General features: G+C 43.9%; 7 protein-coding genes and 1 long non-coding RNA gene across 17 annotated transcripts; 5 read left to right on the forward strand and 3 right to left on the reverse strand.

The window, feature by feature from the left end:
• Nucleotides 1–4287: 4287 nt before the first annotated feature.
• Nucleotides 4288–5205, reverse strand: LOC105028008. The gene is made up of 3 exons (XR_829347.2): nt 5163–5205; nt 4990–5015; nt 4288–4399 (listed from the first exon to the last, which is right to left on the reverse strand). It is a non-coding gene; the product is annotated as an uncharacterized LOC105028008 (long non-coding RNA).
• Nucleotides 5138–28951, forward strand: capn2a (calpain 2, (m/II) large subunit a). Its single transcript, XM_010900436.4, has 21 exons — nt 5138–5262; nt 8606–8882; nt 9710–9779; nt 12714–12835; nt 14897–15030; nt 15288–15456; nt 15986–16069; nt 16200–16285; nt 16412–16480; nt 17256–17416; nt 18652–18821; nt 19463–19686; nt 19858–19894; nt 21101–21166; nt 23476–23533; nt 23659–23723; nt 24335–24403; nt 24891–24969; nt 28078–28194; nt 28521–28579; nt 28883–28951. Exons 2-21 carry the CDS (start codon nt 8646–8648, stop codon nt 28904–28906), a joined length of 2100 nt encoding a protein of 699 aa, XP_010898738.1. The 5' UTR covers nt 5138–5262; nt 8606–8645; the 3' UTR covers nt 28907–28951.
• A 426-nt stretch (nt 28952–29377) lies between these two features.
• capn1a (calpain 1, (mu/I) large subunit a) lies at nt 29378–46333 on the forward strand. Its single transcript, XM_029120038.2, is given in 25 exon segments — nt 29378–29515; nt 31382–31399; nt 32545–32638; nt 32833–32979; nt 34060–34129; nt 35032–35150; nt 36324–36457; nt 36877–37045; nt 37397–37480; nt 37646–37731; nt 38137–38211; nt 38624–38784; nt 40284–40453; nt 40598–40609; nt 40723–40934; nt 41094–41133; nt 41322–41387; nt 41666–41723; nt 41812–41876; nt 43152–43220; nt 43338–43416; nt 43503–43597; nt 43599–43617; nt 43721–43779; nt 43901–46333. Coding segments are annotated over 23 exon segments (2109 nt in total). The 5' UTR covers nt 29378–29515; nt 31382–31399; nt 32545; the 3' UTR covers nt 43928–46333.
• On the reverse strand, nt 46328–47877 carry mrpl14 (mitochondrial ribosomal protein L14). Of its 2 annotated transcripts, none has more exon segments than NM_001310984.1 (3): nt 46328–47262; nt 47477–47559; nt 47819–47877. In NM_001310984.1, coding segments are annotated over 2 exon segments (441 nt in total). In that variant the 5' UTR covers nt 47551–47559; nt 47819–47877; the 3' UTR covers nt 46328–46895.
• A 315-nt stretch (nt 47878–48192) lies between these two features.
• Nucleotides 48193–81249, forward strand: LOC105028001 (CSC1-like protein 2). Of its 7 annotated transcripts, none has more exons than XM_010900421.5 (27): nt 48193–48464; nt 60102–60403; nt 60920–60999; nt 62152–62190; nt 63865–63942; nt 64148–64238; nt 65282–65319; nt 65666–65808; nt 66275–66289; nt 67518–67569; nt 67693–67801; nt 67950–68020; nt 69633–69713; nt 70077–70200; nt 70939–71072; nt 72090–72227; nt 73963–74116; nt 74400–74506; nt 74729–74815; nt 76333–76398; nt 77341–77503; nt 77735–77840; nt 78214–78381; nt 78507–78622; nt 79216–79287; nt 79514–79648; nt 79881–81249. In XM_010900421.5, the coding sequence occupies exons 2-27, from the start codon at nt 60155–60157 to the stop codon at nt 79920–79922; spliced, it is 2658 nt and encodes an 885-aa protein (XP_010898723.1). In that variant the 5' UTR covers nt 48193–48464; nt 60102–60154; the 3' UTR covers nt 79923–81249. The 7 variants fall into 7 exon arrangements, with proteins under 7 accessions (XP_010898723.1, XP_019902264.1, XP_010898724.1 ...); XM_020046705.3 differs by having other exon boundaries at nt 79517–79648; XM_020046704.3 differs by lacking the exon at nt 48193–48464 and adding an exon at nt 49883–50012.
• A 6605-nt stretch (nt 81250–87854) lies between these two features.
• LOC105028000 (zinc transporter ZIP9) lies at nt 87855–99744 on the forward strand. Its single transcript, XM_010900420.4, has 7 exons — nt 87855–88461; nt 88915–89020; nt 89959–90150; nt 90577–90645; nt 91068–91153; nt 92600–92734; nt 98208–99744. Exons 1-7 carry the CDS (start codon nt 88366–88368, stop codon nt 98457–98459), a joined length of 936 nt encoding a protein of 311 aa, XP_010898722.1. The 5' UTR covers nt 87855–88365; the 3' UTR covers nt 98460–99744.
• Nucleotides 99745–99809: 65 nt separating this feature from the next.
• LOC105028012 (coiled-coil domain-containing protein 177) lies at nt 99810–104445 on the reverse strand. The gene is made up of 3 exons (XM_010900440.4): nt 102676–104445; nt 102122–102313; nt 99810–101849 (listed from the first exon to the last, which is right to left on the reverse strand). Exons 1-3 carry the CDS (start codon nt 104053–104055, stop codon nt 101667–101669), a joined length of 1755 nt encoding a protein of 584 aa, XP_010898742.2. The 5' UTR covers nt 104056–104445; the 3' UTR covers nt 99810–101666.
• On the forward strand, nt 100906–118686 carry nsmce4a (NSE4 homolog A, SMC5-SMC6 complex component). 3 transcript variants are annotated; one of them, XM_010900417.3, is made up of 11 exons: nt 100906–100993; nt 106004–106281; nt 106447–106527; nt 106695–106825; nt 107121–107269; nt 108877–108976; nt 111809–111899; nt 112121–112215; nt 112570–112618; nt 112740–112825; nt 118471–118685. In XM_010900417.3, exons 2-11 carry the CDS (start codon nt 106059–106061, stop codon nt 118579–118581), a joined length of 1116 nt encoding a protein of 371 aa, XP_010898719.1. In that variant the 5' UTR covers nt 100906–100993; nt 106004–106058; the 3' UTR covers nt 118582–118685. The 3 variants fall into 3 exon arrangements, with proteins under 3 accessions (XP_010898719.1, XP_010898718.1, XP_019902024.1); XM_010900416.4 differs by lacking the exon at nt 100906–100993 and adding an exon at nt 104656–104881 and having other exon boundaries at nt 106007–106281; nt 118471–118686; XM_020046465.2 differs by lacking the exon at nt 100906–100993 and adding an exon at nt 104657–104881 and having other exon boundaries at nt 118471–118684.
• The last annotated feature ends 4411 nt before the right edge of the window (nt 118687–123097 follow it).

The following is a 123097-nucleotide window of genomic DNA, read 5'->3' on the forward strand; positions in this document are numbered from 1 at the left end:
CTGGTATATCTCCAGTTTCTACTCCAGACTGTACCTACTGAATGTGTCACATGATTCTGTATCATATTACAGTATGACTGTACTAACTGTACTATACAAAAATGGGTAGTGCTGTGAAGTATATGTAAAGGAATACCATTGTGATGTCACAGTACTGTGTACAGTTTGAAATACAGTATGTGAAAATGAACCTAACCAATGACATCTTGTGGTGGCATGTTCTACAGAATGGTTGGACGACCTCTTCAAGATGGAAGGGAATGGCTCTTCACTCAACAACAAGAGCTTGCCATCATTGAAATGATGCGAGAAAATAATGCAATCCGACTTCGTGAGTTGCAACAACGCATAATTTCAAGCAGAAATGTACTCAACAATATCAACAGGGTCAGCATTTCTACACTAAGTCGCATCCTACAGAAACATAACTTCAGAATGAAGCAGCTGTACCGGGTGTCATTTGAGAGGAACTGTGTCAGGGTCAAGGATCTGGGCCATGATTATGTGGAGGGATGTGTCACTTTACTTTACATACTATATATTGGGATGTGTCACTTTACTTTACATACTATATATTGTGATGTGGGAATGAGGGTTTATGCTGCCACCTGCCCCGCCTGTAGCTTGTAGTTTCAGTCTATACTGACCCAACCCAGCCCCTACCTGTGTGAAAATATAGACATTGTAGTTACAGTAACACTATTCAATATTTTCTGTAACAGACAGTTCTGGATTTTGACACAAACACTCTCACATACACACACAACACACTCACACACACACAACCAGTATGTTTTTTTCTTGGATTATTTCTGATTCTATTTCTCAGTCTGGAGTTTTACAGAAGACTGAGTCTGAGAAAATGACAATAAAAATAGAAACACAAAGACTGCAGTGTTTTTCTATCCCATCAGTGTGTTGCTGGTGATATAAAAGAATAATTCAAATGGTGCTTGTGTGTGTGGTTTTGTTGCAAGAATTTCATTTTTAGAAAAGAGTGTTATGTTTTGATTGCAGTGTTTAATTTTGGCATAGATGTGAGTTGTTAATCTCCAAGTGTTATGTTTGATTGGTGTAGAGTTTTGACGTAATGAGCCAAATTCTGTAAAAAGTGTGTAAGCAATAGACAACCAAAAATGGAAGGGCAATTTCACTTTGCTTTGTATGCAATTGAGGAGTGAATCATTGAATCCTTTAATGTTTCTGACTTATTTGCTTATTCCTGATTGCATACAAAGCAATATATCCTGTCTGGTTGGTGAGTCAGGGAAATGGTGTAGCTCACTAGTGTGTGACCCAAATTACTTAAAAGTACACCACTTGTGACGAGGGGCCTTGGATAGAAGTAATCCACTATGTGGAGAATAGGCTGCCATTTGGAAAGGACAACTCATGTAGTCGATCCACATGTGAACAGAACTGTTTTCAGTTGTCAGCAGGCATTTATGTCCACAGGTGTGCTGACAGAAGCAGACGGCACAAAAGCAAACAAAGCATCTTGTTGCTACCTACCTGGCTCATACATACATACATAAAAGGTGACCACACCCCCTTTAGATTGGGCAACTGGAACCTTCCTCCAGTTAGTGTCCCCAGAATGGATGGGGGATGGAAGTGTCTGTGTTTGTGTGTGTGTCTGTGTCTGTCTGTGTGTGTGTGTGTGTCTGTCTGTGTCTGTCTGTGTGTGTGTGTGTGTGTGTGTGTGTGTGTGTGCGTGTCTGTGTGTGTGTCTGTGTGTGTCTGTGTCTGTCTGTCTGTGTGTGTGTGTGTGTGTGTGTGTGTGTGTCTGTATGTGCGTGTCTGTGTGTATGTCTGTGTCTGTCTGTGTGTGTGTGTGTGTGTGTGTGTCTGTGTGTGTCTGTGTGTGTGTGTCCGTGTGTGTCTGTATGTGTGTGTGTCCGTGTGTGTCTGTGTGTGTGTGTGTGTCCGTATGTGTGTGTCTGTGTGTGTGTGTCTGTGTGTGTGTGTGTGTGCATGTATGAAGCGGTCTGTTCTTCACAAAAATAGGCAGGTACAGATGGCTTTAAACTTATTTTGCAAGTTAAATTTGACGAGACTGGCAGAAGCTTTGGCTATCAAGGAAGTAGAGGTTTATGTACATTTAGGTAAAGAGACCATGGGGAGTACAATGGACACACTCTGTCCAGCTCAAGTTGATATGACTGGTTTATTTATTTACGTTAAATAACTAAAAAAAAAAACACAGAGTACATCTTTACCAAAACTCCATGACTCAGATGTCTGAAAAATTAGGAAACTACCACCGGCTTGACCATTTCGCATCAGAGACAGGACCTTAGAATCGAACATACCAGCCAATCCTGACAAGGATTATAACATAGACAAACCTCCTAACATCCCCGGGTTTTAATATCTTCAAGGTAACTTGGGTCTCATCTTGGAGCACCTCATACTCTAAATCATTGTAAATGTATTCTATATCATTGTAGATATGTCACATATTGTTGTAAAAATGCTCTGTATCATTGTAGATATGGCCTATATCATTGTAGACATTCCTCAAGCTGTGAAGGTTTTCACACCAAGACTGAAATGTTATTTGTATAGAACATTTCAGACAAAGAATGCAAAACAATATGTTAGGTTAGGGCTAGAAATTATAAAAGTGTAAGGCATTTATCATTTATTCAGGTTGATCATCACTAAACGAGTTAAACGATCTGTTATGGAGTGGAATAGATATGTTATAAACCCAGGTGTACGGGGATGATTCTTAAACAATCTGTCACACATTATGTCAAGAACACCACAGCAATAACAATATACAGGATGGGATGATTCTTAAATGGTCTTGTTACACACAACAATAACAAGGTAGGTTGCTCTCAGCCATCCCCTCGTGTTATTAGCTTTGGAGTGTCTGTACGTGCAGGAATGGGAGTTGTGTCATCTTAAGGATTATCTCTAACACTGTTGCAAAGTTGGGAGTCGGGACAAATGGACTTTTAGTGTGCGTATGCAATGGCCAGTATTCCCAACACAACACAATGCTGTTGACTGGGGACCTAAGTAGTGGCGTGGGGACTCCTGGGAAACCTGGCATGCTCGGTCGGCTGCACTAAAGCCTGGCTCACATATTCTTTACCATAGTGACAAAAACTGCCGTTTTGTTCACTTCTCTAGCGGCTGAATCACTATTCTGAATGGATCACACATATTTCTGTGTATGTGTAGAAAGTCCAGGTGTGAAGCCCCTCGCTCCCCCAACGCATGAATGCCTCAATACAATGGAGACACATACGGTTCCTGTAGGAGTGGCCAACCTATCCACTGTCCTGTGGAGGGCTGCGACAGTGGTCCCTGGACTACACGCTGAACAACAGATGGCGTCACCACTACATTTGCCATGCATAACCACATTTGATTTGATACTCTTGAAAGAAAGACTGAATACACTCCACCATCCAACCTCACAGGCAGATCACCACCCAAGGATCGATGCCAGCTCAGAGCGAGTGCACCCTGTCAGGGAGCACATGACCAAACCGAACCAATCAAATGACAATGAGCTGAACGTCGAAGCACACAGTTTATTAGGAAGGAGCCCGTGGGGGATTTATCATCACACAAACTAGAATTCACAGCCGGTTATATAAACTGTCCAATTCACGTCATTCAATTCCTGATCTTTACTGCAGAGGAAAGCAAAGCAATCCTACTTGTACATTTCAAGAGCCTCCAGTGTACAAGGCTCCTGTTGTTGTCATATGTCAACTATGAACGTCAACGATCTCGCTAATGTGATTTGGTTCCCAACGTTCCCAACAAAAATAGCTGTTCAAAAAGGTTCGATTCCCGTCACACAGAGAGTACATACACACAGAGAGGACATCTCTGTCCGGCTGTTGCCATGCCAACCGCATACAGCTGCGCGACATACAGAGCTTGTGAATTCTTGTTTTGTTAATCTCCCAACCTGTGTTCCGTCTAGCCGCCCTGGGCATGACGTGTGGTGGTGTATTCTCTTCCTGCTCTGTTGGTTCTTTAGTTTTTTGTTGTTACTCTTTCATGTTATATGCCTGTTATATTTCTGATATTTCTTCTTGATCCCTTGGCTGATATTTAATGATATTTGAGTGTAATTTTGTTATAACATTGAAACATTACATACAAAAGGTGTTACTTTGTCTCTGCATTTATTTTCATCTTCTAAAGCAACATAAATAAAAAACACCATTTAAATATTTTTTATAAAACTTTTTTTTCTTCTAGCATTATTTTATTAACAAAGAAGCGAACAGACATGTCCTATGTAGGAAATGGGGTTCAATTTGAGATACATGTTGTTGTTGTTGTTGTTGTTGTTGTTGTTGTCCAACAGTCCATGGCCAGTCAGTCTCTGTAGTCTGTCAATACATTAACAGAGCTGCCCATATACCTGCAAATAAACCAAGAGACTCAAATAAAAACCTATACCTTGTAACAGCAGGGCAATGTCATTTCAGCAAAAAAATGTCTGTTCTACATTAATTTAAACAAACTGGGAAGGTTGAAAAATAATATATAAAAATCTGAAAAGGGTTAAGAACAGTATATTGGCTACATAGACATAACAAATGTGTTGCAAATGGCTTGGACATTCGAAACAATGCAGCCAGAGAATACTGATAGTAACAATAAACAAGAGTGAGAAAGTCAGTCCAAACAAGTCTTAAAAATAATTATTCCCAGGTGGACCAAATGGAACAGGTCTGTCCAAATGATAATCTACTGTAACGACTGAATGTGTGTATGTTCTATATGTGTGTGTACAGTTTTTTGTGTGTGTATGTAAGCGGGAGAGGGTGTATGTGTGTCCAAGCTGCGTGACTGAGATGGGGAGTATGTTTTACAGTGTGATTGTGTCTACAAACGAGTTGTGTGGTGAAGATCACGGATGTTGAGAACACAATTCAGGGTTTACAAGGAACAGGATATACACACTGGACTTTACACTAAAGAAAAGATGACGCTTACATTTCAAATTACCTTTAGGGAGAGAGTTTACTCAGCAACTGAGAGAAATGAGAGAAATGAGAGCGCAGGCAGGAAGTCAGTCAGAACCTGATTTCCTGTGTAGCTTGTGGGTTAAGACAGGGTAACAAAATAGCACAAGTTTAAAAATAAATCTGTTGTTTCATTTAGGGATGTTGATTACAGACCGGTACGTTTGGTGAAGTTCCAAGCCCAGACTTTTTGACTCCGTACAGTACGACTGAAAATGTACAAACCGTTTGTTCTATTGTGCTGATTTGGCTGAAGGTAGGAACTGTTTCTTGGTGCTTGGATATACCACTTCTCCATATTAAGGTCTTAAAACAAAACAGCCAGTGCTGCTTAGATGTGTCTACAAGGGTTTTAGCTCAAAGCTGATATTGCAATCGACTGACTCCATTTTTTTTGTTTTAAACCCCGGCAGCTTCTAATATTTACACAGGTATCTGCCTAGTCTTAGTACAAGTTGTAATGTCAAGTGATTGATTAAGGATAGCCTCATGTGTCCGATTAAGGGATTTTGACTTTGAGCTTCTGGAAGTTAAAGGTCCACACCCCAGCCTAGTGGGCTGAGCCTACCCGGCCACGTTTGGCTGTCATCAGGTTATACGGCCTTAAACTATGTGAGGTTTGTCTGGTACATCCCAGATTTCACCAGACAAGTGAGTTTGATTTGGTACCGTTTCACCTTGCTCACTGTGGTGTCTGTGCAGTGGGTCCAATTCGGGTCCTCAACTGATGTGCACACCGAGTAACAGAAAAGCCAACATGAATCATGTGTATAATTGTAGCACAGCACACACCCACTAATGTCTGAATCCAAAACCACGTATTGTGACCGCGTTGGATGTCAAGAGACTATACACGCCCAGGTGTTAATCCAACCCGGAGAGTCATCAAGCCGGGTTTAACCAGCATCTCTCTCTCTGCCTGGCCTGGGGGCTGGAAGGAACACAGGGCAATTATGTAACTCTGAATGGTGTGGCCCACACCCAGGGCAACTGGGGCACAATCCTATTTACAGCGCTCGTTTGTGGTGCATAAACAGCAAATAACTAGTCTTGGTAGCCAAGAGATTCACCGTCCTCTGTCCCTCCTTGCCTTCAGGTCAGATTTCAACCCTACATCTTTATCTGAGCTCTTTGTTCTGCCACCTCTGGTCCCCTGATCATCCCAACCCTCCAGGTTGAGCCTAGTCAGAGATGTTATCTGCCCAGACACACTGATGGTGGAATCGGATTCCCCTTGAGGCTAGGAATCCCAGACCATTTTTTGTAAACCTTTTTATAGTGTATCTGAGGTAAATCTAAAATAATACCACTAATGCCTTTGTCAGCCAACACTTGCAATTTTTTTCTTGTAATTTTGCTGATAGTGACTAGTGCAAAGAGCTAAATGACAAACTTGTAAAAATGTTAATACATGTCAGAGATTAGAGTAGAAATATGGTATCCAGTTCAAGCTAATATGACACATTAACTAGTCTGACCTGAACACGTTATTTTTTGGTCACGATAAGGGTGTCACTAATGGACAGTACTTATGACCCCCACTTTTATGTTTCTCGTTAACAGTTGAATGGGTAGATTCAAAGTGGGATTCCTGTGTGTGTTTGGGGGTGTTTCCTTCCTCTGTTGTAAGGAATTGTAGGATCTCCCAGGTATAATTAACCTGAATTTATGCAAAACACCTTCATTGCACCCAGCTGAACTCCATTTAACTAGTGACTTCTAAACACAATTGTTTGCACCAAAGCCCGTTCAGGTGTCATAGCAAAGGAGGTGAATACTTATGCAATCTATTATTTTGTTTTTAATATTTCTAATTCATTTGGAACAATTAGAATTTTTTATTTTTCAAATTGACATTTGTAACTTTTTTTTAGCAACAACTCCTGATTAAATCAATTTTTATTTCATGTTGGAAACAGATAACGTGAAAAAGTCCAAGTTGGGTTAATCCTTTTGAGGGGCACTGTGGACTAATTGATGTTTTTCATGAAGAGCTTACTTCCACTACAAATAGCATCTATGAACTGTCTGGCTTTTGCCACTGGCCTTTTTCACAGCTTATTAACCAGTTATACTAGTATCTTACTACTTGGAATAGTCATTAGAATTGTGCCCATGCTACAGTAGTGAGAAAGCGAACTTTACACTGCCAAAGCTATTTCATTTCATGGCACAACAACATTTGTTTTTCTTTCATATGTTAAGGACATTGATGCTTCAATATAGGTGGCGATAACATTAGTATTTTGTCGAATTAAAAGACAAAAATACTGCGCAAACCCCTCATCTTTCACTGCGCAACGGTTGTGGTCTTTATTACCCCAAAAAGCATGCATGGATGAGTACTTTGAACATCCATCAGAAATAGTTGACCATCCGGGCACTTTTTGCATACTATTTTCAGCGTACTATGGTTTGGGACATAGACTACTAATGTCCTGGCATACTATATAATAGACTGTAGACAGTATGCGATTTGAGATTCAGCCAGAGCCAGCTGAATCACACTTGAGTCCTTTGACTCAGTTTTGACAATAATGGGCCTCTTCACATGATATCTGGCTGAATTCCATGTTCCAACTTCCAGTCGGGCGGTAGAGATGACATGTTCAGAACTGTAACACTGTTGACACCTGTTGGTAAACACAATGGTCCTGCAAATGTCATCTAAAAGTCTCAAATTCAATGTTGATGAATATGTTCCATAAATGGGTCATTTCCACAAAACACTGGTATAAGCACTGGTATAAGTTAGTGGTCAGGCTAGGCCCATTACAATTTAAAATAGCCTATACAAATAGAGATCATGGGTTTATATAAGTGTAATATTCTGGTTTATAACAATGCTTTGGGGATATGCTCTTTTTGCATTACACCATTCAGGTATCGCATAGGTAATGTTAAATCTCGCCATACAATCGACGTCTGTGAACCAGGCCTGTGCGAATATTGGCTATTACGTAGATATCGGAGGAAATGTTGATAAGTCGCTTTGTCCTATAGAACAAAACGTTCTGCCGCCGTGGCTTAATATTCGTGTCAATGTCGACCTAATGATTCGCTGCTATAACTGTATTTAGCACTGGGCTTTCGGTGATGGCTGCTGACCTCTACTGTCAGACAATGTTACTGCCAGGTTGTCCAGATATGACGTCAGAAGTGACAGGGGCATCCACAAATCTTAGGGAAGAGCACCGTCTATCGGCGGCATGTGGCTCTCTTTTGGCTGTCTACCTGTTTAGTCTATACCAAATCAGGGTGTAATTCGTTTGCTATTAATCCATGCTTTATCATATTAGGCTGGCCTATACCAATTCCGACTATGTATCCGGGGTATTTTATTCTCGCAATTAGGATGGGCCTAAACAATGTTCATTTGAACAATAAATACTTTTCAATCATTACACTTAATGTAACGGTTCTTGTCACAGATCTGTAAGTTAACATTGTTGGAGTAATAACTCGCGCTGGGCTTGCTGTCAGAGGCTGACAGGCCACGCCTGGAAATCCAGGGGCGGGGGAGAATGAACGTTTAACTTTTCCAAAAGTAAAAACACAGCACAACTTTTTTTCGTCTTTTTACTGTGTCATCACCGCAGTCAACTACCCGACCGAGAGAGAAGGAACAGGACTTGCATAATGTCTGGCGTGGCATCAACGTTGGCCAAGAAGAGGGCATTGGCTGCAGGATTTGGTACTAATGCCAACGCGACAAAGTACCTAAATCAAGACTTCCAAACACTGAGGACCGAGTGTCTGAGTAGGGGTTCGCTATTCACGGATCCCACTTTTCCAGCCGCTCCTGAATCTCTGGGATTTAGAGAACTCGGCCCAACTTCCTCCAAAACCAGAGGTGTACAATGGAAGCGACCAGGGGTGAGTGTATTCCCTCTTCACACCCATAACCCGAAACAACTAGATCACAACAGAATATATCACTAAAGCCTAATGTCACTGACTTCCAGGAGTTTGAAGATGGGCGTGTCCGGATGCTTGTTCTTTTTAGTTATAGACCGATGGGACTAAAAACCCATAATGTTCTTATACCTTTCTATCCAAAACAATGCGTTACCTTTATAACTGAATAGCATAATTTCGGAACTTCACAATCTGTGCACATCTTGAATTTGAAAGACCCTGCTCTGAAATGGCTGACAGCCAGACGTTACTGGCGTGACTCATTCTCCAGCTATTTCTATGTAACTTCGATCATCTGATTCCAAGCGTTTTGAATGTATTGCTTTCGGAGTTTCTACTCGCCCTTTTCCCTCAGGGCACACTTTACTTTTGATGTTATTTTATTTGAGTGTATAAGGGAACCTTTTTTTTTTATAAGGGAATGTATTTCTACATAATTGAGCAACACTCCTGACAGTTTTTAGTTTGTAGTTTAATCATTAAGGTTAACTGCCTTGCTCAGGGACAGATTTTCTTTCCCACCTCTCTGACTGAGGGATTCAAGCTGGCAACGTTTCAGTTGGGAAACCCTTGATTAAATCATAGAAAAGTGCTTGGGATTTGCTAATTCTGGACCTCTGAAGTGCATAATTCTGTTGATCAGTGTTTATCAATCTGCTGGAGTCATTCAGTGCTTTTATTTCATACTGTTGATTATAACTATCCTATCTTCTATCGAAAGTGAAAAACACTTTCATCAAGCATGGTACCTTGCTAACTACCACACCCTGTCCCTTCCTGAATAGGAACTAGTGTCCAAACCAGAGTTCATCGTTGGCGGAGCCTCCAGAACAGATATCTGCCAAGGTGGTCTGGGTAAGTCTGCCTCTGTATTAAACAAGAATGACATCGTTTTAATGTTTTCTTTTTAATTCTGCCATACTGGAGAGCCATTAGGGTTTGCTGCCTTGCTCAAGGGCTGAAGGTGAGATATCAGAAGGAGATCCAAAGCATGATATGCTGCAGGTAGTAACATGACACGTTATTGCTTCAACGCAAGGTTGGTTTCCAGTGAAACAATACTAAACATCTGCCAAATCAGAGTGTCCATTGGACCACCTACAGTATATTAAAAAACGGAACCAACCGGAACAGAGCAGGAAATTGGACAGGGTTGCCATGGGACGTGTACATGGCAACCTGCCTATGCTGTCATCACCGTCGAACAGGAAGTGCTAATACAACCAGTTAATGGAAAGCTCAGTTTTTTGCCAGGCCCAGTTCTCATGCTCACTGAGTCGTCATACTTTAGGTTAGTGTCTACCTTAGACGGTTACTCGTCTTCACCAGCCGAGAATGTGGTGTGGTTCCTGACCATACGGGACTAGCTGCGACAGTGCAGGACATGGCAAATCCCTAAGCAATGCTGTGCTTCCTTGTTGGATTCATATGCTGTTTAATATGGTCAATAAGGAGCAGTCTTTTTCAGCTCCTCGTTACTCAGCCACCAAAGGGACGACATGTGTGTTTTCAGGGTGTGGCTGGTACTCAGCAAACAGTTGCCCAGGCCAGGATAGACTCATTGATCCAAGTGTTTTTGTGACAATAATAGCGAAGCTCATGTTTCAGGTGGTTCAGTTTCAGAAAACACCTATTTTTCACACATGACTGCGTATGGGACACTTCACACGTGTTCAACAGTAAAACTTTTGTAAGATTAGAACTTCAAAAAATGGTCTGTATTGACATTCTTTTTCCAAATCATTGCGCAATCCTTGTTAAGCTGGATAGTGAATGTCCTGTTGTGCCAGAAAATCTCTTGCTCTGTGCTAGCCTGTAGACAATTTGACAACAGATGGTAAATAAAAGCTAGTGTACAACCTTAGACTTGTACTAGAAAACGAATTTCCAGATCTGTGGAAGGAAACTTGTATGTCAGTAAATACAGGTGAAGATGGGTAGGCATAATGAAAGCATTCGGTGGTGGGAAATGGAGAGAGGATTGGCTGGTAGGACAAATGCCTCCCTCTGTAAAGATGGTTGCCAGTCTAGTTTAACCAGGTTAGGAATTAGGACCGCAGGGGGAGGTTTTGATAATTTGAGTCCTGGCACTTTTAAGCAATTCGCTGTGCCAGATGTATTTTACAGGAATTCCTTTTACTTACATTTTAGACCCAGTCAGATTGAACCCACAACCTCTGGCATTGCTCTACCAGCTGAGCTACACAGTGCCATGCTCTACCAGCTGAGCCACACAGGGCCATGCTCTACCAGCTGAGCCACACAGGGCCATGCTCTACCAGCTGAGCTACACAGGGCAATGCTCTACCAGCTGAGCTACACAGGGCCATGCTCTACCAGCTGAGCCACACAGGGCCATGCTCTACCAGCTGAGCTACACAGGGCCATGCTCTACCAGCTGAGCTACACAGGGCAATGCTCTACCAGCTGAGCTACACAGTGCCATGCTCTACCAGCTGAGCTACACAGTGCCATGCTCTACCAGCTGAGCTACACAGGGCCATGCTCTACCAGCTGAGCTACACAGGGCCATGCTCTACCAGCTGAGCTACACAGGGCCATGCTCTACCAGCTGAGCCACACAGGGCCATGCTCTACCAGCTGAGCCACACAGGGCCATGCTCTACCAGCTGAGCCACACAGGGCCATGCTCTACCAGCTGAGCCACACAGGGCCATGCTCTACCAGCTGAGCCACACAGGGCCATGCTCTACCAGCTGAGCCACACAGGGCCATGCTCTACCAGCTGAGCCACACAGGGCCATGCTCTACCAGCTGAGCCACACAGGGCCATGCTCTACCAGCTGAGCTACACAGGGCAATGCTCTGTCTTTTATTTTTCAGTAGTCCTACAATGACTCATTATGTCATTGAGAAATGTACGATAAACAATAGACACACTCATTGTTTATAGAAAAATGGCGTTCCCCTATAGGGATTTACCAAACTGGTGAGCTCATAACATTAGGGTGGTTCGTGCCACAGTAGCCCACTAAAGCATGACATTTGGATAATCTCCAGTTGCTTTATACATTTTTGGACCGATTAACACATTTATTTATCCTTAGATTTTTTAAGGCATGTAGCTGTTCTAAATCCCTCATTAGTTTAGTTTAACTATCGTACATCTATAGATCTGTGTATGAGTTTCAGAGGGGTTGTACTACATCTTTATTTGTAATTTTTTTATAGAAACATGCTGGGAGGAAAACTTGTTAGCTTTTCAGTTGCGGATCCCAGCTTTAACTGAGGTCAGCTGTTCTGTAATGAAACGATCCACTGTGTGGCCTCTGAGGAACTGACAGAGAGATCTCTATGACTTTGGACTGCAGGCTGTTATGGACTTCTGATGCACTTTGTAGATGCAGTTTGCTGTAAATGTCTGGGGCATCTAGTTAGTTGGACTGGGACTCTATTTGCACATTTTCAAGACGTGGAACTATTTAGGCTCTGGCAGAGTGAATGTTTCTTGTGTGTCTGTGTTAGGAATTTGATTTAGCGTTGCCCGGAAGTCTTGCGTACGTCATATGAGGACCCTTCTAGGCTGTCAGTTGGCTGTCGTCCTCTGTGTGGTGTTGTTAGAGTAGGAATCAACAAGGGTTTCTCATGAGACGACCAGACCCTGGACCAGTCGGTCATCAGCATAAGTTAGGGCTAAATGTTGTCGTGAGCTCTGTACCAAACCTACAGGTAACACAAAATAAAGGAAGTACCAAGCTATTTCTGCGCCATGCTGGGGTTCGATCTTTATTCTGATTGCGGTATCCGTCTCCTCTCTGTTGGCTCCAGGTGACTGTTGGCTCTTGGCTGCCATCGCCTCTCTGACCCTCAACGAAGATGTCATGGCCCGGGTTGTTCCCACTGGGCAAGGCTTCGGACGCAGCGAATACGCCGGCATCTTCCACTTTCAGGTCTGTTTCGAGTTCACATATTTTAGTGTGTCTGTCATGACATGGGGGCGTTTCTCCAGGGGACAGGGGGAAGGCTGGTGTGATCCACTTCCGGGTCAACGTTCTAGAGCAGGGATGGGCCACTTGGATGGTGGTGGGGGCCACAGAATTTATGTACTGGTCATCAGGGGGCAGCAGATTAACATGGAACACACACACACATGTCCATGTATTGTATGTAATTATTAACAAATGCATGAAAAGTACACTAGGTCTGATGCTAGTTTACATATATCTAGGCAATTTAAAAATATCGACCAACATGCGGTTTTCCCACTCTGCTCATCTCTCCCGGGATTCAACGCTTTCGCTGCCGTGTTCTTAAACACGTTATTACAGTGTATTACATCAAGTGTTTTATGGCTCAAACATCAGCACACTCATCTACACTTAGAAAGACATCACAACAGCTTTCTGACACCCTGAAATTACTGTTTGATTTCAAGTTCTATTTCATGTTTTGTTTCCAGCATAGCTTTTGGTTCCAATACTAACTGTACAACAAATTCAAGGTCAAACATGATATATAATATTATTTTCATGTGTATATCCTTTTACTGTTTTCTAAATCCATCTGAGGGCCGCACAAAGAGGGGGTGGGGGGCCGCCTGTTGCCCCTGCCTGTTCTAGAGTCTGAATTATACTGCTGTTAGGTGGGCAGACACATCCTACTGAAGACTGTGCAGTTTAACCTGATCCCACCTACACACAGATGTGTTGCCTCGTCCTGTTAGTTATAGCGGTCTCCTTTGTCCTTTGAACTGTGGTTCCCAAACTTTTCTGGTTACTGTAGCACCAACTTTGCTCTGGCCTGACTGCCCCTGAAGTACCCCCTCATGTTCATTATACCAGTTAGGTCTTAGTCCCATGAGTCTTCTCAGGTAGCCCCTGTGGAGAGGCCAGGTACCCCCAGGGGTCCTCGTTTCCCTGGTTGGGAAGCACTGCTTTAGCAGATGTTCCTATCCAGAGTGACTTGCACTTGGAACAGTAGCTGCCATGTACTATCTGTGGTATTCTAATGAGCACTATGTGTGACCAACCCGCAATGAATAAAAACATGGGATTAAAAAAAAAGAAAACAGGGACCCAAAGAATGACAACCCATGTGACCCAGTACAAACACCCGGCCAGACTCCCAGGGAGAGTCTGTGTTCTCCTCCCCAGGACACTGATTGGCCCATCGCAGGCTCCTCCCCATGTCTCCTCCCCATGTCTCCTCCCTCAGGCATGTCATCCATAAGAGTCACCCTATATGAGAGATGCACGGTTCTGGGAGATTCCCTTCAGATGAGTCAGTGTGAGTTGGCAGGCGCCCTCGGGTGGGTTTGGTCGCAGTTTGGTTCTTTAAACTCCTATAGTGTTCTTGAAGGTTCTATTGTGTTAGCGGGGGAAGCTCTACCGAGACATCTGGGTTTGTTTCCATAAACTGTTAGTGTTTTTGAAGGTTGTATTGTGTTAGGGCTGGTAGGCTGTGCTGAGGAAGTGTGGTTGGGGGAAAATACGGGCCAGAGCCAGGCTGGGGGAGGAGGAAACTGGAGTGAGCCACAGTGAGGATGGTTGTGGACCCCAGAGGCTCTAGGTTTCTTGTGGTTTCTGGCTGTAACTGTGTCTTCAACAGCCCATCTGTTATTGCTTCTAGACAAGGGTGTAATTAACAACACAATGGTTATCGGATTTAAGATTTTATGCTTAATTGAACAGCCAAACTATATTTAAATTTTGTGATTAATTGTTTTGTTTTTCAGATGTATAACTAGTGATAATATAAAGAGGAATAGTCTACTCACAGGGCGTCTTCACCAAAATGGCTCAAGTTCAACACATTCTTTTATGTGTCTTTTGTGGCAACGCCTACTTTTTTACTAACAAATGTTTATAACATGGCCAGTGTTGGATGGAAGACATGGTTGTGGATTATATAGTGAATGTTCTGGAATGGATTCTGGAATGCAACCCATTCTCATGTTCCCGAACACCATGCGGTTATAGAAACACGGAATGTTTTCTTCTGTGGTCCTTCAGTTCTGGCAGTTTGGGGAGTGGGTGGACGTGGTCATAGATGACCGGCTGCCGACAAAGGACGGAGAGCTGCTGTTTGTCCACTCAGCCGAAGGCTCTGAGTTCTGGAGCGCCCTGCTGGAGAAGGCCTACGCCAAGTAAGGGACACGCAGGGAAATACAATGACACTATAAACACCACACACAATACACACACAATACACACACCACACAAACACAGCACATTAGTGGGCTTACAGCCAGACACAATCTGTCTTTGTGTAGAACATCTGTCTGTTTATGTAAATGATCTGTCTGTCTCTGTCTGTTTCACTGTCTGTCTATCTCTCTCTGTTTCTCTGTCTGTCTATCTGTCTGTCTGTCTCTGTTTCTCTCTCTGTCTGTCTGTGTCTCAGGGTGAATGGTTGCTATGAGGCTCTGTCTGGAGGCTCCACCACTGAGGGCTTTGAGGACTTCACAGGAGGGATTGCGGAGAACTACGAGCTCCGAAAGGCTCCGTCCGACTTGTTTCAGATCATCAAGAAAGCCCTGGAAAGTGGAGCTCTGCTTGGCTGCTCCATTGATGTATGCAGAACCTTGTAACTCCATTCTATTATTCCAAGTCCAGGTTTCAGGTTGGAATTGCAGTGTGTAATGTTAAGATTGTAGAACTTCACAGTGACATGTTGTTGTATTACTGGATTAGACCGGGTCTAACCTAGATGTATACAATGTATATTTGAAACAGTCCCTGGACTTCATATTATCAAGAAAAGTTTAAACTGCAAGTGATGATCTTTATTTCACTGTAATTAGTTGTCTCACTTTCGTTAATCCATTGTAACTCTGAATATATGTACTTCTCGACATAAACATCACTTAAAATATTACATTTTAATTATGAGACAACCACAGGTAATGAGCTGTGAAAATCTTACCACAGTATCCTGGACACAGATGAAACCTATAGTCCTGCCATAAAAAGGAAGCTGAATGGAGAATCTCCATTCACAACCACTTTGGTCCAGATCCCCAGCTGTTTTTGTGGTTTTATGGTCATAGCTGGTTCATGGTGTGGTTAGGGTTTAGTTACGGTTGGGCTTCCTGTCTCCAGATCACCAGTCAAGCAGACTCCGAGGCCATCACCTATCAGAAGTTGGTGAAGGGACACGCCTACTCTCTGACAGGGGCTACTGAGGTAAACATTAGACAGAGGCTGACATGTGTTTTGTAAGCAAGTCCTCAACAAACATGAATTGGCTGTAAAAACACTTTTATCATGAGACCAGGGCTAACTGCTGTATGACCTTTTGACCTGGCTGTACCAGGTGACCTACCGTGGCCGCAAAGAAAAGCTGGTCAGAGTTCGTAACCCCTGGGGTACGGTGGAGTGGACCGGGGCCTGGAGTGACAGGTAAGAACCCTCAGAACCATGGACGATCTGCAACATGGATACCAAGGCTGATGCCAAATTACATTTTACTTTACTCAGTTCAGAACGTAAATGTCCGTCTCTCTCTGTCTGTCCCTTCATCCACAGCTCCTCTGAGTGGAACAGCGTGGATGAGTCAGAGCGTGAAAACGTGAAGGCAGATGATGGAGAGTTTTGGTACAGTGGCAATTTCTTAATGACTTGATTACAACCTCTGAAAGGCCAGTCTCCCAGCCCAAGATTAATCCTAGTCCTTGTGTACTAAGAACTTTTAATGGAAGTTCCACATCACAGTAAATGTATTATTATGTTCATGTAAGCTCCCGCACTGTGAACAGTAAGCAGTTCAAGCTGCATTCTCATTCTCCTGAATATGATGGTGCGGCTGGAAGTCGGATCCACATCACGGGAGAACCTGTCGCATTAACGTGTCCCGAAGTGTTCAACAAATGCTTCGAAATGATTGCTAAATGTCTGTTTTGTACCAGGTTATGTACCAAGTTTGAAGACAAATGCTTACAGACCGACAGATCTTGTTAGGGCTATCGGTGTCCCCAAGCTACCGAGCACCACTCCATTTAAGCCCGGCTGTGTGGGTCATGGAATGTGTGGGAGGGGCCTCACTGAGTGATGTCATCATGTAATTGTAGTGGATCAGGTCTGCCATGCGTAGCCTCTAATGTAGGAGAATGGAGGACATGTGACGGAGGTCAGGAGGAGGTGCTATGGGAGATTGTTTGTATATTAAGACAAGGTGCCATGGGTTGTCTTTTTGCAGGTGGCCTAGTTTGATGCGTTACAAACAGCTCAACGGACCAACCAACTCAGCTTGATTTTTGTGTTAAAGAATTATAGTTATATAATTAGTTTTTGTGTTGCTTCATGTCTTAGCAGAATATCGCTGTATGTTAAAAAAAAACTGCTAAAGTTTACCGATATGGTGTGTTTGCAGGATGTCGTTCACAGACTTTACAAGGAATTACCATCGTCTGGAGATTTGCACTCTGACCCCTGACACCCTGACTGCGGATGATGTCAAACATTGGAGTGTGTCCAACTTTGATGGTGCCTGGAGGAAAGGGTCCACTGCTGGAGGATGCAGGAACAATCCCTGTAAGAGGATTAAGACACAGACCCACAGACATACCAGGACCCACAGACAGACCAGGAACCACAGACAGACAGACCCACAGACATACCAGGAACCACAGACATACCAGGACCCACAGACAGACAGATCCACAGACATATCAGGACCCACAGACAGACAGACCCACAGACATACCAGGACCCACAGACCCACAGACATACCCGGACCCACAGACATACCCGGACCCACAGACAGACCCACAGACAGACAGACCCACAGACATACCAGGACCCACAGACATACCAGGACCCACAGACAGACAGACCCACAGACATACCAGGACCCACAGACATACCAGAACCCACAGACATACCAGGGCCCACAGACATACCAGGACCCACAGACAGACATACCAGGACCCACAGACAGACATACCAGGACCCACAGACAGACAGGCCAGGACCCACAGGCATACCAGGACCCACAGACAGACAGACCCACAGACAGACAGACCCATAGACAGACATACCAGGACCCACAGACATACTGACTCACAGACCCACAGACATACCAGGACCCACAGACATACCAGGACCACAGACATACCAGGACCCACAGACAGACAAACCCACAGACATACCAGGACCCACAGACATACCAGGACCCACAGACAGACATACCAGGACACACAGAAAGACATACCCACAGACATACCAGGACCCACAGACAGACATACCAGAACCTACAGACATACCAGGACCCACAGACCCACAGAAAGACATACCAGGACCCAAAGAAAGACATACCAGGACCCACAGACAGACAAACCAGGACCCACAGACAGACAAACCAGGACCCACAGACAGACAAACCAGGACCCACAGACAGACAAACCAGGACCCACAGACGGACATACCAAGACCCACAGACAGACATACCAAGACCCACAGACAGACATACCAGGACCCACAGACAGACATACAAGAACCCACAGACAGACATACCAGGACCCACAGACAGACAGACCAGGACCTACAGACAGACAGACCAGGACCCACAGACAGACAGACCCACAGACCAGGACCCACCAACAGACAGACCAGACAGACCCACGGGTCAGACCCACAGACAGACCAGGCAGACCACTAAATCATAGTGCCTTTATCATACAAAGTGCCTTGTTGCAGTACACAGTATGGACAGCATTCCATTCTGACATGTCCTCACTTTCATGCTTGTTAATGACACCCCTCCACAGACACGTTCTGGATGAATCCCCAGTTCAAGATCAAGTTGGATGAGGAGGATGACGACCCGGATGATAACGAGGTGGGCTGTAGCTTCGTTGTGGGACTCATCCAGAAGAACCGGAGACGGATGAGGAAAGTAGGAGAGGACATGCTGACCATCGGGTTCGCCATCTATGAGGTGGGGTCATGTCTTTACGTCCTCGTGTCTTTACGTCCTTTTGTCTTTACGTCCTCGTGTCTTTACGTCCTTGTGTTATTAAGTCCTCGTGTCTTTACGTCCTCGTGTCTTTACGTCCTCGTGTTATTAAGTCCTTGTGTCTTTACGTCCTCGTGTTATTAAGTCCTTGTGTCTTTACGTCCTCGTGTCTTTACGTCCTCGTGCCTTTACGTCCTCGTGTTATTAAGTCCTTGTGTCTTTACGTCCTTGTGTCTTTACGTCCTAGTGTCATTAAGACCTCACATCTTCATGTCATCACATCATTACTTAATAAGAGGCCATTGAAGGTCTGATATTCCCAAAACACTGTACACAGTCTGTCCCCAGACCAGTTTTGCTCTTGTTAATCAGCCAATCAATCAAATGTGCCAATGAACCAATCAATCAAATGTATTTTCTGAGGCACTGTTTACATCAGCCCTTGACAATCAGTTGTTTACAAACCCCCAGACTAATACTTGGGTTACCCACTACTGTTTAGTTCATTATACTATAAACCTGTTATGCGGTAATTCTATGTTAATAGTCCATTTAGCACACGGCTTGATTCAACGAGACCTATAGTCAGTCGTTGTCCTGATGAAAATGTGTTCTCCTCCCAGGTGCCCCAGCAGTTCCACGGCCAGACAGAGGTCAAACTGGATAAGAACTACTTCCTGACTCACGCTCAGAAGGCCCACTCTGAGACCTTCATCAACCTAAGAGAGGTCAGCACGCGCTTCAAACTGCCCCCAGGAGAATATCTCATTGTGCCCTCCACCTTCGAACCCAACCAGAACGCAGACTTCTGCCTACGAGTGTTCTCTGAAAAACAGCACGAAACTCAGTAAGGGAGTGTGTGCATGCGTGTGTGTGTGTGTGTGCATGCGTGTGTGTGTGTGCTTGCGTGTGTGTGCTTGCGTGTGTGTTTGCGTGCGTGTGCGTGCATTTGTGTGCGTGGATGCGGTGTGGCTAACTGTGAATGTGTTTCTAATGTGTTTATTTCTTTATTCCTCAGACACTGTGATGATCCTATTGAGGCTCACCTAGATGATGTAAGGACCTCTTTTATGCTTTATTACACTCCTAAAGGTGCCTTGGGAATGTTAAGATTGGCACACTGACGGAACCTTTCCTGGTCTAAAGGTTCCCCCACAGGAACCCCCTTTAAAGGGCATTAGGGGAACTGCTGTGTAAAGTTTCTAACCAGAATGCTTTTGTGATGGATGTCCAGTGTTGAACCTGTTTAAGAATATTTTGTAGAAGTGGAAGCCTATCAGATGTTAGGTGTGAAGGCTGAAGCCTATCAGATGTTAGGTGTGAAGGCTGAAGCCTATCAGATGTTAGGTGTGAAGGCTGAAGCCTATCAGATGTTAGGTGTGAAGGCTGAAGCCTATCAGATGTTAGGTGTGAAGGCTGAAGCCTATCAGATGTTAGGTGTGAAGGCTGAAGCCTATCAGATGTTAGGTGTGAAGGCTGAAGCCTATCAGATGTTAGGTGTGAAGGCTGAAGCCTATCAGATGTTAGGTGTGAAGGCTGAAGCCTATCAGATGTTAGGTGTGAAGGCTGAAGCCTATCAGATGTTAGGTGTGAAGGCTGAAGCCTATCAGATGTTAGGTGTGAAGGCTGAAGCCTATCAGATGTTAGGTGTGAAGGCTGAAGCCTATCAGATGTTAGGTGTGAAGGCTGAAGCCTATCAGATATTAGGTGTTGAAGCTGAAGCCTATCAGATCTGTGTGGCATTCAGACAGTACTTATTGGCCGAATGTAGATGTCATTCCTGTTAAATTGGTACACTGCTAATTAAAATGTATGCCTGATTTGCTGAAAGATGTGGTATATCAAACTATAGGTATGACAACTTTTTTGTCTAATATTGTTGATGAACGGTTTATTATCGCAATAAGCATCTTGCAATGTGTGGTGTCTAAGAACACCTCTTAGCCAGCTAAATTCATACTGTACACTGTATATAGTGACAAACTGGTAACTATCCTTACTTTAGGATTAGCATCTGCTTTCAGCTGACCTCCGTTAGCCTAGCTGCAGTCATGCAATAGCACAGATTAACAGGAAAGACTTTTGCACCAACCGGTGCCCTAAAAGTCTAGTTTAAAGCCAGTCAATGAATTACGTGAATAATGTGCTTTCCTCCAGAGTCCCATGTCAAAATGTTTTCATGCTATTTAACTCATTCTGCTCTCCTGGGCAATGCATCATGGTCAAGGTACCACATGTCTTTTTTTCTCATATGTCCTCAGGACACAGTGTCAGAGGATGAGGTTGAGTCGTCATTCAGGAGCTTGTTTACAAAGCTAGCTGGAAATGTAAGTATTACTGACTAATAACAATGAGAGGTGAGGGAACCTTGGCGATGGGTTCTTACAGAGAGACTGTTGTTCTGTTGTCCTGTGGGTTGGATGTTAAAATCTCAGCTCCTACATACATTTGTAAAATTGCAATTAATGCTCCTCTATTAAATACTGTGAATGTTTTCTCATTATCTTTATTTACTGTGACATGAAGCTGATTGATAGTGACTTGTTATATTTTTTCATAGGAGACCCAACTTTAGACCTTAGATAATTATGTTTGGAAAAACACTCACCAGATGTATAATTTTCTCTACATTTCTCACAGATGATATGCAAAAGAAAGATTGTATTTGTGTTTGAAAATACTGACTTTGGAGTTGACTGAGTTTTCAGATTACTGAGATTGTTGCCCTCTCTCCCGTTTCCAAAAACGTTGGGACGCCGTGTAAAATGTACATGAAAACAGAATGCAATGATGTGCTAATTATTGAAACCCTATATTCAACAGAATACTGTACAAAGACAACATTTATTACCACATAGTTATTTGTCTCCTTTTTAAATCATAATGATAAAAGAAATGACCCAAAAGACCCTGATCAAAAGTTTACATACCCTTGAATGTTTGGCCTGGTTACAGACACACAAGGTGACACACACAGGTGAAAATGGCAATTAAAGGTGAATTTCCCACACCTGTGGCTTTTTAAATTGCAATTAGTGTCTGTGTATAAATAGTCAATGTGTTTGTTAGCTTTTATGTGGATCCACTGAGCAGGCTAGATACTGAGCCATGAGGAGCAGAAAATAACTGTCAAAAGACCTGTGTAACAAGGTAATGGAACTTTATAAAGATGGAAAAGGATATAAAAAGACATCCAAAGTCTCTCAAATGCCAGTCAATACTGTTCAATCACTTATTAAGAAGTGGAGAATTCAGGAAATGATACCAAGCCAAGGTCAGGTAGCCAAAACAGCCAGATGAATTGTTCAGGACAGCCTGCCTGCTGTCCAGACCTGTCACCCATTGAAAACATTTGGCGCATTATGAAACGACAAATACAACAGAAGAGACCCTGAACGGTTGAGCAGCTAAAATAATTTAAAAACATTTCACTTTCAAAACTACTGTAGTTTCCAAACCGAGGATTGTTAAAAGAAGAGGTGATGCAACACAGTGGTAAACATGCCCCTGTACCAACTTTTTTGAAACCTGTTGCTGGGATCAAATTCATAATGGGCATGTATTTTTTCAAAAACAATAACATTTCTCAATTTAAGCATTTGATATGTTGCCTTTGTACTATTTTCAATTAAAAATAGGGAGAGATTATTTGCACATCATTGCATTCTGTATTTATTAGCATTTTATGCATCACCCCAACTTTTTTGGAAACATGCAGCACCCCAACTGTTTTGCTTGTACTATGTTTTCGGTGAGGAATGTGTTGTAGACGTTACACCAAGTTGTCTTAAATGACACGACACTTAAAGGGAAAATCTATTGTCCCAAAAAAATGACACTTTCTGTCTGCCAGCATTGGGCTCCGGCTGGCGAAATCTAATCACTGTCAAATGCATAGATGGAACTAATGAGGCCATCATCCAATATGGTGGTACTGATCCCAGTTTGGCTCTTTAAGTCCACTGGGCAGTCTTTGAAAGCTATATTTCTTATGAAATCATGTACAGTATTGAGGTGAATGATGTGAGGGAGTGGTAATGTTGGCAGTAATAGAAAGAATCTGGGCGATAATGAACAGTTAGACCAGTAACAGCTGTTGTATAGAGTGGGTGTGGCCAGAATGCATGTGTCTGGGGGGTTAAAGGTTAAGCAGCTGTCTTGGTAGCTTTTTTTTTTTTGCAACTTGCAGTATCTTGTCCCAGGCTGTTAACGTTGCCATGAAAATGACATCAGGCAGTATTGACACAAAGGGGCTTTTTACTTTTTCAAAAGTTGTCATGAGTCAATTAGCTTATTTTTTGGGGTACCTCGGATGACTTTGTAGGCTTTGATGTCATTTTGTGACACATGGAGAATGCATGCAGGAAGTAAAGAGTAAATCTACAGTATATACTGTACCTTTCATAAGATATATACAAAGAAATTACAGGTCCTGACAAGTGTCCATGAATACAGCATATAACAGACTCATTAGACAAGTGATAATCCTGTGTTTGTGTTAATTGTGTTAATATTATATCGAGGCCTACGCAAGCTTGGCTTACCTTGCTGAATTTCCTCCTGTGATTTTAGTGGAAAACATCACTTTCCTGTGGATACTTTTAAAGAGAACATATTGTGACTTCCTTGTTTACAGGACATGGAGATTTCAGCAGTTGAGCTTCAGAGTATTTTCAACAAAATCGTTGCTAAACGTGAGTGAAGTGTTTTCAGCTGGTGCTGTGTTTGTACTGCGTGTTCTGCCTTGCGTAAGGAGCAGAGTATTTACGCGTAGCGGTGACTGCAGAAGTGCTAAGACTTTTTGATTTCCACTTCGCAGGGACCGACATAAAGACGGACGGCTTCAGCATGGACACCGCCAGAGTCATGGTCAACCTCATGGACGTATCCTCTGCTTGTGTTTTCTGTCCACTTCCGTCCTCAGATGGGGCTTCAAGTACTGTTTTACTGCATCGGTTACTTTCACATCTGTAGCATAAGTATTGGCTACTGCCATAATCTGCGGTTCCACGCGGACCATGGGACATCACACGATGCGCAACAGTAACATGGAAGTACAGGGAATGAAGTAAACATGTATTTTTAGAGGACAATGCCTGTTTTCAGGCCAGGAGAGATAAGCTTCCTGATTAATCCATCAATTTGATGGAGACAATAGCTTGATCTTAAATAGGATATGTTAAAGTTCCCCTGCCCCTCCCCATGCCTAAGTAATGTTAAATAAAACCTTAATCTGGAGTATCTGCCTTCGGGCCTGTGTGCTGCCTGCAGAGTGAGATTAACGAGTGGGATTTAATAAAATGTTTGAAGTCCTCCCCCTCGAAGTCTCCCATCATGGAAATCAACTGATGAGTTACACACGAGACAGAATATGTGCATGTAATGATCTCAACTCAAAAGGCCCAAGTGAAAATGAAAGTATTTTGTTCTAAATGTCCTGTTCTTTTTGGGTCATGATGAGTCCAGATAGATGCTTTTCCCTAACTGTTGTACAGGACAACGGAAACGGTAAACTGGGCCTGGGTGAGTTTGCTACACTCTGGAAGAAGATCCAGAAATACCTGGTGAGGTTTTATCACGTCTTCCTGTTCTGTAACTCTCCCCCAGGGAGTCACACATGTTGAGTCCCAGACAGCTTATTAGAAGATGTTTGACCACGGCTACTCTAGTAGGGCATGTTAGCATTACCCAGTTCCCTCCCTCCCTCCCCCTCCACATTCACTTTGCCCTCTCACTCCACTCCCTCCCTCCCTCCCCATTCACTTTGCCCTCTCACTCCACTCCCTCCCCTCCCTCCCTCCCCATTCACTTTGCCCTCTCACTCCCTCCCCTCCCTCCCTCCCTCCCTCCACATTCACTCCACTCCCTCCCTCCCCTTTCTCCATCCTTCCCTCCTACTCTCCTTCTCTCCACTCCATCCATCCCTTTCCTTTCTCCCCTCTTCTCTTCTCTCCTCTCCTAACCCGCTCCCTGTTTCCCTCTTCTCCCTCATGTCCATCTATTTTCCTCCCTCTATCTCACCTCCATGCGTCTCACCCCCCCTGTTGCTAGGCCATCTATAAGAAGAATGACATGGATGGGTCTGGAACCATGAGTACCCCTGAGATGAGGATGGCCTTAAAGGAAGCAGGTTTGTGGACAATAAATTCCATTTCCTGACTGCTCTACAGGCTCAGTTTCAGAAGACATCACTCTAGTATGCCCTCCCCCTATATCATGGTATAGTAAGTGCTTTGGACCAAAGCATCCGGTATGTGGCATACATTATACATAACCCAGTTACCGGAGCGAGATCCCAGGGGAGCCCGGGTTCCTTCTGGAACTGAGTTATGACCTCCACAGATGTATAATTTACATTGAATTAAAGGAGTGACATCATATGATGGATGGTTAGAATGTGTTTAGAGCAGATCGGGTGGGTGAAGGTGGAGGCGCCATCTCCATTCCTACTTAATTTGAACTTTTAGCCCTCAGCCTTACGTTAGTAAATAACTGTATAGTTACAATCATAGGTGTATGTCTGCCACCATCTGCAACTTAATAGCCTCTTTTTTAATATTCAAAGTAGTTATCCTTGGAGACTTTCACATGGACTGGGAGACACAAGATTCAGACAGCTCAACACAGAACTTTTGTACTATATCCTCTCCAGCTAATCACTAAGCCAACCTGGCCTAACTCAAAGCAGCCTACAATGTCAACATTGATTGATATTTGTGACCACTGCCCTATTGTATGTATGAGATATGCCGAAATTCAAATAGAGAAACCTCAAATTATCATTAAAAGACATTTCAGAAATGTTGGTGAACATGCTTCATGTACTTTTGTTGTAGATGGACATGCTTCATGTACTTTTGTTGTAGATGGACATGCTCCTTGTACTTTTGTTGGAGATGGACATGCTCCCTGTACTTTTGTTGGAGATGGACATGCTCCATGTACTTTTGTTGGAGATGGACATGCTCCATGTACTTTTGTTGGAGATGGACATGCTCCAATGTACTTTTGTTGGAGATGGACATGCTCCCCTGTACTTTAGTTGGAGATGGACATGCTCCCTGTACTTTTGTTGGAGATGGACATGCTCCCTGTACTTTAGTTGGAGATGGACATGCTCCCTGTACTTTTGTTGGAGATGGACATGCTCCCTGTACTTTTGTTGGAGATGGACATGCTCCCTGTACTTTTGTTGGAGATGGACATGCTCCCTGTACTTTTGTTGGAGATGGACATGCTCCCTGTACTTTTGTTGGAGATGGACATGCTCCCTGTACTTTTGTTGGAGATGGACATGCTCCCTGTACTTTTGTTGGAGATGGACATGCTCCCTGTACTTTTGTTGGAGATGGACATGCTCCCTGTACTTTTGTTGGAGATGGACATGCTCCCTGTACTTTTGTTGGAGATGGACATGCTCCCTGTACTTTTGTTTGGAGATGGACATGCTCCCTGTACTTTTGTTGGAGATGGACATGCTCCCTGTACTTTTGTTGGAGATGGACATGCTCCCTGTACTTTTGTTGGAGATGGACATGCTCCCTGTACTTTTGTTGGAGATGGACATGCTCCCTGTACTTTTTGGTTGGAGATGGACATGCTCCCTGTACTTTTGTTGGAGATGGACATGCTCCCTGTACTTTTGTTGGAGATGGACATGCTCCCTGTACTTTTGTTGGAGATGGACATGCTCCCTGTACTTTTGTTGGAGATGGACATGCTCCCTGTACTTTTGTTGGAGATGGACATGCTCCTTGTATTTTCGTTGGAGATGGACATGCTCCATGTACTTCCGTTAGAGATGGGTTCCATGCACAAGAGTTAGGCTGAAGAACAGATCCAAACCCTTGGTTACCAGATGATATTTCTGACGCCACTCCTAAGGAGAAAGGATGGCGTGGGGCTGAGGCTAGAAAAGCAGCTTCATGTTCTGACTGGCAGGTTATTGCTCAGGGTTCAGTTCTGGGTCCTTTGTTGTTTTCTTTGTAAATGATATCTGTAACTGTGTGAGAAACTGGCAGTTTGATGACAGTACTGTAGACTGCTGTCAAGTCCCTTGCTCAAACATTTGCCTACTTAAGCTCTGACTTTGTACATCTGAAGAAGTCCCTAATGATGCATTTCACAGAGCAAAAGCTGGTTTTAAAGGCAAATAAAACAAACTATACACTTTTCTAGACCAAAATAAAAAATCAACATTGTTACCCTTGACGGTTCTTTCATAACAGTATGTTCCCTCCTACTTTCAGAGGTGCTAGGAAATACCTTCAGAGGTGCTAGGAAATACCTTCAGAGGTGCTAGGAAATACCTTCAGAGGTGCTAGGAAATACCTTCAGAGGTGCTAGGAAATACCTTCAGAAGTGGTTTGATTAAAATATCTCTTTCAAAACACAGCATTACGGAGTTGGTGAAGAAGCTGGTTGGAGTTGAATTGGTTTCTTTTTCAGAAACCAAATCGTGTCAGTCTCGACAAATGGGAATTATAGTGATTTGATGTAAATACATGCTTCAGCCTCTGTACTCAAACCTGTAGATGCCGTCCCGTGCGGCTTTGTGTTTTATTCTAGATAGAACGATCACATCATTGTCTTTTGTACACGTCTGTCAGCTGGTAATCTCTGGCTTCCAGAAGGGCCAGACATTGGTTGATGTTTGTATATAAGAATGCAAAAACAAACAGACTATTATAAAGCAAAAAATAAATAGGAAAATCAGCAGTTATCAAATGTGCTCCCAAGACTTGTTAGTCTTAGAGATACGGCAGGTTCATTCAGAGTTAGGGAAAACTGCTTTTGTCTCCTACGCCCATTACAAGGAATATTTTGCAGAATAACCTCAAGTTACTCAGGTTCAGGTATGGCAGTTAGGATGCCTGATAAGGGACCTTTTTGTTGTTCGATGTGAATTTCTTTCATAATTATTTTTAATATTTATGTTTTATTTAAAATGTTTTTAATGTTTTTATTTGTTGTAAGACTAGGCTAAAAGGTTAAACAATCGTTTCTAACATACAGTTATCAGGCATCACAGGCATCTCAATTCCCGCCCTGGATTTTATAGGATAATTTCTCTTTGTCTTGGACTGACACTGGCTTAGGAGATGGCAGTGTCACTGTGTTAACGTACTTTCTACAGCCACGACGCGTGAACGCCCCAGCTAGCTGTGGCAGCGTATCTCAGGGTGACGCCCAAATGGCCACTGTGTAAATGTATTCTTTATGAACCCTCCCACTGTAGGGTTCACTCTGAACAACAGCATCCATCAGGCCCTGGCAGTGCGCTTCGGAGAGGCGGATATGACCATCGACTTCGATAACTTTGTGGCCTGTGTAATGAGGCTCGAGATGATGTTCAGTGAGTACAACCACATCCTGTCTTAAAGCCACAACCCTGAATCTGGGTTTCATCCAAGCGGGAGCTCCACTCCTAGCTTGTTTTGTTGTGAGGCTGAGTGGTAGCCGTGGAGCCTGACAGCGGTACATATTGCAGATTGTACATTTTGATGTGTGGGGATGGTATTCATGAGATGAAAATATTGATTGTGGGTTTGTAAATAGATGTATCCATACCAATAAAAAGCTCCACCATTCTTTTCGTAGATTGTTGTGTGAAGTAGATAGAGTTGTTATGATAAGATCTGATCTAGACCTTTACACCTGTGCCCTCTGTCCACCCTGTAGAAGTCTTCTGGAAGCTTGACATGGATAATTCTGGCAATATTGAATTGGATTTCTTCCAGGTGAGAACTCATAAAAGGCTATTTTTTATGTTGTTGCTGTTGTGGTCATTCTTGTTAATGAGGACGTTTTGTTGCTGATGCTGTTTCTGAGTTGTAATGTGTTGTTGCTGTTGTTGTTTCTGAGTTGTAATGTTTGTTGCTGTTGTGTTTCTGAGTTGTAATGTGTTGTTGCTGTTGTTGTTTCTGAGTTGTATGCTGTTTCTGTGTTTTAGTTGTAATGTGCTCAATGCTGTTTCTGAGTTGGAATGTGTTGTTGTTGTTGTTTCTGAGTTGTAATGTGTTGTTGTTGTTTCTGTGTTGTAGTGGTTGTCATTTGCGATGATCTAGAAGACAGCTGCATGTCAAATGAAGACCAAAACACCATCTGTTAAATCTGTATTGTCTATTTTATATTCCACTGAAAACAGCAGCACAAGACAAAACCAAAGTGCCTTTTTTATATATGTTTCTGTTGAAACACACTATGACCTGAAGTACTATTTTAGAGTTTTTCACTAGATAAGATAGCAGTCTAGGCCCATTCAACGTTTCTGCTGGTGATACCTTTGTGATATGTGTAACACATCATTCCAATACTTTATGCAGCTTATTGATGCTGATAGTTTTGTTTTTATTCCACATATCTAGGCTAATAAAAATACGTTATTATTGTACTGTCTCGCGCTGAATTCTTTGAAACCCATCTAATCAGCCGATAGATTTATAATTGCACCGTGCATATGGCCCGTTCTGGACAGACATGTCCCCTCCCCTGAGGGACGGGGTTGGGCTTTCCATACACTCGTTTTGACCGTACGGAACTTGCCCCTACTGCAAATGCGCCACCGCCGGGAAACGTTCTACGTTACACCCCCGCACCGAGATTTATACGATTGTTTAGTAAACTATCCATCTGTCGCGTGACTCCAGAATACATCAAAAGGTGTTTTCGACGTGGTGAGTGTTTACATTTGTGCTTGCTAGAGATCTAGACAGAGATTGCATTTTGTACGGGGAAGGAGATTTGATTCATAGTTTAGGTATCGCAGCCATGTCCTTCCAGAAGGCCACCGTACTGTACAGACTCGCTACATTTCCAATAATGTTTCGTAATGATCCAGTGTAACAGCTTATTGATTTTACGTACGCAATATATTTAATATCCTGCTGTGTCAATCAGTCCACGCGTGTGCAGAACTTTAACATTTGCGCGACCGTTCCAAAACGTACAGTCCAACCATGCATCCATCCATAATCCGTTTAGTTAGCCTACTGAAAACTTTGTGAACTGAGAATTTTTTTAACACAATTTAGGAAAAGCACTAATAGGTATACGTCCTCACGAAAACACTTGGGAATCACTAAAACATGATTATTGATTTGGAAAACCTTTCTGTGTGAAATTTTCTTAATTTTGTTGGCACACTCCCACAGACTGAGCGGCCCACAGCACCCCGCACTAGCAAACTGGAGTTTCAGGCTCGGTTGTTTTGTAGCATTGTTGAAGTTGAGTCCGGGGGGATGACTTCACTCAAAGACTGCCTGAATCAGCTGTTCTCAGGGATCGCTGAGGCTGTTCATAAAAGTGATGGACTGTCCTTTGACAGACTGGATAGGGCTGTTCCTATTGGACACGCTGCCAAAACATGACCTTCTTTCAGACACGTGCAAGGACCTACACGTGCTGTACATCTAGGTTTTGCTTTTGACTAAAATGTGTTGGTGCACATTTTGGTTATTGTGCCGATGGCTCATCTGAATATGCATGGTATTGCAGACCCTGGCCTCCCCTGTCACCTCCTAAAAAACACATGTTGTCAACCTGGTCATCAATAGCTTTTGGAAACTCCCTAACCCAGGGTTTCTGGATCAACACCATCTGCTGAAGGGTCAATCAGGTCTGGTGGACTGCAGACGTGTTGTTCAGTCCCATGTATGCATACAGTCAATTTAACCTTATAAAACCTCGAATTTACTCACTTTCGTTTGGAATACAGGATTTCCACAAACAAGGGATCATAACGTTTTTTGTAGGCATGGGAATGTAATCAGTTGAAAACGCAAGCAACCGCTCAGGTGCGCAGTTCTGACGAGCTCCTGTCCGGGGCCGGCGGTGTAAACAGAGACGACCGTGTGTTGAGGATTTCGCAGAGCTGACGTCACGTGTGCTTATCGTATCCTACCATAGATAAGGCATATTGACTTCGAACTGTTAGTAAGCACCACTGGTTCGTCTATGTTGCCTAACGACCTTGCCAAACACATTACTGGCGTCCTGGTTACAGCTCTGGAACAACCTTTGGCCCTGCTGCCAAGCCTTGTTCAAAGACAGAGGTGGAGGGAGAGAATGCTGGGCATAGGGAGGGCCTGAGAAACTGAGAAGAGAGGAAGTGAAAGAGAAAAAGAGGCCTGCTCTGAGGGTAGAGTTCCTCAGGACACACATTTCTCTCCTCTGCCTATTTATCTTTGATAAGTCAAAGCACTTTTGTTAGTGTGGAGTGAATGTTTTTTTGGGGTCTGTTGTGTTATTTTCAAACTTTATCAGGGAGAACAGACTGAGACCTGGATCTCTTTAAGGCTGTGCCCTGTGTAAACCTGTTTACGCATACAGTCTAGGCACACAAACAACCATATTTATAAATAGAACATTTAACATTTACTTTAAACATACAAAGACATACAATCACAGACAACATCACAATGATGTTGAGTCATTGACAAAGCCATGGGTTCTGAAAGCGATAGCCTGAACGCTGTTTCTGAAGTGCAAGAGTATGACTGCTATGCTTACCCACATTTCTCTTTTCTCTTGTTCTCCCTCAGCCTGCTCATAGACTCAAGGTATCGGCTGTGCATCTGTTTCTTTAAATGTTTATGTATTTTGTGGATCGCTGGCTTTTTAGAGGCGTTGGAGGTTGTAGTCTCTGTTTCCCATTCCATTTCACTCTAACCCTAGCGCACTACATCTAGCAACTAGCGCACTAGATCTAGCAATTAGCACCGTAGCTCCTACCACACTAGCTCTTTGCGTCCTTCACCTAGCACCTATAGCGCTCTAGCTTTCCTCCAAACCTCGTCTTTGGGGCTTTTTGTGCTTTTATGATTGGTCTGTTAATTTGTTTATTTTGTTCTTTAAATGTGCTTCTGCAATTGGTCAATACTGTTTGTCTTACTCTTAGGAGTGTTCTATTAAGTCTTACAGTATGGACTAATAATAGCTAATAACATATTACTGTTTAAAAGCTGCGCTATTACGCCAAAGAATGAATGGAGGCTGGCGCGTGTTTAGCAGGAACTTTGAGCCGTGACTCAAGGAAGGAGGGTATCTTTCTGAAACCTCTGACTCATTGCTGGTGGGAAATCCAGAATAGTCAATGCCAGATCAACTTCAAAAGGATTAGCCAGATAATATTATCATGAACTATACCAGACGAACATTAGATCGGTTTGAAAAAGTAATATCACAACTATAAATAAACATTACACAAACAACCCCCCCACACACACACAGGCTAGAATAGTGTGCGGTTTCTATATTGCAATCTTAGTGTTACAATTTGCCACTGCACTCCGTTGTTAGCATAACTGGCTGCTATTTATACCTTCATCGTGCAGGTCCCAGACTGGGTTCAGACACAATTCAAATCGTTCAAATTCTTTGAACATTAGGGAGTGGCACGAGCCCAAGGTTTGCAGTATTTATGACCACCGGTTCCGTCGTAGCGGACAAGGTTCCGAGTAGTGTTTGAACCCAGGTGTGCCCTGCACGCTGCAGCACCCACCCTAGTATTTATAGATCGTCTTCCAGTATGCCAAGAGAGATCTCTGCTAGCAGCAGGCTATTGGTTGCAGAGACATGTAATTATATAAATGCATTGCTCTGGTTGGTCCCATTGCAAATAGCAAGCTCAATGAAGCCTCGCTAAATTCTTCGCCGCACCCTTCACCCAGCCCGTTGATTGTATTTTCGTCCTCACCAATGTCAGTATGTCAGGGGGTATCTCTGCTAGCATAGCCAGCGGCAGACTGCGAGCCGAAGGGATGGGAGAACACGACCGAGCCATCCCATTCCTCAACCAGGTCAGTTCTTTTTAATTGCTTAGCTTTCAAAACGTTTGACACGTTCCAATCAGACCCCATTTAATATATTTAATACACACAAGCTCTCATACTGGATCACTTTGGAGATTATACATACCTCGTTAATAATTCAACATCTGTTTAATGCTTTTAAGATAGAATGTATTTATTGATCCGTTATTATTTTCATCCAGGACTTTGAGGCTCTCCACCTGGAGTGTCTGGAGACTGGCTGTCTGTTTGAGGATCCTATCTTCCTGGCTGAACCTCCCTCTCTGGGCTTCAAGGAACTGGCCCCGTATTCTGCCAAGACCAGGGGTGTGGAATGGATGAGACCCACGGTGAGATGGAGGCAGAGAGGTGTAGCCAGGAATCAAGAGTTTCAGATGGGGTGATAATGACCTCCAAGGAGAAGAGCGATGGAAGGAGAGAGATGAAGAGAGATAAAGAGAGATAAAGAGAGATGAAGAAAGATAAAGAGAGATAAAGAGAGATAAAGAGAGATAAAGAGAGATGAAGAGAGATGAAGAGAGATGAAGAGAGATAAAGAGAGATAAAGAGAGATAAAGAGAGATAAAGAGAGATAAAGAGAGATAAAGAGAGATGAAGAGAGATGAAGAGAGATGAAGAGAGATAAAGCAGGGTCTTTGGTTTGATTGTTCATGTTCATTCCTTCACATGGTAATGCACATAGATGCTTCACGATTGTTTTGAAAAAACCCTTGAACGGCATTCTATTTATTCCATGGTTACTTCCTGGTTACGGTCATACTGCGGTCTGTTGGTCCCTGTCACACCCCGAGACATGGGAGCTGTTGCCATGGCAAATAACCACAGAAATCAAAGTCTGATCTGGGTGTTGATTGGTGTTGCTGTAGATCTGTGTGATGGTGGTTTCTGCCAGACTGGCCCGTGCCATGGTTGTCGGGTTCCTTCAGCTGTCTCCGTGGTGACAGGAAAGGACCGTTCAGCGTAGCTGTTAGTCAGGTGTCCTCTGGCCACCTCCTAGATTGGCGACTTGATGGCCTCAGTACGTGGGTGGGCAATGCTTTTGACTTGATGGCCTCAGTACGTGGGTGGGCAATGCTTTTGACTTGATGGCCTCAGTACGTGGGTGGGCAATGCTTTTGACTTGATGGCCTCAGTACGTGGGTGGGCAATGCTTTTGACTTGATGGCCTCAGTATGTGGGTGGGCAATGCTTTTGACTTGATGGCCACACTGGGATTTAAATATTCAATGGAGGAACGCACAGGTTTGTTTGGGAACTAGTGTTGTCATCAAAAACGACACATCTTTTTTTCTTTTGTTAAAGACACACACAGATACACACACAACAATTAAATGTCTTAGTCACATGCTAAGTTATATGCTCTGCTGTTGAAAAACCTAAAAGCACCAATTAAAGAAACCTCTCTCCAGGAACTGAATGATGACCCTCAGTTCATCCTGGGAGGAGCGACCAGGACAGACATCTGCCAGGGAGCGTTAGGTGAGTTCTGGAGGACCAGGAAGCGGCTGGTGAGATGTTGTTCACTGTTTGTATTGAGGAAGTATTGTTTTTTGTGTTTACAGACATTTTGTGCTCCCCGTGATATCTACAGAGTCAGTCCCACTCATATCCATAGTAGCCAGCAGCCAATATAATCTTATGTTACTTGTCATTGCATGATGCCCTTTTTACAGACTGGGTGTATTCTCCCTGATAAAGACACCCACCTCAACCATAAACTATGCCAAACGTGTCGTAGCCTGGCCTACATCCTACTCAATATTTACAACCTGCTTTCACAATACCCTAGTAATCCCTGTATTCCACAGTTGAATGTTGTGCAAAACACAACAACGTTTTTCCAAGAAATAAAAATGACGAAGTGAAGAAGAGTGAGTGGAAAATTCCTCTGTGACAGAACAGAACTGAATTGTGGGTCAGAACAGGACAAGCTGGGTTTGTCCTGGCACTGGTCCACGTTTTTACGACAGCCCATAACAGGAAACATCTTAGTTGGGTACATGCATCTCTCTCTGATTTCTTCTTGAAACTGATTGGGTGACAAATCAGAGGTCCCCGCCCACAGCCCTTTCCTCCAATGGGTTTTTGAGAAGGAGACGAGGAGAGAGCACTCGAGGCGAGTACAATCACTGACTCAATGAGTGTTCCTTCCTGGAGGAAGTAGATCAACACAGAGTGAAGCCCTGGACCAGAGCTGGGTTGTCCCTGGCTGATATACGCCACCTGCTGGACAGCCTAGTGAAATTATTCCAACAACATGTCTCTGTTTCTTCTTCCCTCTTCTCTCCCTCTCTTCCTCTCCCCACCCCCTTCTTCCCCCCTCCCTCCCTCCCCTCTCCTCCCTCCCTCCCCTCTCCTCCCGCCCGCCCGCCTGCCCCCAGGTGACTGCTGGCTCTTAGCTGCCATAGCCTCCCTGACCCTGAATGAGAGGCTTCTCCACAGGGTGGTCCCTCATGGCCAGTCATTCCAAAACGACTATGCTGGAATCTTTCACTTTCAAGTGTGTATGAAAAGACACGGCCACACACACACATCCTGTACCAATATGCTAGCCTTTTGTTAGGGTTATACATCCTGTACCAATATACTACACTTCTTTTAGGGTTATACATTCAGTACCAATATGTTAGCCTTCTGTTAGGGTTATACATCCTGTACCAATATGCTAGCCTTTTGTTAAGGTAATACATCCTGTATCATGCTAGCCTTCTGTTAGGGTTATAAATCCTGTACCAATATGCTAGCCTTCTGTTAGGGTTATACATCCTGTACCAATATGCTAGCCTTTTGTTAGGGTAATACATCCTGTATCATGCTAGCCTTCTGTTAGGGTTATACATCCTGTACCAATATGCTAGCCTTCTGTTAGGGTTATACATCCTGTACCAATATGCTAGCCTTCTGTTAGGGTTATACATCTTGTACCAATATGCTAGCCTTCTGTTAGGGTTATACATCCTGTACCAATATGCTAGCCTTCTGTTAGGGTTATACATCCTGTATCATGCTAGCCTTCTGTTAGGGTTATAAATCCTGTACCAATATGCTAGCCTTCTGTTAGGGTTATACATCCTGTACCAATATGCTAGCCTTCTGTTAGGGTTATACATCCTGTATCATGCTAGCCTTCTGTTAGGGTTATACATCCTGTATAATGCTAGCCTTCTGTTAGGATTATACATCCTGTTGGACTACCATTAAGGCAACTACTAATTGCATTAAATTAAATAACCGGTATTCCTCTGTTAGGCACTGAAAATATTGACCCATAATGGACATCCTTCTGTTAGCACATTTCACTTTTCGTAGGAACCAGTTGAACAGGATAAATCAATATTCAGCCAAGATTGTTGATATAAATGGATGGGGGTGTGTTTGTGTGTGTGTATTTTGTTTTTGTCTCTGTGCAGTTTAGAAGGAGGATGCTATCTACAGATCGGGCATGAAGCCTGAACTTCTATGTGATCAGACTGTCAGTCATGACGCTAATGCTAGTTGGCATTGGCTTGGGAAACTCACTAATGTTTATCACACTGGATGAGGATACATACACGAAAGCATCCAGGATTTGATATGACTTTGGGAAAGTGAATAAAAGGCCTCGTTGCTGAAATCCTGAGCTATCCCTTAAATCCCCTAAACCTTAATGGTTCTTGTCTCCGTGGTTCTTCAGTTCTGGCAGTTTGGGGAGTGGGTGGACGTGGTCATAGATGATCGGCTGCCGACAAAGGACGGAGAGCTCATGTTTGTCCACTCAGCCGAGGGCAATGAGTTCTGGAGCGCCCTGCTGGAGAAGGCCTACGCCAAGTAGGTCAACAAAGACTATAATTACTAATAATGTGCTAACAAATGAAACACTTTGGCCATTTATTAAAAGTATCCAGAGCGACTAGCAGTAGTGCATTTGTCTTAAGGTACAGTAGTCAGGTGTTTTCCCTGGGTGCACATTACAAATGTGTTTGACTCACTTGTGTGATCTGTTCAGCAGAATTGAGTAGATCTGAAACCTCGCTGCGTTCATGGTCCCATGATCAATGCTCTCATCTTGATCAATGCTCTGTTTATCTATTACACCACAAATGTAATGCCTGGCCGCGGGTATACTCCCTGTGTGTGTGTGTCTGTGTGTGTTTGTCCGCAAATGTGTGTACACATCTCGTGTCACTAGTTGATGATCCAGACCTGACTGAAGTGTGTCTCCCACCCCCCCCCCACCTCCTGGCCAGGCTGAACGGGAGCTACGAGGCCCTGTCGGGGGGCAGCACCACAGAAGGCTTCGAGGACTTCACCGGAGGTGTGTCTGAGATGTACGAGCTCCGTAAGGCTCCACAGGGCCTGTACAGGATCATCGGCAAAGCCCTGGACAGGGGTTCTCTGTTGGGCTGCTCTATTGATGTGAGTCCCCTCCTCGTCCGGTTCTCCTGTCAGAAACACCAGGGTGTCAGTAAGACCTGTGGCTGGTGTGAAGTTTGTCTTCATGTGTCCCTCAGATATCTTCTGTTTTTCTGTTCTAATGAACATCGCCGCGGGGATGGTGCCATGTACTGACATTTCGAACAACGCTAGCATGAACTGTAATTGTAATTTTTCCCGTTTATGTTTTGGTAAATCTGGCCGTTATCTGGAGTAACTTACAGCAGAGAGGGATACATCTTTGCATGCATTTTTGTTTTGCACATCAAACAAAGCTTGTTCAGATGTATCCTGGGTGTTGGATTTCTTACTAACTGCGTCATGTCACCACAGATCACCAGTGCCTTTGACATGGAGTCTGTGACCTTCAAGAAGCTGGTGAAAGGTCATGCTTACTCAGTCACTGGACTGAAGCAGGTAGGTGTAGACAGGACTGGAATGCCTATGTGTACCTGGGTCTGAGCTCAGCCTCTGGGTCTTCCAAAGTCCTAACCAATAAAAACCAATAAAAACATTTGTTGGATTTGTATGCTCGGTGTAGCTAGTTTGGGTGGTATAGATGGTTGTCCTGCTGTGCTCCAGGTGGACTACCGGGGCCAAACAGAGAGGCTGATCAGGGTGCGCAACCCTTGGGGACAAGTGGAGTGGACCGGGGCCTGGAGTGACAAGTGAGTACTGCCGAGGTCTGACACTTGACGCACAATTTTTGACGCTGTTTTGTCCTGTAAAATGTAAAAATGATATGTCCTGTAAAAAATGTCGGTCCTGTAAACATTTTCAAATAAACACAACTGTAATAAAAACCCTACTTTCACCGACATAAGGCAACAGGATAATGTAGATCACATACACCACAGTTTCAGCACAAACCTGACCTTTGGATAACACATGATTACACAGTCACCTAGCTTTCGACCTAGGCACAAAATCTAATCAGCAAGTGGTTGTTTTTTTTCTTGTGCTGCCTCCTTGTTTATGTCCAGTTGATTGATTGTATGTTGTTGCATCCCTTTTTATGTCTAGTTGATTGACTGATTGATTTACTGTCTGTTCTTGTGGCCCTGTTTTTCCAGTTCTGCAGAGTGGGATGAGATAGATCCGTCTGAGAGAGAGGACCTTCATCTACAGATGGAGGACGGAGAGTTCTGGTAAGACTGGACTAGGCCTGGGCTGAGACTGGACTAGGACTAGGCCTGGGCTGCAACTGGGCTAGAACTGGGCTGACACTGGACTAGGACTAGGCTGAGACTAGACTAGGACTAGGCCTGGGCTGAGACTGGGGTAGGACTAGGCTGAGACTGGACTCGGCCTGGGCTAAGACTGGACTAGGACTACACTGAGACTGGGCTAGGGCTGGACTACATATCCTAGCCATTTGTGCTAGTTCTTGATTGTTAAAAAAACATTTAGCTGCCATTTTGCAAATTAATCAGTCAACTACTCACATAACTATTTAATGTCTGCAGTCAGTCACCCCAAAGTGATTTAAAGCAGCCTAGCCAGTACCCCTAAAACAAAAATACGAGAACATTGTTATGGTCAATTTTTCTCCCCCTCCAGGATGTCGTTTCAGGAGTTCCTGCGACAGTTCTCCCGTCTGGAGATCTGCAACCTGACAGCGGACGCCCTGAGTGAAGACAGCCTGAGTCACTGGAACACCATCAAGTTCCACGGCATGTGGAGGAGGGGGAGCACAGCCGGGGGCTGCAGGAACCATCCCAGTGAGTCCCGGTTGGCATGGGAACACATCAGTGTACACAGACCGGATTGGACAGTCCGGAGCCAACAGGCTGAAATTCCAAGTTCAAGGTTCATTTGTCAGAACACATTAACAACAGAGTCTTTGGCAATGAAATGCTTGGTTTCCAAAAACTGTCTCAACAGGGCAGGCGTACGTAATACAAAAGAATACAAATATGTGCAAAGAAATAATAATATGTGAGTAAACAAATAATACAATAAATAAGTGGTAATAGGGTCAGTCTTAAACTAGCTGGAAGCAGTGTCAGCAATCAGGTGTTGATGTTATTTTCTCTAGTGCAATAGTACATAATAAATGATGAATGATCATATGTCAGATGTACAACAGATGCAGTCGAACAACCATGTATATTGTATTACCAACAACTGTGTTCTAATATAATTGTAAGTGTAGATTAGGAGTAAGGCTGTGATAGACTAGCATGGTGTCTAGGTTGCAGTCTCCTCTAGAAAAAGGACATGGGGTGTCTTCTCTCCATACTGCTTCAAACAGACAAGCCAAGACTTGTGTTACTTACAGAACCCTGAGGCTGTCAGGGAAACACCTTCCAACATTCCAGAACACATCAGTTCTAGAACATTCAGAGTACTGTGGCAGCATAACAGGAGGTGTAGAACACTGCTTAATATCTAGTGTAGCAGGAGGTGTAGAACACTGCTTTATATCTAGCGTAGCAGGAGGTGTAGAACACTGCTTTATATCTAGCGTAGCAGGAGGTGTAGAACACTGCTTTATATCTAGCGTAGCAGGAGGTGTAGAACACTGCTTTATATCTAGCGTAGCAGGAGGTGTAGAACACTGCTTTATATCTAGCGTAGCAGGAGGTGTAGAACACTGCTTAATATCTAGCGTAGCAGGAGGTGTAGAACACTGCTTTATATCTAGCGTAGCAGGAGGTGTAGAACACTGCTTTATATCTGTCACAGTAAGTAAAGGAGCGAAGGTCAACGCACCTAATCCCAAAGGAGTCCAACAGTCAATACTACCTGTTCTTCAATACCAGAAGACATAGATTACACAATAACAGAGCATTAGATTATACAATAGCAGAGCATTTAACGATTCCGTAACAGGAACCAACTTGCTGAATCAATCTGCATGAACATTTCCAGTAGAGGCACCAACCTCATATTAAATGTGTCCGTGCTTTCGGGAAACCCCTCCATCCAGGGCAGCATTTCAACCAGTGTTATGTTATTATGGATTACCTTAATAGCAAACATTAAGAAGGCTCCCGCACAACATTATAAACAAACAAACAAAGGCATCTTGTGCTCTGATGGGGTGTGATTTGAATGGTTCGGGCCCTAGTTGAATCCACCTCATGATGCCTCTATGAGGGGGATCTGTCAAGCTTTATCGGCTGTTCTGTGATTTCTGACTTCCGTAATGGAGTAAGGAACCGCGGAGCGCTGCTTTAATGTGTATCATAGTAAACCCTTCCTCCCTGCTTCCCAGGTACATTCTGGATCAACCCCCAGTATAAAATCACTCTGCTGGAGGAGGACGATGACCCGGAGGATGACGAGGTGGCCTGCAGCTTCCTGGTGGCGTTAATGCAGAAGGACCGACGGCGGTACCGGAAACAGGGGCAGGACATGCACACTATTGGGTTTGCCATCTACGAGGTGAGAAGCGAACAAGACGGCACCGTTAGAAATGATTTCACCGCGACCGACTGGCTGGTTGAATGATGGTTCAAGAACCTGCCTGAGAACGTGACTTTCTTAGTGTTTCAGAGCTTTAACGTTTCTCTCTTTTTTTTGCTGCAGATTCCGGAGGAGGTAAGTCCGATCTTCCCCACAACTATGCATTTATTTCTTGAATTTGCTCCATGCAGCTGCTCTAATGTGTGGATGACCACTTTCTGCCTCTGCCGGTCGCTCCTTCTCTGCAGTTCCGGGGCTGTCAGAACGTGCACCTGAAGAAAGACTTCTTCCTGACCCACTCGTCGTGTGCTCGCTCCGAGACCTTCATCAATCTGAGAGAGGTCAGCAATCGCCTTCGTCTTCCTCCGGGAGAATACCTCATTGTCCCGTCCACTTTTGAGTCGGGCAAGGAGGCCGACTTTGTCCTGCGAGTCTTCACTGAGAAACAATCCGAGACAGAGTAAGTGTGTGTGCGCGAGCAGTCACTAATAATATATGAAAGACCTGCTATTTTTGTGGAAGATTTTTTTAGTTATTGAGCAAGAGCATATGTGGGTGTGTGTATAGTAGGTCTGTGTGTGTATGTTTGTGTTTAGATCTGTCTGTTTTGTAATTACAGGGAGCTAGATGATGAAATCTCTGCCAACCTGGAGGATGAGGTTAGGCTCCACCCTACAGACAGACGTGACCAGTCAATGACAACCCTGGAAACAGGAAATAGTGTTGACATTGTCTAATTAGGGCCTGCGTGACTTTGATTATCCTGATTACTCAATGTACATCCTGGTCTTTTTAAGGCCATGTTGACATGTAATGCACCCGACTCAACTCGTCTTTTCTGTTAAAGGAGAACATCACAGAGGCGGACATTGATGACTCTTTCAAGTCCATGTTTGCCCAGCTGGCAGGAGAGGTAAGTCGGTTTCCACTCTGTAGTGGTTGGCTTGGACAGTAGCCTGCCAGTATTTTCTGTGTCTAGAGTCTCATAGAACATTGTCTTATGGAACATTGTCTTATGGAATATTGTGTTACGGAACACTGTCTATTAGAACATTTTCTTAAAAAGCATTTTCTTAAAGCAAGCAAGTTTATTTATATAGCACAATTCATACATAGAAGCAATTCAATGTTTTTTTTTATTTTTACAACCTATTTATTTGTTCACATGTCACAAACTCCTCTGCATTTCAGGATATGGAGATTTCTGTTCATGAGCTAAGGACCATCCTGAACCGAGTGGTGACCCGACGTGAGTACAGCTGCTTCATTGTTCTCCAGCCCACAGTGTCAAGGTTCTATCGGTTTGTTTTGGACGTTCCCACTGTGTGTGGTTTCAGACAAAGACCTGCAGACTGACGGCTTTAGCATGGAGTCCTGCAGGACGATGGTCAATCTCATGGATGTATCCTTCTATGTTGCCTGAAGCAGGAGTCATTACAACAAACAAAAAAACATTCAATCAGTCAGTCAAGTTCATTTTATTAGGACCTTTTTATGTCAGCAGTTGTCACAGAGTGTTTATACAGATACAAAGCCTGAAACTCCAAAGAGCGCAAAATCACAGTAATTGATGCACAGTAGCTAGAAAAACTCCCTGCTGGGGTTGAATGTTAGGAAGAACCCTTGAGGAGGAGCCAGGATCTGAGGGGCGGACAGGTGAACATGATATGAATTTGTGACCTTTTGATGCACATCATTGTTTTTCCATGTTCGGATGTCCAGCAGGTCAATAAATGCATGAGGGCTGTGTCAAGAGTCTTTTGGCAGAATCCAGATCAGATTCACAACCAGGTGGACAAGGACATGGATAACCAGGTGGACAAGGACAGGGATAACCAGGTGGACAAGGACAGGGATAACCAGGTGGACAAGGACAGGGAAAACCAGGTGGACAAGGACAGGGATAACCAGGTGGACAAGGACAGGGATAACCAGGTGGGCAAGGACAGGGATAACCAGGTGGGCAAGGACAGGGATAACCAGGTGGGCAAGGACAGGGATAACCAGGTGGGCAAGGACAGGGATAACCAGGTGGGCAAGGACAGGGATAACCAGGTGGATAAGGACTGGGATAACCAGGTGGGCTGTTACAGTAGGAATCATCAGCCAAAAGATATATCAGCAACAAAACCAGGAGGATTTTGAACAGGGACAGGTGTGTCAGGCCAGGTAGTCCTGAGCTGTGCTCCAAGGGCTCGTATCCTCCTGACGTTACCAGACAGGTCCTGTCCCTGACCTCTGGGCAGGAATAAGTCATTCCCCTTCTGAATCTAGTGGGCTGTCGCTAATCAACAGGTTATCGGTTAGAGGTTAAGTGTGTCCCCCCACAGGCGTATAATAACATGAACACGCACCCCCTTCAACTCTATGTTCTGTGTTTAGGACTGACCTGCAGACATTAGCTGCACCAGTACGTTTGAGTGTGTGAGGCTAGAGTTGTAGCCTTGTGATTTATGTGGTCTCCTCATTATTGTCAGGTTATGTCGCATGAATATGTAATATGTGACTGTTGGCTTCTCACTGAATGACTAAGCATGCTCATGGGGTCCATGTGGCACGGCTAGTAGAGCATGCCCTTTGCAGCCCCAGGGTTGTTGCAGCCCCAGGGTTGTGGGAAACTCTCTGTTTTTGTCGCTCATATTAAATATGTCACATCCTTGACCCTGAGATGCCTCAGAAAGATGGGAGTGCCCGCCTGGGCCTGATTGAGTTCCAGATCCTGTGGAATAAGATCAGGAAGTGGCTGGTAAGAATTGGTTTGATCTATGACAGACGTTTTTTTTAATAGCTGTATGTCTGTTTAGTATGTTTGTTGTTATTGTCTTATTGTCTTTCTGTATGTTGTCGTTCCAATTAATTTCAGGCTGTTTACCGACAATTTGACCTGGACAAGTCTGGGTCCATGAGCTCATATGAGATGAGACTTGCTGTGGAGTCGGCAGGTATAGTAGAATGAGCATACACACACACACACACACAAACACACACACACGTAGACACACAGTCCAGACTCTGTTGTCTGTTACAGGTTTTAAACTGAACAATCGATTAAATCAGATCCTGGTGGCACGCTATGCTGAGAACGAGGCCATAGACTTTGACAACTTCATCTGCTGTCTGGTGAAAACTGGAAGCCATGTTTAGTAATGCCTGTACTGTCAGTGAGGAGAATGTGTTCAGTAAATAGGGGAGATCTCAGTTGTGTTTACGGCGACGCTGGGCTAAGTAAACTTACTGTTTTAACAGGATCATTCCAGCAGCTGGACAAAGAGGGAAAGGGCATAGCTGAGATGAATATCACTGAGGTGAGTCCTGGCTATCATTCCTGTACCTTTAAAGAAGGAAATTTGGTCTGCTGAGGGGTCTAACTTTTCTCTCTTCTCTCTGTCTGTCTGTCTGTATCTCCCTTTGTCCCGCACATAATAGTGGCTTTACATGACCATGTGTGGTTGAAGACGACTAGTCTTTTCCCAGAAGGACTGATAGAACAGCTAGCATGCCCGTCTCAGTACCTCTTCCCTGGGTTCATATAGGCCTACCGTAGCCTCTTACCTGGAGCCGTGAAGACCTCCTTTAGCCTTTAACCTCAAGCTGTTTCACATAGGGCTGACCACAAATGTACTGTTCTTTGTTGACTGAGGTATTTCCCATTGTTCTTCCCAGCATGGTTCCTGCAACTCGGGTTAAAGCCAAACTAACCCAGCCCAATTGGCCTTCATGTGGTTAAAGCCTAACCAGCCCAGCCCAGTTGAGCTTGGTTTGGTTAAAGCCTAACCAGCCCAGCCCAGTTGAGCTTGGTTTGGCTAAAGCCTAACCAGCCCAGCCCAGTTGAGCTTGGTTTGGTTAAAGCCTAACCAGCCCAGCCCAGTTGAGCTTGGTTTGGTTAAAGCCTAACCAGCCCAGCCCAGTTGAGCTTGGTTTGGTTAAAGCCTAACCAGCCCAGCCCAGTTGAGCTTGGTTTGGTTAAAGCCTAACCAGCCCAGCCCAGTTGAGCTTGGTTTGGTTAAAGCCTAACCAGCCCAGCCCAGTTGAGCTTGGTTTGGTTAAAGCCTAACCAGTCCAGCCCAGTATTGTGAACCAGACTCTCTTATGTTCCCTCCTCAGCCTATATAGTAACGTATTACAGGGTGAGATCATCCCTAATTACCTAACGACCACCTAACTCCTGCTGTGGGGTTAGTTATGCAACCTTTTTTAATTGGATGTTGTTTTTTTATATATATATATAGATTCACTGTGGAACTGTTGATCTGTAACCAGCATGAGTGAGAGCATGGAACGCCGCATTTAAAGTTAGTTTTAGTCACATTAGTTGAACTAAATAAGGCATTCGGTCTGTCTGGCTTGTTAAGTTTTTTGCATGCAAACGGTTTCACAAAGAAAATGGTTCTCTTTACCAACGTGTCGGGGGGGCTATGTTGTAGGAACATTTTACATTGCGTTTGTTTTCACTCGGTGACCAAGTCTGTCAACAACATAAATTCTTACATTTTTGGGGACATTATTTTAGGACTTTAGTTGACTACGCCCACCAGGTGGCGGTATTGAATTCTCATATCTGGTGTGGTTGAAAATACCATTATTTAGTTATTGAACTGAAACATTTGCAGGCGCGGGACAAATTAAAGGAAAAAACGTTTTAAATGTGGGTTTTATGCACTACAACCCTGCTATAATATCTGTTCTGTTCTTGCTGACAGTGTGATCACGTCCTGCATTGACATTCTCAACCACCTGGGAAAAATACCTGCCTTTCTGTTTGTCCTTACATATCGCAGTAATGCACAAGCATCACAATCATCAAATGTGTGCTTTTGACCACAATCTCTGACCCTATTTAATGTCTCATATAGATCCAACTGCAGATGTAAATGTAATCTCTTTTCCTATTGAAACACTATAGCAAGTTGAGCAGTCGTTGATTGAAGCTCCTGCCATCAAAAATGAACCATAATTTTCCTCTTGCCATCATGATCTAAAATGGTGGTTACCTGGGCCCGCTCATCATTTTTATATGGGCCTGATTGGATGTTAATTGCTTAATTATGTCATGCAGTACACCTGTATGGAAGCATCTGCATTATGTTCCTCCACTCATTTAATCTGGCTTTTCCTTTACTTTGTCTTTTGTCAGTAGATGGATATTAATGCATTTTAGGCATGAACAGTGCAATTGAGGGCTTCTACTATTTTAAGAGTCCCCTGGGGCGGGACTAAAAACGACATTTAGCTAATCCCTACGGATGATCTGTTTGGGATTAATCAATAAATTATACCTCTGAAGAAGCATATTGACTACATACAGATGTAGGTTGCCTGGATGGCACTGCCATGCACCGACAGACTCCACGAGACAGTTGGAAGATGTTTTTCTATGCCTATGGAACCAAACGGGGAAGTACTACTCATCTGACTGAACGTATGATATTCATCTAAAGTTGTTTATTTGAATCACTAAGGACACAGGAAGCTGTGAGAGGGGTTTAAAATAATGTAACCAATCAATTCCCACTACCAACCTCGCCTTATTATTCACATTTCAGAATTGATATCAGTCGTTGATAATCTTGTAGTGAATTATAGTGTTCCTAAGTGCGGATATGATCTGCCATACAAGTGTGCTTTTGTGGCAAAGTCAGTACCACTTCAGTGAAGCTCACTCTTCCTTGCAAATGTTTCAATAAATCCCTTATCACTGCTTTCTGATTGCATCAAACATCACAATATTGCTGTTAGAAGACATTATGATTGTTTCAAGCCTGTATGGAAAAGCTAGTAATCCCCAATGTTGTGCCTTCAATAAATACGTTTGTGTCGAGTTGCACTTTGCGGTCTTTGACACACTGACATTCAAAATTACGAGGCATTTAATTTCTGTCCTGTTTTTACTTGCACACAAATTACATTAAGCAGGTCCTGATGGTAAAGGTGTTATAGCGCCTACCTGGAGAAGTCAACCTCAGAGCTACTGACTCATTCTTCCATGACGTGTTTGAGAGTCAATCCCCTTGATACTGAACAAGGTGGAGATGACCCTGGGCCAAAACAGTTGTCTCATTCTAGGCTACCCCCTGAGAAATATCACACTCATTAAAATTGGCTTTATTAAAAAAACAAAATATGTTTCTCTCTTTTTAATGAAAGTTATTCACATCTGCAATACCATGCAACTGCAGGCCCTAACATGACAATCCTGGTTCGAGACAGCTGTCCATTTGATAGCATGGCCATAATAACGTGTTTAATCACAACATTATGACTGAGTGAGGGCAGACACCTCCAGTACTAACACAAACCTGGTTCTAGATCTGTCAGACAGTGTCAACGCCTACAGCCATTATCATATTTAGTTTTGACAATGACCCTATAGGAGTGGCAGAGACAGTACAAGTACCAGGCAGCTACTGAAGAACCGCTGCTACTACACAAACCTGCTTGCAATGGCTAACAGTTTGGAATATTCCCCTTCCATCTTGCGCAAGTGTGTCGGTAGCGGGACCTTGATTCTAGTTCCGGTTGGGTTGCCGTTGTCTTCAATCAGGACGACATTGTTTGAGTCAAAACGGGGGTTCATCCGCTCCCCGGGCATCTTGTGCCCAACGATGAGTGCCTTCTTCTTCCCACCTTTGATAGCCAGTAGGACCCTGTCCCCCACTTTGCCCACTCCGTTCTTGGTGTAAACGTGGATGACTCTAGGGGCACGATGCCACGGGGTGGTTCCTTGAGGGCTGTTGTCAACAACCCGCACTCTGGTCATCTTCTGGATGGCCGCCGCGGCTGCTGACACACTAGACGAGAAACATCAGATCAGCATTATCAACATGGCCAAAATTGAATTAAAAAACGAGAGAAACGTTTGGCGTTTCATAAATTTATTCAGATTCAGGTGGGATATGACACGTTGTACTAACAAATAAGGGAGTTCTACAAAAGCGAAAGGAAAATAGAAAAAGTAAGGAAAGTGTTCAAACAATTAGCTACAGTAATTATTTAAAACGTCACCTGAAAGCATTGTGATGTGTCAGTGAAGACAGTTGTGTGAGGAACCCAGTGAAGGATCTTGAAATAAGAACCATGTTTGGACCCTGGAAAAAATAAAAAATCTTAATTAGCAGGCTTGTTTGTCTCGTTCTCTAGTTACGTAGCATGGTCGTTTTAATAAGACTGCTAACAAACATTGCTTGCTAGCTAGCAATCAACTGAATTGACAATTATAGGTAAATTAAAGCAAGTCAGAAGGCAACTTTACTTATTTCGTTAGCAGTGATTACGCTGTAATATATTATATATCAATATATGTATTCGTTTTCTATTGTTGCTCGTTCGAATAAGCATTACAGTTACCTTACTAGCCAGCTAGCTACTTTTCAAGAACACTCCATGCTAATGTCAAATGCGTCACCATTAAGTGACAAAATGTGTCATCAAAAGCGACCGAACTGATTACCAAAGGCTTAAGAGCAAATGCGCACCAACATATTTATGTATTTTGAATCATCTGACAAGAGCTCGTTTGTTCGATCAAAGACCACCGTTTGATTGCTCGGCTACAGGAAGAACAAATCCCCAAAATAGAAAACATATTTTTATGCCATATTTGTTCATGAAAACAGACAGAATGAAAAATAACATATATCTGTCTGTTCTATGTATTGTTTTTCTGTGATTTTGTTACGCCCTGTTCTTCAATGGGTATTTGAATAGGAACGCCCCTCGGCTCATCCGATCCAACTCACTGCCTTGGTTAGCTCCTGCTGTGCTTGTCTGTAACCGGCTGCTAAGCTGCTCCTGCTGATCGTGTTTTGACGAAGATCGAAGGCTGTGTGTGGTTTGGGGTGACTCAAAATCCTTTTCCACGTAGGAATCATAAAAGACGTGGATATACTGTACTGCATTACGAAGGTTTTAGTCGTTTGGATCGGGGTGTGGGGAGCTCGCCTGTCGTCTTTCTTGCCTGGGTTGGGAAAATCCACTGCGTATCAAATAGCAGGTAAACCATCGCTGTACAACCTCGTGAATCACGGCCATGTAAGTCTAGAATGCTAACCGCCGTTAGCTGGGCAACTATATGGCTAGTTCACTCATTTACTAATGTAACCATTATAATATTGTGCTGTTTGTTTATTAGAAGCTAACTAACGTAAGTTGTCATGATAACGCTATTTCACGAACGTTAGCGTTACCTACCTCCAGCTTAACTAGCTAGGATGTCGCAATGCTTTGACACATTAAGGTTACCGAGAAAAGAAAGACGCAAGATGGATCAGGATTATTGGCATGAGCGGTAAATCAGTCTGTCCTTAGCTATGGCCCAGATATGCTAGCTAGCGGGGGAGGGAGGGAGTGTGTGTGTGTCTGTGTGGGTGTGTGTGTGTGTGTGTGTGTGTTGGGGAGGGGGGTCAGCAGCAGCAGCAGCTGAGTAGGAACCTGAGTGCTAGGGATCATTGAAACCAATTAACTGATGTAGTTAGCCAACTGGAACCATAACTCTGCATGCTAGCCCTGAACTGTCACCAAATCGGATCTGCGCGACTGAAACCGATGTGTGTTCGGATCCACAATGTATACGACAATGCGCCTATACAGAGGCTCTCCAGCTGAATATGAGACTGTCTGTTCGGTCTTTCATTCTGTATCGATAAACCGCTCTGGTTTGGTGAGTCAAATATTGTGACACACACTTTAGGTGCCTGTTGTTACCGCGCCAGCAGATAACCTATCGTTCTCCTATTGTTTTCTTTGCCAATAGATAGACACAAAGTGCATACATTTAAAAAACGTGACAGGAATGTCACAGAAACCGACTTGTTTCTAATTGCCAACCACACATTTTATGGGTCAAAATATGATTTGTAAAGCAAAAGTAACATGAACAGTGCTATTATATTTTAAAGCGGCTTTATATATATTTTTGCATTATAATATAACAACATATCCATAAAAAACTGACTTAATTGTGTAATGATTGTGTTTCAATTCATTTACCCACCGGAAATTATTTTGTGCACATCAGCGAATCCTAAAAACCATGAATATCTAATGGTCCGCACACGGCTTACCGACTTTGATTGTGAAATGCAATAGTCGCACCTTCCCTTTCTGTTTATTTCTCAAATGGTCAGTGACAGGTGCTCCCAAGCGAAATCCCTTTATCGTTTCCATTTCCTGGCTTCTAAAATTCAACACATTTTACTCAAGTTTCTGTTCAATTAGTGCTGTCCAAATTGCTTTTTTGTATGTAAAAATGTTAAATCAACATTTTAACTTTCACAAACTACAAGCAAATGCATTGTTACTTTAATTCAGTTCACTTTCGCAACGGAATAACAAAATCGGGATGGCCCCTTTAAGTAAGATTCTCTCCTTCTTGAAGCGCCCAGCAGACAGGCTGCTGGGACAACGGGGTGGAGGTTCACATTTGTCAACGATGTGATATCGCGGCGGACATCATGAGTAGGAACAGAAAGGCCGCTGCTTCGAATCACTGAGCTGACAAGCTAAAAACGCCGTTCTGGTGCGCATAACCACGATTGATACTGTAAGTTGCGCTGGCAAAACGTGTTTTTCTTATTGACTGACATGTAAATGTTTACCTCAAGCTTATCTTTAATGAGGCCTAGTTAGGTGTAGGATCTCTTCTTCAAAACTTGGTCGTCAGGTAGTTAGTGCTCGTGGCCTTTCTGATTCATTACCACCGGGAGACGGGGCACGAGAATGCATGCTGGCTGTTGCTAAGTAACCCTTGGTGCAGAGGCCCATTCATAAAGAGCACCGGGACACCCAGGTCACCTACATTATCTGGCTCCTGCTGCTCTCGGAACATTCCTGTAAACCCAGTTTGCAAATCGGACTGTTAAATGTAAATTTTATTATGTGTGCCGCGAATGAAGTAATTTAGGTGTCTGCTATTTAATTATGTCTTTTGTGCTTGATGTTGGACTAGCCTCTGCTAGTCTTCAAGACAGACAGGGAAGCAGGCTGCCCCAAACCAGACACGTAGTTACTGCAGACCTCTGTAGCAGAAGATGGAAGGTGGTCTAGAGTTTGGAGCACCAGGCACTTTGGGTCAATTGACTGCTTCATGACACATTTGATGTCACAGGCTAATGTGAAGATGTTCTCAAACCGGACCACTCAGTTAGAATGCAGCTCGCAATATTTCCCCTCAGCTCCGTGGTGTGGCTGCCTGTGAAGCCTGTTTACAGTGACTCCATTCTCCATTGTGTAGAAAGACACAGCTGTGAGGCCGGGCTGTATTCATTACAGTGTACTGTAGCGAAACGTTTTGCACCGCTAAGTGAGAAACTGTTTTTGGTAGTACCTCCCGTTATCTTACTGCACCAATCTGCCTTGTAACTCAGAAAGACCCTCATGTGGTGCTAGCTCAAAAGGCACGTTTGGGTGTTTTCTTGTTCGTTGCACTATACAACAGACACAACAGACAATTCAGTGATTGGGGAATTTTACAAATACAATTAAAAACAAACAAAAACAAGTAAACAGGATATCAGCGCCAATATTATAATTTGAAAGAGGAAGTTTACCCACTTTGTAGGTAAAACCTGACAAACCAGTTTTTCCTGTAATGAAAAAAACATTAATAAAACAAAACCTGTTATGCGGTTCTAGCTGCAGGCACCAGAAGAGTGAAGACAATGTCATGTGTAAAAATTGGTTAACTTCCACTCATATTCTTCACTCTGAATGCACAACTCTCCCTTTCAGATACTTTGAGCTTTCTGCTTTAGCCTGCCAAGTGGATGGATCTTCAGACTCTTCCTGATTGTGTTTTTGGTTCCATCAGTGAAACCCAGCTTTTACATTGTTTAATTATGTTTTGGAGGGGGGGTTGTCTATGTCTGTACCCCTGTTGTCTGGGTACAGACGTTCTGTTAACATCACTGCACTGTGAGTAGCATTGGGGCATAGTGAGTGACGTCACTTGTAGTGCTTTGCAATTTGGATAATTTGGGATTATTAAGGAATTGAGACAGACCCCAAAGAAACGTCCAAGCCAATGAAACAACAAGATAAAATGCTGTGACATGCTCAGAAGTGTAACCCTGTTGGACTGCATGTTATAGTTGATGGTATGAGTTGACTGGCCGAGAATTCCTTAGATAAGGAAAGAGACAAATTGCTTGGGTTGTGATAAGCTGTAATAAGATTGAATAGAAGCTATGGGCTCAGCAAACGATAGGCCGTCAATCATTAACAATGTCAACACTACAGCGGTACGCAGCTTTTGGCCTTGAGTTAACATACTAGCACAGGACTAAGACGATAGCTTGGCCTCGTCCCGACATCAGAAGACCTCTGTTTTATTAAGTGAATAGTCCTCATCCACCTGCAGTGCCTCAGAAATGTAATCTGACCTCTTCACTTTTGCAACTTTTTTTGCGTTGTACACTTAATTTATAATTAATTACATCTTTTTTTGCTGTCAGTCTAAACACTACGCCATAATGACAAAGCAAACACAGGTTTTTAGAAATTTGTGTCAGTTTATTGAAACTCAAAATATAAAAGGAAATATCTCATGGATGTATATTTTCACTCCATGTTGTGCGAGTCTTGTGCATCCAAGCAACAATTGCTTTGTTTGTAAGACTCTTATGGGGCAGCTGAGAGTGCAGTTCCACTGACCATAGCATGTTGATGCTCTTATAACAAAACGTGAACAGTACTCGGTAAGGTCTCTCACAGCAGCTCTTGGGGGACATTCTTGCAGTCAGCATGCCAACGGCCCACTTGCTGAAATTGACACATCTGTGACCGTACTGCTCATTGTAGAGTGGCCTCTTATTGTCCTCAGAACATGCCCAGTAATCATGCTGTTTGATCAGCTTCTTAACATGGCACACCTGTCACCTGTCAGGTTTTTTTATTTATTTTTAAATAAATAAAAAAATACACTTTGTTCATATGGAAACTTTGTCTTTAAAAAAAATAAAATGTATTAATACTTCATGAAACGTGGGACCAACACGTTTGTATTTTTGTTCTGTGTATTTAGAACGATGACCTAACGGATCATTATGTTTTCCATCAGGGGTTAAAGCTCTTTGTAGTCTGGCTTTTCTTAGCCTGGCTCTGTGTCTGTAGGAAAACCACACAGACTTTGGGAGTGAGTTCTACGGACAGAGTTTGTGGGTGTTACGTGGTGTTTTAAGTCATGATAGTGTTGGGTCCAATCCAGCCACTCCATTCGGGGATGTTACTCAATTGGTTTAGCTCTGCTACTCTGCAGTGTGTTGCAAAATAAACTAAAAAGAAATGTCTTGTCCGTCGGTCCATGGCGTAGGTCAATGACCTTAGATAGCGGCTACATGTGGTTGTATAAATTGAGCTGTTTCTGTTTTCTTCCTGCAAACGCAAGTCTATCCTAAACAGTTTAAACTAAAAGACCATTTATCTAATTTAACTAGTAATTTGAGATCTGTTCATAGTTTGCTTTTCATATCATAAATAGAATAATTTAGTATAAAATCAACGCAAATTTGAAGTGCTGTAAGGCACATCGCTGACTGGTGATCCAATCGCTGACTGGTGATCCCATCGCTGACTGGTGATCCCCTCGCTGACTGGTGATCCCCTCGCTGACTGGTGATCCCCTCGCTGACTGGTGATCCCATCGCTGACTGGTGATCACTGAATGGTGATCCACTTATGTAACTTTGTTCCTTTCATAATGCCTGGAAGTGTGTGAAAACGCATCACTACGTAATTTTTTTAAACTGGAGATTTTAAAACATTGACTGTTGATCGTCCGGAAGCCGGTTTGATTCATTTAAATCACTTGACACAATGATTCCTTCACACTGAAATACTAAGAACCATTTTCGATTTTTCTGTCATTTTAAATGAGACCTCCGCTGTAAAAAACCCAAATAATAGCAGTCTTCCCTCTTTGGCCCAACGCCTGTAATAAGCCTAACAAGCTCAGTGTAGCATAACTGTCTTGCTCCATCGTAGGGCAAGACCGGCAAGAACAAAGCTTATGATCATTTGGAAAGACTGCTACCATTTTGTCTCGTCAAATCGGAGTGACAGGGAGGATATTTGCATGTAGGCCAGGCAGCCTGTCTAGATTTCCTTCTGTCCTGTGACTCTGGGGGTGAAGTGTTTTGACTAGTTGTTTTCCTGATGGATTACAACTAGCATCAGCATGTCCTACTTCTGCTCTGTGGTCTCAAGTCACCCTCCAACCATCCCCGACAGGCTGAAGTTCTGCTGGTTTCAGGGGAAATGGATGGTCAGACTGATACTGTACTAGCTAATACTAATCTGATCTCGTCCGGTAATGGCAGGAGTAGACAAGTTGTCATTGTTTAAAATTCAGCCTTTTGAACCTTGGAAACAGGGGGTCTACACAGTGGCCCTTTAAATGCATGAAGCTCTGAGGCGCTGATACAACAGAATGTGAACATGTTCAAGGAGGTGTTGGCTTATAGACATTCAGTGTGTTTTTGACTGGAGAGAATAGTTCATTTGTATTTTGGCCATTCTGGGGGATTTTAGAACCATCATTAGTTTGAGTTGGAATCTACGAGGTGGTTCTCCCTAGATGTCTGGGTCACTTTCTTTTTTAAATCAGACCAAGGGTCTTGCCAATGAGGGTACATTATTTGTGGGTCCACATTTTAATGAATAAACAATTGAGCGGTCATCAGTCATCCACCTAACAGCCAACCGAGCAACACATTCACCTAACAGCCAACCGAGCAACACATTCACCTAACAGGCAACCGAGCAACACATTCACCTTAGAGCACATAAATACCTGGATGAACCAAAATTGTCTACAATTAAACCAAGATAAAACTGAGATTATTGTGTTTGGCAACAATAATAAAAGAACAAGTATTGGTAAAGAGCTGGATTCTTGGGCCCTTAAAACCAGGGATCAAGTGCGTAATCTTGGTGTTCTGATAGACCTCGCATTTAACAGTCATATCAAATTGGTCACCAAAACAGCATTCTATCATAAAAAAAATATAGCCAGAATCAAAGGCTTGGTGTCCCAAAAAGACCAAGAGAAGCTCTCGTAGGGTTGACTACTGTAATGGCCTCTTAACTGGACTCCCCAAAAAGACTGTAAAACAGCTGTAGCTCATTCAGAATGCTGCTGCTAGAATGTTAACCAGGACCAAGAGAACAGAGCACATCACTCCGGTTCTTAAATCTTTGCATTGGCTTCCAGTCAGTTACAGAATTGATTTTAAAGTGGTGCTTTTAGTTTATAAATCTCTGAATGGTTTAGGACCTGAATACATTTCTGATATGTTTGCAGAATATAAACCGAGCAGGGCTCTTAGATCCATGAACACAGGTCAGCTAGTAGAGCCCAGAGACCAAACTAAACATGGAGAAGCTGCGTTTAGCACTTATGCTGTACACAACTGGAATAAACTACCAGAAGATCTTAGACATGCCCCAAACGTTTTTGAATCCAGGTTATAAACACTTTTCTTCTCACATGCCTATGACTGAGCTCTTAAACTTAACCGCACTGTTTAGCCTTATAGCTTCCTATGTTTCTATCCCATTTTTAATCTTTATATGTTTTCTTATTGTGTTTTTTTACAATAATGTTTTCATTTGATTTGATGTTTTCATTTGAGTATTTGTTTTTTATTGTATTTTTATATATTTATCTTTTTCTTTGTAAAGCACATTGAATTGCTTCGATGTATGAATTGTGCTATATAAATAAGCTTGTTTGCTAACAGCAAACCTCCACCTAACAGCCTACCTACTCTGAAAATGCTACGCTGCAAAATACAATATCACTTCATACCGGTACCTTTCGTCATTTCGAAAAACATGATATTTCTGTTAAATTAATAAACAAGGCTGTGTCGTTGTTGCATAGTTAGTACCAGGCTAGGCCCCTAGCTTTTTTTTTCTTCAGGACGGGGCATTGCTCATGAGGCCCCTAGCTTTATTCTCACCAGGAACGGGGCATTGCGCATGAGGCCCCTAGCTTTATTCTCACCAGGTTTGTGGGTTCTGGGGTGGCCTTTGAGACGTGACACTGCCCAAACTGCCTTTCCGTTCCCCATACTTTTTTTTAATCCTAATTGTTTGCTTAGCCTCTTAAAATCCTAAGGATGTTCTAAACTTAACCCAGATTCTCCATTCTCAGCCACCTGTTCAGTCCGTTGGATTGGTATAATGCTGGAGTTTAAAGCACTTTGGAGAGTTGTCGACAAATCAACGGTCCACACAAGTTGTGGTTTGTTTCTGCCCCCCCCCCCCCCCCAACATTTAGGCTGTTGTGACTAGACATTCTCCACACCTCAGCTTCAGTTCACCCAGCAGATAACGAATTGAGTCATGTGATAATAATAATAAAAGCCCTACACACTCCTATTTGTGTTGTTATGAGCTTGTCTGTGGGGAGGGAGGGCGTCATGCCAACCGGCTGCACCAGTGACATGGGTGGCAATATCTCGGTAAAATGGTTTCTGTGCTGAGTCATTGAGACGGTACTTGCCTAGACTTTGAAACTTCTTTTTTTCCCACAATGCTGTGTCTAATACAAGCCTTGGTAAACGTATGTGTTTGCTAGTGTTTAACAAAGCCTGTCTGGTAAGTAGCCTAACAGTGCAACAGACAATCATGAACATGAGGTTGTAGGCCTACAACAGATGCTGTTGTGTTGGTTTGCTTTTGGTATAGCTGCAGTTATGGGCCCAGAACTGTTTTGTGTAGGTCTGAGGGTTATGTCACAAAGCAAAATAGACCTACTCACAGTCTTTTGAAACCAGCCAGCTTCAGTTAGCTTCACATTCCAGCTCAGACTTCATCTGTACTATGTCTGTGGCAGCCTGGCCCGTCTGTGGCAGCCTGGCCCGTCTGTGGCAGCCTGGCCCGTCTGTGGCAGCCTGGCCCGTCTGTGGCAGCCTGGCCCGTCTGTGGCAGCCTGGCCCGTCTGTGGCAGCCTGGCCCGTCTGTGGCAGCCTGGCCCGTCTGTGGCAGCCTGGCCCGTCTGTGGCAGCCTGGCCCGTCTGTGGCAGCCTGGCCCGTCTGTGGCAGCCTGGCCCGTCTGTGGCAGCCTGGCCCGTCTGTGGCAGCCTGGCCCGTCTGTGGCAGCCTGGCCCGTCTGTGGCAGGATTTAAAGTCATTAACCTGTTTTACTATGGGACACTTTTTTTTTTAAATATATGTGATTAGTCAAATATCTTCCCAGTCTGCATCTTTTAAGGGGAAGTGGGCTTATTTTAACTCTGTGTGCTTGTTTTTTTAATAATTTAGTTGCATTATAGAAACACATTTTCTAAAATGCCATACATTAGAAACCATTTCTGTTATTTCATAAACATAGCCGCGATATATTTTTCCCCCACTGCATTTAATCATGTTCGAATGGTGCTGTTACCAATGAATCAAGTCTGCCAATATGGTTTTTGACTTTTCCCAAAATCTTCTGACGTTATGTGAGTATGTTGGAGTGTTTTGTAGGATAAAAGTCTTAGTTAGCCTTAGTTTCATGTTGTTTTGTGGGATAAAAGTCTTAGTTAGCTTTAGTTTCATGTTGTTTTGTAGGATTTTGTAACAGTCTTAGTTAGTCTTAGTTTCCTGTTGTTTTGTAGTTGGCATGTGATGACTCGGCGAAATGTGACAACCAGTGTTTTATGTAACAAATCTAAATTAAGGGTTTAGGGGATTATCTACAATTACTGGAGGAGTAAAAGCAAGGCCACATTGACAAACCTGCTGAACTTAACTTTTAAATTAGCAGAATATTAGGGAGAGCAAGGGGTTGATTTTCATCGGGCCTCAATTTGTTGCTGACATTTGATGTAGCGTAGGTTGAATGAGCCAAGAGTAATCCTGTCCCGGAGCAGGTTAGTTTTGAAGGATTAGTTGCCGTAGCGATTGACCTGTATAAAAGGTGGGCCGTTTTAGTTACCGAAGTTACCTCACTAATCCCAAACCTGATTGGCTGTACAGGGCACGGCAAGTGTTGGTCCGCAGGGTTTTCCTCCTGACAGGTTTTTGGCCGTTATTTTTACGTCGATCACAACAACCCTCAGCTCCGCTTTTTAAAATGCTGACAGAATCATCTGGCATGGATCGTTTGAAGTGCAGAAAGGCTGGGGTGTTCGGGGGACTTTCAAAGGCCTTCCATCCTCTCCTTCACAGATTGAGCAAATTCAATATGGAGAACACTACTGTTCAAAAGTTTGGGGTCACTTAGAGATTTCTGTTTTTGATTTATTCTGTTTTAAAAATAACATAAAATTGATCGGAAATACAGTGTAGATGTTGTTAATGTGGTAAATGACTGTTGTAGCTGGAAACAGATGATTTTTAATGGAGTGTCTACAAAATGTACAGAGGCCCATCATCAGCAACCATCAGTACTGTGTTCCAAGGGTGTTTGCTAATCCAAGTTAATTATTTAAAAATGCTAATTGATCATAAGAAAACCCTTTTGAAATTATATTAGTATAGCTAAAAATGGTTGGGCTGATTAAAGAAGCAATAAAACTGGCCTTCTGTAGACTGTTTGAGTATCTGGAGCATCAGTGTTTGTGGGTTCGATTACAGGCTCTAAATGGCCAGAAACAAAGAACTTTCTTCTGATATTCATCAGTTTATATTTTTCTGAGACATTGACGCTATTCCATGAGAGAAATTAGGAGGATCCTGTGCATAACTGAGTAAGAGGACAAGTACATTAGAGTGTCTAGTTTGAGAAACAGACGCCTTACATGTCCTCAACTGGCAGCTTCATTAAATAGTACCTGCAAAACAACAGTCTAGGTGAAAGGAAAAATTATAAGGTGACTCCGGGATGCTGGCCTTCTAGGCAGAGTCACAGAGAAAAGACATCTCAGACTGGCCAATAAAAATAAATGATTAAGATGGGCAAAAGAACATAGACACTGGACAGAGGAAGATAGATGTCTGTCCACAACACTTCTTTCCTAAGTTTGAAGAAGGAAGTCTGTCACTCCATTTTGCAATGCCATGCCATACCCTGTGGATGGTGCTTGGTTGGAGACATTTCCTCCTACAACGGGTCAATGACTCCGCTCCAATCTACGCATTAACTGTTTAGGGAAGAAGCAGTCAGCTGGTATTCTGTCTGTAACAGAGTGGCCAGCACAGTCACCGGATCTCAACCCCGTTGAGCTGTTGTGGGAGCAGCTTGAGATGTTAAGTGCTCATCAAGCCAATCCAACTTGTGGAAGGAGCTTCAGGAAGCAGGGGGTGAAATCTCTTCAGATTACCCCAACAAATTGACAACTAGAATACCAAAGGTCTGCATGGCTGTAATTACTGCAAATGGAGAATTCTTTGACAAAAGCGAATTTTGAAGGACACATTGTTTAAAATGACTATATTTCCTATTCATTTTGTCATATTTCCTATTCAAACTGATTTCAAGTGTGTTTTCACAGAAAACAAGGACATTTCGTAGTGACCCCAAACTTTTGAATGGTAGGTCTAATAGAAACACAAATTTCTGTTTCTCCTCTGAATGGGGCCCTGCTAGAGGCTTCTGCGTGTCTGGAAGGGTCATTATGGTTCTTGGGCTATTCTCAGTTTAGGCCAGTGAACGAACACTCCGTGTACTACACACAGACAGTTTTGCCCTTCGACCTACTAACACTGATGTCACACACACATTTTACCAGTGCTCAACTGTTCAATGCATTTCTCCTCCTGGAATGCTGTGACGTCACCCGAATGAAGAGGAAGACACTGTAGAGGGAAGAGAAATGGAGGGAGAAAGAATACGAAAGAAAAGAGAAAAGAAATGGGGAGAGAAGTGTGGGGTAGAGAGGCTGATGTAGAAAGGGAGAGGGAGGGAGGGAAGGAGAGGCAGAACCCGGAGGAAAGGCGGAGTGCAAGGGAGAGGCTGCTGGAGAACAAAAGACTAATAGAGGGCACAAGGTTCACACACACACATCACTGTCAACCCAGGGAGAATATGTACCCTTCTCGGCCCACGGAGGGGTCTGTACCCTTTTCGGCCCACGGAGGGGTCTGTACCCTTTTCGGCCCACGGAGGGGTCTGTACCCTTCTTGGCCAAACCTCTGAATTCAGAAGATATTAATTGGAGAGGTGTAAGATCGCTTCCAACTTCGTTTCGGCTACGATATACAGCGGTTAGGTAACTTTATGCTTGGTTAATATATGGGAAAATAAAGACTGCAGCATCGTATACACTTATATTTAGTTTTCGTAAGAAATAAAGTCTCTGAAGTTTCTTAAAAATGGCATCGGTGCACTAACCCTTGTCGTCCAATACTAGCCTGGGGTGTTTGCACTCTTTCATTATTTTCAGGGTTTGTTTTGTAGCCGTGGGGGTATTTTAGGAAATCAATCAATCACCATTTGATTTATATTTAGATTCCGATTGAATGACTCACCCCAAACAGTGAGACCGGAAAGGTGACCATAAACACTCACCCATAGAACATCTACAGTAGTGAGGCTGTCCCAAATGGGACCCTGCCTCTCCTGACCGCAACCCTGCATCTAGACTCAGACACACATCTGCAGCCACTGCCACCATGGAATATCATCAGAGACACCAGAAGACGTCTTTGGTTGTTCTCCACTGACCCCCCCCCCACCACCTCATCATGATTCTCTGTCCTTCAGGTGTTGAAGATGCCACAGTGAGCGTGTGACTGAATCCTTTCCGAGGCCTCGGCATGTCCATCCTGCTGAGGGTGGTGGTGGTTATGGCGGCTTTGGGGGCCCAGTCCTCGGTTGCGGTCCTGGGGGCTTCTTGTCCAGGCGGGAGCACAGTTGACTGCACTACCCAGGCGAGCAACACCTCCAGATCAGGCGAGACCTCCAGGGAATACTGCTACACTGCACGCATCCGCTCCACCGTGCTCCAGGGCCTGCCCTTCGGGGGGGTGCCCACTGTGCTCGCCCTCGACTTCATGTGCTTTCTGGTGAGTGGCGGGCTCCGAGGGCTGATGCATTTATTTAGTTTTTACTGTTGAGTCACAGGGATGTCATGGTGCATTGGGTAGACACTGACAGAAAGACCGAGAGCACAGAGATGAAGTGTGCTTGGCTCAGATGTGTTGTAACAGTTATATCCTGAATACATCTTAGGTTGGACTTGGAGTAACAGTGTCCTTGTCTTTAAGGTGTAAAATGGATGACTCGCCTCCCTCTGTTTACATTGGAGGCCCCTCCCACCTGACTAAGGTGTTTGCATTGGAGGCCCCTCCCACCTGATTAAGGTGTATGCATTGGAGGCCCCTCCCACCTGATTACGGTGTTTACATTGGAGGCCCCTCCCACTTGATTACGGTGTTTACATTGGAGGCCCCTCCCACTTGATTACGGTGTTGTTTACATTGGAGGCCCCTCCCACCTGATTAAACTCAGAGTGGGACTAATTAGACCTTCTGACAAGAATTGAACCTCTTATTGTTTTAATGTGTGCGTTGCCTCCTCAGGTACTCCTGTTCGTGTTCTCCATCTTGAGGAAGGTAGCGTGGGACTACGGCCGACTGGCATTGGTCACTGACGCAGACAGGTAAAGCAACCCTCCTGCCATCGTAGCATGTGATCCCAGAAGGAATTGAACCCGAGACCTTAGCATCGGGGAGTTCCCTGAGTCACACTTTCACCAGAGCCCAAACACGGTTAACCTGCCACTTGGCAGACACTTTCACGAGATGTGGAACTAAGGAAGAGATCAGTTTGTGTTGGTGAGAGAGATTCACTGGAAAGAGATAACGAGAGAAGTCGGTTTATGCTGGTGACTGAGAGACTGAAGAGATGCATCACTATGGGAGAGCGATCAATACGCAGCGGAGGGTACTGACGAGAGACAGACGGATCCTTTTGTACTGGTGAGGGAGCTTGGTCTGTCGTACTGGAGTAAGAGATCATTCTAAGTTAAAGGACGTAGTTGAATCTTCTGACAGAGGGCAATGTGTCAAGAGGAACATATCCTGCTGCTCCAGGCTTCAGTCACCTCACCAAATACTTGTAGTGTAAACCTTTCCTGTTTGTAGTTTCTATCAAGTTAGTTTTATCAGTGCAGAGCAGATGAGAGCAATATTTATTTATGTGTGTGATGTTGCAACACGTCAGAATTTGTACAGCTGGACATATAATGGCGTCTCACCATGGGAGTCAACCGTCTTGTCTCAGCTGTGTTAGGAGAGCGCGAAACCGAGAGGGAGCAGTGGACTAAGAAAAGAAAGGAGAAGAGGAGAGATTCAGGCCAAGTGGTCGCCTTTGTAACAGAGAGTGAGAACATGCTGACTGGACTAGACCTGATTCTGGTGGTCCAAAGTGCTTCTGGATTAAAGATCACTCTGTGTCGTTGTTCAAGCTTAATTCTGAATCTTTCTCAGAAAGACCATCTGATTTCCGTTAGACTATAGGTTGCTTTCGTTGTCTGCTGAATTACATGTTTTGTGTATTTACTGTGCGTACATTCTTATTGATAATATATAAACAATACTAAAAATATCAGTTTGGCATAACAGTGTTCCTAATTCTGTTTTTTGAAATTGTCTTTAATGTTAAATCTATACTACACCGCTGGCCGAAGAACTGTGTCACGGACCAGGGACAAGTGACTGTGAACATGTTCAGATGACCTCTAGTTTGACCTCTAGGACTCCCAAAGCTGACCTCCACCGTCTTTTGTTTCCTTGTTTTGTCCTATCTGAAGACACGACCAACGGTACAGCCGGCTGGATGACCAGGAATAGTATGTCCCTGCTGCGTCACACCACTTCTTTCCTCCTTGTGACCCTGCCGCTTCCCTCCATCTCTCTGCTCCCTTTTTCTAGGATCGATCAGCTCCTTTCATTCCTTCCTAGGCTTGGCTGATCTGGATTGGGTTGGCTTTTCTCTACTGTGTGGGTTGGTGGTTGGTGGGATCTTGCTTTCCTTCTCTACCTTCAGGCCGTTCTTATCCGTTTCTCCTCCGTTTCTCCTCTGTTTCAGACTCCTGTTGTTCATCAGTTCTCTCATCCTCATTTCCCTTCTTTCCTTCTGCTGGTTCTTTCTCTACCGGTCTCTCTGTCTCTCTCTTCGTTAAATCATACACATGTACCTGGGTGCAGTTTCTTCCTGACTAATCAGCTCTGTGTGCTTGTGTGTCATAATACACGTCTTTAACACGCAGCAGTCACTTCCTGTCCTCGTACATTAGCGTACCGCTCGACACGCCTGACAGGTGCGATTCTTACAGGGAGGGGAGGTAACTAGCACAGACCTCTCACCTCCTGGTCCTCCCCTCCAACACAAGCTGTCCCTGCCTCCAGTTCCTGTGCCGTCTGTGGGTCTGTGGTGCGTCTGTACTGGTAGTAGCAGCCACCTCTTCCTGAAGATGTCAGTCTGTGGTGATTCCGGTTCTCTGCTAGATAAAACACCCATCCCCAAGCTCTGTGAGACAACATCTGGATGGGAGACAATACACCCCCCCCCCCCACCCTGTGCACACACACTACACACCATTCCTTTACGGACCTCTAAGAGCTCTGGGCGGGGCCATCCTTCTAATGTAGTTTTATGCCTGACATCCAGCATTGCTAGAGGTTACCCAGCTCGTACGACACTAATGGAGTTCCCAACAGGGCGTCTGACAGGACCCAGATCCATTTCTGCCATATTTTTTTATGTCTGTGGGTTGTCAACAGCCAGGTAAAACATTGAGTGAAGGAAGCTCTTGGTTAAATGGGGCATGCAGCAGTGTTTCCATTGCTGGGGCTTGACTTCATCATAACCAGAGTCCAGGCTAGTGGACAGGCCTGGGAAACAAGTACAGGATCTAAGACTGGGATCAATCTGGCTTTGCTTCGTGTGACTCAAAAATGATTTATATCCGTGTCAGAGCTGCAGGACCTGAGATCTCTGCTGGATCATCAGGCAGTGGTGTCCACCCCTCCAGAGACAAGATTTACTGTTGGGCTTGTAGGAAACACGCCACCTAGCTGCCCCCCATTGAGACCAATGTCCTAACTCTCAAAATATAAGTCTGTCTGAACTCTGGTCTTATGTGTCTCTGTCAATGCTGTTCTTTTCTCTAGCTAGCCATGCTTCTTCCTGGTTCTCCTTCCATTCTGTCTTAACAGCCTTGGGTGTCTGCCTTACATTTGGTGTCTCTAGAATCCTACAAATGCATGGAATGGGGCTTTAGAGGTCTGTGCTGAATCACTGTTGTCACAGCTGGTTTTCATGGAAGGTTGGCTTACCTCATGCTCAGAACCCAACCCTATCTCTCTTGGGGTTTGGGGTGATTACCTTCATTTCAGTCCATTCGGAAAGTAAACTAATACCCCTATGCAATTCGCCACGGCCGTCTGCATTACTGAACTGTTTACTTCCTGAGCTGACGGAATGATTGGAAAAGGAATTGATTCCAACTCTGTCTCCACAGCGACCTGAGGGATTGCGAAGACACGAGTCAGGACACACCTCTCCAGCCTATTTCAGAGCCCACTGAGCTAACTACCCTGTAAATAAACACTGTTGGTGCACTACTACAATGGTGATATCACAGAGTTATTATTTTAAATCTGGTTTGTTGTTTTGGTGGGAGTGCTAGGCAAAAGCTAGGCAAAAGCTAGGCAAAAGCTAGGCTAAAGCTAGGCTAATGCTGTGTCCAAGTGTGTAGTTGTACAGTACTAGGCTAATCCATCTTTTTAAAATTGTGTGCGCAGTGTGGCATCTGCCATAACATCGGAGATTCCTGATCGCTATGAACGCCTGACCTCTGTCTCCAGCTCAATGGACTTTGAGCAGAGAGACACCGTAAGTACTTTTTTCTGGTATTTACTGGGGTCAAAGGTTATGGGAGGACTTTACTGGAGGAACATCACTAGGGCAGCAGTTTCAGTTCTTCTCAGGGACCACCAAATTGCAGTCAGAAGGAGAAATTACAGTAGCATAATATTTTTCTTCTTTCCATAGAATAACAAAATATTATTTTTGTTTTTTATATAGAGTGGTGGCACTAACCTTGATGACCAAACTTTTGAAAGCATTTCTTAGAGATTTCTTCAAATTGTCAGCATTGTCTACTTAAGCTGTGTGCATTAATTAAAGCGCTGGATATATTTTGGGAAGAGCTAGACATGTTCAGTTTAGACATGTTTTGGGTTGGGTAGCGGTCTGGCTGGTTTTCTGAGGCCAACAGCTGTGAAGTGGCACTGGAAGAGGAATTGACTCAATGGGATATTAAAGGGATAGTTTGACCTAGATTGTTGAACTCATATTTAGGTGAAATTCTGTTTACCCTGAGTTGATCTTGAAGCCGTTATTCATCTCTGTCCCAGCCTGGAATTAGCATAGTCCAAATTCATGAATTGATACTGTGTCCAGTGCCACAAAAGCTGCATTGTGAGCATAAACCTACTGCAAAACATTCAGGGTAAGCAGAATTTCACTCACATATGAATCTAGGATGAACTGTTCCTTTAAAGTCAATCTAATGTATTCTTTAAGAGACCTAACCTAATGTAATGTAATTGAATACAGTTATTTTTACTTGCCTCAGATCTAAAGTATTGCGTAATTGGTCAGATGCTCAATTTAGTTATGGGTTCAGATCTGTTAAGTGGTCCGAAATTACAAAGGTCAGGGCCAGAACAAAGAGCTCTTTCCTTCTGACCATACAACAATCCCAACTTCTGAAATTAGAACAAAAACCTGCAAAATCCTGATTCGTCCCAAGCTCTGTAGCTAATGCTGCATGTCACGAACTCTGTTGTATCATGACCGGTCTACAGTACCTTTTGGGTTAACACCAGGGATTAAATCTGCCATCCTAATCTCTCCCATCTCCCTCTCTTCAGGGCTTTTGCTCCTGGTTGACGGCCATCTTTCGTATAAAGTGAGTCTCATAAAGTGTGTTTTTTTATGTTTGTGTAACCGAGAGAGGGCCTGTGTGGGATTGTGTGGGCCTGTGTGGTACTGTGTGGGCTAACAAAATGTCTGTTCAGAGGACTGGAGTACCGACACTGGTTAGTGTCTCTGACAGTGTCCTTACTATCGACTCTGCCTCCAGGGCTTTGTATTATTTAGACAGGCAGCCCACTGATCTTTTTTTCCAATCTGATCTTTTGACCCTCAGATCAAATCTAAAAAAGTCAAACCCCATAGAAGATCAGAATTTAGCAGCCTGTTTAAATGCAGCCCAGGGGACTTCTTTTTTTAAGTTAAATATGTGCTCTCTTCAGGGATGAGGAGATACGAGACAAGTGTGGGGAGGATGCAGTCCATTACCTGTCCTTCCAGAGGCACATCATTGGTCTGTTGGTGGTGGTCGGTGTGCTTTCAGTGGGCATCGTCCTGCCAGTCAACTTCTCTGGAAATCTGTTGGGTGAGTGGAGTTTGGGGGTGGGACTTCAGAAAAACTGAACTCTTGGATGGTGGTAGAGACTATCCCCTGTGTCGTCCGCTGAGACCCCTGTGTCGTCCGCTGAGACCCCTGTGTCGTCCGCTGAGACCCCTGTGTCGTCCGCTGAGACCCCTGTGTCGTCCGCTGAGACCCCTGTGTCGTCCGCTGAGACCCCTGTGTCGTCCGCTGACACCCCTGTGTCGTCCGCTGACACCCCTGTGTCGTCCGCTGACACCCCTGTGTCGTCCACTAAGCTCCCTATGGGTTCTGGTTGAAACACAAGGGGATATTATATGGTTTCAAATTCAAGTCTCTTGATTTATAGGTTGATTCTAAGTACTTAGGTTTTTAGCCAGATAGTAGATTGTAATGTATATTGTTTTATAAGTTGGCTGAGGGTTTCCATGATTTACTTATTCCCATCTTATTGTCACATGAACCATCAAAGTGGAGGCAAATACAAGTAAGTGAGTTAGTTGCCTAGTCCCAGCTAGCTAGAACCCTAGTCCCAGCTAGCTAGAACCCTAGTCCCAGCTAGCTAGAACCCTAGTCCCAGCTAGCTAGAACCCTAGTCCCAGCTAGCTAGAACCCTAGTCCCAGCTAGCTAGAACCCTAGTCCCAGCTAGCTAGAACCCTAGTCCCAGCTAGCTAGAACCCTAGTCCCAGCCAGTACTCCTGTTATGACTTGACTAAGGTTTGATCCTGCAACTCAAACCTTCCATTCTTAGGGCAGACACAAACCACAAGGTTGCTAATGCAACCCGGAGAGGCGGGTTTAATGACAGCGCTTGGTTGAAGGGGTTGTAGGCCTTGGAGGGTTACAGTTTGAGAGGATGGGTAGAGAGGTGGGTGTAAGTGTGACCAGGTAGAAGAGTTGTTGTTACCAGTATTTAAAATGGCAAATCACGTTACGACGCGAGCTACAATGCAGAGAAGCCACTGGCATCTACTTAGAATGCCCAACGAGCACAGAATTAATCTACAGAGAACCAAAGCCCGATCCAACACAATGAAACCTGACTGTCGGCATTAAAACTCACTGTAAAAGTGACTGCAGGAACTCAGCCCCTCACCTACGCAACAGAAACAAAGAAAGGGGGGAGACTTACTCCTTGTGAATGGCGGCTGCAGCTTAAGCGATGGTGGACGAGCGTAGAACTGGTTGCCATAGCGAGAGCCAGGGAGAGAGTCACTTCTGGGGAGTGGCTGTAAAACTATCTAGAAAGCTGGTAGTACTGGATAAGAGCTAGCAAGTTGCCGGAGAGATAACAAGAAACGTCCAATTCAAGAAAGCAGTGAGAATGAAAACCAGCAGAAAAGTATTTCTGTGCAATATTGTGTTCAGGTGGTGGACCGTCTGGTTTTGGGCGAGTTGTACAGGGGTGGAGAGTATAATCAGGAAGTTGTTCCCATGACCAATGGACGTCTGGCTTGCAGGCACCTGAACTGCTAGTGGGACCTGCTTGCTGCTTGAACTTGCGTAGCTGCCTGTGACATTAAACCCTGTTGAGTTTGCCAGATTAATTTGCAACATGTTTACAGCCATAGCAGACAACACAATGTCCCCTCCTGTCGGAAGGAGTGGCTACTGTCGCCCCGCCCCCGGGTGCCCCCGCACTCCCTTCCGACGCCACGGAGTTTGGATGTCCTGGTCCTCGTCTCCTCTGACTTAACCCTCTGTTCTTCCACAGAAAACAATGCCTACAGCTTTGGCCGTACCACAATAGCCAATCTAGATGCCAAGTAAGTGAATCTCCATTTTGCTTCCTCATTGAAATGCCAATTCAAAAAGGAATGCCTTACAAACTGGATGGTGTGTGTCTCTGCGTGCGTGCGTGCGTGCGTGTTTGTGTGTGTGTGTTACAGTAACATGCTGCTATGGCTCCACACCACCTTTGCATTCCTCTACCTGCTCCTGACGGTGTACAGCATGAGAAGACACACCTCCAAGATGCACTACAGAGAGGACGACCTAGTGAGGACCCTTAACACACGCACACAACACGCATAAACACACACACTACTTGTGTTCGTTCTCTCCTTGTACATTGCCACCCCGGTATCTAGCGGTGTCCAGTTTGTGCTGTCAGTCTGCCGCAGCTGAACTTTCTGCTCTCTCTTAGGTGAAACGCACTTTATTTGTCAGCGGCATCTCCAAGTACGCAGAAGAGAAGCAAATTAAGCAACACTTTGAGTAAGTGCTGTCTATTTCCTGCATATGTGAACATTGATTTCACGTCCAAAAACTCCAAATGTTTCTGCTCGGAATGCGTCCCTTGAGGAAAACATAACACTTGCGCTCCATTTGATCCTCACAGGAGGCGTCCTCTGGAAGGGTCCTCTCTGTTAACTGTTTAACCTTATTTAGACTTTCATGTCTTCAGCTAGTTGGATGAGGTGCGTGCGCGTGTGTGTGAGAGAGCTCCTCAGATCGGAGGTCCTCAGATGTACAGTAACTCCTGTCAGATCAGGCGACATGAGGGCATTTGTAGGCTCGTGGTTACGGGTAAGGATCATATTGACGTTCGGAGTTCAGGCTAATTAGAGTTTGAGTAACCTTTAGATTTAAGGCTAATGTTTAGTTTTAGGGTTTAAAAAAAATAATAATTGGAAGAAGGGTGCGTGTGTACGTGTATGCGTGTATGTGCACGCTCCATGGGTCTACCTACCATAGCAGGCATACCAGTGTAATTGCTCCTAACTGAAGGCATATGAACAGGATTAAGGGAGTCATGTGCTCTGATGACACTGCTTGGGTTTTAGAGACGAGGACACAGCTGGATCTCCTCCTGCTATCTGCTTCACATACCGCTCTCTCCTGTCGTCACGGCGCTCTCTTCTGTCGTCACGGCGCTCTTTCCTGTCCTCTATTCTAGCCTGTTTGTATATCAGTCCATGTAGATGTCAGGGCGACAGAGATCTACACCTGTAAGACAATGACACTTCTATGACTTCAGGGAATTGGAAGAGCGTTTGACCGAAGGGTGTTTAGGAATGTATGATTGAAAGTGTGAGGGAGTGAGACCGGAAGAGTGAGATTTCTTTGACCAGTAGCCTGCAGGCAGCTACCAGGATGTTAGTGTAATTCAATCTTATTGAGGGTTTGGATGATAAAACATAATCATATTAGTCTTTAAAAAGAAGATAATCAAATATAATTAGGTTACCAGAATATTGAATGCACACTCCTTGATTTTAAATGTTTTGGTGATCATAGAAAAAGTATTATCCTCTTCACTGTGGTCATCATGACCAGAACCTACCATGTTTATTTAACCCCACCTTCTCTATTCAGACCCACATAACCAGAACCCACCATCTCTATTCAGACCCACATGACCAGAACCCACCATCTCTATTCAGACCCACATGACCAGAACCCACCTTCTCTATTCACCCCACATAACCAGAACCCACCTTCTCTATTTAACCCCACCTTCTCTATTCAGACCCACATGACCAGAACCCACCATCTCTATTCAACCCCACCTTTCTCTATTCACCCCACATGACCAGAACCCACCTTCTCTATTCAGACCTACATTATGCAGTGGTTGTACCAGTGGCCATATTGACAATCCATGAGAGTATTATTTAAATGCTTTTGTCTGAAGAGCTCTTTGCTCATTATAGTAATTTACATTTTATGACTTACTTAAAATGCTGACGAGGGCCTCGTTAAGCCATGAGATCCTACTAACAGACATGGATTAAATAGTCCACCAATTCCATGAATGTAATCTCATTTGTCTCTTATCCCGCTCTTTCTTTCATCCTTCTTTCTCTCCCTCTTTTTCTCCATAAAGACAAGCGTATGAAAACTGTTGTGTTCTTGAGGCTCGAATCTGTTATGATGTGGCCAGGCTGATGTCACTCAACTCCGAAAGGTAAAGAGGGTTTGTGCGTGCGTGCATCTGTGCATGTGTGTTTTGCTGAATGAAGGGCAGAGTGGGTGTGTCTTGCTGAATGAAGGGCATAGTGGGTGTGTCTTGCTGAATGAAGGGCAGAGTGGGTGTGTCTTGCTGAATGAAGGGCAGAGAGGGTGTGTCTTGCTGAATGAAGGGCAGAGTGGGTGTGTCTTGCTGAATGAAGGGCAGACTGGGTGTGTCTTGCTGAATGAAGGGCAGGAATTTCCTGCTGTCTGCTGCACAGTGTCTGTGGTCCACTCTGTTTTGTGCCATTTCAAAGACACCAGGAATATCATTTGATCTGGGATGTCATGTGACCTAGTAATGTGATTCTGCAAACAGGAAGAAGACTGAGCGTAGCATGAAGTTCTTTAAAGACCTGGAGTCCAAGGAGCATATTCCCACCTTCATCAACCCCAAACCCTGTGGTCACCTCTGCTGCTGTGTGATCAAGGGCTGTGAACAGGTGAGATAAATCTGGGGACCCAGCCCCTTTCAGAGACCCAGCCCCTTTCAGAGACCCAGCCCCTTTCAGAGACCCCGCCCCTTTCAGAGACCCAGCCCCTGATCTGGGTGGGATCCAGGAGTTTTGTCAGCTCTGTGAGATAGGGCTTAGTGGTTGAGTTAGGACTCTTGTCAACCGCTGGTAGACCCAATGTAATGTAAATAGTGCAATAATGCTAGTGTAATTATTGTATTTAATTACATGTATTTATACATTAATGAACAATATCCCAACATAGTTAAGCATGATATAGTCCAGTAGTTTCATGATTCTACTGATTATTTATGTTTGCATGTTTTCCGATGGTGGGCAATGGCAAAATGCTAATTCCACCATGGTAGCTAATTCTTTTTGTGGCTCGGTTCACACCGGTCGATTTCACTTTGAGCCTGGCTTATATGTTGAGGCATTGCTGTCCCATGTATGGGCAAGCTAATACATGACTTACTGACATGATTGGTATTAAACCCAATCCTGTATTACAGCTGGGCTTTGTCATCACTCAGTCTTCTGGAGGCATATCTGCCCTAAGGCAGTAATTTAATGGGATTAGTCAGTGCAGTGGGAGATTCAGTTAAACTCTGAAATGACTCAGTTTAAGTTTAATTACAAACTTAAGGGTCAAGGTTAGGGTTAGGGTTCTCGCTGTGGATGGGTTTTAACCTCTGACCTTGTCTGTTTTCCCTCCCCGGCCTCCAGGAGGAGGCAGTGAGCTACTACACCAAGCTGGAGGCCAAGCTGAAGGAGGAGTACAGGAAGGAGAGGGAGAAGGTCAACAGCAAACCTCTAGGAATGGCCTTTGTGACCTTTCAGAACGAAGCCATGACAGCCATGTAAGAATGTGTTGGCGTGTGTCTGAGACACTAACTGGCCCATGATGTCGGCTAACTGGCCCATGATGTCGGCTAACTGGCCCATGATGTCGGCTAACTGGCCCATGATGTCGGCTAACTGGCCCATGATGTCGGCTAACTGGCCCATGATGTCGGCTAACTGGCCCATGATGTCGGCTAACTGGCCCATGATGTCGGCTAACTGGCCCATGATGTCGGCTAACTGATGCTCTACTACAGACTGATGGGCCGTCAAAGCCGCTGTCTGTCAGTGACAGGGATGCCAGGTTACGCGAGAGTGGGGGACGCGACTAATCCCTTCTTTAAACAGAAGCAAACAACTACACAGAAACGTACTTGAATTCAAACCGAAGCATAGCTTTTATAACGTCCTAAATACTTCCTTTCACCTGTGTCCACTCCTTACTACCAAGCAACAGCATGTGCACTCCTCAGTCAGAGCCTCATCACGTCTGGCCTCCCAAACGTCCTCTTCCTGAACGTCCACACCTACACGCTTCCAGGAGAATTACTTGACGGCTCTTTCTCAATTCAGTGCCCAGATCGCCCACCGTCAGTCTAAAGTTAAAGTCAGAATCGTTTTTTTTACACTGCAACAAGGCATTCTTTACCATTTCTGCCAAGACAATCTGGTTAAAATTGCCACCCTGCCAATACTCTGCAAGGGCCACATGTTGTATGAGCTTAAATCTTTTACAATTCAGTCATTTGGCCAACAGTCTCATCAAAAGCGACTTACAATGGTACTAGGTTATTTACAAGTCTTTTAGGTAACCCTGGACATCTAGATTGTGGTACTGGCCAGTACAATATTGTCTCAATATCCACTTCTAACTTGCACCTGAAAACTGTAGATTTGGTGAACTATTACCCCTTCATTCTTAACCCAGAGTGTCTGAGTGAGTGTGTGTGACGGAGACTTGTGTCTTCATCACACACACTGTCTCAGTGTTTTTGTTTACTGGTGACTAAAATGGTGTTTGTTGATTCTTTCAGTATCCTGAAGGACTATAATGCTTGTCAGTGTCAAGGCTGCCATTGTCGGAGGGAGCCCAAGTCTTCTGCCTTCAGCAATCATCTACACACATACTCCTGGACTGTCAGCTACGCACCAGACCCACAGAACGTCTACTGGTGAGAACACCCCCAGACCGGACCCCCCAGACCTGACCGGACCACCCTGACAACCCAGACCTGACCACTCAGACCGAACTAGACCACCCAGACCTGACCGGACCAACCTGACCTGACCACTCAGACCGAACTAGACCACCCAGACCGGACCAACCTGACCTGACCACCCAGACCTGACCGGACCAACCTGACCTGACTAACCTGACCTGACCACCCAGACCGGACCACCTGGACCAGATGTTTATAATCCAGTCATAAACCCCTGAAGTTTATCTGACTTTGGTACATGCGGAGTATCCCCTCTAGATATCCAGGGGCTTCGGATAATGTAATTCCCCTGCACATTAGAGAAAAGGGCAGCTTTTTCCTCTCTGGATGATTAACTTACCACAGAGTGCTCCTATCAGCTTTCTACACAGCAGAGACTGTACAAATCTGGCATCATCACTTGGCGTCAGCTCCATAGAGTGTGCGCGAGAAGGGTCACAGAGTGTAAAACCACCGTAGACCAGGAATGTATGGGCCGCATCAGGCCAAACCCTAAAACGGAGAAGAACACTAAAACGTGGAATGATCGTTGGTGGCTTTGTGGTTCCAGCATCTCAGAAACAACTAACCTCTTGACCAGACTCGTTCAGGGCGACAGAAAGGTCACAAACACTCAAAATATCCAGTCTCTACAACAGGAGTGTGCTGAAGACTCTTCTGAACTCACAGCGTGTTGAACCGTGAAGGGGATGGGTAACAGCAGGAGAAGACCATGCTAGGTTCCCCTCCTGTCAGCTAAGAACAGGAAGACAACAGTGGTCACATGATCACCAAAACTAGAGATTCAAGATGGGAAAAAATGTCTATGGTCTGATGAATCTGGTGGGGTCAGAACCTGGCGTAATCCACATGAATACATGGTTAAAATGACCGTTACCATAAGACAGGACTTTAAACTAACCTTTCTGTTCACCAGATCAACCAGGAGCTAAGATTTATTTAACAGACAAAACAAATCTGGTATTTTAATGTAAAGTTTGTCCAAATCTTATGACGTGAGTCCAAGCGAAATATCACGGATTGGACAAATGTTTTTGGTGCCCCTTTGAGGCTTGAGGTTTGTCATTCATGGTAACGAAGCAAACAGTTTTTGGCATTTTCCATCCCATCTAATAGGGCCACTTGATTCGGACTAAACTGTTGTAACCTGACCGCTTCATTAGCGGTTGCAGATAAAAAATGTAAATAAAGAAACGACCTAGCATGTGAAAAAAAACTATGTAACAATAGCTTGTCCAACAACAGTTTTTTAACTTGGTCATGCTGCCCTTTCTTAGAAGAATACAGCAGCTAATGTATCTGTAGAATTGAAGTAGCGTCATCAGCTGTTCCCTGGCACTGGCTAGCTAGCCGCCATGAGATTGAGTGCTGCTTTTACTACAGTGCCCTGATTCATTTTGTCAGGCTTACTGGCACCGTTCAATAACAGGAGGTTTGCAGCATGAATGTGCGGCCAAGAAAGGGGAAGGATTGTGTGCCGCTATCAAGTCAACAAAGTCCTTTTCCAGCACCTTTGTTGATCCATGCTTGATATAGTATCAGATGTTAAGCAAATCCAGTGGAGCTCAAACCATATAGCTGACTCACGTTCAATCTTGTCAGATCTAATGTAGCTAGGGCTGGAGTTAGGACACGTTTTTCAGCCTGGGTGTGATTGACCAAGACGTCCTCTTCTTGCCCCACCCAGGGAGCACCTGTCGGTAGGAGGTCTTACCTGGTGGCTGCGATGCTTCATCATCAACTGCATCCTCTTCCTCCTCTTGTTCTTCCTCACAACCCCTGCTATAATTATCTCCACTATGGACAAGTTCAACGTCACCAAACCAGTGGAGTACCTCAATGTAAGTCACCTTTCACATGAGCAACGTAGGGTCCATAAAAAGCATCAGTTAAATATAATAAATAATGTTTGTTTTAGCAAAAATGTAAGAGGTCAGTTTGTGTTCCGAACTGTTCCCTGGACCACTGACCCTGTTTGACCCCATTCAGACTAACATGCTGTGCTGGTTTCTCTGAAACTTATTTCTGTAATGGTGGAAATGTGGAGAAACAAAATGTCAGTGAGCAGCGTTTGTGCTCAGACCATGGATTTAACGGGATCTGTGATATTCCCCCCCCCCCCAGAACCCCATCGTGACCCAGTTCTTCCCCACACTACTGCTCTGGGCCTTCTCTGCCCTGCTGCCCACCATCGTCTACTACTCTGCCTTCTTCGAGAGGCACTGGACACGGTAGGACACACGGACACACACACACACACACACACACACACACACTGGACATGTTAGGAAACATACAAACACACACACACACACACACTGGACATGATGACACACGTACACACACACAGCGTGCCTGGGCACATGTCACATTAGGACAATCAGGTGTGTCCAGGCATACTGGGTCCAGGTACCAAAAGCTCCTGTGTTCTCACTGTGGGTCTGTGTTTCCAGGTCTGGGGAGAACAGGACCACCATGCATAAATGCTACACCTTCCTCATCTTTATGGTCCTCCTCCTGCCCTCTCTGGGGCTGAGCAGGTGGGTCCTGCATGTCTTCACACACTACCCTGCCCACTGACCCTGCCCACTGCCCGTGTCATGACGTTATATTCCCTTCAATGTACTATGTTATCCCAAGCGATGTAGTAGTCATGTTGGTCTATGTTTATTGCCCTGGTGGTCCTGGGAACGGAGCCCTCCGTCCTGGCATTAGAAGTGCCATGCGGCTTTGTCTCTGCCGTTCAGGACCATGGGACAACTGTACAAGGTGTCTGCTAAATGAAACAAGAAAATGTACTACTTCGCTAGTTGACACTTTTCCGTGTTCATTCACTGAAAGGGTTGACTAGTAGTAATACAGTTACCTGGACGAAGATCTTGGGCTAAATGTCTCAGTTAGTGAAAAAAATGGATACAGTATATGGTAATATAATTCCAGACTGCCCCCCCCTCCCCCCCCCGAGCCCCGGCCCTTATTTCTGTGTCTGAGTTTTCTCTCTCCTTAGCAAACATCCAAACCCAGTACAGATAGAAAGGACATCATTCAAATACATATACTATCGATTGACACCTAAAGATGGTAATAAGATGAGATGAGGTTCCTGGCAGTTCACAAGCCCTGCCTATGAGTCACGAGAGTCACAGAGACTTTCATGATCCTCCTTTTATCCATGGAGCCTCTGATCTAATCTTCAGCCGTCTGGTTGTTATCCTGGTTGTCACACTGAGCCTATGGGAATGCAGGGAGCCTGGTTATTTCTTTCCTTTAATCTATATGTTATGTTTTTACTATAACTAATTCATGCTTTCACTGATAAGTTCAGCTCTGATGTCGAAACATCTGATTGGTGAAATACAATTATGGATGTCCCTTTCAGAGTTTAAATTTGGGAGCGTACATATCTTAGCCAGTGTTGCAGCGAATGCAGTGAAATGCTCCTGTACTGGCTCCTGAACAGTTAACTACAGTACCCTCACATCTATTAGTTCTTAATTTAGGAACACAACAAAACATATGAAATCAAGTCCAGCTGGTTGAAATGGACGCAGTGGCCTGTGTTGTGGGTGTGGGTGGAACGTGTGGGGGTGTTTGTGGGTGGGTGGGTGTGGAACGTGTGGGGGTGTTTGTGGGTGGGTGGGCGTGTGGGGGTGTTTGTGGGTGGGTGGGTGTGGAACGTGTGGGGGTGTTTGTGGGTGGGTGGGCGTGTGGGGGTGTTTGTGGGTGGGTGTGGAACGTGTGGGGGTGTTTGTGGGTGGGTGTGGAACGTGTGGGGGTGTTTGTGGGTGGGTGTGGAACGTGTGGGGGTGTTTGTGGGTGGGTGTGTGGGGGTGTTTGTGGGTGGGTGTGGAACGTGTGGGGGTGTTTGTGGGTGGGTGTGGAACGTGTGGGGGTGTTTGTGGGTGGGTGTGGAACGTGTGGGGGTGTTTGTGGGTGGGTGGGTGTGTGGGGGTGTTTGTGGGGGGGTGGGTGGGTGTGTGTGACTGTCCATAAAGAGGGTGTATGATTTGGGACTGCTAAATGGCGTATTGTGAACCGCTGGTTATCTTCTTTGCAGTCTGGACGTTTTCTTCCGATGGCTGTTTGACAAGAGCTTCCTGGATGAAGCCACTGTGAGATTTGAGTAAGTATCAAGGCTTCAGCTAATAACTTCTGCATCTACTTAACCACAACACTCCGGCCAGTCCTCAACCTGGTTCCTCTCTTTGTTTCCTCCTGTGGTTGTTTTGGACAGGTTGCCACTGGAAATAACAATTGGTCCTCAGTTGGCTTCCCTGGTAAAATGGAAAAACGTTTTGACGCCTTATTAAATAAACTTGATTTATTGAATGTAACCCACAAGACATTATTTATTTGGATGAATCAAACCTGCTATACTTGTCCTATTAATGTCAACAAACAGGCACTTGGGAAATGGACAGTATGTGCTTTCCTTAATACTCCTCAAAAGCAGTACTGTGACTCCACTATGGTAACTCAGTCTTGGAAGCTGAGCCATGTAGTCATTAGTCTCCTTTCTTTTCTTTCTCAGCCTCACTTTTTTTCTCCCTCCGTCCCTCCCTCTCTGTCTCCCTCTCCCTCCGTCCCTCCCTCTCTGTCTCCCTCTCTATCTCTCTCTCCCTCCGTCCCTCCCTCTCTATCTCTCTCTCCCTCCGTCCCTCCCTCTCTATCTCTCTCTCTCTCCCTCCCTCCCTCTCTATCTCTCTCTCCCTCTCATCTCTTTCCCTTTGTCTCGCTCTTTCGGATGTTTTGGTGTAGAACAACTTTGATACATTTTCTGATCGGGTTGTGTGATTATGAAACAGTTAGTTTTTTGTTTGCTATAGTCCCTCACTGTCAGTAACCTGTTTCCCACAACTGTACCAACCGGAACCACCTCTGTTACCTTTCTGTTGTTGAATATCTTCTATTTCTACTTCTATTTTGAGTCTTATCACTTGAACTCTACTGCAAATGGTGAGACCCCGATGGGAAGGATCATGTTGGCGTTTCAGGTTGACATGACAAAGGAATGTTGTTATTGTGCTGATATCATTTCCTGCTCTGCCCCCCCCCACCCCCCCAGGTGTGTGTTCCTGCCTGACAACGGGGCATTCTTCGTGAATTATGTCATTGCGTCAGCGTTCATAGGTAACGCCATGGACCTGCTAAGGATCCCTGGGCTCCTCATGTACATGATCCGACTGTGTCTGGCTCGCTCTGCTGCCGAGAGACGCAACGTGAAGAGGGTGAGTGGAGCACGTCGCCACCTGCTGGCCTGGAAGACCTCGGTTTCTGTAACAGTAAACTGGTTGCAGTCATTTTTCCTCAACTGACTTGGAATGAAATAAATCCCAAGATGCTTCTGTTGAACTGGTGCTTCACTGAGGATGTATTAATCATCAGAATAGAAATGTCTATGTTCTGTAGCACCAAGCCTATGTGTTCCAGTTCTATAATTGTATTTCTTTGTTCTGTAGCACCAAGCCTATGAGTTCCAGTTTGGGGCAGCCTACGCCTGGATGATGTGTGTCTTCACTGTGGTCATGACCTACAGCATCACCTGCCCAATCATAGTCCCCTTTGGTGAGCCTTTCTGTCGTTTATGGTTCTATTGATTTTTTGTTTTCTTATCTCTACACTATATTTAATGGAATTACAAGTTTTTTAGTCTGCGGTTGTTTATGAATGTATATATATTTTTTGTAAATGTTCTTATGTGTACTGTCTCATCTTGACAATGACTTTGGTCTGGTCGTCTTCAAATGACACCTGGTTAAATAATAAATACAAGGTTGTGGGTTGGGCTGTGCTTGGGTTTCCCAAGCCTTTGAGGTTAAAATACTATTTTACTACCACCTATCTTTGTGGCTATGAGAGAGTAGTAGGCAATGATAACAGCCACTCGTGTTAATGGATGAGACCCACTAACTCTGCTCCTCCTGTTCTTCCCTTCCAGGTCTGATGTACATGCTGCTCAAGCACCTGGCTGACCGCTACAACATGTACTACGCCTACCTGCCCTCCAAGCTGGACAAGAAGATCCACTCCGGGGCTGTGAACCAGGTGGTGGCTGCTCCCATCCTCTGCCTCTTCTGGCTGCTCTTCTTCTCCACCGTCCGCACAGGTGCCAGCCCGCCCCCTGGTGGCCACGCAAGGCCATAACAGCAGTCTCGTAGATGGTGTAGCCATCTTGGGGTTCGGCGCTGTAGCACTGACAATGTCCTCTCCCCATCTGTCTCCCTCTGCCAGGTTTCTCAGCCCCTACCTCTATGTTCACCTTCATCGTCCTCATCATCACCATCATCGTGTGCCTCTCACACGTCTGCTTTGGACACTTCAAATATCTCAGCGCCCACAACTACAAGGTAACAAACCAACCGCCAGAGAGACTCTTACTTTTTATTATTATTATGCTAAATTAAATTGTATGAAGGTAATGGCCGTCAAGTACTTGCAGACCACATGTCTGTCTTATGGCAGGAGGTCTACTTTTTTTCTTAGTTCATTCAGTATGGGTTTTAATATATGATCAATCTTCCTCTCATTCCTATCCAACTCCAATTCTAATATTTTATCCCCATTATTTGGCAAATTGTTTTTGCCCATGCCAGTCTCCTGACTACCGGTGTTCACCAGGACCGTGTTCCTGAGGGCTATGCAGTGCATGTGTTCTGGGGAGGCCCCTCTACCCAAATGCCCCTCTACCCAAATGCCCCTACGGTCCTGCCCTGGTCACAATTACCCAAATGCCCCTACGGTCCTGCCCTGGTCACATTTGGCCACCCCTACGGTCCTGCCCTGGTCACATTTGACAGAAAACCAGTCATGTCCCTATGAAACAAAGCAAATGGGCTTAGGCACTGGATCTCATAGGGAAAAGATGACATTGAAGGTGGGTGAAGACCTGCTGATGAAGCAGTTCTCAAAGTAATCACTGAGTTTGTCCTGAAACCCCCAGATTGACGCGGAGATCGTGGACGGGATGGAGAACGGTCGCACCGCTCGTACCTCACCCTCCAACAAGTCGGCTGTGAGTACTGTGCCTTCTCCGTCCAGGACGACATTCATCCGGCATCTTTGTTCCATTCGTAAACACTGGAATACCTAGTGTGAACATTACAAAGTATTGTAATGCTAATCGAAATTGCTAATTGTCCAGTAGAAGGAATTCCAAACTGCTTCTGAATATGGGATGTATTTAAGACACTTACCTGCTTTCTTTTTCATTCCCTCCCTCCCTCGTTCCACTACAACAGCAGATGTACATTGCGTCCGTGCTCCAGGACCCAAACCTGGACGAGTTGGGCTCAGCTGGCAGCGGGGTCAGTGAGGGCTCACAGGACGAGGAGATCATCCACGTCGGGAACAGCTTGAACGAGGCCGACTTCCAGGTAGCCTACAAGTTAAAAACCAGAGAGTTGCCGGTTTGAATCCCAGCTCCAGCTGGATGAGTCTGGTGTGCCGTCATTTGCTTCTCTGCCCTTGTCGAACAAGGCACATCCTTGCACGACTGTCCCTGGTGCTCACCTCACTCCTCCGCTGGGTCTACGTTCTTGGGGTATGAGTTGTTGTCTTCTCTCCCACTGAACACTGTCAAGTATCTCCTCTCCTTGTTTCTTCCAGAGTGGCGAGGACAGCCTCATCGCTAACGAGGTGCGGCACTGACGTCAGGGGACGCCGGAGACTGTTGTCGGGACAGAGACGGATGTGGAGACAGAGGCAGGGACTGTAATGGCAGAAACTATGGTGTAATATGACTGACAGACTGGATACACTGATGCAGTGAATTAAGCTACGGAGCGGTTTTGCATGGAGAGACCACTAAACTAAAGACCTTGAGCTGAGAGAGAGGAAGGGACTATTTCTCTTTACTCTAAACTAGCATGAACACAAAGAGCTTATTTGGGCTGTTTAACCCTCTTGGAGAGTAGGCCATGGACATCAGGTCCTCAATCTGAGAGGGATTACGGGAACATAAGAATACCTCCTACAAAAGGACCCTATCCACAAAGGCTTACAAATAAAGGACTGCTTCCAAACTGCTTTGCTAGGATTCTCTATTTTGATCTGTACCGTACTACCTTCGCAAGGACTCTGTAGGGTTCTCTGGAACTAGGATTCTACTATAGCGTTCTACTACAGAACTAACATTCTGCTGTAGGGTTCTGCTGTATGGTTGTATTAAGGAACATGGATTCTGCTCTCTGGAACTGAGATTCCAGTACACGATTCTACCCTGGAACTGGGTCTCTAGCTAAGACTCTATTCTGGCCGATGTCTTCCTTCATGAGGAATCTACACATTCTGATTGCAGAGCATGATACAAACTAGCAGTAATGAGAAACTTTGCTCTCTCTTCCCACTCTTGGTTTTGAACTGCCTGTGGCTCTGAACAGTCCCTCTCAGCAAAGTACTGATCCAACGGGGAGACGGAGAGACAATAATAGAACAGTGTTTTCTTTGCCTTGTCAAGCAGGCCTGACAGGGAATATCTTTCCGTCTAGATATCCTTACAACACTTTGGCTATTGCACTGGAAGGAGAAAGACAGGTGTTCGCCTGCGCCCAACACTGGTTTGTCCCACAGCACGGTGCTAGAATGATCACTCAGGCATGCCGCGGACTTCAGAGGGTGTTGGAGAGGTTTTTCCTTCCCATGATCCTTTGCCTGTTCTGTCTGCATCCCTAACAGTGTGAGCGTGAAGGAGCTTGTATGAGACTGAGGAAAGGAGGACTGTCAGCATCAGACCCTGTTGTTGCCCTGCCCTGGTCTGCTCCACTCTGTCCCCGCCGTTTCCGGCCTCTGAACGCTTCCAACCCTGTGTACAAACGGAAGACGGTCGCCAAGACGACCTGCCCGACCACTCTAATCTAACACTCCTCACTGCTGTTCTGGCTTTTTGTTTAGCTTCTCTGACATTTCTTTCCGGTACAAAAACATCTGGATTTGTAAAATGTAAAATAGCATTTTTTTGGGGGGGGGGGGGGGGGGAGAAATGGTATTTATTTTTAGGCATGGTTATTTTTAGTTGGTCTGAACTTTATTAATTCATTAACTACTATTTTGACATAAAAACAACCTTAAACTGGATCGATGAAGACTGAGATGCATGATGGGATAATGAACCTCATAATACACTAGTTGCTCTGGTTTCTGACCTATTCAGCCCAGAGTCAAAGCTACTGGAGGAGGACTGTGGCTCCAGGCGGAGCCATAATGGAGCCCTATCATGTAACTAAAGGCAGATTGCTCTCCAGAGCCCCAAAAGGACATCAGGAAGCAAAGCGGATATGACAGCCTACCCTGTTCTGTATCTCACATCTGGGGTTGCAGAATTCCCCAAAATGTCTCAAAATTCCCAGGTTTTCCACAATGCCAGTTGGAGGTTTTTGGAATATTTCTTGGAAAACCTCTGATTCTTTTTGTCAGGAATTTTGCAACCCTGTCCAAGTTTCTCCCAGGCAGGACTTCCAGGGTGGAACAATGTTCATTTGAAAAGGGAGAGCTTGACCCTTGAACTCTAGGTCTGTGACCTTTACCCTGTAGTTACACCTGGCCTTTTCTCTCTGTTAGTGGCGTGTTCAGCCGGGGCTGGGACAATGCTGGTGAACGTTCAAAACGAAATAAGTTATTTACAGCAAACTTGCCTTTTTGAAATGTAGAATATGGACTTGTGAATTCCATTCCCAAAATGTCTACTTGCATCGTTCGACAGCGTCTCCCTGCTGAACGCGCCAACCTGACCATAGCCCTGCTCTGATTGGCCGATCTGTCTGCCCTAGAGTCGATCTCATCTAGCTGCTGTCATCAATACACGCCTCTTCATTCTGTTTACAACACTACTGAAGTTTGCGCCACTGTCAGTCTGAACACTTGTTTGTTTCAGAAAACTCTATAGGAATAATAAGCTTTTAGATGGTAGTTTTCTCTGCTGCCAACTTGGTAACCTGTATCCCATCTAGATGGACTCTGTTTGGTTTAGGAACAGTCTTAAATGATGTACACTTATCCTCATCCAATGACAACATGAATTGTGAGAATAGCAAGACACGTCATCATGTAAAAGTCTTCATTTAAAAAATAATAATTCAAATGATCATTGAGCGTTGTTACAAAGGACGATGGCCCTACGGCCAAGTCTCATCTACAGGCCGTGTTGTTTAATGATTTGCTGACGTGTAGAGTTGTATAGGCAACACGTAACGGCCTAGTCAGGACTGAACAGACTGCACAGAATGAATTCCACCCTATTCTGTATCAAGTGCACTATTTTTCATGTTATTATAGTGCTTAGTTGAAAACTAGTGCTCTATATAGGGGATAGAGTGCAACTTGGAATGCTGACAAAGTCTTAATGCAGTAAGACTTGGTGAACGGTTTTAGGTGCCGATATGCTTTGGTTGTGCTGTTCAGATGACTGTTGAACCAGTACTAGGAATGACCATGAAAACAGGCGAATCAGCAAAGTAATTCCACCATGATCGTGATGTGTGCTCTCTTCAACTTGTTACAACATTCCATTAACAGAACCAATGATCAGCTTTGTGTTCTCCCAGTGCAACCCCTTATGGCAGAACATATCTGGTCTCGTTTAAAGGGATAGTTCACCCAAATTTCAAGTAGGAAATACAAATTGGTTTCCTTACCTTGCTAGCAGTCAACAGACAAGGTTGGAGCACAATTCATGCTTCGGTTTAGATTTCCCGACACTTTTCCCAAATGCAATTAGCATTTATTTAAATTAGCATGTGACGCACAAATTTAAGTCAAGGTAGCTACAGTAAATGAGCATTTCTTTCATACGGAATGTTAAAATCTGTTACGTTGTCATTGCGGTAAACTATCCCTTTAGCAAGACCAACTGTAGAATTCAGTCTGGTTTTATTTCCGATGTGCATATTTCATGTTAAATACTGTCAGATAGATAGGAATTCACTTGTGTTAAAAGTCTTGGTTCCACATTGTGGATATACATAAAGGAAAAAAAAAAAAGAAACAAATGTCCTTGAAATGTTTTCTTGGCACAATGTAGTCAGTCAACTGGTTAAAACACCCCCCAGAAGCTGTTCTATTGTGACATCAGCTGGGCTCGAGATGCCCCTGAAAATATTCATAAACCAAGTAACAAATCTACTAAGTAGTACAGGTTTGATTTACTATTATATTCCTTATACAATGTAGTGTCTGGCTCTGTACAGTAAAAGGATGGACTCAGGATTTTATGAAACTTGTTTTATTTTACAGTGTTACTTTGTCAGTAGTTCTCTGAGAATAATAGATTTTTTATGTAACATGCTAAAAGGCATATTATATTATTACGTGTTGTGTCATTCTCTCCTTTTCATTATTCTTTGGAACAGAAATCCCTGTAAGTACGACTCATTTGAAAAGGGTCAAAGACATGCGTATTAAGCACATCAGTGGCAGATACAGTTGTAATACCACTCATACCACTGGAACATTGAGATTTAACAGTAATACATAATGTGAAGGATCTGTTTTTTAAAGGGACAGTTCAACATTTCGGCAACCAAGACCTTTTTTTATACTTACACAGAGTTGCATGAATTTGTGGATAAAAGGTTTGTCTCTGCTTGCCGTTTGACGGTAGTTTCTTGAGCCATTTCTTCTTTTGGCATTAGCACAACTGGCCGTGTACAGGAACATTGTATGCTGTTCTATTAAAAAAGGGCTTCATTGTCAAAATGTCTAACCATCCCTTTAAGCTGCTCTTGTGTTTGATATATTTGCACTAATTTCACTTTTTGAGGTTATTGTGATTTTCCCATGACCAATAATGAGCCTAGGCATGAATGCCCACATGGCTGTGAAAGTAACTTGGGTCGTACTCATTTGGCACCAAACACAAGAAAAACCGAAAGCACTGAACATGTCCAATAAGAAATGCTTGTTTTTCATTGAAAAAAGTTTTTTTTTTTTTTTTGGTACGATTTGCCCTAGTGAATATGACCATGGAGAAACAGGATGGTGGCCATGACAAAAATATAGAGTCTCCAGAAATGTGTTCTCCACATAAGTGCAAGCAAGTTGTAGATAAAACACAGGGGCACACATTAAACTGGCTGTTCTCCACACTAAGCTGTAACCAAGGCAATCTGAATCCCTGAGCTGTCCTCCCCTTTCTCTCATCGTCTTGTGTGATGCCTCTGAAATATATGACGAATCGTCAGAGAGCTCTGAATGTTTCTAGGTAATACCACCAAACGTTGCATTGAACCTGTATGTCCTTTTATGAATAAGTAAAATGTGCATTTTACACCCATTTTATCCTCTGATTATTCATTTCTGTAAAAGTTTTCTTTTTCTTCCTAAAACCAACCCACAAAAATAGTTTTTATTCTACGCTCCTCGAAGGAAATGGAGGGAACACTTCAATCACACTTCGGGTCTCGATGAACAGAATACATTAAAGTTCAAAATCTTTACTGTACATTGTGTAAATAGTTGAGAAGAAAATGACGTAACAACGGTCAATGGAAACAAAAATGACCACCCGTTTGAGGGCTGGATTCAAACTCAGACCGAAAATCTAAGTAAACATTGGAAATCACAGGCTGTTCCAACTTGGGTGAATTTCATCACAGCAACTCGTAATGTTTCTCATTAGTATGTATGGCCCCCATGTGCCTGTAAGTCTGACGATGGGTCTGAGGATTTCATCCCGATCCCTAACAGCAGTCAGGGTACCGTTGGCTAGCACGTGGAGGTCTCTGCAACCCTCCAAGAATACGACCATTACTGACTCACCGCCAAACCGGTCACGCTGGATGATGTTGCAGGCAGCATAATGTTCACCACGGCGTCTCCAGACTCTTTCACACGTGCTCAGTGTGAACCTGCTCTCATCTGTGAAGAGAACAGGGCACCAATAGTGGACCTGACAATTCTGGGGTTCACTGGCAAATGCCAGTTGAGCTGCAGGGTGCTGGGCTTTGAGCACAGGTGCCACTGGAGGACATCAGGCCCTCATGCCACCCTCATGGAGTCTTTCTAACAGTTTGTCAGAGAAATGCACACATGTAGCCCATGCACACCAGTAACCTTGAGGTCATTTTGTAGGGCTCTGGCAGTGTTCCTCCTGTTTCTCCTCGCACAAAGGAGCAGATACCGGTCCTGCTGCTGAGTTGATGCCCTTCTACATCCCTGTCCAGTTCTCTTCATGCAATTCCCCTTCTCCTGGTATCTCCTCCATGCTCTTGAATGTACTGGGAGACACAGCAAACCTTCTTGCAACGGCACGTATGGATGTGCCATCCTGGAGGAGCTGGACTACCTGTGCAACCTGAATGGGCTGCAGGTACCGCCTCATGCTACCAGTAGTGACAAGGACACTAGCAAAACACAAAACTAGAGAAGAATCAGTCAGGAAGGATATGGAGAGAGCAATTGTCTGTGGCCACCACCTGCAAAACCATTCCCTTTGGGGGTTGTCTTGGTGTTGCCTCTCCAGTGCACCTGTTGTCACTTTCATTTGCACCAAAACATTGATTCACAGTCACTTGTGCTTCCTGACTGGACAGCCTGATATCCCTGAAGTTGAACTGACTGACTGATCTCAAATATTGGCATATCTATTCATTTTGCTTGCTGTCCAAATAAACCTAGGGCTATTCCATAAAATATTCACCTGTGAGACATTCTAAAAATAATTTGCATACACAAGACCGTCTGACCGTGGTCAATGATCTGTTTTAATTATTACTAATGACAATTAGCAGTGGGCAAAATGGTGCAAACTTACCTTGGAGCAGAAAATCAAACAGAGCAATTGAGGTGGGGGTTATGTCCACTCAACAAGGGTACAGCACATTAACACAATGTCCATTTTCATTGAGAAATATGGTTGTCTGTTTAGTGTTTCATTTGAATCAGCACAAATAACCATGAAAGCACATCTACGGACAATGCCTGTGTACCAAGTGAAAATCTATTCCATGCATTGTGCACCTAATACTGGAGCCCCTGTCAGAAGTGTGCGTAGGAATAGCCAGGTTGCTATGAAGAGCCCATTTCTTGAAGAGCTGTATTTTAAACAGATGTGTTCATGCATTTCCTCTAGTTCTTTGATCAATAAAATTGTTATTTAATCAATCTGTCTTATTGTTGAACAGTCGGTTAGCTATTAGTCCCAGTGAGTGACTCTTGACATATATTAGTGTTTTTGCTGTTTTCTGAAATGAATTGTCACATTTATATTGAAATTGCAGAACTTTTAGGGTGACTGATGTCATTGTGTTTTATGTGGTTGTGCTAGCATTTCACTGCGCTAAAGCTGTGTAAGTTGCTGTGTTTCGGATTGACCCTCTGGTCTTGTGTCATGATCCTGTGGCCTTCAGGTTCGTTAACCTCGGCCTTCTGGAAACGTTTACAGTCAAATGTATATTTACCAGACCTTTTTGTGTCAGCGGTAGTCACAATACAGGTGCCCAGTCTAAAACCCCAGTGGGGAACCAATCAGATGTTGAAGATCACTGACTAGGAAACAGTGGAGGTGTTATGGGGGGGGGTCACTGAATGACTCAGCAGTGAGATCACTGCCTTGCAGTTAACTGCATCATTACGAGACCAGGGTTTGAATCTTGATTCCAGATTTGTCCGGGGGTCCAGTGAAAAGCAGTGTAATTATGTCAGCACCATCTGGTTTTGGGGGGATTAGTAATCAACTTTGGCTGCCTTGTCTCTGCACTCTAGCAACCCCTGGGCCTGGCAGCAGCTTGGGTGCCTGTGATCACAGTCAAGGTGGAAGACTGGAGAGTGTGTTCCTCCCTGCATATAAGGATTCCAGCATAGACTTCCTGTCTGAGTGAGCAGCATGATAAAAACTGTCCTGAGCCCGCTGGTCGTTGCTGAAATGGACCATCGTAACATATATAGCGAAGTTTGTGGGAAAAATGGGTACAATTGGAGATCATATGAGTACATGGTGACCAGGTGATGAGGGACAGTGTCTTGTGTTGTTGTCTTTTTCATGGTTATTTAAATGGGTGTCCTGGTCCTCTGTGGTCACAAAAAAATCTAAGAGACTTACCGTGAGAGCAATCGGTATTTTTATAAATGCCTATTCTCTATAAATTCTCTATAAATGCCTATTTTCAATGAGGTCAGTAGGATGGGATACATTGTCTGATGTATATTGCCTCTGCATGTGTAAAAAAAAAAGGTTGTTTATGCACAGAAATCGAATGGGCGCCCCTTAGTGGAGAAAAACAGGAAGTAAAAACAATGTGGAGCCCTCAATCTTTGCTGTGATTTCTGTAATCTGACATTACAAAAATGACACTATATTGCATGAGACACAGCAGTTGTAATCATTAAAAGGTGGATTCGATTAATCTTTTTTTTTTTTTATCTCAGTCCCAGCGGTAAAAAATATATTGGTATGTTAAAGTTTTCAACTTTTACAAGCCTACTGGTTAAAGCACCAAATGGTACCACATAACTCACAATAGTTTATTCGGGGACCTGTACGTAAGTTATACCTAAGTTTTACGATACCCAAGACCTACCGATTGACTTTAACTTCCATAGAGGGTGACGTCAGATTTGGGGCGTCCCAAGGATTCCGTTTCGACTTCTGGACCTGTGGACCGGTCGGCACGGAGAGTATCTCAATTATTATTGTCTCGATACCCGTGTTTCTTGCTCCTATGTTCTGAAGTAAGAGAAACTACTGTGTAGACACCAACTCCTTGGTAGGCTATTCATGAAGCATTGTGTTAATATATGATAAGCTTCATGACCAATTGGTGTCACGGTCGGTGAGGAGACGAGGAGAGACGAGTTATCTGTTGAGATTAACTTCGCCACGGTCACAAGTTCAGGGAGGTGACGTTTCGTCCACGGTTGATGCAGTTCGTTTTCTAACCGCTAGGTGTCGTTTTATAAGAGGGCTGTTGAAAATGACAATAAGGTTTAACGCAGCGACGTGGAAGAGTTAGCAACTATGAAAATAATGTCACGCCGGTCAATGTCTCTCGTGTGATTACGTCGGCTTTTAAATGTTTTTAACGGTGTATTTAACCGTGTATTTGAAATGGTATTGAATAATAATTGTCAATCTTAATCTCATACTTACATAGAGTTCGCTATGGACGATGCAATAGCGATTATTTTAATATCCCTTGCGATGTTTTTCGGATGTTTTCTACTAGGTTTGATCCCACTTTTGTTCAAACTTTCTGAGGTAAGTCATTTAATTCTCAACTTTCTATTCCCCCTTTCCGACTGTAGTTACAGTCTAGTCCGCATGCTCGCAAGTTGTCTCTTTTCAAAACAATATCTAGTAAGTGGTGTCTGCAACAGGGTCCACCCATTCTAGATTTACTTAATGTTTATTTTGTGAAAATGCAATAAATGTATCAATGAGTTGTTTTAATACTTTTTTGTATAATACCTTAAAAAGGATTACAACGTTTCCTCACCAATTCAAACCGATAGTCAATTATCAAAAAATCACTACTGTGTAACTCCGTATTTCCTATTTCAATGAATAATAAACTCATGAATATGGAATAATGTTGATATTGCTTAAGGAATCGCGTACACACGTTATCTGTATTTTGATTCAGACTGCTGTTGTGGTATGTGTTGCGGTGCGTGCGTACGTGTGTGCGTGCGTGTCCCTTTCTCTCAACAGAAAAAGCTGCATTTCGTCAGTATATTCGGAGCGGGCCTTCTCTGTGGTACTGCTCTTGCTATTATCATACCAGAGGGAGTGGAACTACTGGACGAGTCATTTAGAGGTAAGGTAACAGAGATGAACTAGAAGACCCCCATGATTGAATGTAATACACCTGTGAAGGACTATATGACCCTGTGAGGGACTACATAACCTTGTCATAACAGACCCCTGAGCTGGGCTATAAGGCTCCCGTGATGGGCTGTAACCCTTGTGATGGGTTTTGGAGATGAACAGCCCACGTCAACAACAGATGATGCCACAAATTACTGTAGACTAGATCACTGTTGTTTAGTGTTCATGGGCACAATACTTCCTGGTTTGATGTTTGTTAGGCTGCTCACGGTTACCATGCCAGCTATTCATTATTTCAGGGGTTTAACTGAATATATAACGAACCATTAAAAAGGGAGTGTTAATTAACAACACAGCCCGCCCGTTCCGTAATTCATTCCTGTTTTTACAACTTGCCATCAAACGAAACCCCAGAAAGCAACTGGCATCGATAATGAAGGGCACTCCAGGATGAATCACCTTGGTGAAATGAAAAGCACCTTTGTGACCAAATGTATGTCTCTGTTTAGTGATGTGTGATGCTGCCGATGTGAAATCCCTGCATACATTTCCTAGTTGCAGCTCAGCTTGGTCAGGCAAGGAAAGAAGTTATACTCTTATGTCATCATGAAATCCATCGGTCAATATCAATGTGTAATAATCAGCCTTATTCTTTATTTGAACACCACTTTCTTCCTTACTGCTTGTAATTTTTACTTCACAGTATTTATCCCCGACATGAGGATATTTTCACTGCGCCAAGAGATACAAGCCTCTTCTAAGTTTTGTGTGTGGCAAACACTGTACATTTTGCCAGGGTTAAAGCTTTGGCGTCAATGAATTGTTACTATAGGAACAGAAGGGCAGTCTGGGGATGTTGACTCCATTTCTGGTTAGGAGGAACATTGATGCAACTGTTCTAAGTTCACCCTTATATTCTCTCCCAAGCCCCCTCCTGCTCCTTGGTCTCAGCAGCCAATCAGAATGCCAGTGACAACGGGGTCGGGGGTCAGACCGCAGGGAATGGGGATCCCCCCTCTAAAGGCCTTCCAGCACGGTTCTTCATCGGGGTCTCCCTCGTGATGGGGTTCACCCTCATGTTCCTGGTGGACCAGATCAGTAGCTACTGCTCCATACATGGTGAAGATGTAGCATTAGCATGTTCTACTGAAAAAACTTGTGAAGCCACTAACTTGCTCTCTGGGGTAAAGGTTCCCTGTATGTGTAAATGTAGGTTTCGCTTCCTCTTAGAACTCTCTGTGTGTGTTAATACTTCAGTAACAAATATATTTTAAAGAAAACAAAGGAATGTCTGCACTCAAGAATATATTTACAATTTACTATATTTTTTTGTACACTTCAGTAGATGAACCAGATTTTCTCTGGTTCATCTGTCAGCCAACTTTTCTAGTTTTTGGTCGAGGTGGCAAGACCGTACAGACAGATTTGAGTCCAGCAGTTATCCCTTTACAAACATCTTTTACAATCTTCATATTAAAATGTCAGTGTTCCTCCTTCAGGAGAACCCATGGGGCTCACATTTGACTGGTTATGTTGTCCTTGTAGATCCACGAACTGGAATTTCCAATAGAACCAGCATCACAGCTACACTTGGACTGGTCATTCATGCTGCTGGTAGGTAACACACACACACACACACACACACACACACACACAGTGCACCACATATACAGAAACTCACACTTTCTAACCCATTTTGGTGAAAACATTAAAAGTTATAAAGGGCTTCTCATTTGTTTTTGTTTAATAACATATGATTAGGCTTACATAAAGATACGGCACATGGGCTCTTTGAAAGTTCCTGAGCTTGAGGGTCACATGATGTGCCACATGAGGAAGTTAAGACCAGTTCGAAGACTGTTCTGTTGTGCCTTTCACTGTCTCGTATAATGGTACAGAGTAGTCAGGAACACATCCCACAGACAATGAAGCAGATAGCCTCTCTTTTGGACCAGACCACAACCACCAAAGTGATTTTAAGTCAACTAGGATAACTTTGGTGTGTCTGTGGTAATAATGTTGGTCCTCCCACACAGCTGATGGTGTAGCTCTTGGAGCGGCTGTGGCTTCCTCCCAGGTCACAGTTCAAGTTGTGGTGTTCCTGGCTGTCATTCTGCACAAGGTGAGTTCTCTGGTTTAACCTGCTTCTATGGAGTTGCATCACAATCAGTGGCGGCTCCTGATTGGCTGTGTAGTGGGAGCGGCTCCTAATTGGCTGTGTCGTGGGGGAGGTTCCAAATAGTGGAAGAGTTTATGTCAACATAAAAACAAACATTCTTTGTGGACCCTTCCAGCACTCAATTATTGCTCCGGGCAAGAATAAATAATACTTTCAAGTGGTAGCCATGAGTTTAGTTCACACCATGAGGACATCAAAAAAGGAATATTAGAGCTACAAAGCTGCATACTATACTGAACAGAGAAAATCAGAACTAAGGCAACTAGACTGATAGCTAGAATTATTTAAGAAGCCAACAAGGGAATCTGATTCGCACAGTTTGGTTGCAGAAATAAGAGAGAGACAGGTTAGTTTAGCTACCTACAATTACACATTACTCTTTTATCCAAAGTCCTGTAAAACAGTTCTGGGTTCTCGATTTCTTAGATTTGTTTTTGTTTTCCTTACTGCCAGCTCAAAAGTTGGAGTTGATAATCAATTTGCTTGAGCAAGAGTCTTCCAACCCATTCTAGCTGTATCTTGTTAGCTTTGACTACTGTTTTGGAATTTCTTGAACCGATGTAGACTTTAAAGGAGTTCCTATCGATGGAATTACCATCACACTACCGGCTTTACTAATAGTTCAACTGAACTAATTTGCAAAGTATTCCCAACGTGTGCAGCCATGCTTTCTTCCTGTCCAGTAACAAGTGTATTTATTATAAATTATGATTATTATCGCTTTCCTCTGTAATTTGGTTATGCAGCTTGATCTATGCAGATGTACTGTTTATCTAGTCAAATCTTTATTTGTCTAGCACTGTGGTATCACCATGATGGCAGTGACTACATTGCTTGATCTTTGGGGCCACCTAGGCAATACCTGATATACAGCTGCTGCCAATTTAGATTTTTTTTCAAGAAGATGTAAAAGACCCCAGGATAGTAAATTCATAACTAATCAGTGAGCAATTAAATAAAAAGGAAAAGTGAACAATGATCCATTAAGGTCACTGGTTAGTAATTAACTCCATTTACCTGGTTATTTATTTCTTTATTAGGAACTTCTCAAAACTGGTGAACACGACCATGTCATTTTTAAAGAGTAAAATGTTAACACTTTTTTATGATAATTTGTACCATAATGCATTACAGAAGAACATTTACAAAAACGTTTTTCTTTTACAATCCCAATGGGAGCACTGACCCAAATGTGCAGGCCACTAATGCAAGCAATATTGGACAAAATGACATCTTGATCAACAAGTCGTGGGATGGGATGGTTCTGCGAAACCTCCCAAACTCTCCCTTGGTTCTATTAAATGTACTTGAATGAATTCTCTCTCATTTTGTCTGGGTTTCATTGTCCTTCTCTCCCTCCCTCCCTCCCTCCCTCCCTCCTTCTCTCAGGCTCCTGCAGCGTTTGGTTTGGTTTCCTTTCTGATGCATGCAGGTTTAGAGAAGAAGCAGATTCAACAACACCTGTTAGGCTTCTCTGCTGCAGCACCTGTGCTGGCTATCAGTACCTACTTCATCCTTAATGAGGTGAGAAGCACCAGCAAACTCCCTTTCTGTCACCTGGAATCTGATATCATAGCAAGCAAGCAAGTGTATTTATATAGCACAATTCATACATCGAAGCAATTCAATGTGCTTTACAAAGAAAAAATATATATAAAAATACAATAACATAAAAACAAATACTCAAATGAAAACTTCAAAATAAATTAAAACATAATACTAATAAAAAATACAATAAGAAAGCATATAAAGATTAAAAATGGGATAAAAACATAGGAAGCTATAAGGCTAAACGGTGTGGTTAAGTTTAAGTACTCAGTCATAGGCACGTGAGAAGTGTTTATAACCTGGATTTAAAAATATACACGTTTGGTGCACGTCTAAGATCTTCTGGTAGTTTATTCCAGTTGTGTGCAGCATGAGTACTAAATGCAGTTTCTCCATGTTTAGTTTGGACTCTGGGCTCTACTAGCTGACCTGTGTTCATGGATCTAAGAGCCCTGCTCGGTTTATATTCTTCAAACATATCAGAAATGTATTTGGGTCCTAAACCATTCAGAGATTTATAAACTAAATGCAAAGATTTAAGAACCGGAGTGATGTGCTCTGTTCTCTTGGTCCTGGTTAACATTCTAGCAGCAGCATTCTGAATGAGCTACAGTTGTTTTACAGTCTTTTTCGGGTGTCCAGTTAAGAGGCCATTACATTAGTCAACCCTACTAGAGATAAAAGCATGGATGAGCTTCTCTTGGTCTTTTTCGGACACCAAGCCTTTGATTCTGGCTATATTTTTTAGATGATAGAATGCTGTTTTGGTGACTGCTTTAATATGACTGTTAAATGTGAGGTCTGAGTTTATCAGAACACCAAGATTACATACCTGATCCCTGGTTTTAAGGGCACAAGAATCCAGCTCTTTACTTATTATTTTTCTTTTCTTTTTGTTGCCAAACACAATTATCAGACAATTTTGGTTCATCCAGGTATTTATGTGCTCTTTACAGTGACACAGAGAGTCTATTGAGCTGTTGTCATATGGTTCGAGAGCCATATATATTTGAGTATCATCGGCATAGCTGTGGTAGTTAATGTTGTTGTTCTGTAGAATTTGGCCCAGAGGTTGCATATAGAGGTGGTCCGAGGACTGATCCCTGTGGAACTCCACATGTCATAGCCACCCTATCAGATTCATGATTACCAATGGTGACAAAGTAACTCCGGCCATCTAGATAAGATCTGAACCAATCAAGGACTGTCCCTGAGAGTCCTACCCAATTTTCCAGGCTATCCATAAGTGTTCTATGATGTACAGTATCAAATGCTACACTGCGATCTAATAGAACCAGAACTGTTATTTTATCAGAATCAGTATTCTGCCGTATATCATTTAAAACTTTAATCAGGGCCGTTTCAGCACTGTGGTGAGGTCAGAAACCTGACTGAAATTTGTCTAAGAGACCGCTTGAGGTCACAAAATTGCTGAGTTGATTGAAGACAACCTTCTCAATGATCTTGGCTATAAAAGGGAGATTTGATACAGGTCTATCGTTGTTCAGTATAGATGCATCCAGTGTTCTATTTTTTAATAGGGGCTTAATGGCTGCTGTTTTTAGAGAATTTGGGAAAATGCCTGATTGCAGAGAGGTATTAACCATTTGCTGTAGGTCCATTGTTATAGAGTCATTTTTTTATTTATTTTTTAAGTCTGATGGTAGTGTCTCGAGACAGCAAGTGGAAGCTTTAAGATGTCAAACTGTTTCTTCTAGGGATTTTTGATCAATTGTATTAAAATGTTTAGTTCTCTTTTCAGGGTTCTTACCATCATGGTGGTTCTCCATGGTGTTTTCTGTTTGCTCATAGTTTTCTTTACCTTTACCGGTGCAACACGATCCATGACATTCAATATTTTGGCATTAAAATAATCCAGGAGTACATCAACTGACTCAACACTTATTGTTGGAGAGATAGCTATGGCTTCCATTAACTGAGCATTGGTACTCTCATTAATGTACCTTTTCTTAACAGAAACAGAGTTTACTGGAACATTTGGGGTGATAAGTGAATCAAAAAAGACACAAATGATCAGTCAGGGCCAAGTCTTTAACCATGGCAGAGGAAATATCGAGACCTTTTGAGAGAACCAGATCTAGAATGTGGCCTTGAGTGTGTGTACGCACTTTCACATGTTGAGTGAGATCAAAAGTGTCAAGTAGTGCAAACAGTTATTTGGCATTATTGTCTGTACTATTATCTATGTGGATGTTAAAATCCCCTGTAAGAATAAACAAGTTTTAATCAACTGATATTTTGATGGAGGTGGAGAGAGAGAGAGAGTGTGGTGGTGGGAGGGGGGGGGGGGGGGGGGGGGGGGGGGGGCAGACAACATCTTCTGGAAGCATTGGGTGATTTTAGTTAGAGGGTCAGGAGGGGGGGGGGTGGATACTCTGCCTATGAGTACTGTCCTTCATGCTTATCTTGCTTGGTAATGGCGTGACGTATGTTGGCAACAAGCAGCCGGAATCCCATGATGTTTGGATGAACCGTATCAGGTCTAAAGCGGTCTTTACAGTTCCAAAGAATATTGAAATTGTCAATAAACCTTATCCTGTGGTTGAGGCATGCCGATGTCAGCCATGTATTCAGCCCAAGGAGTCTGCTAAAAGATTCAATTCCATTCCCAAAGGTTGGAATGGGGCCTGAGATGAAAATATGTTGTTGAAAGTTGTTTATTTTCTCCAGTAGCACAGAAAAGTATTTTTTCAGGATCTCAGAGACAGTTTTCCTTTGTAGAATGTCAAAAGACCCACTGTGGATAATAATCTGCATGTTGCTTGGATGTGTAGAGAGAATAACTGACAACATTTCTGTTAGCTCTCTGACCGATGTGTCAGCCATGGTTAGGTTTTCAGTCTTTGCCATTCTGATATGCTTGGTTACGTCATCCCCAATCAAGGTAGTATCTTGAAAGAAAGGCTGTCAAAAGGCAGGAAGCAGGAGAGTTGCGTTATGCGACTAACAGGCATGAAAGCAGGAAGGACTACACATCAAAGGGGATAATTGCATATTGAAAACAAATGGGATTTATTCATGTTCAATTAAGTATAACATACCCATTCAAATGTATATAGTGATGGCCATTCAAGGCTTCATTACTGTTCTTCTAGCAGCAGGATATTATGCTAGCAGTACTAACTCTGATTTTCTTTTTCAAAATAAAAGCCATCATTGAAATTTATAAGGTAATATAGTAAAAATTCTAGTCTGTACATTTTATGTTTAATGTCCATTCCAATGTTATTCTTGTCTGTTCTTTTTCACAGACTAGATTAACTATATGGCCTTATACACTTCAATTATGGCTTTTATTGTGATAAAGATCATCTGAGTGCTGTCAGCATAATATCCTACTGCTAAAATAACGCTAATGAAGCCTGGAATGGCCATCAATAAATAAATACATACATATATACACATACACATATACACACACACACAGGCCAATGCATTTTTTTTCTAAACATCATATACGATGATATATGTTTATAATCATCTGCAATATGGGGTTTCAATGATTTGATGATGTGCAAATCATTTAAACCCTATATTCAATAGAAAACAGTACAAAGACAACATATCAAATGTTGAAACTGAGACATTTGATTGTTTCTAGAAAAATAAATGCCCACTTTGAATTTGATGCTTGCAACATGTTTCAAAAACCTTGGGACAGAGGCAAAAGAAGACTAGAAACGTTGTGTAATGCTAAAAACGAACCTGGTGGAACATCACATCTAATTAGGTAAACTGGGAACAGGTCAGTAACATGACTGGATATTAAAAGACCATTCCAGACAGGATGGGTCTGTCAGAAGTCAGGACGAGGGGGGAACACCACTCTGTGAAAGATTCCTTGGTCAAATAGTGCAACAATTTAAGAATAACGTTTCTCAACATAAAATTGCATAGAGTTTGGAGATCTCATCATCTACGGTACATAATGTCATTAAAAGATTCAGAGAATCTGGAGAAATCTCTGTATGCAAGGGGACAAGACCGAAAACCAGTATTTGATAGCTGTGATATTCGGGTCCTCGGGCGGCACTGCATTAAAAACAGACACGATTCTGTAGTGGAAATCACTGCATGGGCTCAGAAACACTGAAAACCATCGTCTGTGACAATGGTGTATGTCTCTGCTTCCACAAATGCAAGAAAAACCTTTATGCAAAGAAGAAACCAGATATAAAGAAAACTGTGAAACCAGATATAAAGAAAACCGAAGAGGAAAACTGTGTTCTGACAAATCAAAATGACGAAAAATATGACAAAATAGACCCCGAACTGTTGAGCAACTGAAATCCTGTTATATCAAGCAAGAATGGGAAAACATTTCACTTTCAAAAGCACAGCAGTGGATCTCCTCAGTTCCCAAACATGTACAGAGTGTTGTTAAAAGAGGTGATGCAACACCGTAAACAAGCCCCCATCCAAACTTTTTATGAAACGTGTTCATGGCAACAATAACATGTCTCAGTATAAAGATGTATGTTGTCTTTGTACTATTTTCAATTGAATATGTGGATGAATGATTTGCACATCATTGTATTCTGTTATTATTGGCATTTTATGCAGAGCCCAACATTTTTGGAAACGGGGATGTAGAATTCTTTCATAATTTTAGGTCTACTTCTGTTTATAGCTAGTTTAGTGAAAACGTAACATTGCAATAATTGTTTAGAGGAATCAAATTTAACATATTAAAATAGCTTCAATGGTTAGAGTTTTAATAGACAGACCTTGTATGCTGAGTCCAAATCAACTTGGGACTCGATTCGGACTCAGTGTTTAGTGACTTGACTTCATCACTGACCAACAGTAAAACCAACTGCTGGTTATATGTGTTGTTCTTATATCACTAAGAATGAATGGAATGTCTGGCACAGTGACACAATCATTTGCATGGTTATGTGGAACGTTCACTAAAATTAATACTTAATGAATACCATTTATTTAATACTTGTAAATGTTCTGCCCTCTTCTATTTTCCTTCATTGCACATTTAGAATTGCCATTTGTACTCGCATTTGCCTTCATTGCACATCTGTACATCCCACTTGTAAACAGACATTATACTTAATACTTAATGCCCTCTTCTATTTGCACTTCTGGTTAGACGCTAACTGCATTTCTTTGTACTGTATGCCTACTTGTACATAAATTTGAATCTAACCTAAAATCAATTGGGTCATTTAACAAATCACAACAGGCATTGATGGGTGCGCTTCCTGCTTTTAAACTACTTTCTGGTTTTACTTAAGGTTCAACATCAACGTTAGGACAACTTGACATTCCAAAGTGAACAACTTCATGAGAACAATGCTTTGCATTATAACAACTGTAGCTGTAGAGAAAAGCAGTTATGCTTTTCACACCCCATTGTCAGCTTGAGTGATGTTTTAACAGTCCTCTTTTTGTTGTTCTTCCCCTCTCTCTGCAGAGTGGTGGTTCGTCCCAACACCGTCTTAGCGCCACAGGAGTAGGGATGCTTTTCTCGGCTGGAACGTTCCTGTATGTCGCCACAGTTCATGTGCTACCAGAGATCAGCTCCAGGGGGCAGCGGCAGCAGAATTTACCCCACCTACACAATCATGGGACTGGGGAGCCAGGAGGCCTGGGTGTCTTGGAGAGCCTGACTTTGATCCTGGGAGCTGGTTTGCCGGTCCTACTGGCTCTGGGTCTTCATGACTAGTTCTCAGTCTTATTCATCACCCAGCTGTTGATGACAAACATTGGGAAAGAATGTGAGGAAGCCAAGGAATTGAGATGTATCAAGACCAATAAGTTTAAACCAAGAAGAACTGACCACAAATTGTTGATACGTGCACTTTGTAGTCCACCTCATCACATAATCAGAGTTTGTTGTAATGTGGATATGTCGGACGCAGTATCGCTAACCACCTTTCAATTGAACTGATGTGGATTAATTACCTGATGTATGGAAAAGATTCAACCAGGCTGATAGGATAGGTTGAAGTAATTGTACAAATTGTGACAGACTTTTTGTGTAAAATTGATAATGCAAAGAATGGCGGTCAAAACGTCCTCCAGAGCAAATATTTATAGAACAACAGTTCTGAAGTAAATGTGACGGTTGTGTGGCTCCTCCCATAACATGCACTTTATTAGTCTGCGGACACAGTGCGTTCTGATGAGCCGCTGGTGCAAGGGGACGAGGTCGAGGATCCTTTACGATAAACGTTGAGGTTCTCAACAGGTCCATTCCTGGTTGTTGTTGAACTGCCCAAAATAGTCGTGTCGTTATTAATGTCATTATGTAAACTAACTTACCCCCACCATGTCCACAACCTGTTGGCAACAGCATGGGTGCCTCAACCAGAAAGGGCACATTAGCAGTGGTCAGGGACAAATCATCCATAGATCCCATAGAATCATCCATAGAGTTCCTGGCCCACACTGGTCTACTGGTCTGAAGCCAATGACTGCGTACTGGTGAATGGGACTGAATCCAGCCTGCTGCCATATTTCTGTCCAATAAGGCTTTTAAATGATCCAGGAAGTAGTACTATAAAAATTATTTCTTTAGATTTGTTGTGTATCACGGCGTGCACTGGTTATTTTCCGCAAAAACAGATTTTACTTGAAAACCACTATTGATGTAAACATTTTAATGTTTTTCTTTCATTTTAGTCCAGGACTAGGCTTAATCTATGTCTGTGAAACCTGCCCAACATGTTATAATATATTCTGTTCTTTGATTACTGAATGGATGGCGTTGCACGCTACCCTTGGTCGGGGCCGAGCATGCGTTGTTTGTGCGGGAGAATGTCTTGCCTAGTTGGTAATTTTTTTTAAATTAACAATTGGGTTGGTTTGAAAGACTGAGAATATATCCCGGAATTGGGCCATTTGAAAGGAAACGTTTCTTTACTTGTTCTTTGTGCTATTACAGTTTTTTTCCCCTGTTTTGAATATGTAGGACATAAAAATAAAATATGAACTCCATGATCTATGAATGATTAGAATTAAAGTCATGACTCTAAAATTGGTGAACATTTTGTGTTGGGTATTTCAGACGCCATATTAGATTGCTAATAATGGTTCACAAACATTTACTAAGCAGTCCTATAACAAACACCTCTGGGTCTTCCACACACACATCTCTACGCTGTATAGCAAAGACATTGTGTCTTGGAACCAAGCTGTAATTCCACTTCCTCCTAAACCAAGTGACACCCAGTAGAACTGTAAATTGCAGATTAAGTCAGAATGTACCGCATATTTAATTTGTTACTATCACCTACAATTTAACTGTGGTTAGATGTACACTGGCTCAGTAGCGTCTTAGCCTAATACAGAACAGTGCCGGGACAGGAATGCAGAGGTCATAAACCTAACGCTTTATTCAAATATGTAACAACATTTTCATAATCTAGATTTTACAAAACTTGAATAAATACTTTAATACAATCGATACAAATAAACTGTCCTGAACTATCCCAAAGCAATGCATTTGCAAAAAATACATAATTTACATTTGTTTTGTCACAGTATAAGTTATAACAATGATCACATTTTAATTGCTGTATAAATACTGTACATAAATGCAGATGGTCTTGAGAGGCAATACTTCCCACAAGACATACCTACTGCTTGAAGCTTCATACTTCACGTAAACTTGTAGTTCAAGAACAAGTCCTCAAGTCAAAATTGTCTCAAGTTACTTAAGCTAATACTTTACACAGCAATCCAAACACTTGGGGCTGGTTTTGCAGGCACGGATTAAGCCTAGTCTAGGACAAAAAAAAAATATCAGGTTAAATTAAACTCAATTGACCTTGTTTTTTTACTCCTAGACTAGGCTTAATCTGTCTGTGAAACCGGCCCGAAGTTTGAGGAATATTTGAGTATTATCAGGTACCTGACAAGTCACTAAACATAAGAACGTAATTTAATAAAACCACCCAGATTGGCAATGTTTTGAGGATGACAAATTTAGTCAGGTTGGTCCTACAAAACCTACCGTGACGTAGACAATTACAGCTTGCATAGTTAAACCCTGACATGTCATCTGAAAGTGATTGCATAGGTAACGCGCATTGTACTCCGGTCACGACTGTCCGTTCAGCAGCGTGTATTCTGCTACATTGTACTGGATGCTCGAGGTATATTGTTGTGACAGGATGGATTTTTCATTTGCCTTGCCGAGCAGTGCTAAAATGAACATGAACTCCATGATCGTCTGGCTTATTACCGTTTACATTGGTGAGTTTCACGACCGTCTAGCTATTCGTGCATTCAAAAAATAGAATGGATGGTGTATGTGCAAACAGTGACCTCCATGAGGGTGATGGCATCAGATTACTTATTTTAATACTTCCTTGATCACTGCTCCGCGAAGCAACCGTCTAATTCCACCTACTTTACGGTCGACACAGGCATAGTGTCACAGGCATAAGCTGCTGTATTTGCTTGCTACACGAGAGATTTAGCAAGCAAATACGATTAGCCATTGAATTCATTAATGAAAAGGTCTAATTCTATAGTATATAGACCAGTAGTTCCCAACCACGGTCCTCAAGTACCCCCAACAGTACACAGCTGATTCAACCACCAGGTGACTTATAGGATATGTACCTGTCTGTGTGGCACATCACTGGGCTGAAATAGCTTTCAATTCTCAAACTTGAAGACCGCCAGATGTTTCACAATTCAATTGTACCCCTGAAACAGCCGATCATCAACAGAAGTTAAGTTTAAAAAATGATTTGACAAGTTGAATGACAAGCTGAAGGAGGTCGCCACCTAATTAGAGTATTATACAATTGCAGAAAAACAGTTGGTTTAAGTTAGACCTGTGGCTTTTGGTAACAACAAGCCGTTGCATAACTGGTGAGTAGAACACAACCAGGGTGGTTTTATGTGAAGGGAGGTATTTTTAGATTTTGACACGACCCAGCAGCGAAGCAGCTAGCTCGGCCTGCAGGGCCATCTGGTTGAAGGTCCTGCCGTTCGTTGCCTCCCGAACCCTCTCCCTCATGTGGAAGGAGGCGAGAGCCACCCTGCGAGCCTCCTCCTGCACCTCCTCTCTCTCCCTCCGAAGACGCTCCCGCCGACGCTCCTTCAAATGAAATGACACTTTTAGGAGAATGTGTGTCTATGATGTATCCCCTATAAAGTGAAGTACTTTAGAGAGGAGCCCATGTAAAACAGTGTATATGGGCATATGGTAAAAAAAAGTGCTCTATTTAGAACATAAGGTGCAGTTTGTCAAGAGTGACACCTTCATTGAAATATGGCTCTAAAGCAGCTTCACAGACTGACAGCCCTCTCACACACACACACACACACACACACACACACACACAACAAGCAGCTCTCTCTCACACACACCTTCACCAGGAGCCAGTTCTCCCTCTGCTGCCTCTCGGCCTCCTCCTGCTCCTTCACCCTATCTCTGAGGTGCTGATGGCAGCGGAGCCGTTCCTGGTTCTCCTGCTGTGCCCGCAGAGCCCTCCTCCTCTTCTGGCTGTGGGCATGCAGCTCCGCCTGCTCCATACGCCGCTGGCTCAACTGGGCCAGGATCTGCATGCAAGAGAATATCTTAGAAGAATATTAACTTGACTTGTGATACGGTGTATATCGTTTAAAACCACACAAACAAACACAATACAACACAACAGACCAGAGGCCTGGGATTGAATTAATTCTCACTGGCAGACCGTGGCGACAGGCTTTTTTGCTTCCTCCGGCTCTGAGACTTAAGAAGGAAGTCGTTAACTTACTGGCCTACTTATCCTGCTATTCACTCCCATTGCTCCTCATCAATCTTTTCTTCTCCTTACCTGCCTGTGATCTGCTGGTGGCTTTACCAGGAGGCTCTGTTCTCCTCACCTGTTTGTCTGTGATCTGCTGGTGGCTTTACCAGGAGGCTCTGTTCTCCTCACCTGTTTGTCTGTGATCTGCTGGTGGCTTTGCCAGGAAGCTCGAATCCTGGCCCTCTCCATCTGCTCCTGTTCCCTGGCCGATCTCTCCTGCAGCTGCCTGAGTCTGGCCTTCACGGCCTGGGCCCTCTTCACCCAGGAGCGCCGTTGCTTTTCTTCCAGGGCGCTCCTCATCAGTGCCTCCTCCTCTTCAGTCTGCTGCTGCACCTCCCTCTGCAGCAGAAGGTGCCGGAGCTGCTCCCTCTGGTTCTCCTGCTGAAGTTTCTTCTTCTCTCTTCTCTCCTGCGTTGCCTTGCTTATCCAGGCCCTCTGTTCCTTCTCATAGGCCAGCTGTGCCTCCTTCTCCCTCTGTATATGCTCCAGACGCTCCCTGTCTTTGAGCAACTGCTCCTGGAAGCGTTTACGCTTCTCCGCCTCTCTCCTTGCAGCATCAAACTTGTCCCTGCGTTTAACTTCCTGCTCCTCGGTGAACCTCCTACAGCGGTCCTCCTGCAGCAGTAACTCCTGCTCACGCTGAGCAGCCAGCTCCTCCTCCTGGCGCTCCTTCTGCCTTCTTCGTGCCTCCAGACCATCTTGCCAGCGCTGCATGCTGCGCTCCAGCTCCTTTCTCCTCCTGTGCTCAGTCTGAACCCGGCGTGCCTCCTCCTGCCTCCGGGCCTCCTCTCTCTCCTGCTCCTCCTGCAGGCTGAGCCTCAGCCTACTCTGCTCCTCTTGGTGCTTCACTAACATAAGAGCTACTATTTTGCGGTCTTTCTCTGGGACTGTCACACACATCTCCTTCCTGATGTCTCGAGTGAGCTTGTCTAACTGTCTCTCTGTGGCAGGGGAATGCCTGAGGTCTCCTAGACTCAGACTGGAGACCATGATGTTGTCAGTTGGCCTCCGGTGTTTTGTTTCTCTTGTGCCCGTAGAAGAATTGGAAGAGTTGCCACCACCAGTACTGGAGCTCACAGAAACACATTGACGTTCTCCAGTTGAGAAACCCAAAACATCATCACCAGCGTCCTCAGTCGGTTTTGAATCTTCGAGGGAACTCCGACCATGTAGCTCGAGTCGTGTCTCGAGGGCTGACAGTTTATTAACTTGTGTGTCTTTAATCTTCTTTCTCTCCTCACGACAAAACTGCAAAATCCCTCTTCTTTCCTTTTCGTAGGCCTCGTACAGAACTGTCACTGCTTCAAACGGAATATTGTTATTGTGACTGGTGTCTTCGACAAACTCACCAAGAGATTTGATTAAAATCTTAACAGGTTTGACACCCTCACTTGCACACGAATCCAACGACCGCGGCCTGGTTAAAGCGTATCTGCTGTTCTCAGCATTCGTTTTATCAACGCTGTCGACGTCCAGGTGAAGCGTCGGAGACCGCGACCTTTCTCCCATGACAGGTGTCTAGCGTGCTGGCTTAGCGATCCAGCTCGGTGGTTAGGTAGCTAGCTAGCGTTAGCTAACGTGTTCCCTCTGGATCTCATACTGTTGTTGCTGACGAGGAAACCAGTAACACACATACAACGATAGCAGTAACAGTGGATTCTAAAAAATGTGTTCAGCATTTCTATACTGACAAAGTCCTTTCTCAATATTAGCTTGCATTGGAAACTAGGGACGCTTCTTTCGTCGCCATGGCTTTGCCAAGCAAATGAAATTCCAAATAGAGGGCGATTCTTTCACAGGATGGTCATTCTCCGTGTTTAAGGGATTGTTATATCGCCCTCTATCGATATACGTTCCATGGGATGACCTCCACTAGAAAGTATTAATTCAACAAAAACATAGCACATTTTTTGTTTTAGAAATCGAAAGGGTATTCATATTGATTGTGCAATTAACTTTTTTAAGTGGAAAATCACAGTCACAATAAATTTAAGGTTGAGGTTAAAAACATGTATTGTGGATTGTCGCCGTCTGATGGTCATAAATAAAAAGGTTAATTCACAAGCAAAAGTGCATTGTTGTTTGATTAACAAAAGGTCGTTTTACTTAAATTGGGAGGTCTGTTCTATTTATTACTATTATTATTGTATTGCATAACCTTATATTTTAAAATAGTAGAGTACATGTGCTGTATTGCCAGTCCATTTGACCAACAACCTATAACGTTAAATGATCACACACAACGTTTCGGTAATGAATGCAACTCTTCACGTTCTTTGTCATGGACCAAAACTTCCGTCTTCTAGCACTCGCGCCATATACAAGCAAGACGAATGTGAGTATCTAGCTAGCCACCACTACGGGACAGCCATGTGTGGTATAATCTTACGATGAAGAAATCGAACATCTAAATGATTGATCAACCAGAAGTTGAAAGATTTTTTTAGAGACTTGTTATCGCCATATGTTTTTTGACTGCAGGAACTTGCGTGCTAACGAAGCGGACGTAGTAGCTAGCTATTGCTAACATTAAAGTTACACGTAACATTCACATGATAAAATGGTTATATATACACCGGAACAGTAATTAGCGGTTATTGCAAGCATTTTATTATGCATTAATCCCCTAAAACAGTTTGTCATCATTTAAAAACAATACTGTTTTTTTTAATTATTTGTTATTCAAATTGAAACTAAAGATATAAACCAAAGATTTTTGTAAGGTAAAGTTAATATAGGAAAATCTGCCGGTTGAAATAAATAAATTAGGTCCTAATCAATGGATTTCACACGAATTGGAATACTTTGACTCAAGCATCTCATCCTAGTCAATAGCATAAACATCATTGGGAGCCTGGTTTGACAGATGTGTTTCTGACCGGGTACAGTGTCAAATCTTAAGACCTGCTGTCTAGACCATTGGTGTTGTTTCAGTGGGAGTTCCTCAGAGTTTGAATCCTGTGCCTATCCTTGGCAAAGTCTAAATCTTTCAACCCCGTTTCCAAAAATGTTTTGATGCTGTGTAAAATGCAAATAAAAACAGAACGCAATGATGTGCACATCATTTAAGCCATTTATTTAATTGAATATAGTACAAACATAGACAACATATCAAGTGTTGAAACTAAGAAATTTTATTGTTTTTGGAAAAATACATGCCTGTTTTGAATTTGATGCCAGCATAAAGAGATTTCTCCAGATTCTCTGAATCTTTTAATGATATTATGTGCCGTAGATGATGATGATGTATATATATTGTTCACTTAATTTATATTCATTTAGCTTTTCAAAACCAAAAATGTTATGTACAATAGGAATTCAAGGGGTAAACCGTTGTTGACTGAATTGAAATGGAACCCTGCTGGGGAACCCTGCTGGATTGTGTGATAAGAAAACCACCCAAGAACCACCTAAAGCTAATCACCTCTCCTTTCGTCCCCTTCGGCTTGGAGAACAGAAGGAGAAGGGCTTACAACCCACTGGCTGACTGCACTAAAACGCCCTCATCAGGGATGAGACGGGCTACTCGAGGAGGCGGGGATGACCTCGGTGCTCCCCGTCAGAATGGCGTGTCCGGGGGACGAGGCGGCGGCAGGAGAACGGAGCCAGGGGACACAGCCGGTGATGACGACGAGGTTGTGTGCACGGCAATGGAGGTGCCAGAGGAGGACAACGACCCAGCACGAAGGAGGGAGATCAGGAGCAAGTACAGGGACCTCATCAACTCTGTTCAACGTGAGTGGAGGTTCTAACCGTCTCCTCCCACACTGTGGCCTTGTCTTTTGTTCTCCTCCTTCATTCGTTTAAAGGTTTTGTCAGGTGAGTGTTATATTTACCTGGATATCTGTTACGCGAAGGGTCCACTACACACATGACTTTGCCTTGTTCCGTCTTTCACAGAGAACCGAGAGGACATGTTGAGTCCCAGCAACAACAAACTGACAGACGTGTTGGAAGAGGCCAACAAACTTTTTGCCGAAGGTAGGATCTGTCGACAGTCCCATTTGAATATGTTTTCCTCCTGTATGGTTGCCAGGGATCTTTTGAGAAAAAACATTGAAAGACCTTGCTGAAGATTGTCACAGGTTGGTGAGTTGTTGTTCCTCTTTGTCGCCACCTTGATTGTGGGGTTGTCTGGTCTGCTCTAGTTCGCCAGGCCCGTGAAGCAGCGTTAGATGCCCAGCTCCTGGTGCTGGCTACAGACCTGGGAAAGGAGAAGGCCAGCCAGTTACATGCTGAAGGATCTTCCTTTGACCCCTCAGCCTTTGCTGAGAACCTAGTGAGTAGCGGGGGGGGGGGGGGGGGGGGGGGGGGGGGGGGGGGCTGTGAAAGACATTAAAATGGGAAGTTTCGGTCCTATAAGAACAAATGTGTTTTTAATTGGGAAAGTTCTGTACAAAATGCAAAAAGAGCTTTTTAACTGAGAAGGTTCGTTCGAATGAGAAGACAGAGAAGGCTATGTCATATTCCTAAAGTTTTTTTTATTTAGTTATCTGAACTGGATGTCGTTCAGCATGCCTTGATGTGTTGATTACTTGTCAGGTGAGTTTGATTTCCGATTGCTTCCACTTCAGCTGACATTCATGGGTCTGAATCGGCTAGAAGACGAAGGAGACCAGGTGGAGGGTGGAGCGAGCAGTGGCTACCTGCCCCCGGATGCATGGCAGAGGGTGGCTAACCGAGCCCAGTGCTGCTTTAGGACCGCCCCCACGTTTCACTACATGTAAGAGGGTCTACTTCTTTAGGACCGCCCCCACGTTTCACTACATGTAAGAGGGTCTACTTCTTTAGGACCGCACCCACGTTTCACTACATGTAAGAGGGTCTACTTCTTTAGGACCGCCCCCACGTTTCACTACATGTAAGAGGGTCTACTTCTTTAGGACCGCCCACACGTTTCACTGCATGTAAGAGGGTCTACTTCTTTAGGACCGCCCCCACGTTTCACTACATCAGGGGTGTCAAACCGGTTCCACGGAGGGCCGAGTGTCTGCAGGTCTTTGGGTTTTCCTTTAAATTGGTTCCCAGGTCAGACCTGAACAACCAGGTGGGGGTAGAAATTAACCAATTAGTGAACTCATTAATCAATCAGGTACAAGGTGAGAGCGAAAACCTGCAGACACTCGGCCCTCCGTGGAACCGGTTTGACACCTGTGCACTGCATGTAAGAGGGTCTACTTCTTTAGGACCGCCCACACGTTTCACTGCATGTAAGAGGGTCTACTTCTTTAGGACCGCCCACACGTTTCACTGCATGTAAGAGGGTCTACTTCTTTAGGACCGCCCCCACGTTTCACTGCATGTAAGAGGGTCTACTTCTTTAGGACCGCCCCCACGTTTCACTGCATGTAAGAGGGTCTACTTCTTTAGGACCGCCCACACGTTTCACTGCATGTAAGAGGGTCTACTTCTTTAGGACCGCCCACACGTTTCACTGCATGTAAGAGGGTCTACTTCTTTAGGACCGCCCACACGTTTCACTGCATGTAAGAGGGTCTACTTCTTTAGGACCGCCCACACGTTTCACTGCATGTAAGAGGGTCTACTTCTTTAGGACCGCCCACACGTTTCACTGCATGTAAGAGGGTCTACTTCTTTAGGACCGCCCACACGTTTCACTGCATGTAAGAGGGTCTACTTCTTTAGGACCGCCCACACGTTTCACTGCATGTAAGAGGGTCTACTTCTTTAGGACCGCCCCCACGTTTCACTGCATGTAAGAGGGTCTACTTCTTTAGGACCGCCCCCACGTTTCACTACATGTAAGAGGGTCTACTTCTTTAGGACCGCCCCCACGTTTCACTACATGTAAGAGGGTCTACTTCTTTAGGACCGCCCCCACGTTTCACTACATGTAAGAGGGTCTACTTCTTTAGGACCCCCCACACGTTTCACTACATGTAAGAGGGTCTATTTCTTTAGGTCCGGCCACACGTTTCACTACTTGTAAGAGGGTCTATTTCTTTACTAGTGAGTACCTCACAAGTGTACAAAACAATGAAGCATTCTACAAATGGAGGACATTTAACCAGTTCCCACAAACAGAAAAGGCACTAGTGGTTAAAGAAAATCGTGTTGTAATGGTTATTAAATGGTAGTCCTCACAAGAATAGTGTTGGTGTGTGTGTGTGTTTCCCCAAAATAAGATTGAACACATTTGGAAGGGGCCAGTTTGAGTGAGAAAAGGCCCAGAATCACTGACATTAATAAGCGGTTGGTATTGAGAATGCAAGGTGATTTGTACCTTTTAGAGATGCTATGCACTATGGTCACTGGATGTAGAGACGTGCACAACACTTTGACTACCCCCCCTCTCTGTCTTTCTCCCAGGATGGGGTCATTTTTGGCAGAGCTCCCTCCACCTCGTCAGAGAGTTGAGAGACAGAGGAAAGTTCCCAGCAAGGAGGCCCAAAGGATCATGCCCACTCAGGTCTGTAATGTTACACTCTTACACTTTTTTTACTCCAGTGACCCTAACCTGACTCCACTGACCTCACTGCTGACCCCACCCTGACTCCGCTGACCTCACTGCAGACCCCACCCTGACCTCACTGCTGACCCCACCCTGACTCCTGACCTCACTGCTGACCCCACCCTGACTCCTGACCTCACTGCTGAACCCACCCTGACTCCTGACCTCACTGCTGACCCCACCCTGACTCCGCTGACCTCACTGCTGACCTCACCCTGACTCCGCTGACCTCACTGCTGACTCCACCCTGACTCCACTAACCTCACTGCTGACCCCACCCTGACTCCACTGATCTCACTGCTGACCCCACCCTGACTCCACTGATCTCACTGCTGACTCCGCTGACCTCACTGCTGACCCCACCCTGACTCCTGACCTCACTGCTGACCCCACCCTGACTCCGCTGACCTCACCGCTTACCCCACCCTGACTCTGCTGACCCCAACCTGTCAGTGTTTACCTTTTTCATTCACATTGTCCTTTTCAACACACTATTTTTAGCTGTGATGGTGGATCAGTAACCAGGCCAGACCAGTTTAGTTTGGCTTTGTACAAAAAAAATATTTGTTTTAAATAGAGTTGCTCGGTGGTTGGGCTTTTAAATAAGGAGATCAATGTGATCATCCAGGATGTGCACAGTGATTATTTCTGTCCAACTTTTATTCCATTCTTACAACTGATTTCTTGTTTTAACTGTGTATATCATATTCTTTGTCTGTGATCCAGCTTTTATAGTGTACAGCTTTTATAATCAACCATGATCTATTTTTATATTTTTTGACAATTTATGCTTTAAAACGGAGAACATGAAGTGGAATTGTGCATTGGAGGCTGTGACTTCTCTCAGACCAAACCTTTTCAAAACAACAAAATATTGTGACTGAATTTGCACAGATCAAAAGTATTAATATTTGTATTAATAGTGTTATTAGTAGTATTACAAACAGTTAATGTCCGGCATGGTGTTTATTTTTCTGCGTGGTTATGGATTGGGAAGCGCCATGGTGAAATGAAAGCAGCGGAAAAGCTGGAAGTCACAATCGGTCTGAATTATCGGTCAGAAACAAAAGAAAACACCACAGGGGAAGCGTCATAGGAGTCACTAGGGAAGAAACATTGTGATTTAACTTCAGTGTAGGAAGTACACACCATGTGGTAAAGGCTGCATTGACCTGTATAATGTCTTCATGACAATAAATAGTTCCACTCGGATGCTTATGGTCTATTGCAAACTGCTTGTGCACTCCATCATGATCTTTGAGCTTCATATCTGCAGTGTCAATCCGCTCTGGATCACCAGAAGGTCATTCATTTCTAATGGAAGGCTGCGCTAGCAGTGCATCGTTTTGTTACACCTTGTTCACACCTTCAGTGTCAATCCGCTCTGGATCACCAGAAGGTCATTCGTTTCTAATGGAAGGCTGCGCTAGCAGTGCATCGTTTTGTTACACCTTGTTCACACCTTCAGTGTCAATCCGCTCTGGATCACCAGAAGGTCATTCATTTCTAATGGAAGGCTGCGCTAGCAGTGCATCGTTTTGTTACACCTTGTTCACACCTTCAGTGTCAATCCGCTCTGGATCACCAGAAGGTCATTCATTTCTAATGGAAGGCTGCGCTAGCAGTGCATCGTTTTGTTACACCTTGTTCACACCTTCAGTGTCAATCCGCTCTGGATCACCAGAAGGTCATTCGTTTCTAATGGAAGGCTGCGCTAGCAGTGCATCGTTTTGTTACACCTTGTTCACACCTTCAGCGTCAGTCCTCCAACTTTCATGCCTGCATCATCGAGGTATTTGCACAACAGAAGTTCAAATTTCACTCGTTGGTACCACTTCCACTGAGGGGATCCACATAAATCCAACGCATGCAACATTAGAAATGAATAAACGTCTGGTGTCCCAGAGCCCATTGATGCTGCCGGTTTGGTTGAGGCATACGCCTCGCTTATTATAACGCTACTAGCAATGGAAGTTAAGTGCTTGAATGAAAGAAATCCTAAAGAGCCTGCTAGATAGCTCTGTTCCATTGCTTACTTTATACTTTAAGCTGTATTTTAATATCGAATCATACACTTAATTATACTGATAAACACTAATTTACAGAATCTGTATCCGATTATTCCTCTTCACGATCAAAGCTATCTCGCGCCTCATCGTTACCATGGTGACGGTATAGCCTGCATTCACCTCGCATTCACTAGCGACGCACGCTCACAGACGCACGCTCACAGACGCACGCTCACAGACGCACGCTCACAGACGCACGCTCACAGACGCACGCTCACAGACGCACGCTCACAGACGCACGCTCACAGACGCACGCTCACAGACGCACGCTCACAGACGCACGCTCACAGACGCACGCTCACAGACGCAGCCAGCTCATATGGATGTGAGGCGTCTGAAGTTGATCAGTGACAAAGCAAATGTAATGCTATATTATGAATCAGTTTACATTTCTGACTGACAGAAAATGCCCAGACTATATATATTTTGAAAGCTTAACAGGCTTTGATCACTTAGACGGTCAAATATTAAAAAAACTAATTTGAAGACGGAACATACATTTTCCAGTTGATTGAAAACAAGTATGCCCATGGATCTGGGTCTGTTGGCAACCCCAAATCACCTGCTTTAGGCCTCCCGAGGCCATTCTGCATCTGCGTTTTACTGTTTAATTCATGGATCTTGTCATGTAGGGCCAACTACCTAGTTTGTCTTGTTGAAATAGCCTGGTCAAATAAAGGTGTCATTCAGTGTAAATGTTTTATATCGTTTTTGTTACCAGTTAAAGAAAATGGAGGAATCCCACCAGGAAGCTACAGAGAAAGAGGTGGAGAGGATCCTGGGATACTTAAGGAGCTACTATGCTGATGACCGTGAGTCCCAACAACGTCCTTGACCACTTCTAACTGTAATATAGCATTAAGTCTTTCAGCTGTGCTCTTCCGTGACCTGGAGACTGCTGAGTAGTTCAGGAAGTTTAAATTAGTTGGGTAGTAGGAAATTGGAAGCTTGTCCTTTTCTTTGGTATAAATTGTTTGATCTTTGTCAAACGAATAGTTGCAACATTTCCTTTGCTCCTCGTATTCTTTTGCAGCCACGTTGCCCATCTCTTACTACGACTTTGTCATAGACCCCACCTCCTTCTCTCGCACTGTGGAGAACATCTTTCACACCTCCTTCCTGGTCAGGGTGAGTGGTGTTTTTTTACAGTAAAACACTTACTACCCAAATGGATGCCTTTAGTTGGAATTTCAGATGCCTACGAGTTTGCGCTGTGCTGAATAATCAACAATATCGTGAAAGTCGAGGCAGCATCGGAATGGAGACTGTTTGTTTGCATTGTGATGTTATGTGGTTTCAGCCTTAAAATCTTGCAAATTCTGTCACTTCAAACACTGAGGAACATTGTCCAATTGTCAGATCCCTAATTTTGACTGTTTGCTTTAAATAGAGTTGTCTGCTAAGTAGACTATTATTAGATAAGAGGTTGCCACTTCTAGGGTCCAGACGGTGATGTGTAATGACAGTGTTTGTGTTCTTCAGGATGGTTTAGCACGTGTTTACCTGGATAGCGACAAACTCCCTTGTATCGGTAAGAAACGAGGACAAAGGTCAAATTATGAAGATTTTTTTTTAACGCTGTTTAGTTGATAATGTTCAATTCTAGTGTTCATTGCAGTAACCTGTGAGTAATCCCTCGGTGTGTTTGTCAGCTCCTGTAGAAGAGGGGGAGGTGGAGGCTGGAGCAGGATCCACCAGGCAACAGTGTGTCATTTCCATCAACCCCAAGAGCTGGAAGGTAAAATTTGATTCGACTGAACTTTAATGTAATTGAACAGTACAACAAAATGCGTATTCAGTATATGTATATATAAGTGGAATGTATAGGTGTGCAGTTAATGCAAATGCCTTACATATGGCAATTGTAAATGTGCAGTGGAAAGTTTACAAATTTACAGAAAATATACAGGTATTGAGTATAATGTATGTACAAGTGGAATAAGTAATTCTCAATTGCATTATGAATTTACAATCAAGGCAAATTGAAGGAGTAGCGTAGCATGTGCAACTGAAATGCAGGGATAGCAGCAATGAGGTACCTGAGGTAGACGTGTGTGTAACAAGTGAAAATAAAAGTATAGTGGCAGTTCTGAATGTACAATGAGGGCAGGTTTAAGGTGCAACGTCGGCATGTGCAAATGAAATACAGGAATTGCCGCAATGACACGTGAACTGAAAAATCTTATCAGACTCGTCCAGCAGTGCAGAGGGGGTGTATGGTTAGTGATGGGAAGTCACAGAGTTGAGCAGGGTTACAGCAGATGGAAAGAAACTGTTCCTGGGCCTGCTGGTGCGAAAACCACCTAACCACACTGTGGCGCAATTAGTCAGAATGCTCTCGTTTGTGCAGCGGTAAAAGTTCACAAAGATCTTAGAAGACAGGCCTTTCTCAGCCTCCTCGAGAAGTACAGGCGCTGCCACAACACCCCAGGGCTGAGATGTTGAGGGACGAGGAGATGTGGGCACCCAGGAAATGCTGGACAAATTACAGAACACACACAGACCAACAACACACCAATACAGACAACACATACTCACCACACGTCTGTGTGGGTAGGGTTAGTTATATAGTAAATTTAGTTAACAGGGTTAGGTATGAATGTGACTAGATGTGGTGAGTAGGGTTAGGTATGAATGTGACTAGATGTGGCGAGTAGGGTTAGGTATGAATGTGGCTAGATGTGGCGAGTAGGGTTAGGTATGAAGGTGACTAGATGTGGCGAGTAGGGTTAGGTATGAAGGTGACTAGATGTGGCGAGTAGGGTTAGGTATGAAGGTGACTAGATGTGGCGAGTAGGGTTAGGTATGAATGTGGCTAGATGTGGCGAGTAGGGTTAGGTATGAATGTGACTAGATGTGGCGAGTAGGGTTAGGTATGAAGGTGACTAGATGTGGCGAGTAGGGTTAGGTATGAATGTGGCTAGATGTGGCGAGTAGGGTTAGGTATGAAGGTGACTAGATGTGGCGAGTAGGGTTAGGTATGAATGTGACTAGATGTGGCGAGTAGGGTTAGGTATGAAGGTGACTAGATGTGGCGAGTAGGGTTAGGTATGAAGGTGACTAGATGTGGTGAGTAGGGTTAGGTATGAAGGTGACTAGATGTGGCGAGTAGGGTTATATAGTATAACTACTTTTTGAGCTATCCAGATATCCCTTTAACCCAGCGAGACCCAACCATCAATGCAAATAAGAAGCACATTTATTAACCTTCAGAAATGCTTGTGATTATAAAGCCGTAATCTAAATATATGCAAAGAGCTGATTAACGGTGCTGGATAACACTAATGAAATACTAAATAATAAGCCTGATTTAAAGAATGGTGATGACGGGGCCTAAAGAATCCCACACACACCAGGAACAGTATTAATAAACCTGGATCTTGACCGATGATGGGAACTCAGTTTATTTTAAACCAAGATCTGTTGAGAATAAAAGCTGAGATGTTTGTTTTCACCTACTGATCTATCCTAAGGGAATCACAGTCACATGTTTTGTCTAAAGTGGGATGATTTAGAATTGATTAAGAGGATTGGTGTGATAGATTTTGGAGTTTGCAGAAAGATGTGTTATTTTATTGACCATTATTTATACAGAGGAATCAGCTGGTTTCTCTGTCACAGCTGAGCTTTGTATTACAATAATAATAAATGGATATGAAACATGCATTAAGACAGTTCCCAACAGAAGGTCATTTAAAGATGGTAGCCCTAGCTTGCCCATTAGGCCTCTGACATATATACCAGCAGTGTGGTAAACCACATCCTATAGGCCCTCCAACAGAAGATTGAAAGCTTCCTTTAGTGTTTATATATTCAGCGGGAGTAGAAGAAAGATGTCCATCTTGGTTAGCAGCTCTTTTCTGATGGGCTGCTGTTTCCTCATTAAGGTTAATTAACAGTGGTGGTGTGCCTGCAACGCCCAGGACACCCAGTGTCATATATATAACACTATATAACACACCCATGTATACTGTTCATAACCCCATCTGAATAGCTCACATACACAGTGTGTTGTTAGTCATGGAATAATAGGTCTCACATTAATAAGAATAAGTAGATTTTGAACCTGTCACTGGCCCAGGCGGTTGGCCCACATGCTGCAAGACTGCAACCATTGTACCAGTGACGAAGCAGTCGTCTGTGTCTAGCCTGAATGACCTCCGACCTGTCACACTCACCCCCACGATCATGAAGTGTTTCGAAAGACTGGTCCTGGCCCACCTTAAGTCCTGCTTCCCCCAAACACTGGACCCTTACGACCTACAAGTCTACAGAGGACGCCATCTCCATAGACATCGGCTGGGCATTCAACATGGTCATCACCTTTAGGCTGGTCAATAAACTCCATGACCTGGGGATCAGCCCCTCTCTCTGCAACTGGACTTTGGACTTCCTAACCAAAAGTCCCCAGTCTGTCAGGTTAGACAACTTCACCTCCTCCACCCTGATCCTGAACACTGGTGTTCCACAAGGCTGTGTGCTGAGCCCCCTCCTGTACTCCCTCTTCACCCACAACTGCGTTCCTGTACACAGTTCCAACCCATCGTCAAGTTCACAGATGACACCACGGTGGTAGGCCTGATCAGTGACAATGACAAATGAGTCAACCTAGTGAGAGGAGGTCAAGCACCAAATGGCATGGTGCACCGACAACAACCTGACCCTCAAAGCAAAGAAAACCAAGGAGCTCATTGTGGATTACAGGGAGCCCAGCCATCGTAGACCTCCAGCGCAAGCGGTGTGTGCACGGGGCACGGGATCATCAGGGACCCTTAACATCCATGCCACAAAATGTTTCCATCAGGCAGGCGGTACAGGTCCATTTGTTCCCACACCAGCAGACTCAGGAACAGTTTCTTTCTAGCTACTGTAACACTGCTGAACTCTGTACCCATCACTAACCATACCCACCCGTCCACCGCTTAGTACTGCCTCTCAGGGTCCTTGTTGCACTACTCCCTTGTACTACTGGACTCTGACACTGCTTTGCGAAGTCTGATATGGACGTTTTCAGTTGTTACATGTCTACCTCCGGAACCTCATTGCTGCTATCCCTGCATTTCAGTTGCACATGCTATTCATCCCACTTGTAACATATATTGTACTTAATTGTTTCACTTGTACATTTTCTGCCTTCCTCTATTTGCACTTCTGGTTAGATGCTAACTGTATTTCGTTGTACTGTACTTGTACTGTTCATTGACAATAAAGCTGAATCTAATCTAAATCAAGATGCTTAGACAGTTTCAGCTCCCCTGGAAATGGATTGCTGTATGCATTTTTGAAAAGTGCTCTTTTTCCTTATTTAGAAAAAGTGCTATTTTTAATGAACCTGAAAACTGTTATACTGTATATAAGGGAGAATACAACTACAATAGGCGTTGTATTCCCTATAACAAAAAGTTGAAAAGGGAAGTTTTGAATGAGGAACAGAAGCGTTCAATTTACAGTGGTCTCCTTTTTTTTTTTTTACCCTTCTGTTCCTCACTCAAAACCTTCCTATTCGACTTTTTTGGAAAGGAAAGAAAAAGGGGCAGTGGTCTCTTAATATTTTCCGTGTTCCGAGTTTTATAAACAAGATCCATAAATGCTGCCGTCTTCTCTTGGCCCAAGCTCATTTAAGGCTAAGTGAAAAACTGTCTTGTGGTCTGACAAATCAAAATTTCTAATTATTTTTGGGAATCACGGAGGACGCCTCCTCTGGACTAAAGAGGGGCCATCAACTTATCAGGGCAGAGTTCAAAATCCAGCATCCGCGATGGTATGGGGGTGCATTTGTGCACATGTCATGGGGGACTTGTACATCTGTGTAGGCACCATTTATGCTGAACAATACGTATATACAGGTTTTGGAGCAACATATGCTGGCATCCAGACGTCTTTTTCCGGGAAGGCCTTGTTTACTTCAGCAAGACAATGCCAAACTACATTCATTCTGCATGTACTGTGAGAGAAAAAAGTATTTCATCCCCTGCTGATCTTGTCAATGATCTCAAGCAGCTGGGACCATAGTCACCAAGAAAACAATTGGTAACACATTACGCCGTGAAGGACTGATATCCTGCAGTGCCCGCAAGGTCCCCCTGCTCAAGAAAGCACATGTACAGGCCCATCTGAAGTTTGCCAATGAACATCTGAATGATTCAGAGGAGAACAGAAGTGTTGTGGGCAGATGAGACCAAAATTGAGCTCTTTGGCATCAACTCAACTTGCCGTGTTTAGAGGAGGAGGATTGCTGCCTATGACCCCAAGACCACCATCCCCACCGTCAAACGTGCTTTGGGGGTGTTTTTCTGCTAAGGGGACAGGACAACTTAATCTCGTCAAAGGGACGATGGACAGGGCCATGCACTGTCAAATCTTGGGTGAGAACTTCCGTCCCTTAGTCAGGGCATTGAATATGGGTCGTGGATGGGTATTCCAGCATGACAATGACCCAAAACACACAGCCAAGGTAACAAAGGAGTGGCTCAAGAAAAAGCACTTTAAGGTCCTGGAGTGGCCTAGCCAGTCTCCAGACCTTAATCCCATAGAAAATCTGTGGAGGGAGCTGAAGGTTCGAGTTGCCAAACATCAGCCTTGAAACCTTAATGACTTGGAGAAGATCTGCAAAGAGGAGTGGGACAAAATCCCTCCTGAGATGTGTGCAAACCTGGTGGCCAACTACAAGAAACATCTGACCTCTGTGATTTCCAACAAGGGTTTTGCCACCAAGTACTAAGTCATGTTTTGCAGAGGGGTCAAATACTTATTTCACTCATTAAAATGCAAATCAATTTATAACATTTCTGACAAACGTATTACAACAACATGGCTCTAGTAAGAATCCAGGTGCTAAACGGGCATGCCTGCAGTCTAGACCTGTCACCCATTGAAAACATTTGGCACATTATGAAGCAAAAAATATGACTGAGCAGTTGAAATCATATATCAAGCAAGAATGGGAAAACATTTCACTTTCAAAATCTCAGCAACTGATCTCCTCAGTTCCCAAACGCTTACAGAATATATTTAAAAGAAGAGGTGATGCAACACAGTAGTAAACATGCTCCTGTCCCAATTTTTTTTTAAAACGTGTTGCTGGCAGCAAATTCAATATGGCCATGTATTTTTCCAAAAACTATAACATTTCTCATTTGTTATATTTGTACTATTTTCAATTAAATATATTATTTTGCAGATCATTCTGTTTTTATTTGTGTTTTATGCTGTGTCCCAATTTCTTGGGAAATGGGCTTGTGCAATTGATCAACATAATCAACTATGGGCTGGTTTCATAAACACTGATTAAGTCTACGACTAAAGCATCTAGTTCAATAGAATAATATATATATAGGGCTCCATGGAGTTATCTTTGTTTTCCTCTCTTCTGTGTTTCTGTAGGAGATAATTGAGGTCTTTGAAATCACGGAGTCGCTGATCCCAGCCCTTTGCCCTACAGAAGATGCTGGAACATCTCATCAAAACCCCCAGCCCACCGAATTTGTTGAATAGCCATGCTCTTATCATTTTAAACCAAGAATTTTAATGACTGTACATATTTGTTTTCTAATAAAAGTTTCTCTTTATGGTTTTTGAAATGTTTGATAAAAAAATCAGAAAATATTGACTGTGTTCTTTTTTAACGTGTCTCAGGAAAAGATTGGTGATTGTTTTAAACTTGACCCTACTGGTGCTGAGCAAAAGATGAATCCTGAGATAAAGGGATTGAAGTTCTGCACCCCATGTATACCCCTCTCCAGAGGTTATTATTCATAGTAAAAACTTGACAGCAGTCTGAGTTCCTGACAGCTGAACAGAGTACAGAGGAGAGAATTTTCATGAAATTTTTCTCATGGGAATGGGATGTAAATCCACATTGACCACAATTAGCCTTCATTTAAAAAAACATTGCCACCTCCAGGTCAGCGGTCCGAGCTGGAGAACGGTTTCTCAACATATGAACATATACTATATACTGTGCCTAACAGCAGTATGGATGTGATGTTGGTCTGCCAACCTCCATGGCTGGATGAGACTCGATTGCAGTGTTGTGCAAAAGGCCTGGGCCACTTGAGAAAATTATTTAACGCTATTGATCCAAGCATTAAGTATTTGTAAACAAAACAATATGCTTCAATTACAATTTTTGGAATCTAAGTCAGCATTGTACTTGTTGTCAACACCTACCATTAACGAAACAGGTGTACGTGGAGGACAATTAGGTTTTAATATTTTTCTTAAGATAAATGTCATTGTTAGAACCTGAAGAAATATAATAATTAAAGCATATATTTCTCTAGTGATGTCATGTTCTACCGTGCCCTATTTCAGATGGCAGCACTTTGTTTTTCTGACATGTGTGTGTTGTTTTGTTATAGTTGCATGAACGAACACCATAAACCAAGGCTCTTATGTCATCAGGGTATTTTTAAAGAGACATGGCCCTTATTTCATCCCACACTGTCTTCTTTCTCTCACCCCACAATTTGTTCTCTGAAAGGTTGCTACATCAGATCCGGCAAACTGAAAAATTGGTCATTCAGTGCCTGTGCGATGACAGCCATGTTGCCAGGGCAACCAGTGTGGCTGCCCCCTATATGTAAATGTGTTGGGTTCGAAGTGAAAGTTCAAATTTGGTTGGACCTTGTGTGCAAAAGAACATCTTGAACGATGCCAATGAGTCTCTTGCTCTCCATCTCTCCATCTTGTTCTCCATTTTTCTCTGTTTATCTCTCCATTTGAAAGGCAGGCTTTTCACCACACTCCTAATTCCATCCCTCTAACACAGACCAGCCACTGTGCTCTCAGATAAAATGTATATTCCTCTGCTCTTCTACACCACAGGATAGGAGCTTGGGGGCATGAGAAGCATAAAGAGTCACTGTCATTTCACGTGAAATTGAATTAATTTATTTCACCTCTATTATATAACTTACATCTTAGGGGCCAGGCTTATATAATCAAACATTAACATGTGTGTCAAAGGCTGACTCTGGGCAGTGAAGTCAGGGAACATTTATTAGTCACTAACTGACACACATACACACTCAGGCATGCTCTGACTCACACACACACACACACACACACATGCACAGACACACAGCCTTTCACACGCAGAGACACATTTGTAGAGGGGGGAAAAACGCGCAGCTGACACACGCGCACACATTCACTCATCCTGTAGTATCTCCCGCAGCATATCCTCCTGTTGGCCAGCTCCTGATCTACTCCTCCGCGTCCTCCTGTTAACCAGCTCCTCGTCGACTCCTCCGCGTCCTCCAGTTAACCAGCTCCTCGTCTGCCCCGGCTCTGTGATGCCTCTGCAGCCATGTCTCCGCGGCTCCGTTAACGCCTGACATGCAGTTCTGCAGAGAGGTGTTCTGCCAGTCCTGTAGTGCCGCCGACGCCACTTCGCCCGTACCTGAGGATATGGAATGCAGGATGGGGAGTTGCATAGGGATCGCATCGCGTAGCAACAGCCAGGTAAGGGGAGGCTCTCACCGTCGCGTGTTTTGGCGGCTTGAAGGCTGTCGAGGAGAGAGATAGCGGAACGGAGGGGCGGACTGGAGGTGTTTCAGTGTTTGCACACAGCGTCCGTGCAGAGCAGAACGTGTGGTTGTACTACTGCCGTGTGGTGGGGGAGGGCTGACGTCAGGAGTGCTGGTGAGGAGGAGGGGGGAGGACCTCACAGCCGATGTGGACCGGAGCATGAGATGGGTCTAGGAAGAAGAGTAGTAAGAATGGAGAGGGAGAGCAGGAGGAGAGAGAGAGCAGGAGGAGTGAGACAGCAGAAGGAGAGGGAGAGCAGGAGGAGAGAGAGAGCAGAAGGAGAGGGAGAGCAGGAGGAGAGAGAGAGCAGGAGGAGAGAGACAGCAGAAGGAGAGGGAGAGCAGGAGGAGAGAGAGAGCAGGAGGAGAGAGACAGCAGAAGGAGAGGGAGAGCAGGAGGAGAGAGAGACAGCAGAAGGAGAGGGAGAGCAGGAGGAGAGAGAGACAGCAGAAGGAGAGGGAGAGCAGGAGGAGAGAGAGAGCAGGAGGAGAGAGACAGCAGAAGGAGAGGGAGAGCAGGAGGAGAGAGAGACAGCAGAAGGAGCGCGAGAGAATGGATCTGATTTTAAGGATGCTTTAGTGGGAGAGCACAAGGAAGAGTAAGGGTTATGTAATGTCATGTTAAAATGGGGGAAACAGCTGATAGGCAGGCAGAGCTCTCAATATACAGAACATCTCTTTCAAAAACCCATTATACTAAATCAGACTGGAATCCACGGAGGTCTCAACATTAACCTCTCAATACTACACAGGACTAAATACTTGTATATTTGTGTAAGGGCAGATACGTTTTGTGTTTCAGTCATTTAGCAGACACTCTTATACAGAGCAACATACAATGAGTGTCTTTACCTTAAGAAGTCCACAGAACTCTTTAACAGTCCAAACAGTTTACTCAAGATAGTATCTATCAGCCAAGTCAGTGCTAGAGGGAAGAATAAGGGAAGGGACTGATACCAAAACGTAGTAATGATGATATCATCAGCCATGGGATATTAATAGCCAAAACAATCAGAGATCACAGTAGTGGCTGGTGCAGAGACACCTCTGTCCTGTCTAATTTGGATTAAAGCAGATGAAGGAGCAATGAATTGGGAGGCTGTGAAGAAATCATGGAGTTGTCTGGGTAACAAGGGGTGGTGTTGGTGACAGAAGGTTGTCTGGGTAACAGGATTGTGTTGGTTATGGGGTTGCGCTGGTAATGGGGTTGTCTAGGTAACACATGGTTGTGTTGGTAACTGAGTTGTCTGGGTAACGGGGGGTTGTCTGGGTAACATGGGGTTGTCTGGAAAATGGGTTGTCTTGGTAACGGTGTTGTCTGAGTAACACCGGGTTGTGTTGGTAGTGGGGTTACGCTGGTAATGGGGTTGTCTAGGTAACACATGGTTGTGTTGGTAACTGAGTTGTCTCGGTAACGCGGCTTTGTCTGGGTAACATGGGATTGTCTGGGAAATGGGTTGTCTTGATAACGGTGTTGTAACACCGGGTTGTGTTGGTAGTGGGGTTGTCTGGGTAACAGGAGGTTGGGTTGATAACAGGGGGTGGTCTTGGTAACAAGGGGTTGTGTTGATAACAGGGGGTTGTCTCAGTAACCGGGGATTGTGTTGGTTACATGGGGTTGGGGTTCAAGACACGGGTAACCTGAAGGCAAATGGAGCCATTTTGGTGTCTCACAAGGTTGTTTTTTCGACATGAAATGGTTGTTCTTCTCCTATACAAATTATACACAGCAGCGTGTTTTGCTGCCTCTGAATAGTATGGTTGAGACAGGTTTAGAGAGGGGTGGTACATCACTGCCTAGTCCTCCGCTCTCTCCTCTCGCTCTTCAGCAGTGTTTGTTTACTGTGTTACCTAGATAGATCTGTCTCCTTCCCCCCTGCCCATAGCCTCTAGCCCCCCCTCAGCAATACTCATAACCTTTGGAGAAACCCCCCCCTCCCTCTCCACACTTACTGCTCACACAACCTAGAAACTCTGCTGCTCCCCAACCTGCTCTGACGACAACAGACATGGCCTCTCCAGCTCCTGTTCTCTTCTCTCCCTCTCTCCTTCCAATTCTCCCTCCCTCCTTCCTGTATTCCTCCTTCTGTGCTCAGTTCTCCTCACCACCTATCACCCCCTAACCCTCCCTCCCTCCCTCCCTGTAAGAGCTTCTGGGAACAGATTTAGCAACATGCACTTCAGCAGTGCTGCAGAGTGCGGAGGTAGACAGAAAGATAGCACCCTAAATAACAACAAGTAAACAGGAGGTAGACAGAAAGATAGCACCCTAAATAACAACAAGTAAACAGGAGGTAGACAGAAAGATAGCACCCTAAATAACAACAAGTAAACAGGAGGTAGACAGAAAGATAGCACCCTAAATAACAACAAGTAAACAGGAGGTAGACAGAAAGATAGCACCCTAAATAACAACAAGTAAACAGGAGGTAGACAGAAAGATAGCACCCTAAATAACAAGTAAACAAGAGGTAAAGCGC

This window comes from Esox lucius, chromosome 5 (assembly GCF_011004845.1).
Source record: "Esox lucius isolate fEsoLuc1 chromosome 5, fEsoLuc1.pri, whole genome shotgun sequence".
Taxonomy (NCBI): Eukaryota; Metazoa; Chordata; class Actinopteri; order Esociformes; family Esocidae; genus Esox; species Esox lucius.

Bases quoted from the DNA above. Each gene is read 5' to 3' on its own strand.
- nsmce4a (XM_010900416.4), top strand. The intron at 112,216-112,569 runs GTGAGTGGTGTT...TGTGTTCTTCAG, and splicing joins ACACCTCCTTCCTGGTCAGG to GATGGTTTAGCACGTGTTTA. The intron at 112,826-118,470 runs GTAAAATTTGAT...GTGTTTCTGTAG, and splicing joins TCAACCCCAAGAGCTGGAAG to GAGATAATTGAGGTCTTTGA.
- LOC105028001 (XM_010900421.5), top strand. From the start codon at position 60,155: ATGTCCATCCTGCTGAGGGTGGTGGTGGTTATGGCGGCTTTGGGGGCC. The intron at 67,570-67,692 runs GTAAGTGAATCT...TGTGTGTTACAG, and splicing joins ATAGCCAATCTAGATGCCAA to TAACATGCTGCTATGGCTCC. The intron at 78,623-79,215 runs GTAACAAACCAA...TGAAACCCCCAG, and splicing joins TCAGCGCCCACAACTACAAG to ATTGACGCGGAGATCGTGGA.
- LOC105028012 (XM_010900440.4), bottom strand. From the start codon at position 104,055: ATGGGAGAAAGGTCGCGGTCTCCGACGCTTCACCTGGACGTCGACAGC. The intron at 102,314-102,675 runs GTGAGGAGAACA...TCTTGCATGCAG, and splicing joins AGCAGATCACAGACAAACAG to ATCCTGGCCCAGTTGAGCCA. The intron at 101,850-102,121 runs GTGTGTGTGAGA...TTTCATTTGAAG, and splicing joins AGAACTGGCTCCTGGTGAAG to GAGCGTCGGCGGGAGCGTCT.
- mrpl14 (XM_013134018.3), bottom strand. From the start codon at position 47,550: ATGGTTCTTATTTCAAGATCCTTCACTGGGTTCCTCACACAACTGTCT. The intron at 47,263-47,476 runs GTGACGTTTTAA...TTTCTCGTCTAG, and splicing joins ACACATCACAATGCTTTCAG to TGTGTCAGCAGCCGCGGCGG.
- capn2a (XM_010900436.4), top strand. From the start codon at position 8,646: ATGTCTGGCGTGGCATCAACGTTGGCCAAGAAGAGGGCATTGGCTGCA. The intron at 15,457-15,985 runs GTATGCAGAACC...TCCTGTCTCCAG, and splicing joins TGCTTGGCTGCTCCATTGAT to ATCACCAGTCAAGCAGACTC. The intron at 19,687-19,857 runs GTAAGGGAGTGT...TTTATTCCTCAG, and splicing joins GAAAAACAGCACGAAACTCA to ACACTGTGATGATCCTATTG.
- LOC105028000 (XM_010900420.4), top strand. From the start codon at position 88,366: ATGGACGATGCAATAGCGATTATTTTAATATCCCTTGCGATGTTTTTC. The intron at 90,151-90,576 runs GTGAAGATGTAG...TTGTCCTTGTAG, and splicing joins TAGCTACTGCTCCATACATG to ATCCACGAACTGGAATTTCC. The intron at 91,154-92,599 runs GTGAGTTCTCTG...TCCTTCTCTCAG, and splicing joins TGGCTGTCATTCTGCACAAG to GCTCCTGCAGCGTTTGGTTT.